The sequence below is a fragment of the Oryctolagus cuniculus genome, chromosome 16 (assembly GCF_964237555.1).
Source record: "Oryctolagus cuniculus chromosome 16, mOryCun1.1, whole genome shotgun sequence".
Lineage (NCBI taxonomy): Eukaryota > Metazoa > Chordata > Mammalia > Lagomorpha > Leporidae > Oryctolagus > Oryctolagus cuniculus.
The window spans coordinates 12,116,353-12,260,531 of record NC_091447.1 but is presented as its reverse complement, the minus strand read 5'-3'; the positions used below and the strand labels follow the sequence as shown (position 1 = coordinate 12,260,531).

The 144,179-nt window shown below is 41.4% G+C and overlaps 1 protein-coding gene and 1 long non-coding RNA gene across 6 annotated transcripts; one reads left to right on the top strand and one right to left on the bottom strand.

The window, feature by feature from the left end:
- Window positions 1-28,621: 28,621 nt before the first annotated feature.
- Window positions 28,622-139,464, top strand: MACC1 (MET transcriptional regulator MACC1). Of its 5 annotated transcripts, none has more exons than XM_051852796.2 (6): window positions 28,622-28,895; window positions 34,837-34,921; window positions 80,639-80,761; window positions 82,576-84,617; window positions 87,248-87,436; window positions 91,708-91,806. In XM_051852796.2, exons 2-6 carry the CDS (start codon window positions 34,867-34,869, stop codon window positions 91,765-91,767), a joined length of 2,469 nt encoding a protein of 822 aa, XP_051708756.2. In that variant the 5' UTR covers window positions 28,622-28,895; window positions 34,837-34,866; the 3' UTR covers window positions 91,768-91,806. The 5 variants fall into 5 exon arrangements, with proteins under 5 accessions (XP_051708756.2, XP_069915496.1, XP_008259726.3 ...); XM_070059395.1 differs by lacking the exon at window positions 91,708-91,806 and adding an exon at window positions 139,326-139,464 and having other exon boundaries at window positions 28,625-28,895; XM_008261504.4 differs by lacking the exons at window positions 34,837-34,921; window positions 91,708-91,806 and adding exons at window positions 70,468-70,505; window positions 103,548-104,520 and having other exon boundaries at window positions 28,639-28,895.
- LOC103349416 (uncharacterized) lies at window positions 118,073-126,221 on the bottom strand. Its single transcript, XR_517584.4, has 4 exons — window positions 126,073-126,221; window positions 124,563-124,770; window positions 123,917-124,062; window positions 118,073-118,931 (listed from the first exon to the last, which is right to left on the bottom strand). It is a non-coding gene; the product is annotated as an uncharacterized lncRNA (long non-coding RNA).
- Window positions 139,465-144,179: the final 4,715 nt, after the last annotated feature.

Genomic DNA, 144,179 nt, shown 5'->3' with positions numbered 1-144,179 from the left:
GTATTATCATGCACGATGCAGATGAAGGTATAAAGAGGCAGACCCCAACAGCCATAACTTACATTCATTTACTGCCTTAAGCTCTAGTAACCTTGCCCTGTCGCTGCTTTGGAAGGTCACTGGTGACTTCTTCATTGTCACAGCTTTTTGTTTTCATTCTCTTTTGCTCTGCCTTCATGTGGCAAGATGGACTCGCTTGAAATTCAGAAAACCCCATTATAAGTACTGCGATAATGTTCAAGTCCTAAGCCAGAGTCATTCCAGGCTATTACCACCTCAGGTCTCCTTCTCACTCTTAGGCCCTTTTAATTAAAATTGGTTTCATTGTTACTTCTTCTCTTTTCTCCCCACAGAAGTTCTGGTTCAGCTCTTTCAGTGCATTCTAAACTGGTCTCATTCTTCCGAGATGCATCCTCTACGTAGTCAGAAAAGTGACCTACTTTTACAATTTTTTGAAAAGATGTCTTTTATTTGAAAGGCAGAAGGACAGAGATTCACTCCCCAAGTGACCACAATGACAAGGACTGGGCCAGGTTGAAGCCAGGAGCCTGGGACACCAGCCAGGTCTCCCACACAGGTGGCAGGGGTCCAAGCACTCGGGCCATCTGCTGCTTTCTCAAGTGCATGAGCAGGGAGCTGGGTCGAAAGTGGAACAGTCAGGAATCAAACCAGAGCTCCATTCAAGAATGGGAGCTTAACCTACTGTGCCATGATGCCAGCCCCAGGAATAGCTGTCAAACAGGAAAGTAATTATACTTTTTCCTATTCAATCATCAATGGCTCTTCCCCACCTATGGAATATAGATGTTCACCACAGTTTACAAATCCTTCCAGGTTGGTCTTTCCTACTTTATCTTTTTACCAAATATTCATGGGTAGGATTCAAGATGGTAGAGACACCATGATGAGTTCCTGCTCCCCAGGAACTGTGGGGAGAAAGAGTCAGTAAACAAAAAAATAGACAGCCCAATGTAGGAAATGCAAATACATTTATTAGCACAGGTTGAGCATCCCTAGTCTGAAAATCTGAAACATTTTTGAGCATCAGCATGTTGCCACAAGAGGAAAATTCCACAACTGACATCAGGTGACGTGTTGCAGTCAAAACACAGGTGCATGTAAAATATTATAGAAAATTACCTTCAGGCTATGTGTGTAAGGTATATATGACTCATAAGTGAATTTTGTGTTTAGACATGTATCTCCTTCCCAAGTTATCTCATTGAGCGAATATTGCAGAATCTGAAAAATAAAATTTCAGACTCCAAAACGCTGCTGATCCCAAACCCTTTGGGATAAGGAATTTTCAAGGAACACACGCTGGTCACAGAATGAAAATAGGCTTATTTGCTGAGGTTTTTCTACACATGCAGCATCTAGGCTGAGACTTGAATGGCTAGAATCAGACGTTTGAGGTATACCAGGTGAACCTTCATAATGGAACTCACTGATGGTGCAGAGTCTCAGGGGAAAAACCCTATCCACCCTTGGATTCTCCTTGTGTGCTTGCAATCATAACGTGCACTTTCACGTGCATGGCAGATTTTTGCAAGTTTCTGTGGCTTTGTACATGCAAGCCTGCCTTCTCCTTGCCTCTGTCCAGACAAACAATATTACCGTCTTCCCAGTTTGAAAACTCATTGCTGCCTTTGTTTTTATTTATTTACTTGACAGGCAGAAGGACAAAGAGTGAGAGATATCTCTCATCTGCTGTTTCACTACCACAAAAGCCTGCACCAGCCAGGGCAGGGCCAGGAGCTGTGAGCTCCATCTTGGTCTCTCATGTAGATGGCAAGGATCCAGCCATTTCAGCCATCACCTGCTGCCTCCCAAAATGCATGTATGTTATCTGGAAGCTGGACAGCAGCAGAGCTGGGGTTGGAACCCACGCACTTCCGTATGGGATTCTCAGCCCCTGCCTCCTTTATCAAGGTTGCCTTGCCTGCTACCTACTTGATGAGTGGATGGAGCTGCTCTCCTTTCCTTACGGAAACGTTAGCCTCAATAACCCTACTGTGCTTCTTGCCTTCTGCTGCTGGGACAGGAGAGACTCTTTTGAGATCTGGGCCCTCCCCTACTGCCCTGCTCAATGCAGAGAAGCCAAATGCAGCTCCAGCTCTGTCATACTGCAGCCCAGACTGGAGTCCAACCCAGTGGGTAACTCTCAGCACCCCCAGAAAGCTGGGGATGAGTTCAGACCTCGAGGCTCAGCTATGGGCACTGAACCTCACAGGGCCCCAGGAACTAGAAGCTGCTGGTGGTTGAAGAGCCATCATCATCTTTGTTCCTATCCCTCAACTACAATCTTTCCAGAAAACCTATGTCCAGCTTGACCATGAATTGGAGAGAAAATTGAGTGGGAAGCAGGTTGTCTTCAAGGCCCAGAGGAAAATCCTGCCCGAGCCTTCCTGAAAAAGCTGAGTTCAAAATAAGCGAAAGCACCCCGGAGCGGTGCCCTGGCAGCCGTCCGTACAAGGTGCAGCCTAGAGGCCTGGATCTCAACCTCCAGGGAAGCCGAGGGTGGGGCGTTGATGCCTGCCCAGGTGTGTGTATGAAACTCAGGTGCATAGATGCTAACTTGGAGTTCCCAGAGTTTCGGTTTCAAACACATAAGACTCAATAAAGTATGGTTCACAGCCAAAAACCAAAGCGAATAACAACACCCCAAAACAAAACCCGGCTATGGTGTTGAAAATCTCTCCAAGACAGAGAATGTGTTTTATCACACTGTGTTCCCCTGTGTTCCCATAGCTTTGCATACATCACACACTCAGTAAACACTGATGTCAACCAACTGAGGACACCCTTCCAAACACCTCCCATCTTCATACCTCTCTGCTCCCATGATTTCTGAAACTCTGAAATTCCTTTTCTCTTCTTCTCTACACGTTCTCCTTTCTCTTTCTTCTTCCTGTTCAGTCTTTTTTTTTTTAAAAGACTTCACAAGGTCTGCAACTTACACCTTTCAGTAGCAAGGATCTCTTGAATTTTTAGAACTTCAGCATGCATGCTTGTGTTAATGAATTTAAAAATTATTTTTAGTAGAAGCTAGTATTTTTCTTTACTGTCTTTATTTTTCTTCAGTTGACTTTCAGTTCCTTGTTTTTATTCCCTGTCTGAAGATCCTAAACATTAATGAAACAGGGAAGACAGACATGCAACAATCAAGGTCAGTGTGGATTTTCAAGGAATCCCTGTTGTCTGTATGATAATTTTCTTTTTTTATTTATATAAAGGGGACAAATTTTGTGTAGTTCATGTATACAGATTTAAGAACATAATGACACTTCAGACCCTGCTTTTTTCCCTCCCTTGCTCCCACCCTCTCTCCTCCTTTCTTATTTTCCTTTAAATTTTACAACACCACACATTCAACTCACTTTATAATCATAAGCTTAATCCTCCACTAAATAAATAATTCAACAAGTAGAAAGTTAAAAGACCAGAGCTCCTCAGCAGTTTAGACAAGGGCTGCAAACAGTAATCAAATCTCAAGATGTCAATTTAAATTCTATACATCACATTTTTTTTTGCACTCTACATAGTAGTTACCACAAACCAGAGAAAATATATATGTATCTTTTGGGGACTGGCTTATTTCACTAAGCATAATAGCCTCCAATTGCATCCATTTGGCTGTGAAAGATGGAATTCATTCTTTTTTATGTGTGTATTCACACATATGTATATCACATTTTCTTTATCCAGTCATCAGTTGGTGGACATCTGGGTGATTCCGTATCTTAGCCATTATGAGTTGAGCTGCTATAAACATTGGAGTACAAACAACCATTTCATATGCTGGTTTCATTTCCTTTGGGTAAATTCCAGGGGTGGAATGGCTGTGTCATATGATAGATCTAGTTTCAGATTTCTGAGGAATCTCTGTGCTGTCTTCCATAGTGGTTGTACTAGTTCACATTCCCACTAACAGTATTTTAGGGTACCTGTTTCTCCACATCCTCTCCAGCACTTGTGTTTGTTTTTTTTTTTAATTTTGGATGATAGCCAAGTGAGACACACTGAGAGTTTTATAAGGATTAGTCATTTAACCTTTATGAGACTCCCATAAAGTTGATTTCTCTATTATTTCTACTTCATAATGCATTGAATGAGGCTTAGAGAGATTGGGAATTTGCTCTTAGGTACCATTGGTGCGACAACCTGGATTCTAACTCAGATCCATTTGATTCAAAATTCAACCAATAGTACAACAGGGCCCTAGGATGTGTCTTAAACCTGAAGCATTTTATGAGAACTTTGTGCCTTCTCAAAATATCATTCCATAGCTATCCTTCAAATTAAGCAAGGAATGAAATAGATCTTAAATTCTCACAGCCATTCAAACACTGAAGCTCATATTCCACTTTTTTAAAAAAAAGACTTATTTATTTATTTGAAAGTCAGACTTACAGAGAGAGGGAAAGACAGAAAGAGGGAAAGAGAGATCTTCCATCTACTGGGTCATTCTCCAAATGGCCATGATGGCCAGGAGCCTGGAGTTCCATGCAGGTCTCCCGCATGGGTGGCAGGGACCCAAATGATGCCATAATGCCAACCCTTATATCCCACATTTTATTAATTTTGCTTTGTCTTATGTATGAGCAGCTATTAATAAAAAACAAAACCATTTTCGGAATCTAGCCACAACACTTCTGTGTTTTCTTGTGCATGTCAGAGCATTTCACAACTTCACAGGGCAAGAATTAGACCCAGTGTGTTGGCGAAATTTGGAATTCACTAAGACCACCGAGAGAGATTTCTATTCGACATCAAGCAAACAAGGCTATAATTAGGTTTCAAGTGCATCACATGGCTTCTCCCAGACGGTGTTTTTGAGATTAAGAATGATTCCCCTGGAGACAGTGATTCAATCCCTCTGTTGATTAAATACTTACCACTGACACGAATCTCACACTTCCTTCCCCGCAGGCAGCATACGCGTCTACTTGGGGGCCCCCACCACAGCCTTCCTTTGAGGAGTAAAGGAGGTAGGAAATCCCTGATGGCTGTGGCAACTCAGCCACAGAAGAGGAACCCAGGAGCCGCAGCCCACACCCCTCAAGAAGACTAAGCAGCAATTTGTGACTTCAGTAGTGAGGCTCTCCATAGACACCCCCAAACCTGATTTTCTAAAACTACAGTAGTGGGGTCCATTGTTTTCTTTTAATCTGTGTATGCAAGTGCAGTTGTACTCTCAAGTGGTCAATTCTGAAGGCTGCAAGTACCTGGGTTCATTTGCAGGCAATGGGTTTGAAGGTGGTTGTGCGATTCTATCATATGACACAGGTATATCCCAGTCACCGTAGAGGGAATGAGAAAGGGATTCTGTATTTGCCAAATAAAGAATGATGTAAGCTATCCAACTAGATATGAAGTTTTCTTCGTAATACAGTTACACATGACTATTAGGGGATATTTGGGGAGGCTTTGGAATTAGGCTATTTGGGGTACACTCTTGACTCTGCAAGTTACCAGATGCACAACCTTGGAGAAGCAACTTACTGACTTTTTTCATAGATCAAATAAAGGTATCAGAAGTATCTGTTTAATAAGATATTGGGAGAATGATACCAAAGGATCCGTTTGAAGAAAAGGAAATGTTTTTCTTTTAAGATTGAATTATTTATTTGGGAGACAGAGTTACAGAAAGAGAGAAGGAGAGACAGAGAGAGGTCTTCCATCCACTGGTTCACTCTCCAGATGGGTGTAACAACTAGAGCTGGGCTGATCTGAAGCCAGGAGCCAGGAGCTTCTTTCAGGTCTCCCATGTGGTGCAGAGGCCCAAGCACCTGAGCCATTTTCCACTGTATTCCCAGGCCATTAGCAGGGACCTGGATCAGAAGAGGAGCAGCTAGGACACAAACGGGCACCCATATGGGATGCTGGCACCATAGGCAGAATCTTTTATTTTTATTTTTATTTTTTTTATTTTTTGACAGGCAGAGTGGACAGTGAGAGAGAGAGACAGAGAGAAAGGTCTTCCTTTGCCGTTGGTTCACCCTCCAATGGCAGCCATGGCCGGCGCGCTGCAGCTGGCGCACTATGCTGATCCGATGGCAGGAGCCAGGTGCTTCTCCTGGTCTCCCATGGGGTGCAGGGCCCAAGCACCTGGGCCATCCTCCACTGCACTCCCTGGCCACAGCAGAGAGCTGACCTGGAAGAAGGGCAACCGGAACTGAATCCGGCGCCCTGACCGGGACTGGAACCCGGTGTGCCGGCACCGCTAGGCAGAATCTTAGTCTACTATGTCACAGTGCTGACTCTGAAAAGGAAATGTTTTATACAGTAGTAGTATCCAGGTTATATTACATCCTTGTGACTATACTATCTGATAAAATGTCAGTGGTTTGGATTTGCCTCAAGTCAAATTCAGTAATGGTGAATTTGAAAACTACCCCATTCAATATGCAGTAAACAGTAGTCACACATTAACTTTGCTATAGTTTTAGACACAAAAAGGAAGTATAATTGACCCAGGTCATGTGTCTCTGACACCCAGATTACAGTGGAGTTCACTGATCTTTTAAAAACTTAATGGAAAATGGGCCAAAATGTTTATTTTGGTGCAAAAAAACTTTGAAACACCCATATAGTTTTCATAATATATCTTTTCCACAAACTTTTTTAGAGATTCCTTGTGTGCATTGATTTCAAAATGTGCTTTGTACTGAAATAAGCATCTTTTCATTACATTTTCTATGAACACTTGGATTTTTCCCTTAATCACAAAAGTCATCACAGTTATCAATTCACTTCTCAACAACACCAATTGTCTCTGCCTCTCCTGAGCTGAGGTGGGTGCTGGCACTGGCATGGCTCATTGCCAGCATCTGGTTTCAATCTTACTGGAGCCATGGAGTTGCAGGTTTGTCCCATGGCTGCCTAAAGAGGCTGGACAACATGAGCTGGAGGTATATGAATTAATGCTCTTTGGAGAGAACCTTCGGTAGAGAGAGAAGAAGGGGAGAATAAATAGGTAAATTTCTCAATATTCTTTTCCAGATGGTCCATCTGAGACACATGGCTCCACGTGGCCGGTTCAAAAACAAATCCCCTGGAGTTGGCTTCACTTTCTCCTCCCCTTCTTCTTTCAGAATGCACTTCTCAAACAAACAAAAAAATGTGCCTGGTTTAGGACATTGATTTCTGGGGAATTCAGGCGCAAGAGGGAAGAAATACCACTTTCCATAATATGCCGATACTTTAACTTCAGAAACATAAATGTTTGAATAGCAACTTTAAAATAATGTGATGTTGACTATCCTGTTGCCATGGTACCACAGAAAACAGAGAGACGTGCTCCTCAAAATGAAAGAAGGAAATGTCAGGCAGGCTTTCTCGAGGGGAGACTCTTTGAAGGACTGAGCAGGATCTGTGAAGGTTGAATTGAGATGGACAGAAAAGACAGAAAAATCTGAATGAAGGCAAAGGTGTGTACGTGAATGAATGAATTGAGGCAGACTTCATGCAGAGAATAAGGGTCCTGTGTGAATGGAAGTTGTGTGGGAGCAATGATGTAGATGAACTGAAAAGAATCCTGGATTTAGGTTCTGAAGGGCTCTAGATTTTGTGCTAGGAAGAAATTTGGTGTTGTATTCTTAAATCCTAGGAAACCTTTCATGGATTCTGAGTAAGGAGACCATATGGATGAGAAGTATACGGAAACTTCAAAAATTTGAGGGAAATGGAATTAAAAGATAAGTTCACTTCGTGAGCAAATGTTTGAAATCTATGCATCATTTTCCCCAGCACACATTTTTTGCAAACTTTTCAATGACCCTTCACATGTGTGGGTTTCAAAATTTATTTTGTACCAAAATAAACTCATCTTTTAATGTCACTTTCCATGAACTTTTAAAGAGCCTACCCAGGTGGGCACTTGCAACAATCCACATGCTATATATATATATATATATATATACATACATACATAAGAGGCTAATCTAAGAGAGAGGTAGGATTGGAAAGTGAAGGATAAATGCTAGAGATGGCTTCATGATAGATTCAAGAGGACATGGAAAAATTTGGTTGTGGAGAGACAGGAATCAATGATGGTATTTGGTTAGCTACACAGCAAAGCAAATGTTGAGATCCTTTGTCATGATACAAGGCAGGGAAAAAGATGCAATTATGAGGAAGAAGCTAATTTTATAATAATGTAAATTTTCCCAATGAATATCTAGGTAAAATGCCTAGAAATAGTTGGAAATACAAATCTAGAGCTAAATAATTCTGTTAATTTATAAACTTAATGCCAACATTCACTAGTAATAGAATAAGGATTTTGTTTAGAATAACTCAATTTGTAAATACCAGTTCATCATGTAATTCACCCCTCTCCCCAGCAAAACACAAAGGGAAGCTCTAGAAAACTTGAACAGGGAGAGCAGTAGAGAACACCCGTGTGAACTGAAAGGAAAACTACTTAATTCTAATCTGAACATCCGTGTAATTTTAAGAATACTGGAGCCAGATATGGGCATCAGAAAAATGGCAAATTATTATGTGTCTGAGACCTTCAGGATTCTTCCTGAAGATGCAAAATGGGAGTTGTCAAAATCATTTAAAAATGTAAAAATCTTCATACTCAGGGATGACTGAGGAAGTCAAATCCATGGAGAAATAGACCAGGAAGAATTTACAGAATATGAAGTTTATAAGGAAGAGAAGAAAAACTCAACATATTCATTCATATTCTAGAATGCGACCCAATTTTTGTAAGTAAATATGAACCACTACATGCAGGAGGCATTGACTTGACACGCAAGACATGTTGTGGACACTATGGATGTGTGTCCACTGCCCTAATCCATGCAAAAACCTTCTGAAGTGGGTATTTCCGTTACCAGCTCTTCTGAGATGAGGGGACCGAGGCCCAGGAGCGTCAAAGATCACGGCAGCGAGGAGCCAGGGTTTGAACCAGGCAGAGCCATGTAATTGCCCTGCCAGTAACAGTGCGCCATCCTGCCTCCCTCACTCCACCAAAGGAGCTCCAAATTACCAGGCAAAGGTGCAGGGCAGCATGTGGGCAAATGGACAAGCATTAGTTAGGAAATTGGGGCTTAGGAGGTCTGTGTTCTGCAGATAGTTCCGTTACAGAACTGCTTTATGCCTGGTCTGCAACCTGAGCAGACTCGGAGAGCAAATAACCTCAGGGCTAGAAAGTGAGTAGAGAGAATGAAAAGTCCAAAGGTCAACAAGCCCAGAGCAGAATCCAGGAAGTGTGATATTTTACTTTGTAGAGGAGGCATTAGCCCCAGTGACTTCCCAAAGGTCTGCTCCTGTGGAAAGAGAGCCCCATGACAGACTTCTCCCTCCTTGTACCCTGGGGGAAAGTAGTGGGACAGGGCTGTGGGAGGGAAAGTCTGCCAATCATTTGGCTCAAGCCCACTAAGATTTAACAGGCAGCCAGCTCTTTGCCTCTTGTTGCTGTGTGTGATCTGCTCTCTGGCATGCTCTGAACATAGGCCTGTTTTCCCTTCGTTGTACCAAGGAGATCTTGTTGATCAGTCTGTATGAACGTTAAAGGAAATGATCACCCCTTTAAAAGATATTTATTTATTTATTTAAAAGAGTAGAAGGAGAGGAAGAGAGAGAACCTCCAACCACTGGTTCACTCCCCAGATGGCCGCAACGGCCAGAGCTGTGCCGATCCGAAGCCAGGAGCCAAGAGACAGGAGCTTCTTCCGGGTCTCCCACATGGGGCAGGGGCCCAAGGACTTGGGCCATCTTCCACTGCTTTCCCAGGCCATAGCAGAGAGCTGGATCGGAAGTGGAGCAGCCGAAACTAGAACTGGCTCCCATATGGGATGCCGGCACTGCAGGTCGTGGCTTTACCCACTAAGCCGCAGCGCCGGCCACTCACCCTTTTTCATAAATGGGTTTAACTGACTTTGTGACTTAGTTATTGCCAAATCATTGCAGAAGAAGATGGAGGAGCATCCATTTTTGTAACAAACATTCACTTCCAATAAAGGGCGGCATGTGGGAGAATGGACTCTGGAGCCAGACAGGGTTCCAATCTAGTCCCTGCCCTTGCTAGTGAGATGGACCTGTGCCACAGTTTCCTTATCTTCAAATTGTGGCTAATAATACACAATGCCTGGATCATAGGGATGCTACGGAGATGAAGGTGAGACAACAGACACATAGGTGCGTTGTTAGTGTTAGTGTGTTATTGAGTACCTGGTATATGCCAGGCATTGATTCAGGGGGTGGACACAACCATTGAGGAATCATCCTGGTCTCATATGACTGCAGTCATTGTATCCAGGAAGCCAGATGAGAAACCAACACCAAGCTCCGTATAAGCTATGGATTCAGGTTGTGACTTGAATGACACAATGCCTATGCATATTATTGTTTATTTATTTTATTAATTTATTTGTTTTCACTGTGAAATAATTATTTAACCAAAGAACCAAAAAGTTTTGACAAATACAGAAAGTTACATAGTTAGGGCAAAAAATCCTAAGATCTAATAAACAGATGAATCAGTTTTTTCTAAACAAAATAATTTTTTTTTTATTTATTTGAGGGGAAGACTTACAGAAAAGGAGAAAAAGAGAAAGAAGTCTTCTATCTGTTGGTTCAGTCCCCAGATGGACACAACAGCCAGCGCTGGGTCATGCTGAAGCCAGGAGCCAGGAAATCCATCTGGATCTTCTACATGGGTGGCAGGGACCCAAGTACTTGAGCCATTGATTGCTGCTTTCCCAGGCACATTAGCAGGGAGCTGCATTGGAGGTGGAATAGCCAGGACTTGAATTGGTGCTCTGATACGGGATGCCAGCATTGCAAGAGGTGGCTAACATGCTACATCACAACACTATCCCTACCGAACATATTCTAACATTCAACAAGATGATACTTTGCTATGAACTCAACAGCTCTCAACTATCTTCTGCATCTCTTATCATCATTACAAGTATTTATTAGACACCTATCTTTTTTAATCTTTCTTTAAAACCTGAAATGTAACAAACAGACTGAGGGAAATGCAGTAACTTGGTAAGGGATGGAGGTAAAATTGAAAACAAACTGTTGTCTCATGCCAAGTTCTGTGCCATTTAACTGTTCTTCAAGCCTTCCAACTGTGAGATGTAGTGGGACAGAAATTATACCCATTTCCAGATGTGCCAGGTCACATACGCTGGATCAAAAACATGTAGCTTAGTAAGTGGAAGAGCTGAAGTAGGAATCTAGGTTTTTGGATTCCTATCTTTTTTTTTTCTTGTGTAATTTTTAAAACAGAATCATAGCAAAATTCCCCAGACATTTGAAGAATAGATGAAAATGCTGTCTAGATTCTGAAACCATTCAAATTTTACCACTTGTATCCATGTGATTCTATGTCTTAAATCACAAATGCTTTTGAAAATTCATATAACTCTGTGTGGGAGTCAACTTTTGGGAAGAAACAATGTTGGAAATCGTGGTTGGGTTTCTAGAACAGCCCAGAAAAATCTCCTTAACATTTACAGGATGGGACTAAGATGCTCATGGAAGTCACTAGATTATGATTGGTTAGTTCTTTGGATTTCCCTAGGGGAGTTTCTTTTCTAAGGCAATGTGAATCAAACCACTGGGCATGGTGCTCCACTAGGAGATGTGGGATGGAGGTCAACCCACGGAGGAAAGACCTGTTACTCAATGGGTTATTCATTAGTCAAGGAAGCCTTTCTATTCTGCTGCAGCAATCTCAGGACCATATTATCAAAGGTGTTTCCAACTTTTGGGTGAAGCAACAGTCATATAGATTGAAGTTGTTATTTACTGAAAGATGAGATAACAGAATGTATTCCAGCATTCATCTGTCAACTTCCCAACTCCAGGCCCACACAGAAAAGATCATGTGTGGTGTGTGGAAAGTTTCCTCTACAATCACATTTTTTTTAAGATTTATTTTATTTTATTTTATTTTTTATTTGAAAGGCAAAGCTACAGAGAGGCAGAAGCAGAGAGAGAAATAGAGAGAGAGAGAGAGAGAGATATTTCATCCACTGGTTCACTCCCCAAATTGCTACCATGACCAGAGCTGGGCTAATTTGAAGCCAGGAACCAGGAGCTTCTTCTGGGTCTCCCATGCAGGTGCAGAGGACCAAGAACTTGGGCCATCTTTCTACTGCTTTCCTAGGCCACAGCAGAGAGCTGGATCAGAAGTGGAGGAGCCGGGTCTAGAACTGGCACCCAAATGGGATGCCAGCACTGCAGGCAGCGACTTTACCCACTCCGCCACAGTGCTAGCCGCTGCATTCACTTTCAAATCTAGCATTTCTCTTAAATCCCTGCAGTTTCAGTGATGTTGGACAATTCTACGAGAATAGAGATCAATAAATAAATCCATATCAGAAGCTATACTATGAAAGGAGATTGGATGATAGTACCACAATACTTTGGTGAGAAATCTTCCTTTATAATATGTGGGTTACCTTTCAGCAATGCACACAAATACATCCCAATGAGCCCCACAGCTCTTTCACATTTCAGAATTGTTACTTTCATCCACTTACCAGTGGAAATGAAAGGGACTTTTCTCAGTTTAATTTCTTATTTGGAATCCTAAAGCATTTCCCTAAAATGAGTTTTGACCCTTTGAATACTTCTTAAAATCACTTTCCCCGCCTTATACTAAGTGATTCCACTTATACAAAACACTTACTTAAAAATTTGCAGAAACACTGTTTCCAGAAGAGTGAAACATGGATGATTCCAGAATGAAGATTAATTTAACCATCACTATGTGAAAACAATTTGGATAAAGAGTCCAGGGATCCAGGGTCTGGCTTAATGTTTTCCCCTAGAAATATTCACGTAAGTCCTTTGGGTATCAATTTGTTTCAGTGACTGCCACATTAATCTCATTGCTGGGGCTCAGAACAGCATACCTTACAGTGGGATGCCTTGACCTGCTGAGTACTCTGAGTTCAAGGACATCGGGAGGTTGCCAAAAGCAAAATTTGTGTGGCATTCTCCATCCTTCTTTTTTTCTCTCCCCAGCAAGTCACAGAAACTAGTCTCTCACTCCCCCATGACTGGATCATAGAAACTAGAATTCCTCTTCCCACAGTAAGCCATGACAACCTCCAAAGGTCACTTTCTGACTTCCCCGTGCACTGATGTGAGCAGTATGACCACACGGGAGTTCTCCAAATGGCTTTGCCTGAAACTGGGTCATAAGGCTTTCACTGGAGGGGAGACCTACCCATACCTGCTGGGGGAGGGATGCTGCACCTCAAATCTAAAAGTATCTGGATACACAAGGCTCTCTGTGCTCTCCAGGGGCAAGACTCCATTTTTTTTTTGTGCAAATCATGTTCTATTAGACTTCATGTTTTTCACTAAAGTGAACATAAAAAGACAATTCCCTAGGTCTTGGATTTTCGTTTCTGAAGGCTCTCAGTCATGTAAAACTTCCAGATTGTCTCTTGTTAATCTGTCTTATTTTTTTTTAAAGGTGTATCTATTTATTTGAAAGGCAGAATTACAGAGAGGTAGAGAGAGGTCTTCAACTGCTGGTTCACTCCCCAAATGGCTGCAATGGCTGGAGCGGCACTGATCTGAAGCCAGGAGCCAGGAGCTTCTTCTGGGTCTCCCACGTGGATGCAGGGGCCCAAGGCCTTGGGCCATCTTCTACTATTTTCCCAGGCTGCCAAAAGCAAAATTTGTCTGGCATTTTCTATCCTCCTTTTTTTTTTTTCTCTCCCCAGCAAGTCACAGAAACTAGACTCTCACTCCCCAAAGGTTGGATCATAGAAACTGGAATTCCAATCCAGAGAGCTGGATTGGAATTACAGCAGCCGGGACTTGAACCGGCGCCCAAATGGGATGCCAGCACTGCAGGCAACAGCTTCAACCACTATGCCACAGCACCAGCTCCTGTCTTGTGATAGGTGAGGGAAAGGCATTTCTCTTCCCCCTAAATTATGAAGACATATGAATAATTATATGTTGGGTGGATTTGCAAAATAAAAAGAACACTTAAACATGAATAATTTTAAGAACTTTTCAGCGACAAGAATCTTTTCCTCAGATGCTATTCCATTGACTTTCAAATCACTTTTAGTGAAAGTATATGAGTGGCTCTAGCATAAAAGTTGACCAACAGGTCAATTTTCAGATGATCAATATATTATTAATCTCTAAAAAGATAGTGGCATTGGAGAAAATCTAATTTACACAGTAAGATAATATTTATTTTATAAATATAGGAAATGAGAGTAAATAATTCCTGGCTGCTGGCTTCAGCCTGGCCCAGCCTTAGCCATTGTGGCCATCTGGGGAGAGAACCAATGGATGTAAGAACTCTCTGTCCTTCCCCCTCTCTCTGTAACACTGCCTTTGAAATAAATACAGTAGATTTTTATTTAAAGCCTGAGGGATTACGCATGGGCTTTCAACATAGATTTTGATTTTAAAAACATAAACTTGCCAATGCTCAGTCCATAATTGGGTAATTGATGACTTAATTCCAGGATGCAAATTATGCCTTTTGATAAGAAGCAGCACATTTACTGAACATTTGAAACTCCACCAGAGAAACCTTAGTAACCTAAAAGAGTTAATACCTTGACTTAGCTGAGAGAAATGTTTTCCTTCTACTGATCCTTAGGATGACTCCCTAAAATAGTTTTGGAATTTAGGATCATGCTTCATTTACCTCACTCTCTCGTGTGTGAGGCTAGTCCATTTAATTTCCGGTGAACTCAGTGAATCTTCAGGCTTGTATTTATTTAATATGGCTCCATGCCTTTCTACTCTGACCCTCGTAATTCATAAATTTCTCCTGAAATGGAAAGGGAAGTCACTATAACAATTTTCAGTTAACCGCTCATTTTCAGCAACCGCCACACACAATTGCATGAATGTCTAGTTACTGCCTTTCAACTGTCATGTAAGAATGGCTATGGAAATACAAGTTGGAAAAGATAAACCGCTTGTTTTGTTAGTGAGGTTATTACTAGCAATCTCATTAACAAGTAAGTACTTAACAGTTTAGCAAAAGTCTCATCTATTTCTTAAAAATGTTCTTTAAGGGGTGCAGAGGGTTAAGCAATTGCCTGTGATGCTGGCATCTCATATGGGCGCCAATTTGTGTTCCAGCTGCTCCTCTTCCAATCCAGCTCCCTGCCAATGTGTCTGGGAAAGCAGAAGATGGCCCAAATATGTGGGCCACTGCACCTATGCGGGAGATCTGTATGCATCTGGTTTTTGATTTCAGCCTGGTCCAGCCCTGACTATAGCAGCCATGTGGGGAGTGCATCTGTGATGGGGAAGATTCTCTCTCTCTCCCTCTCCCTTTCTCTCTCCCTCTCCCTCTCCCTCTCCCTCTCCTTCTCCTTCTCTTTCTACAATTCTGCCTTTCAAATAAATATATAAACCTTTGAAAAACTCTTTAGAAATTTCTCCAGTGACAAGGACTTCTCTCTCAGATCATTTTTAAACAAATATATACATGTTGTTCAAACTAAAATCTAATATGCAAAAGGAATCTAAAACTTACCATATAGTATTTGTCACACAGTCCATTTAGCAAACATATACTCTATCCAGGACACCACACTAGCAGCTTGGAAAATAACAGTAAAGAAACTTAAACCCAGGTCCTGGCCTACTAAAGCTTACCTGAAGTGCAAACATGAATTATTCACAAAAGTAATCCTGGAGTTAGAATCTTCATGTAGATACTTGGAAGAAGTCTTTCTCTTTCTCTTGTGGAAGAAATAACTCCAAAGGGAAGAAAGGAGGAGAGCTTTCATTCAGAGAGGATATGCTAGAAGAACTTGGAAACGTCCAAGAACTAACAGGTCTCCTTGGAAGCCAAGTTAATCCTTTAGTGATAGACTCTGAGAGCAGAGAGACAAGAATGGACTCATGAGACCATGAAGGATCTCACTGACCAAATAGTGACTTCGCTTTACCCTGTTGGCAAAGCGAAGCTATTCAAGAATTTTAAAGCAAAAAAGAAAATTTGCATTTTGGGAGACCCGTTCTGTTTTCAATGTGAAGAATGGGTTGACGAGCATCAGGAATGGAGTTGAGAGGCAGCATAGGCGGTTTTACTCTTCTTTCTGTCAATGGATATGGGTAGATTGGGGTCAGTGATGGCAATGCATGGGGAGAGAGGAATCTAGGATGGACTTTATTCAGGAGCTCAGTCTGACAGGAGTTGGTGAGTAGAGAAACAGGTACAAGAATATGTGCCAGCATTTGGGTTTTTAAAATCCAAGCACTCACAGTACCACTTCCTGAGGTTGGAAATAGGCCAAGACACCATCTGGAGGCAAATTTGTGAGGCGGGTTTAGGATTGAGATGTAAAGGTGGAAATGAAGAGGACTGGGGGTCTCTGATACGAATTCAAAGTCATTAGTATATGGAGGGAAGTAGAGACGATGGCAAAGCTGAGATTGCACAAAGGAAGAGATGCGGTGCCAGGACAGGCTGAGCGCAGGGAGGAGGGTGAGTCTGCAGAGACAGAAAAAGCAGCAGCGGAAGAGAAGTGTCCAGAGAGTGTGGTCACTCAGACATTGGAGGAGAGTGAGTTCCAGGAGGGCTCAGTGGTTTTCACTGTTGGAACTGCAGCCAGCCAGCTCCTCCCTTGTTTCCAGCTCTCTGTCTACAGGCACGTGGGGCCATCTACTGCCTGGCCCACTGTGGGTGGGGCTGACCATGAATGTCATTTTGGTGGAAGAGTTGTGAGCCAGCAGGATGTGTGTTGACTCTGGGCAGAGTTTATTATTGCCTGTATGATGTTCAGTAGAACTCTCTGTATGGGATGACAGTGTTCAAAATGAACGCTGTTCCACTCATCCAAATCCCTGAGTAGGGGCCGGTGATGTGGTGCAGCAGGTTAAGCCACTGCTTGCAATGGAGGTGTTATGGGGGAAACGGCAGTGAAGAGATGGCCTCCATTCTTTATCTCACGCAAAAGAAGAATTATCACCCAGACACAGCGGTGAAAGTAAGGTAGGATTTATTTAGGTTGGAAACCTCCTGCTAGAGCGGCGAAGAGGGGGGTTCCAAGAGAGGAAGACCCAAAGGGCTGGAGAGAATGAGGTGTTTAAGTACAATCTTGGGGACCAAACTATCAATCAAGGAGGTGGGAACAAACTCAACAAAAGACCTGATTTACAATTTTCCATCCTGTCCAGGTTTGTTTATGATTAAAAAAATAAAAAAATCTGGAAGGGCAGAGGAGAAATCACTACTTCCTTGCTATTGTCATGGTAAATTTGTAAATTTGGAGATTCCAAAGGAAGCAGGATACTTTGATATGCTAAAGATAAACTTTTTTGGGGGGAGCAGGAACCTTGCAATTCCAAATTTCTACCAGGGGACCACCCTGACTTCCTATTACCCATTTAACTCCTTACAGAGGCATCCCATATCTGAATGCTGATTGGAATCCTGGCTGCTCCACTTCCAATCCAGCTCCCTGCTAATGTACCTGAGAAGGCATTGGAAGATGAGCAAAATACTTGGGTCCCTGCCACCCATGAGAGAGATACTCATGGAGTTCCTGGATCCTGACTTGGCCTGTCCTAGCCCCAGCTGTTCATTTGGAGAGTGAACCAGGTGATGGAAGATTTCTTTCTCTCTCTATCTTTAAATTAAAACAAACAGACAAAAAAAATCTCTGAGTGAGATGAATGGAGGCCTTTTGCTCACCTCAGTGGACAAACAGAATGACTGAGAAAGAGATCTATACTGCTGTGAGTCTGAGGTTATGGGACATTATTATTATTATTATTTCTTTCCTGTAGCATAATTTAGATCATTCCAACTGACAACAAGATTAAACTCTGCTAAGAGACTAAGAAAGTTAAAGATTTAAAGAAATTACAGCAAGAGAAAAATTCACTGAATTTAGAAAAATGGCTGTAAGGAGAGCTTGATGGAGGGAGAAGTGCAATTAGAAAGGTCGGGGGGACTGAGATGAAGATAAGGCAGGGGGTGGCAAGAATCTAGAGAGATTCTGTCAAGAAGATAATCAGTGATCAGGAGCAAAGACACAGTGGCTATTGCAGAAAATCTGTTGCTCTTATTCAGCAAGGGAAACTTGAGAGCTCTGTTGACAGGAAGGATTCTGATCAGAGGAGAGACAGAACATACAAAAGAAAATGAGAGATAATTGATGTTGAATGTTTCTTTAAAATGTAGGTGCAATATACCTTGAGAAATGCAAACAGAGCTAGGCAAATTGTGACTAGCAAGTCATTCTGGGATCCTTAAAAAGAAAACCACTTACTGGAATAATAATAAATATAAAATGAATTAATTAATTCTGTAATGAGTACAAGAGCCACAATGATGAAATCTTTATTCCACTTAACTTCTGTCCTGACCCCAGTGCCATCTGCAAGAGGAAACAAACTCTTGCTTCAATCCTGCCAGAATGAAACTTCTGGACACTTAAAAAAGCAGTCTCACACACACAACTTACTGTGCCCCCACATTAACTAGGCCCTTTATGTTTCAAAAAATAAAATGATCAGGTGTGCTTAACAAAACAATAGAGAACAAATTGAGGGAGCACAGAAAGTCATTGTTCCACTCCTATAATTAGGAAGACCTTCGATTTTGTTTAGGATAAAATTCTTACCATATCCTTGGACACTCTAAAATATAGGCACTGTGAAGACATGGATTTGTGTTTCTTTTCTTCACTGCAGCATACCCTACTCTTAGAACAGTCCTTGGCACACAACAGGCAGGCACTCATTAAGTGTTTATTGAAAATATGGCCCTGGGACTGGCGCTGTGGCGCAGTGGGTTAAAGCCCCGGCCTGAAGCGCCAGCATCCCATATGGGCCCCAGTTCTAGTCCTGGCTGCTTCTCTTCTGATCCAGCTCTCTGCTCTAGCCTGGGAAAACAGTAGAAGATGGCCTAAGTCCTTGGGCCCCTGCATCTGCATGGGAGACCCAGAAGAAGCTCCTGGCTCCTGGCTTCAGATCAGTGCAGCTCCGGCCATTGCGGCCATCTGGGGAGTGAACCAGTGAATGGAAGACCTCTCTCTCTGTCTCTACCTCTCTCTGTAACTCTGTATTTCAAATAAATAAAATAAATCTTTTTTTTTTTTTTTAAAGAAAGTGTAGCCCTAATACCTCCTAACACTGTGATTCTGCTGCTGCTGGGACTATCCTGTCCTTCATTCCACTTCATCCGACATCTTCTTCTATGGCTTCCACCAACCACCGGCCTCCACCTTAGGTTTTGGCTGCCTTGTGGTTTCTGCTCTCAGTATTGTCAAGGTGTTTAGGGTGCTGTCATAGAGTTCCAGGGCCTGTGCTTCTAAGTTGAGATTTTCATTTGTATGCCAAAGAGAGATGAGGTAACTGATTCGTTCGTTGATTACTTCTCAATGTAAAAATACCTGAACAGAGCATAGCTCTCTTGCTAGAGCACTTGTGAGATGACTCAGTGTATGACTTTCCAATTTTCCCAGAGAGGAAACTGTATGTGACCCAACACGCAAACACACACAAGCACACACCTTTATAAGCAAAGTGAAATGACCAGTTCATGAACAAGTTCACTCCTTCTCGATCAATGTACTCTATTGATCTATTCTATTCACCCCACTCCATCGATTCAGCGCCATTCCATTTCTTTTTATTCTCTGTCATTTAAAAATGTAGAAAAATTGACTCATAGCCTACAAAGTGATCAAGCATACAATTTAACAATGCTGTGCCTATGTAGCGTTACAGATGCCCAACCTGGGCTTGGGCACAATTTTCAGTTCAGTCATCTGTGATCAGTCAGGGCAGTAGAGTCACATGCTACATGAAAAATTTTGTCTGTGGCTAGGTTCTTTCATGAGAAGGGAACTGTGGCTATGAGGGGCAAGCCATGTGGTCTCTTTGGTGCAGGAAACTCCTGTTCCTCTGCTGAGTACTCCCTACTCAGCCCTTCTCATAAACTTAGCTCTGTTAAGGTGTGGATTGATGTTGATTCCTTCCAGTGGAAACCCCTCTAAGGTGTATTTGCGTTTTAATATGGTCTTATTAAGTAATGTAATTGCTCTTGAGAGAAACTCACTTTTAGAATTGAATCATGGGTCTCTAATAATGAAATAATGGGGACAACCCCGGGGCAGATGCTGCCTCGAGGGGCCTTTCAATCTTACGTCATTTTCTTCTTCTTCTTCTTTTTTAAAATCAACAGTCTGCTTAGAACTCTATTAACAAGTCACACAGCATCCCAGGTGTTTTTATTATTATTATTATTATTTGACAGTTGAGTTAGACAGTGAGAGAGAGAGAGAGAGAGACAGAGAGAAAGATCTTCCTTCTGTTGGTTTACCTCCCAAATGGCCACTATGGCTGGAACTATGCCAATCCGAAGCCAGGAGCCAGATGCCTCCTCCAGGTCTCCCATGCGGATGCAGGGGCCCAAGCACTTGGGCCATCCTCCACTATCCTCCTGGGCCACAGCAGAGAGCTGGACTGGAAAAGGAGCAACCGGGACTAGAACCCAGCACCCATACGGGATGCCGGCACCGCAGGCAGAGGATTAACCAAGTGAGCCATGGCACCGACCCAATCATCTTCTAACACTGGTACTATATGAAAAGCAAGAGATTTCCTGGCAACTCTAATGATAAATCTGTGCAGGACCCAACTCCAACTGAGAATCTAGTGTTGACAATTTTGTACGGACGTTACCCAGGGTGGTAGCCAGAATGTTGGTCCCTCCAATCTGTTCTTGCCCAAACCCCTGGTATATGTGAATGCGGTACCTGGCATGGCTAAAGGAACTTTACACCTTGAGATGGGAGCAGCTCAGAGTATCCAGGTGGTATCCATGTAAATACAAGTGCTTAAAAGCAGAGCAGCTTTCCCAGCTGTAGTCAGTGAGGGAGATGTGATGACAGAAGACTCAGAGAGGTGCAGTGTGAGCAGACTCGCATGCTGTGGCTAGCCTCGAATATGGAAGAAGGGGTCTGAGCCAAGAAAAGTGTGTGGCCTCTAGATATCAGAGAAGGCCAATAGATGCACTTGTCCCCAGAGACTCTGGAAAAGAAGATGATCTTGCAGATGCCTGATTTCAACCAACGGGACTCGTGTCAGTCTTGTGACTTTTCAATCTGTAAGGTAAGGGATTTGTGAAGTTTCGACGACTACATTGTGGCAATTTGTTACTGCAGAAATTGAATACTAGTACACTTAGCATGATTGTGTTAGCACTAGGAAAATGTGTACAAATCAGCTGCCAGCCCCAATTGACTTGACTGTGACATGAGAATTCTTGCAGGATTCTGGCTGGGTGAATTAAGGTATTTCTCTCCTTCTCCACAGGAGAAACTGGAAATTTTGTCCTTTATAGGTAAACCCAATTGTGTCTTTGTAGAGTTGAATCTTGTAACCCTAACCTAAAGAATAGAGTCCATTTTTAGGAGCATATGAAATAAGAGACAGTATTCCCAGGATATGAAATACACTGCTGGTGGGGGGCCAGCACCGTGGCTTACTAGGTTAATCCTCCACCTGCGGCATCGGCATCCCATATGGGCACTGGGTTCTAGTCCCGGTTGCTCCTCTTCCAGTCCAGCTCTCTGCTGTGTCCCAGGAGGGCAGTGGAGGATGGCCCAAGTGCTTGGGTGCCTGCACCCGCATGGGAGACCAGGAAGAAGCACCTGGCTCCTGGCTTTGGATCAGCGCAGTGCTGGCCATAGAGGCCATTTGGGGGGTGAACCAACAGAAGGAAGATCTCTCTCTCTCTCTCTGTGTAACTCTGGAAAGAAAGAAAGAAAGAAAGAAAGAAAGAAAGAAAGAAAGAAAGAAAGAAAGAAAGAAAGAAAGAGAGAGAGAGAGAGAGAGAGAGAGAGGGAGGGAGGGAGGGAGGGAGGAAGGAAGGGAGGGAGAAAGAAAGGGAGAGAGAAAGAGAGAGAGAAAGAAAAAGAAAGAGAAAGAAGGAAAGAAAGAAAGGAAGAAACAAAGGAAGGAAGGAAGAAGAAATATACTGCTGGTTTCCTGCAGAGCTTCTGATTGACAGAAAAATTTAGCTACTCCTGTAAAACCCCAGAGTTGGTGTCCACAGCACATGATGGTATGTGAATGGACGCTAACATTATAAAGTGTTCTGTGTCTGGGGGCCGGTGCTGTGGTGTAGCGGGTTAAACCAGTGCCTGCAGCACCAGCATCCCATATGGGCGCCGATTCAGGTCCTGGCTGCTCCACTTCTGATCCAGCTCCCTACTGATGGCCTGGGAAAGCAGTGGAAGATGGACCAAGTCCTTGGGCCTCTGCACTCACATGGGAAACCTGGATGAAGCTCCTGGCCCTGGCTAATGTGGCCATTTTGGAAATAAACCCATGGATGGAAGATCTCTTTCTCTCTGTCTCTCCCTCTCTGTAACTGACTTTCAAATCAATAAAGAAATCTTTAAAAAAAAAAGTTCTGTGTTTTCTTGTGAAAATGGAAAAATAGGAATGAAACAACTATTTTGTGAGTCCTATTGCCTATGGGCAGATGAGTTAGGAATATCTAACCCCCTCTTTTTTGGTATCTAGATTGTAAGCTTTGTAGAATACAAAGAAATGTTGATTATCTATTCTTGCAGAACTTACCTTCTGATATACCAGAGACTCAGGGCAAACTTTTGCTCCAGCCCAAAGCAGGAAAGATAACTGACATGCTATGCACACACACACACACACACTGAAATTTGTTAATGGAATGCACAAAATCATTATTTTAATCAAGGGATCCAAAATTTTAAATATTCTTAAGGTTTATTCACAAAAACATGATTTGGAAAATCAGGTAAGCCTCATGGAAATTAATGTCAGCACAGATAAGGGTTCTTCCAAACAGTGATCTTGGTATCCAAGTAGCAATAATGCTAATAAAAATAAAACGTGAACAAATGGACAACTCTTTAGGTTACAAGTATGAGACAATTAATCTATATGTATTCCAGCAAAAACTGCTCATAGCACCCCCTATTGTTGCTAAGTAACAAAAGGGAAGCTTGGACATTACGTGGTTATGAGAGAAGTTGAACCATATATTCCTGTGTTATTCTGAAGGCAACAAATGAGAGAAAACAGCAATGAACTTCTAGACTACTGCTTGGGGATGGGGGGGGTCAATTTATGAACATCTCATCTTGTATTGAGTAAGGATTCAGGAATACGTAATGAAGGAAAACATGGAATTATAGGAGGAACTTGGCTCACTTTCTTAATCAGAGGAAGTGCAATCCAACCGACCTAAATTAACTCTGGCCCTGACACGTTAGTACAATTTGAGCTATTCGCTGAAATTAACTAGCAAATGGCGCCATTAACAACTGTTTTTTTTTTGAAAGTTACAGTGTGATCATGACTCAGGGACAAAGTGACCCAGAAACGGATGTCACAGCAAACCACGGTCTGGGAGTCTATAATACTGAAACAGGACAGAGAAAAAACTCCAAGGGGAACTTTCTTCTAAACTTGAAAATGTGGCCTTTCTCTTTCCAAGATAGACTCATACCGGGAAAAATCTGACCATCTGGGGAATAGGCTGTTTCCTATCACTCTGACATATTTGTACAACAGGAACCACACATGAGTGACATTTAACATAGGTCATTGAAGGATACCAAAAAAGATCCTTTTTGATTATTAAGCATGAGTGAGCAGCAACCTGGGCATATTCAAACCTCCTTCATGTCTTTAATTTCTCCCCTGGGTACAGGAAAATCACTCAGATACTGGGAGGGTGAAAAGTCTAAAAAGGTTGCAGGATTTAGGAGAGAAAAAAATTACATGCACATTAATAAACAACTTGACAGCTTCCATGTGGTCACCAAATTTTTAATTTAGGAGGAACATTAAGATAAGTTTCCTGGTTTTACTGATCAGTTCTACCTAGATCAACTAACATGTACTGTGACCAGACACTATGGAGCTTATGGATAGAGATAAATGCTTGATCTGACAGAGTCTAAATGTGGTGGGGTCAGTAGGGGTGCCATCTGCGTGTACAAGCTGTGTTGGTGCATCTTTCAGCCGGAGTTTTTAGCTTCAAACTACAGCAAATGACTTTAACTGGTCTAAAATGAAAGAAGCATGTCCAACTTTAGTCCCAGAATTGATATCAGACTATGGGGTGCCATATGATATCACCGTGTGCTTATTAATAAATTCCCAATATTAATATATGCCTGTGTGGGTTCTTGCCTAATATTCAGCAAAAAATTCTGTATATCGGCATAAATGAACAAGGCAGCATGATACGTTTTAAGCTTTTATTCAGTGAGAAAGATGCATAGGAGAGTGAGGGCCTGTCTAAAAGAGAGAGGGAAATCTGGGTTCATACCAAGTACCAGGAGCCAGCCACGTGGAGGAGCATGCAGACCAGAAAGCATGGAGGGGTGGCCCTGGAGGCACAGGGGCAGCAAGCCCCTCACTGGCAAAAGGCCAAAGATAGGAAAAAGCTGGGCACACCAAGTCCCAGGCTTTTAATCCCATTCCAAAGCGGGAGTGGTTAATTAACCTGATTGGCTGGTGGGCGCACAGGTGTGGCCAGGTAGGGGCAGGAGGTCACACAGGGGCGTGGTGAAGGTGTGGTCTTCTAGCTCACAAACCTGATCAATTTTATCCTGTATGCCTGCCTACTACAGAATTGCTGGGAAGGATGGGAGATCAGGCCTGTGGCTCATGAAGTCGGAGCAGCAGTGAACACAGTGTTCCTGGGTGGGTTTGTGGTCTCTGTTAAGCCCTAGAAAGCACATTCGTCACGAGCCAAGCTCTGAGCCTTGGACCCTGCCTTCCCTGGCTTCCACTGTCACATCCAGAGCAGGGCACTATTTGTACAGCTGCCTCTGCTCCACACAAGGTGGACTCACGTCCTCTCTGCCCCTTTGTGTTGCCAGTTCCTGATTCCAGGTACCAAATATCGATGTCTGCTGACATCCTGAGTGCTTTGTCTCTCCCTTATCTCGGGGGGGGGACAGTGAGTCACTGGACTTTCAGCATTCGGATTGCTGTTGCCATTGGAGTGTGTAGATGGGGATGAAGGAGTGGTTTGAGTGCATCACAGTCTCTCTGAGTTTAAACATTCTTTCGAGTGGCTTCTCAGTCTTTGAGTTTTTCCTCTTCCTCATTCAGTTGCTCTCCAAGTTGATACCTGAATGTGTCAAAGGGGCAGGAGGATAACACCATGGACGGGGCAGGAGGAGGAGAAGGCCAGAGCCCAGGTGGCATCTTGTGTATCACGGCTGGTCTTCTGCTCTGAGGACTCTGACACTGTGTGGCACCCATTGATGGGTGATCTGTACTGTTTCTATAGAGTCACAAAGGTGTGGGACGGCCTTCTTGTCCCATTCCTGGCCTCTACAGTTCCATGAGATTCTTGGTACCTTCACATTCTTTCCAAACTGAAGGATGTAGAAATAGCTCATCCTTTTCCAGCGGGGCCAACCTGCCCACTGTGGTGCATCTGCGTGGCTGGGGACAGAGGTGTGTCTTACTCTCTACTGTCTACCTGTGTGTTTCTACTGAAGCCCCAATAGTTCTTTGTAGCTCCTGATATCCATCTTCCCACATACCTGGGTCAAAGGGATTGGCTTTCTGAACCCTTTTTCTGTCTCTTGAGAAATAACATATGCCCGTATGCTGCTCTTTTTTCTGATACAATGAATCTCATGGCTGTAAGTGATCTTGACTATGGAGGAGAAATGAGCACACCTTGGAGCAGGTGCACAACACACGATGTCTGTGAAAGTCATTACAAGCGCCGTGGAAAGGGGCATGGAGGGGTAAAAGACCGACAAGAGACCTTTTTAGGAAGTGGCCCTGGGCCATGGGTTGAGCATCAACCACAGGCTCAACTTAAATAGCTCAGATTGTGTTCACCCAGGCAGGCTATGGGGACAGTAGCACTTAGATGTGATTAGAGGAGAGTCAGAAAGATATCACAGGAAACAATTGTCTTTACCAGCCAGTCCTTGTGTCTGATGGCCCACGGAAATCTCATTGTGTGAGTCAGCAGGGTCTGACTCACTTCCTCTGTGTCCAGACAGCCAGAAGATGCAGTAGGATGTGCAAGAACCAGGAGAATCCCATGGAAGCAGAGACACACGGAGCTGCTGAAACAATGCCCTTCCCTGAGTTGGAAAGAGCCTTGATTAGGGGCTATTTAAAGAGTTCAGAGTACAGTCTTCAACACAGGGGGTTCAGATTAGAGAGGAAGAGAGCCAGAAACAGTGGAGGTGATGACCACAAATCACAGATGGAAGCAGAGCATTCCGGGCAGGCCAAGCTTTGGGCTGCTGTTAGAAAGTCAAGTGCACGGCGAGAAACGAAGCTGGAGAGAGTGCAGACACCTTAGAGCCTTCAAGTCAGGTAGTATCAGGCATTGGATCGCTAGCTTTCTCCCTGTGCATTGCTGCAAATAAGGACTGTGGAAGCCACATAAGACTAGATCCAGGGAGATTCTGATAACACTTCCTTCTTGGCAAAGAGAGAGCTCTTTCAAAGCAAATGTATTTTTTAAAAGATGTATTTATTTATTTTAAAGTCAGAGTTACACAGAGAGAAAAGGAGAGGCAAGAGAGGTCTTCCATCCACTGGTTCACTCCCCAACTGGCTGCAATGACCAAAGCTGTGCTGATCTGAAGCCAGGAGCCAGGAACTTCTTCTGGGTCTCCCAGATGGGTGCAGGGTCCCAAGCACTTGGGCCATCTTCTATTGCTTTCCCAGGCCATAGCAGAGAGCTAGATCAGAAGTGGAGTAGGCAGGACTAGAACCGGCACCCATATGGGATGCCGGCATTGCAGGCGGCAGATTTACCTGCTACCCCACCCTACAGTGCCTGCCCTGAGAAAGCAAATACTTTCTAGGAGAGATCCTTATGGTATTGGGTATTGACCCAGTTAGAGGCAAGGACTCGGGTATTTCATGCACTGATTGCTTATCCGAAGCAGGCACATGTACATTATTGTGATAATCAGGTGGGAAGGCAGTAGGGTCTTGCCTTCAGATAGGAAAGTAAGGCTGCATGCATGTATTCACTGTCATGTAGAACAATGAAGGAACAGAATGTATTATTAGAGGACCACATATAATATCATGGAGTTTATTAGAAGGAGGGCTTAAGCTGGATTGGGGAAGGCTTCTTGGAGAAGAGTGGGTTTTTGTCATTCTTTGCAAGACAGGGAAGATCTGAGCAATTAACAGTGAGCCAAGAGAACTTGGAAGAGAAGAAAGAGTGCAAGAGCAAAATCTGAGGGGTTTGGGTGAAAGAGAGGCATTTGTTTGGGATTGATTACAAATGCCCTTGAAGTCAGTTGGGTTCCAGTAGGCTGTTGAGGGACAGGTGACAAAGGGAGTAGGGATGGCTCAGTTTTGTTTGTGGGAGGACTCGGGGTCTACACAGCTCTGGAGTTAAGGTGGTCTGGGCCCCAGGAAGCCCCAATATGCATGAGGAAGGCGGGAAGGGGTGGGGGATAGAAATTGGAAGAGAATGTCCAGAGATGGGAAAGGAGTCTTCTCCTGTGTCTCCATTCTGCCCTCTGCCTACTGCGGAGTCAGCCTTCTATATAATTTTTTTAAAAGATTTATTTATTTATTTGAAAGTCAGAGTTACACACACACACACACACACAGAGAGAGAGAGAGAGAGAGAGAGAGAGGTCTTCCATCTGTTGGTTCACTCCTCAATTGGCCTCAACAGCTGGAGCTGTGCTGATCCGAAGCCAGGAGCCAGGAGCTTCTTCCGAGTCTCCCACGTGGGTGCAGGGGCCCAAGGACTTGGGTCATCTTACACTACTTCCCCAGGCCACAGCAGAGAGCTAGATGGGAAATGGAGCAGCCAGGTCTCGAACTGGTGCCCATATGGGATGCTGGTGCTTCAGGCCAGGGTTTTAACTTGCTGCGCCACAGCACCGGCCCCTTCTATGTGATTTTGAGCCCAGATCAAGCCAGGGCTTGTGTCAATGCATTTTTGGGTGTGTCTAACAGGAAATAAATGACTAGAGAGAGACTATAGGAAGTAGCAAGGGAAACACATTTCTGAGTTTTTAACTTGCATTTTTTTTTTACTTTCTTGGTTGTTGATGCTGCAAACAGGTAAAATAATTATCATCTCTCATTTCGTTGAGTTTCCCCCTCTGTTATTTTGTCCTTCTTGAATTTTGAGCAATTGGAAATAATGCTGGAATACACAGAAGTATGGCAGGAAACCCAGAAATGGTGAGGAAAACGGAAAGCAACATCAGGAAATGTTCATTTTACTCACATTCTGACAAGCGCATTCTAAATCCAGTGCATTTTGGAAGATGAGGGGTTAGAAGGTCACAGGTGTTCCAGCTGAGGCAGCTCTGCACACAATCTTAGCAGCACTGGGAAGGTGTCATTCACCGGCTGCACAAGACAGCCCGGAACTCTCACCTGTGAATCAGTGACAGAGAATCTGGTGGGGCAGGTTCCAAGGCTACATGGGGTTTGTTTGCCCGAAGATTTCTCACTGCTGCCTACTGGGAGGGAGACGTCCCACCCTTGGCAAACATGAAAGCACTCTTCCTTCTTTCCTTTTGCAGACAGGACCACACATACAGACTGTTCTTGGAGCTACTCCATTTTTTTTTTTCCTTATGGCTTGCCTTGTTTTCCCTTTTACCCTAGGGTGAAACTCCAGCTATGCACTTTCTCCTCCTGGTTTCAGGTGAGGAGTCCGAATTGTGGGTATTGTAGTTCTCTTGCCATTCAGGATTTCCGGCTGGGCAGCCTCGGAACCATGCAGGTGGGACTTCAAGTCCCAGGTGGCTGTGCAAACAGACCTGCAGGTGCCCGCCCACAGCAGGGCACATTTGAAGAGAGGAGTTCGGTGTGGTAGAGTGACTTCCATTCACTAAAACAATGTGCCAGAACTGAAGAAGCTGGGGCTGCCTTCCACGAAAGTAAGTGTCGCTCTTTAAAAAATAATATTCCTCTCACCCTCGATATGTGCTACACACTAGGAAGCTGTGTGTTGGTCGGAAGAATTTAATGCAATAATTGCTTCTTCCTTCCCAAGAACTGCTGGAGAAAACAGAAGGTAACTGGTATTCGGTGGGCTCGTGGCACGTGGGTTAGAATAAGCCTTGAGACACAGCTAGAGTACCACCCTGAGACATGGTTTTTAGGATAAGTTAGTTCACAAAAATCCATGAGGACCACATGGACTGTTAAGAATTAAATGTGAACAAAAAGAACAGCTCTGACTTGTTTGAAATACGTAGAGGGCTAAAATCCTTTAGAAATTCAAATATTTCAAAGGCATTCAAGTGTAGTGAAGACTGTGGACTTTGGTAAGTTGGATTCCGTGGCCCCCACAGCTGAATGAATTTGCGGCCTTTGGCAAGGCGTTTTACCCTGTAAAACCTTATCTTTCTCACCTGTGAAGTGGGTATAACCTACATCATTGAGTGGATAGCCATGAATTAGCTTAGTGCATTGTACTAACACAGATGGTTACATAGCAACTGACTCAGGATAACTTGGCTCCATCCTGATGAGGTTTCATTTACTCTTGAAAAATAGATCAAAGAGACACAATGACAAACACCATGGGATTCCACTTAGAGGGGCTATCTAGATGAGTCATGGTCACAGAGACCCAGAGTGGTGGTGGCCAGGAGGAAACACGGCATGTGTAGTGGGGACCGAGTTTCACTTTCTGCCGATGAAAATGCCCTGGAGATTGTTTGCACAATATAGTAAATGTACTTAGCACTACTGAACCTCACACTTATCAGTGGTTTAGGCAGTGGGTGTATTTTTTTAACCATAATTTAAAATAGGAGCAAAGAGCAATAGGTGAAAAATCTGGTGCTTCCCACTTATCAAAGTCTCCTTGATTCTTTTAAATATTTCTTATGTTTTTTTTTTTTTAAAGTTTTGTTTATTAGAGAGAGAGAGAGAGATTTTTCCCTCTGTTAGTTTATTCCCACAATGCTTGCAGTGGCCAGGGCTAGGCTAGGCCAAAGCCAGGATACTGGAAATCCATCTGGGTGTCCCATATGAATGGAAGGGACCCAAGTACTTGAGCCACCACTTGCTGCCTCCCAGGGTGCTCATTAGCAGGAAACTGGATCCAAAGAGGACCAGGGATTTGAACCAGGCACTTTGACATGGGATGCTGGCGTACCAAGCCGCATGTTAACTTTTGTGCCAAACACTTATCCCTCTTTTTTTTTTTTTTGTTTTTTTGTTTTTTTTTTTGGACAGGCAGAGTGGACAGTGAGAGAGAGAGACAGAGAGAAAGGTCTTCCTTTTGCCGTTGGTTCACCCTCCAATGGCCGCCGCGGCCGGCGTGCTGCGGCCGGTGTACCAAGCTGATCCGATGGCAGGAGCCAGGAGCCAGGTGCTTTTCCTGGTCTCCCATGGGGTGCAGGGCCCAAGCACCTGGGCCATCCTCCACTGCACTCCCTGGCCACAGCAGAGGGCTGGCCTGGAAGAGGGGCAACCGGGACAGAATCCGCCGCCCCAACCGGGACTAGAACCCGGTGTGCCAGCGCCGCTAGGCGGAGGATTAGCCTAGTGAGCCGCGGCGCCAGCCTATCCCTCTTTTAAACATCTCTAAGTTCATATTCAGTGGGTCGAAGTCAGGGTCGACATTGAACTCCCTGTGTTAGTGCCTCTTTTTCACATTATGGTGATGACACGGTACCGGTGTTGCATTTTTAGGCATATTCATAAAGTCATCTCAATCTTCGGACCTTAGTGATAATCGATAATCCTTTTATGCCATCTTTAACTTAATTATGCGATGATCTTTAATTTGGAACAGTGGGGCTGGTGTTTGAAGCAAAGATTAAGACCCCAAGTGAGCGGCCAGTTCCGTGGCTCACTTGGCTAATCCTCTGCCTGTGGTGCCAGCACCCCTGGTTCTAGTCCCGATCGGGGCGCTGGATTCTGTTTGGGTTGCTCCTTTTCCAGTCCAGCTCTCTGCTGTGGCCCAAGTCCTTGGGCCCTGCACCTGCATGGGAGACCAGGAGGAAGCACCTGGCTCCTGGCTTTGGAGATGTAGCAGCCACTTTGGGGGTGAACCAAAAAACCAAATGGGGCTCTCTTTGTCTATCTGCCTCTGTCTCTCAAATAAATAGATAAAAATAATAAATAATTTACACTGGTGATTTTTAATATGATTTCATGGGTAGCATTCAAAATCGAGGAATTTTTAAGTCGTAATTATTAGTTACAATTTATGAGTCGGTGCCACGGCTCAATAGGCTAATCCTCCACCTTGCGGCGCCGGCACACCGGGTTCTAGTCCTAGTCGGGGCACCGGATTCTGTCCCGGTTGCCCCTCTTCCAGGCCAGCTCTCTGCTGTGGCCTGGGAAGGCAGTGGAGGATGGCCCAAGTGCTTGGGCTCTGCACCCGCATGGGAGACCAGGAGAAGCACCTGGCTCCTGGCTTCGGATTAACACAGTGCGCTGGCCGCAGTGTGCCAGCCGTGGCGGCCATTGGAGGGTGAACCAACGGCAAAAGGAAGACCTTTCTCTCTGTCTCTCTCACTATCCACTCTGCCTGTCAAAAAAAAAAATTAGTTATAATTTACTTCAAAGCTTTAATCACAACTCATTTATAATACTTAAGTCAAGTATAGTATTTGTTCCAGTTTGCTCACCTTCCCTGTAGCTAATTTATAAATGGAATACTTTTATCTGTCTCTGTCTTATTGCTAATAATGACTATTAATAAAACATTTGTTAGGGGTCAGTGTTGAGGCATTGCAGGTAAAACCTCTGCCTGCAATACTGGCGTCTCATATGGGCACCAGTTCAAATCCTGTTTGCTCCACTTCCAATCCAGCTCCCTGCTAATGTGCTTGCAAAAGCAGGGGAAGATGGTCTGAGTACTTGTGCCCCTTAAACCCACATAGGAGACCTGGAAGAAGCTCCTGGCTTCATCCTGGCCCAGCCTCAGCTATTGTAGCCATTTGAGGGGTAGAAAAGAGTACAGGAAATTTCTCTCTCTCTCTCTCTCTCTCTCTCTCTCTCTCTCTCTGCCTTTCAAATAAGTAACTAATCTTAAAAAAGACTAAGCATCCCCTATAGTATTTGGTGATAACTGAAGGTGATAATGGCTGATATTCATGATGAGTGTGCCAAGTTTTGTGTGTGTTATGCTGTATAAACTTCAGACTGTTCAGGGGCTTGGCCATCAAGCTATGTGGCATCAAGGTAAAAAATACAGTTGGAGGAAAACTTGCAGCAGCACTGAACCTACAGCACACACTTCTGGAAAAGGCAACACTGTCATTGAATGCGGTCTCCTATGGTCTTTTCTCAGAGGGTCATTTCTTCATCTGACAAGGATTTATAGCAATTCCCCAATGTTCTCCCACTGAGCTGGGCCTAGATGTTAGAAGAGTGACTCAGCACAGGCCCTTGTGGGGATGCTTATCTGCTGGAGGAGATAAGACCCTGAATAGTCTAGGGAGGAAGTGCTGGTCCATCAGTCACTCGCTGTTCCTGGAGTCACTCGCGTTAATCCCACCCCATAGAAGGTGTGATGCTCTGTATCAGGGGATTAAAAAGAGTCCTCCATAAATCTTGCCTTAATCACTATAGGCCAGAGAAAATAAACTTCAGAGCTTGCATGTGAGTCATTGAAAAGTAGAGTGGAGTGACCTCCAAACCACAGAGCAGCCACGGCCCTGCGTCTGCCAGCAGAAGGAGCAGGCGTTGCGCACTGAGTTCCATGAGCACACCTGCGCCGGGAGGGCAGGACTCCAGCCAGGCTGTGTGTGTGTGTGTATGTGAGTGTGTGTGTGTGTGTGTGTGTGTGCAGAGTTGAGATTGGCAGAGAGGCGTGGAGAGACGACCTCATGGACCCAACTGATTCCCAACTTCACATGCATGAGTTGATGTTTGGCAACATAGACAGCAGGATACGCACAAGTAACACTGAAATGACAGACGGAGAATGTTTTCAACTTCTTTTCAGTTCTTCAGGGATACATTTTGTTGTTATGGTTTGAAGATGCTTCTGACTTTTTAAAGCTTCCTACAGAGGTGGGGAGCCTTTTTTTCTGCCAAGGGCCGTTTGGATATTTATAACATCATTTGCAGGCCATGCAAATCTACCCACTTGAAAACCAACCTGCCGTAGATGTGTATTGAGTTTCGAGTTATGCCTGCAGTTGCCTTCCTAAGACCAGAACAAATGATTTCACAGGCTTTGAGTTCCTGCCCCTGAAAATGACAGACTTCAGTGGGCCAAAAGTACTTATGTACTTTAACAACTTTTTAAAAAATATTTATTTATTTATTTGAAAGTTGAGTTACACAGAGAGAGAAGGAGAGGTAGAGACAGAGAGGTCTTCCATCTACTGGTTCCACTGGCTGCAATGGCCGGAGCTGCGCCGAACCGAAGCCAGGAGCCAGGAACTTCCTCCAGGTCTCCCACATGGGTGCAGGGGCCCAAGGACTTGGGCCATCTTCTACTGCTTTCCCAGGCCATAGCAGAGAGCTGGATCAGAAGTGGAAAAGCCGGGACTCGAACTGGTGTTCATATGGGATGCCAGCACTGCAGGCAGCAGCTTTACTCGCTTCACCACAGCGCCAGCCTCCATATTTAACAACTTTTAAAATGACATTGATTTTCATAGTTATCACTCATTTGTTGCAATAGATACTGATTTTTCTGTTTATAGAACTAATAGAAATTAACCTCTAAAAATACATCTCTGAGTTGAAAGACCACAGGTGTGTGAGTGGATTTACAGAAAACGCTTAGGAATAACTAGCTTAGATGGTCATTGGTAATGGAAAAATCACAGGATACCTTAATGCCTGAAGTTTGGGAAAACATGGAAGTTGTGGTGATGTCAAAACCAGAAAATGAATCGAATAGGCTCTTCCTGTGTGCAGTGAGAAGTGAGGATATTAGGTGATCTACAGGGTGGTTTTGAATGGTGCAGCTGGTGAAAGGTGGCGTGGAAGCTTCAACTGGATTTGCACTCGGCTTCTCCATGGCAGAGTTCAAAGGGGACCCTCTCCCCTACCCTGCCCCTTGAGAGCTGAGATTTAAGAGCTTTTCCCCAGGCAAAGGCTCCCAGCGTGGCTGGAACACAGAGATCACTTTGGAAACAAGTGCTAATAATTGAGCATAAGTAAATGAGGGGCACTGGAAACTAAGATGGAAAAGGAGAGAAGGATGGAGGAGTTGATTAAAAGCAAATGTTGCCTCTCTGTAACTCTGCCTTTCAAATAAATAAATCAATCTTAAAAAAAAAAAAAAAAGGAAATGTGATCGGGACCAGTATTACACCTGTGGTGCCGGCATCCCATATAGGCTCCCGTTCTAGTCCCCGCTGCTCCTCTTCTGATCCAGCTCTCTGCTATGGCCTAGGAATGCAGCAAAGGATTGCCTGAGTGCTTGGGCCCCTGCACTCGTGTGAGAGACTTGGAAGAAGCGCCTGGTTCCTGGCTTCAGATCGGCCCAGCTCTGGCCATTGTGGCCATTTGGGGAGTGAACCATTGGATGGAAGACCTCTCTCTTTGTTTCTCCCTCTCTTTGTCTGTAATTCTACCTCTCAAATAAATAAGTAAAATATTAAAAAAAAAAAAGAAGCGATGTGATCATAATAACAGCAAGCACAACAGAGGTGATGCCCTTGAGCTTGGTGGCCTGGAAGAGTGGCTATGGTACTGAGGAGAGAGGGTCTCACACAAACTGTACTCTGCATCTCGGGTGGTCTGAAATGCAGTTGTGAAGGGGCCTTTGAGCAGAAGGGAAAATGGTGTTTTAACCGTGTGAAATCGGAATTCCAGAGGGGTTGGGAAATGGGGTAGAAAGCCCACCCCTACAGAAATGAAACCTAGCCTCACTCTTCCTCCTGCTCCCTCAAGGATTTCGGGGACAGAAGCTGAAGAAATGGAATGCTTAGGAACCCGCGGATGGGAAGGCAGAGGAAGGGCAGCTTGTCCTCCCAAGGTTCTGTTTTCTTTTTTTTTTGGGGGGGGGGGGTGTCTCTGTTTAAAAAGTTTATTGATTTTCTTTTTTTTTTTAATTTTTATTTAATGAATATAAATTTCCAAAGTACAGCTTATGGATTACAATGGCTCCCCCCCCCCATGACTTCCCTCCCACCCGCAACCCTCCCCTTTCCTTCTCCCTCCCCCCTTCCATTCACATCAAGATTCATTTTTAAAAATTTTATATAATCAAGTATATACTATTCATCTGCAACTTGCTCACTTACCATTGTTTGAGATTAATCTATGTTGAGTCTTATGAACACTTACTTGTTTTCAAAACTATGAAATTTTGCTATCAGAAAAATATCAGAAGTAGCTCCATAAATTTTTCACTATATTCTTCTTTGTGTATAAATGTAAAAATTATACTAGTAATATTTATAAGAATAGATTAGCTAGGCCACAGACATGTGTATCTTTAACTTTGTGAAATATTGAGAATTGGTTTCCAAAATATTTATACCTCATTATATTCTCAGCCAAAATTTTATTTTATTATATTTGAGAGGGAGGTGTGGAGGGGTGGAGAGAGAGAGAATTAGGCCAAGCAGCAGACATGTCCTTGAAAGTCAATCCAGCTCTCCCAGGTGGGCAGGGGCCAGCTACTTGAGCCATCTCCACTGCCTCTCAGCGTCTGCATTGGCCTGAAGCTGGAGTCAGGAGTTGGGATTTGGACCCAGGTCTTCTGATACGGAATCTCTACTGTCATCTTAATTCCCGAGACAAACACTAGCATTTGGCCTTAAATGAATTTCCTTGTTTTTCAGCCTCTAGTGCTACAGGTTGATTAACTCTTCATTTGACAGACATACACTCTAGTATTAATTATGTGAATGGCAATACTAATAATATATCAAAGACAACTGTTAACATCCATTGGATGATTACTATGCATTAACTTCTTTAATTACATTACCTTATTTGATTAATTTTGGCTGGAAAATAGCAATATTACACGTCATATAGAGATGAAGAAAGTGATTCACAGAAATTGTTTTGTCAGTAGTTAGTAGAGATTATGGCTTTTGTGTCTTATTGATCTGTTCCAGCTATACAGGCAGGAAAAGAGAGATAGGAGCTCTGGGAGGAGAGACACAAAAGTATTCTAGTCTTCAATTCTCTCAAGTTTAGAATCTGGTTAAGAATGTCAAAAAAGCAAGCATAAATTATGGGGGTTGTAGAATATGCACTGTGTGTGTACTCAAGAGAATTTCATTTTCCTGGAAAGATTGGAAAATGAATCTTCCAGGTGATCAAAGTCTTGGAGACTTGAGAAAGGAGGTTGAGGAGGCAAAATATGAAAATATGGAGAAAGAGAAAGTTCAGGATATATGCAAGAAAGCTCATTTACCCAAGCATTAATTCCATAAATCATTTCTGAGCATCTGCTCTATGATAGGCACTGAACTATTCTGGGATACAGAAGTAAGTAAGAGAGATACCATCTCTCTCCATATATGAGTGTTGGAGAAGCAGTCCTTGGGGGTATGGGGAAAAGAGTATGAAGCAAATAAGACAAAAAAAGTAGATATTTCTAATTTTGAAGGATTTTCAAGTGTTAGCCTAAGCAGTTTCAAATATTTCCAAAGGTAGTAGGAAATCCACTAGTCAATGTGAACTGAGTGGCATCTTTTAGTTATTTATTCAGTCAACACTTATTCTACCTGTATTTAGCTTAGTTCTGGGGACATGGGCATTTGCAGTGCAAGTGGCAAATATGTATATAAAATGTGTAATAAAATGTGGAGCTAAGTCAGATGCTTGCACAGGATAGAGGTGCCTAATGCAGGCTGGGGAAATGTGATGAGAGGGAGGGCTGGTGGGAGAGACCCCAAGACACTTCTTTTTTTTTAAAGATTTATTTTATTTATTTGAAAGACAGAGTTGCAGAGAGAGAGAGAGAGAAATAGAGACAGAGAGAGACATCTTCCATCTTGCTGGTTCACTCCCCAGATGGCTGCAATGGCCAGAACTAAGCTGATCTGAAGCCAAGAGCCAGGAGCTTCCTCTGCGTCTCCCATGCAGGTGCAGGGTCCCAAGGACTTGGGCCATCTTCTACTACTTACATAGCAGAGAGCTGGATTGGAAGTGGAGCAACTGGGACTCAAACCTGCACCCATATTGGATGCCAGTGCTACAGGCCAAGGCTTTAACACACTAAGCCACAGCACCAGCCCCAAGACACTTCTTCTTGAATAAAGGATGTTGACTGAAGAAATTTGACAACTGGATTTAGTTTTTCTTTTTGTGATGTTAACAGTGTTGTGTGGGAGTGAGCATTTGGCCTAGAGGTTAAGTCTCTTTAGGATGCCCATGTTCCATACTAGGATGTCTGGGTTCAATACCTAGTTCTGGCTTCTGATTCCAACTTCTTACTGATGTATATCCTAAAAGGAAATAGGTGATGGCTCAAGTAGTTGGTTTCCTGCCACACACATGGCATACCTGGGTTGTGTTCCTGGCTTCCAGCTTCAGCCCAGCCCAGTGTCAATCCATTGCAGGCATTTGGGGAGTGAATCAGCAGGTGGGATCTCATCTGCCCCTCATTATGCCTCTCAAAGAAACAAATAAACATTTAAAAAATAATGGAAGCATCTTTAAAATAAAGCAAACAATATTGTGTGTTCACTGTTTAAAATTTGAGAACCAACCCATACCAAGGATGCACACTGTTACATTTTATGTGTATATCCTATTAACCTCTACATCTATACTAATAGGTGTAAATAGATATTAAGGATAAATAATTGATGTGATATTTTTAGTTTACTGCATTGCATAATATGTATTTTGATAGCATTATATGTTCTGTAACAAAGTTTTAAATTGCGTACTTGTGTGACATGTTAAAATTTTGGCTGTCCTCTCCTAATGAAAATATCTGAGTTTCTTTTATTTTTATTAGACAGGCAGAGTTAGACTGTGAGGGAGAGAGAGACAGAGAGAAAGGTTTTCCTTCCGTTGGTTCACCCCACAAATGGCTGCTAGGGCCGGCGCGCTTGCGCCCATCCAGCCATAAGCCAGATGATTTTTCCTGATCTCCCACGTGGGTGCAGGTGCCCAAGCACTTGAGCCATTGTCCACTGCCTTCCCAGGCCACAGCAGAGAGCTGGACTGGAAGAGGAGCAACCGAGACTAGAACCCAGCACCCATATGGGATCACAGTGCTGCAGGTGGAGGACCAAGTGAGCCACGGCGCCGGCCTGAGTTTCTTAAAATATTCCAATAATTACCATTCATTATCAATGAATAATACCATGTTGAACATCACGGTGCAAAAAATCTTAGGCCACACCTGATCTTATTTTAAGATAAATTTTTTGAAATTGTAGTGCAAGTCACAGTACCCATAATAATTCCTAACCATACTATACAAGAGAAGGAAAGTCTTTTTAGAATATTTAACAACAGGAGTGGGCATGTGGCCTTGTGGTTAAGACATCTATGTCCCATGTCAGAGTACCTGGCTTTGAGGCCCAGCTCAATCTCCTGGCTCCAGCTTCCTGATATTGCAGATGTAAGAAACAGCAGTGATACAATTCAGTTCTGACCACCATGTGGAGACCTGGATTGAATTTCTAGTTCCTGGCTTTGGTCTCAGCCTACCCTTCGCTCTTGCAAGCTTTGGGGAGAGTGAATCTGCAGGTGGGGCACCTCTCTCTCCTCCCTCTCTCTCCCTGCCTCTCTGCCTGTGTGTGAGCCTGTGTGTATGAGTTGCGTTTCAAACAAACAAAAACCAAAAAGAATGTTTAGGAATAGTATGAAACTTGAATTTTTTTTTTTTTTTAACAGGCAGAGTGGACAGTGAGAGAGAGAGACAGAGAGAAAGGTCTTCCTTTGCCGTTGGTTCACCCTCCAATGGCCGCTGTGGCTGGTGCACCACACTGATCCGAAGCCAGGAGCCAGGTACTTATCCTGGTCTCCCATGGGGTGCAGGGCCCAAGCACTTGGGCCATCCTCCACTGCACTCTCGGGCCACAGCAGAGAGCTGGCCTGGAAGAGGGGCAACCGGGACAGAATCCGTCGCCCCGACCGGGACTAGAACCCGGTGTGCCAGCGCCACAAGGCAGAGGATTAGCTTATTGAGCCGTGGCACCAGCCTGAAACTTGAATTTTTAGATCACCCTGGAAATACTGTGAAGAGAGTACAAAATAGACTAAAGCAGTGTGTGTGTGGCAGAAATCTAATTGAGAAAAATAAAATCTGCTCCTGTGAAAAGGAGTTGGTCTTGGGATGCAGAATATCTTAGAAATGTTAATTTTGCAAAAAATTAATGAATTAGGGACAGTGGCTGGGAGGGGGCAGAAGGGTGTAAAACTAATCATGGATTATCTCCAGGGTTTCCTGTATAGATGGGGGTGTTAGGTCCTTTAGATAGGGAAGGTAGAGAAACAGGGTTGTGAGGAAAATTAGGTGAGTTGAATTGAAGCTGGGGACATAGGTGTGTCCATCCACATGGAGGAATTCTGTAAGTGATTGGACAGATCTCTGAGTCCTCAGGGGTGGAAATGGGTTAGATAGACAAGGAGACGGCAGTTCCTACAGCCATGGGTGTGGATGACTTTCCCAGGGAAAGTAGCTGCAGCCTGAGACAGAGAGGCTCAGGTTGGTGTCCTCTGATGCAATGAGAAGACTGAGAAATGGGAAGAAATCAAGTGGCTGGAAGAGTAACCAAGACAAGGGAGGAGCACTTTTCAAGAAGGGAGAAGCTGACAGTGTCATGTGGTGCACTGAGGCCAAGAGAGAATGAAAGATGCTCTTTGAATTTCATGGGAAGCCTTGTCCAGGACAATCGCAGTAGAGTGACAGTTCAGGCACCAGAATGCCATGAGGAGACTTGTGCTTCAGGAAGACGATGCTCATGGCAGTGGGTAGAACGGCATAGGAAAGGAAGACACAAGGAAGTAGGACGGGGACTCCAGGAAAGAGAGAAGCAGGTCCAAATCAGGGCAAGTGCCATGGTGTCCGGTAGAAAGAGACTGTGTGTTAGGGTTCAGGAAGAAGTTAGCAATGACGTGAGAGAAAGAGGATGGCCTTCAAGAAGGCTCCAAGAATTAACACAAAACACTGGGGAGATTGTGAAACCATCAATGAAGGTAGAGTTTGGGGATGGGGGAGCAGGCATTTTTGTTGGTGGAGATAAGGAAGGAGAGATGTGTTGATTTGAAGTGTACATGGAGATAACAGAGTGGATGGACAGCATTCACCCAGAGACCTCCTGCAGGTGGATTGTATAGTTCTGCAGCTCCAGGGAGAGAGCTAAGGCAAAGAAAAAAATTAGCAAGCTTTTCTCCTAAAAAATGGGATTTGGAATCAGGGGAAAGGCTGGAACATCTCAAAGAGAATACTGATAGCAAGAAGAGACCAAAAAGCCTTGGGGGTATTCCAATAAGTGGGTGACTTAGGAGGAGCCACTGAACAGAACAAGGGTGGATGATCAAAGCAGTAGTGGAAAAATCACTAGAGTCAGAAGTCAACAAAGCAGGAGGTGGGAGGTTATAGGAAATTGAGGTCTTGGCCAAGCCAGGTGCACAGGTCAAGCACGAAGAGGACCAAGAGATCCAGTTAGGAACTGTGCTTTTTCTGACTGTTGCTTTGTCCTGAAAAATGCATTTTTACACTATTCACTCTAATACTAGGATTTATGTTGCCTCCACTTATTTGTTTGCAATTTGTCCCCATTTTTTTTGGCATAGGATCAAATGTTTATCTTTGTTTAACTCTATAGGATAGATTCCAATTTTTTTTCTTCTGACTGAAGGAAATATGTTATGATCAAGTTATCGCTAGACATGAACTTATTTTGATGTCATGAAAACTTATCATAGGTAAAGCTTTATGTTTCATTTCATAGTTTTGCTTTTGCATTCTAAAGAAAAGAGAAGGTATTGATTGGTATATCAAATTTTGTTTGCTGACAATTTCCCCTTGATAGCTATAGGATAAATTTGATTCTGGAACCTTAGACTCAGATACTAGGAAGGACCTCACAGGGTGCAGTCACTCTTCGCAAGGTCATCCTCTTGTTGGATAATTTTAACCAATAAAAAAGCAGTAAAAATTACTTGCTTTTGAATATCAAGGATGAAGCATGATTTATCAAGTGTATAGGTTAATTCCTGTTTGTTTTCATGTGGATTATAAATTTGTAGTTGAATGCAGATGTCCTATTATGCCTGTAAGTCACTGCATTTGTCTGTTCTCCCCTGAAAAGCTGTTTATAACAGCACACCCACTTATTTAAAAAAAAAGAAACATAAACTCCCTTATTCCACCTTTGGTGTTTCATTCAGTTTTCCAAGGATTGATGTTATAAACAAGATGGTCAATTATGTGCAAAGTGCTTTACACTTGGATTTGGATTGAGACACAAATGCCTTAGAATGTCAGGAAAAGAAAATTTTGTAGACATTATGTCAAGCAGAAAGAATTGAAAATTACAGTTTCAAAAACTGAGAAATGAACACAGGCTTCAATATACACATGTATTCAAATATATATACAAAGATAAGAAGAAAAACTTGAAATTATTATTATATGTATTTAAAGAATCCAAATAACACAAAGCATATACTGCACATGTCTCCTATTTTAAATTTCAAATGGAAGCACATCTGGCTTTCTTTTTTTTTCTTTTTTTTTTTTTTTTTGACAGGCAGAGTGGACAGTGAGAGAGAGAAACAGAGAGAAAGATCTTCCTTTTTCCGTTGGTTCACCCCCAATGGCTGCTGCGGCCAGTGCACCGCGCTGATCCGAAGCCAGGAGCCAGGTGCTTCCTCCTGGTCTCCCATGCAGGTGCAGGGCCCAAGCACTTGGGCCATCCTCCACTGCACTCCTGGGCCACAGCAGAGAGCTGAACTGGAAGAGGAGCAACCGGGACAGAATCCGGCACCCAGACTGGGACTAGAACCCGGGGTGCTGGCGCCGCAGGCAGAGGATTAGCCTATTGAGCCGCGGCTCCAGCCCTGGCTTCCTTTTTAAACATAACACGTTTTAATGATGGCCCTCGATTGCTTAGGAAGTTACCACTTTTCTTTTTCACCATGATTATGTAATTTCCCCACCTTTAGCTATTATTACCAGCGAGACAGTGCTCATTTTTTGCATACTAACAGAATGTTAAATTAGAAAACTAAGCTAAGATTCTAAGATGATAAATTTCAGATACCAGAAAGAGATATCTGGTAAACATCCCAACTGGAAATATTTTCACAGTTCTTGAGCTTCTCACTGACTTCCAGGTTGCATCAAAATCTAAAGCAGGAATGAACACTGCAATGATTTTGTCAGAACAATTTTTGGAAGGCTGTCTTCATATAGCGGGGTCGAGATGAGGGGAGCTTTCTCATCAAGCCAAGTGGAAATGGCTTTATTGTGTATTCCAGCAGAGCTTGGTGTGTTTCACTGCCGGGAAAGCAGAGCTCAGGCAGGTAGAGGTGATTTAAGAATTGGATGCATCATTCATTTTGCAGTCACTGTTGTTGAAAACTTCTGAGGATCTTTTGAGGTGCCTGCATGGACCTGTACTCATACACACATATACACACATGCACACACATATCCCACACACGTCCACATACCACACACATATGCACACACACATGTACACAGGCACATGCACACAGACATCATATACACAAACACCACCCACATGCACACACATGCTTATCATGAACACATGCATTCACATTAGTATTTTTTTAAATCTAAGTATGACTAGAGGATACATGAGGCTTCCTGGGGAATTTTCAGCAGTGGTTTTGGGGAAAACTTCTTCCTAGGAATTTTTTTTTATAGAAGAGTAATTAACAAAAATAAAATCACATTTTATTACTTTGTTTCATCTCAGCAGTTGTGTTTTATTTTTTAAGATTTTATTTAGTTATTTGAGAGGTAGAGTTACAGACAGTGAGAGGGAAAAACAGAGAGAAAAGTCTTCCTTCTGTGGGTTCACTCCCCAAATGGCTACAACATCCGGAGCTGCACCAATCCGAAGCCAGGAGCTTCTTCTGGGTCTCCCACGCAGGTGCAGGGGCCCAAGCACTTGGGCCATCTTGTACTGCTTTCCCAGGCCATAGCAGAGAGCTGGATTGGAAGAGGAGCAGCCGGGACTAGAAATGGCACCCATATGGGATGCTGACACCGCAGGTGGAGGATTAACCTACTGTGCCACAGCACCAGCCCCAGGAGTTGTGTTTAAAAGGGTTCACAACTACCTTTGACCACATGTAAGTAAAACACCCATGCCTCAACAAGGACCATATCCTAGTCTATGGGTTTCCAGGGCAAAGCTATAGTGAGTTAATTTAGAGTAAAAATAATGGAAACTCAAACAGCTCTCCACTAGACACTTAGGGCTTTAAAAATTTTACTTGATTAAAAACTAAAATGAACAATGCAGTGCCTTTATTGAATAAGCCATATTTCAAGAGTTCCCGTGGTTATTGATTGCCTGATAGGACAGAGCAGATAGAGAAAACTTCTGAAACCAAAGAGCTTTAGGTCCTTATCCCAGGCATTAAACTCTTTAATTCTCACAGAACACAGTGGCAAAGGGATAAACATTAGTCTCACTGAATAGATGTAAAAATGGAAGATCAGAGAGATTTAGGAACTTAACTAGGTATTTTGATCCCACCACTCTCATTCTTCCTTTCACAGTACATTGTTTGACCCTCAACACAAATATAAAATGTAAAATGCACTTCCTTCTGGTTGCAAAAGCCAAAGGGGAATATTAGGAAGCCTGGAAATCCCTTAGCATAAGAGACAGGGCTTTTCTCTATATCATGATTGTTGGTAGGAAGCACAATCTTGTATCCTGCTTCTTGTACTTCCTGTTTTACAACTTTATGATTTATTTACAGAGGTGATTGAAAAAAAAAAAAAGCAAAGCTGTCTGCGTGAATGGGAAAGGTTTTGGACAGCACTTGTGGAGTCCTAAATAATGATGCTCATCTATAGTCTCCCTTCACTTTGATGTGACTCAGAGACTTGGATGTGTGCAGATTGATTGGAGCCCACGTGGGCTCTCTGTTGTCTTTCACAAGACAAATGGAATTCAGCACAGAAACGTTGCTTCACTCCAAGCATCCAGTAGGGTGTGGAGATAACTGTTTTATGAGAAAAAGAAATTCAGGGGTCAACTGTAAAATAACAATGAAAAGCGAGGCCAGCGTGGGTTCAACTGGTGCCTGGAACTAAGGGAGCTGGCTCCTCCTTTTGTGCCATTGTCAGCCCACGCTCATCAATGAAATCCTGGTGGCCTGGAGTACAACCCTCAAGGGCCTGGCTTTTAATCCACTGGGGAATTTAGGAGCAGAAAGCAGGGGTGTGAGGGGTTCTGTCGACCTCTCCCCATTCTGATGACCCCTCTCCTACGGGAAGCCACTGTCTCCTTTCCTTGTCTCTAGCTCTGCATAACTTTGGCTCTCCACCTCCTCCAAATGTAAATTGTAAGTTGGATCGTGCCATCCCTTTAAACTCCTCTACACCTTCTTTCTTTGAGGCCCAAGTTCAAGTTTCTCATCTTGTTTTATAATCACATCCTGACCAACCATTCCTTTCTCTGCATGCTTTCTTCTCATCGCACCCAGAATCCTCTTAACTCTGTCTCTGTCCCTCTCCCACTGCTGTGTCCCGGACCCCAGACCTCTGGCACGGCTTGCTGCTTCCTCACTCTTGTTGAGTCACTCCTGTTTCTACTCCATTGTGAATCACACTCTTTCTTACCAGAAGCACCCTTGCCTTACTTCTCCCTACTGAGTCCTGTGTGGAGCTGGTATTTGACCTAGGACAGCTGCACCACTGGGAGCCATCTCACTAGCACATGATACCATGAGGCAGACAGGCTGAAAGACCCTGTCTGGGCTCATCCATTGCTCAACCCTGGCTCCTTTCTCCTCCCCTCCCTCGAGTTCTGATTGTAGATGCTTCCTCTGAGTCTGATCAACACTCATCAAGGGCCTCCCTATATTTGTTGGACTTCTTCAGATGTCATAACAAACTCCTCTCTCTTAGCATATTTTCTAAAATAAAGAAGCATGCCAATAGAAATCCATCCCACCTGGTACTACCCAGTCATCTTCAAAGACTTTAAAAAAGGAAGATGACAACTCTTTGGTCACTCTTAAGTTGACACTTTCCTGGATGTCGAAAGATAGAAATATTGAGTAACGCGTATGATATGGGTACTATGCCACCAGAATGGACGCTGGCTAGTACATGTCCCTTGGTGTTCTTGTGTCTGTCCACCCTAGCTGGAAGCAGAGGACAGGCAGATATGTATCGCCTGGCCCTTATAAACTTCTAGTGATGGCTAGTTTCTGGTTTTCAGGCTGGGGTGGGCAAGGGCTATCTCAGGAGCCTGACTCGTCATCAGTGGAAATGCTTCTCCCTGGATCACCCAAACAGGAAGTAGGTAATATTGACTGAGTGCATTATTTCGGCTCCCTCTTATGTAATTACATGACTTGATTTCTCATGTCTTGGGTTGTATTTGGCAGTTTCTTAAACCAGAAATTCCCTGTGATTAACCTATGCACCCTTGCCTGTTAAAATTTGACAACAATTTACTTTCTTTTCCAGGATTTGTTGTTAACGACCAGTAAGTTGGTTGAGAATTTTGCTACCAAAGGTCTTTTAGTAATCTCTTTTTCCCTTGAATGTCATCATGTGTTTTCTTCAGTATTTATTATTATTTCGAAATCTAACTTACTAGCGTTTGTTATTGGGAGAGATGTTTTTATATGTTTATCTGCCCTGTTCATTTCCAGTAATCTTTTATTTTTATTTTTTATTTTTATTTATTTTTTTTTTTGACAGGCAGAGTGGACAGTGAGAGAGAGAGACAGAGAGAGAAAGGTCTTCCTTTTGCCGTTGGTTCACCCTCCAATGGCCGCCGCTGCAGCCGGCGCACCGCGCTGATCCTGGCAGGAGCCAGGAGCCAGGTGCTTTTCCTGGTCTCCCATGGGGTGCAGGGCCCAAGCACCTGGGCCATCCTCCACTGCACTCCCTGGCCATAGCAGAGAGCTGGCCTGGAAGAGGGGCAACCGGGACAGAATCCGGCGCCCCAACCGGGACTAGAACCCGGTGTGCCGGCGCCGCAAGGTGGAGGATTAGCCTATTGAGCCACGGCGCCGGCTTCATTTCCAGTAATCTTTTAAATGAGGTTGTGTGTGTGTGTGTGTGTGTGGGAGGGAGGGAGGTGCATTGTTACTTGTTTTTTATTCTCAATCTTGTTGATAATTATTAAGATCTGGCCACCTCACCTGAGTTTTACAACTTGATTTACAAGTTCTTTTATGAAAGTCTGCACAACACTACTTTCTTAGTGATTCACTTTCTAGAACACTTAGCTTGATTTTTAGATTTTATTTGTGAAACACTTATTTTTAAAAAATAAACAAGTAATTTTTTTTAAGCAAAGAAGAGAGTAAGGATTCTTTCTGGGTTACGATCTAAGTGCTCTGTTGTCTCTGCAATGCTTCCTATTTATGCCCAGAACTCTGGCTTATTCTGCTAGCCTACTCGTTAAGACTCTGAAGTGATGGCTTCCTGATCATTGTACGATGAGCTCTCTGGTGTTGTTGGAAGGGGTGCAGTGGGGAGGGTAGTCCTGAAGCAGTCCTTGGCCTCACGCCAGGAGAGTGCCAAAGTCTCCCGTGTACCCAGCACATCCCATCCTGGTGGAACCTTCCCTTTGTTCCAGATAGCTGCAGCTGGCATGGTGCCTGCTTTCTCCACGTGTCTGGGCAGAACATGGTCAAACCATGGACCACATTTCCAACTTAGTGGCTAGCAAATTTCCCTTCTGCTCATTGTGTTTTCTTGTACACGCCTTGTATAAACTACACAATCTGTCAGTGTCTCAATATCTTATCTGCAAATGGAGCTAATAACATTGACTACATTTCTCCTAAGAGAGTCCTGAAGATTAATAAGCTGGCAAGTGTCTAAGGTGATAGACCCTCCATAAATTCCCATGAGTGCTATTACCAACTTCCCTCTGGACTGCCGGAAGAAGAGTGAGGCTCACGTTCTATCCAATATTTATAGAGCTCCGCCTTTAAAAATATTTTATAATGCTTATGAATTTAGAACAGCCTCTTGCCCTGTGCAGTTTCATTATCATGCTTTTATTCATAAACGATTTGGTAGGTGTTCTCTGCAGATCATTTTTGTTGACCCTTCATTATTTTACTAATTCAAATCATTATTCTATTTTGCTGCTGATTTAAAGGATTTATTGAATCGCAAGTCTGCTTGGGTTCTGAGAGATTTTTCCTTTTGTGTGACCTGCATCCTACATTGGTCTTCCTTATCAGGGGGGGCTGGAGAGATTCTAGGTGAGGCTAATTGGGAAAGGGAAACTCCAGAGTGGAGACAGGCCACGGTGGGACTCGAGTTTACCAGGATGCAGCAGGATAATCCAAGGGTGGAGCCTGGACAGAATGTTTACTGATCTGGATAAGCCTGAGATGTTTACGTTGGCCCATTGATCCCCTCTCACCCACTGGGAGATCAAGATGCATGAAATGCCAGCTGTGGATTGTTGGCTCTGGCCACAGTTCACACCCCGCGCCAGCAGGGCACCTTGGCTCTTTATCCCTCCATCATCTCTCCTCTGGGAAGATGCCGCATCCTGGTTCAGAGGAGCCCCGGGGCACCAGGGTGATTAGCACCAGGCTCCACCGGCTCCTGAGACAGGGGCTCAGACTTTGCTTTGATCAGTATCTCCCTGGCAATGGTTTACTTCTTTCCCCTATCGCAGGTATCTTCTGGGGGTTTCCTCCTTACCCCCTCCTTAGTCCTTCCTCCCACTCTCCTCTCCATCTGGGTTGGTCACCATGGCAACTTGGAGAGGCTGCCCCCAGGACTTTGCTGTTTAAGGGTTTCCCCACTAGGGGGTGGTGTTTTCTTATGATCCTTGACATGGTTTCGGCTTTGTTAAATAAGTAAACATTTCTATACACGAAATAACTACATGGCGGGTGGGGGGTGGGGTGGGGGGGTGGTAAAAACAGGCTTTTGTATTGTAAGGAATAAAAATGCAAACAACCAAGAAATGGTCGCTTTCAGAGCATTTCTCCTAGAAGCCATGATGCATGAAGCATTCTATTGAAACTTTTCTGTCTTCTCTGAAATTAAATGTCTAGAATCACAACTTCGAATTTTGAAGCTCCTATGTGGCTTCTTAAGCATTCCATATTCTACCCAAAGTTTCTGTGACGTCTTTGTGCATTGTGTAAGTACATTCTATTTTTCAGTTTTGTCTGGAGAAATTGGTAAAATAACACAGGCTCCCAGAATGATTCCGTCCCCAGCTGATTGACAGGGGGAACACAAGAGCACTTTCAGATTTTACTAATTGAATAAGAAAACTTGATATGTGTAATGTTAATGAAAATCAGGTCAATATATGCCCAAGAAAGAAAAACAAGCTGTCACTTAGATTCCACTAAACCTTTATCGTGGTTAAGCTCATTTAACACACAAACAATGCAGCACTCCATGATTCTTTGCCAAGGACATCAACAAGTTTAGGTGCATAAAGAATTGCTAAGGAAAAGCCGGGGACAGAACCAGGTGAAAACAAATCTGAAAAGGACAGAGGGCATGCCCTTGCTTCAAAAAAAAAAAAAAAATGCTGGACCTGTGAGAAAATAACATTGCTGCCTTGTTAATTCACCGTGCTCTAACTCCCCATTCTCCCACATTAGCCTCTGGAGTTAGCAAAAGGGGTTCCAACTTCACAATTCAGTATCATGTCAATGTAAGCTTGCTGTTTAATTTTTCATGACTTCCTAGTGTCATGACTATTAAAGGGGGTAATAAACACAATAATTAACAGGCTCTCTGGTACACAACAGCTGTCCAATACTGATTGTTCGCTTTTACTATCATTCCAAGTGTTTTGCTGGCCAGTGGACAGTGTGAATGAAGACCTTGATCACAAGCACATGACAATATTATGAGATAAAAGCAGAATACATAAATAACAGTAATATAAATTTCAAAGGGAAAAGAAAGGAATTGGGGAAATATGTGTGTATTGTAACTTAACAATTTGCAGACAGAATACTTGTAACATAAAATTTTCTTTTCTTTCTTTCTTTTTTTTTTTTTTTTTTTACAGGCAGAGTGGACAGTGTGAGAGAGAGACAGAGAGAAAGGTCTTCCTTTGCCATTGGTTCACCCTCCAATGGCCGCCGCGGTTGGTACACTGTGCCGATCCAATGGCAGGAGCCAGGTACTTCTCCTGGTCTCCCATGGGGTGCAGGGCCCAAGCACTTGGGCCATCCTCCACTGCACTCCCTGGCCACAGCAGAGAGCTGGCCTGGAAGAGGGGCAACTGGGACAGAATCTGGCGCCCCGACCGGGACTAGAACCCGGTGTGCCAGCGCTGCTAGGCGGAGGATTAGCCTATTGAGCCGTGGCGCCGGCCAACATAAAATTTTCTTGACTTTTACTGTATAGACTTTTTTAAAGATTTATTTATTTATTTGAAAGTCAGGATTACACAGAAAGAGACAGAGAGGCAGAGAGAGAGGTCCTCCATCTGCTGGTTCACTCCCCAAGTGGCCACCACAGCCGGAGCTGAGCCAGTCCAAAGCCAGGAGCCAAGAGCTTCTTCTGGGTCTCCCACATGGGTGCAGCCACCCAAGCACTTGGGCCATCTTTTACTGCTTTCCCAGGCCACAGCAGAGAGCTGGATCAGAAGTGGAGCAGCCAGGTCTCAAACCGATGCACACATGGGATGCTGGCACCACAGGCAGTGGCTCAAATGGCTACGCCACAGCACCGGCTCCTCATGTATTTCTTGAAATTTACAATTTCAATCACATAATGATATTTCCTACCCTCTCTTTCTCCCTCATCATTTTTCTCCCTTTTTTTCCTTTTAATTTTTGCAGTGGCATATTTTCAATTACTCTATAGTCACAGGCTTAATTCTCCACTAAATAAGAATTTAACAAGTAGAAATAAGAAAGACCACTGTTCTTCAGGAGTATAGACAAGGGCTATAAACAATAATCAAATCTCAGGTTGTTAATTTTACTTATATACATTACATTTTATGTACTCTATATATTAGCTATGACAAAGAGAAAACATGGTATTTATCTTTTTGGATCTAGCTTATTTCACTAAGCATACTGGTCTCTAATTGCATCCATTTGTTGCAAATGACAAGATTTTTTTATGGCTGAATCATATCCCATTGTATATATATAGACATTTTCTTTATCCAGTTATCAGTTGTTGGACATCGGGTGGATTCCATATATTAGCTAATGTGAATTGAGCTGCAGTAAACATGGGGGTACAGATAACTCTTTAATATGCTGATTTCATTTGCTTTGGGTAAATTCCCAGGGATGAGATGGCTGCATCATACAGTAAATAAATTTTCAGATTTTGAGTAATCCCCATACTGTCTTCCATTATAGTTATACTAGTTTCCTTTCCCATCAATAGTAAATTACAGTAGTTTTTCTCCATACCCCTGCCAGGGTTTGTTATTATCCCTAGTAGCCAAGATAAAACTCAAAGCATGAGGGAATATTGTTTTTAGTAAAAGAAAACATTTAAACTAGGAGAAATTTTTTTATTCCCAAACTCTCAGAATAATTTGCTATGTGTGGCTTTATATGAAGGAAAATGTACAACCAACGTGATGGACAAATTCCTTAATTGCAGGTTTTAAAAAAATCCCATAAATTCTAGGTTAACCCTTTGCTATTATAACAAAATATCTGACCCAATGAGTTTTATAAAGAAAAAAGTTCTGTTTAGTCCATAGACTTGTAGGCTCAAACTTAAGACTGGATAACCCCATTGGTTTGGACTCTGATGAGGGTAGTAGATGGCACTGGTGAAGTCTGTGTGAAGAAAGGATCATGTGGTGAGTCAGGAAACAGAGAGAGAATCTGAGCCCAAACTCAGGCTTTTCTAACAAGTACCTTCTCCCAAGAAATACACAAACTTCATACACTGCATAATTACGTTAGGAACATGGTGATTCTTCCCACCATGCCTCCCCCACCCATACTCCCAACCCTCTTCCTCCTCCCTCTCTTATTTCCACTCCTATTTTTTACTGAGATATATTTTCAATTGACTTTATACACATATGTTTAACTCTGTTAAGAGCTCAACAAATAGTATATAAAAAAACCTGTTTCTCATCGGTCAAGACAAGGGCTGTTCAAGTCATTGCTTCTCAAAGTGTCAATTTCACTTTTACAGTTTCCTTTTAGGTGCTCCATTAGGTATCACAGGTCAGGGAGAACATGTGGTATTTGTCCCTTTGGGTCTGGCTTATTTAACTAACTATGATATTTTCCAGAGTCACCCATTTTGTTGTAAATGACTGGATTTAATTTCCTTTCTCTCTTTCTGTAACTGTGCCTTTCAAATCAATAAATAAATCTTTAAAAAAAAAATTAGGCACTTCCTACCATGAAATGGCTCATCCCAGTAAAGAGACGTGGGTTCAACTTGTATCATATTTATATTATCAAAGGGGTTCCTTCAAGTGCCTTAATAAAAATTTCATCAGTAACACATGCAAATCCTTCATCCCTGAAGTTTCATGAGTTCTCTGTTTTGTGATTTAGTTTTAGTTAATTTAGCCAGCATAACCAGATCTAATTTATATGGATAATTTAGTTTCTGTGCATTTTTTAATAATTAAGGAGACCACATTCCATTATCCTTTGTTACATAGCAAACAACTTCAAAACTTAGTAGCCCAGAACCACTGTTCCACCATATTCCCCAAGGTGATTGACAGTGTGGTTCTACTGCTCATCGTAGGATAGACTGGCTCTCAGCTCGCAATTGGCCTATCTACAGAGGCCAAGGCAGCTGCACATGTGTAGATGTCGGTTGTGGGGGATGACTGGAAGTTGGGGCTCAGCCAGGACTGTGGTGGGGAGCATGTCCATGCAGTCACTCCAGCATGCTGGTCTTGGGGCAGCTGGACTTCCTACATGGTGATTGGCTCTGCCCGGACCAAGTTTTCAGAGACTCTGGCAGAAGTGGCAGAGTTTCCTATGATTTAGGTTTTTAAGTCCCTGAATGTTGCTTTTCCTGGATTTTCTTAGTCGAGCAACTCACCATGGCCAATCTAGATTCCAGGGGACCCTCAATGAGAGCAGCCAGGAATTAGAGGCCATTTTAACCTATCACAGGCTAATCATTTTCCTGGATTATTTACTTCTTATGTAAATTATCTCTTTAACAGCATCATATATTAGAATCTGAACAGAATTATTAAGACTTAAGTAGAACACTAATGTGACTTCTTGAAAATAAGAGAAGATAGATATAATTTTGTATGTTTCATCAGTCTAACTAAATGCACCTTTATCAAAGGGGGAAAATCAGAATTTCTTCAATAGCAGGCTTAAATTAGGTCACTAGTTTATAGTAATGTATTACATAATACATCTTCATCTTCTATTTTAGTCCTATTTATTTAGCATTTCATTCTTTTTTTGTTTAAATATTTATTTTATTTGAAAGAGTTACACAGAGAGAAGGAGAGGCAGAGAGAGAGAGAGAGAGGTCCCCCATCCGCTGGTTCACTCTCCAATTGGCCACAACGGCCGGAGCTGTGCTGATCTGAAGCCATGTGCCAGGAGCTTCTTCTGGGTCTCCTACGTGGGGGGTGCAAAGGCCCAAGGACTTGGGCCACCTTATACTGCTTTCCCAGGCCATAGCAGAGAGCTGGATGGAAAGTGGAGCAGCCGGGACTCAAACTGGCACCTATATGGGATGCCGGCACTGCAGGTGGTGGCTTTACCTGTTATGCCACAGCACCAGACCCCCCACCTTTTTTTTAAAAAAAGATTTATTTTATTTGAAAGTCAAAGTTACATAGAGAGAAGGAGAGGCAGAGAGAGAGACAGCATTTCATTCTTTTAGTAAGAATAGAAATATGATGTCCAAGTCCCATTAGCAACTTTAGGGATAGTCATGTTGAACAAATAATACAGAAAACTAGCCTCTGAGGCCCCTGCATGTGCCAGCAATTTGTCTGTGTGCTCTCAAAGTCCCTGTCTTCTGTGGTCCCCCGTGTACTGCAGGGTTCCGACACGCCATAGATGACTACCCTAAGTCTTCATTGCCAGCAGGATTTTGGTCAGGTCTTGCCAATGAGAGGTCTTGGGAAGACACTGAGAAATGAGAAAGAGCAGAGATGGTTTGCTACCTGCTTCCAGCATCCAGGCCTCCTGTTGTGGGAGCCCAAAGCTGCAGACCTCAGAATCCTGAGCAGCTCCCAGAGCTCGTCCTTGGTTCCAGCGTCGGTGGCTCCTCAGGTGCCCATCTGCTCTCCCCCGACCTTAGCTGTGTGAGTCCTTTGGCTGGAGGAGCACTGTCGCTCCCCCTCTTCCTGGAGGAACGACACTAAACCCTGCCTAGGCTTCAGATCCGAGTCACGGCACCATTATGTCGCTCCCCGTCTTCATGGAGGAACGACACAGGACCCTGCGTTGTTCTTTCGTCTGCTCGGCCCTCCCTGGGTTTGCTGCTGGTTCTTCCCGGGTTGGCTACCGTCCCTTCCACCTCCGTGGAAGGGCAGTTCCCCCTGCCACATTCCCCACTTCCGCGGGGGAGCGGCACACCGCCGGCCGGCTCTCTCGGGGGCTGCTCAGGTGTTCCTTCAGATAGATGTTCCCCTTAGATGTTCCTGGTGCATGCCGTCTCTCTCCTCCTTTATAGTCCTCTTCCACCAATCCCAACTCTGCTACCCACACGCCGAGTACGCTGCTCTCCTCCAATCAGGAGCAGGATCAGCTCCTGGAGGTCATCACTCAAGTTGGCAAGAGGCAGCTGCGTAGAAGCTGTTTTCTCCTCTCCCAGCGCCATATTGTGGGAGAGCAGATGCATAGAATAAGTCTTAATTCCAGTAACTTAGTCTAGTCCGAGTTGCTCCCCACAGAGCACCCTCTCGTCTGTTCCAGCACCAACCACGTGGAGCACAGCTGTCTTTCCATGCCAGAGGGAAACACACCTCACTCGATGTCCAGGAACCTCCTCCTGGCACCTGACCCATGCTCCCAGTAGTGACATGGGTGGCGCCTCCATTGTGTCTCCAGGATCTGTTGAGAGATCCTAGGAGTGCATCAGCAAATGGGCTCCTGGGTTCTACCATCCCTCCTTCCTCTTGTTTCCCCAGCCCTAAGAACAGATGCTTTCTGCAGGTATTAATATCCAGATGGTTCTTTTGGCCTCCCAACCACTTTTATAACTAGTCCCTTGGTGTGAATGACCTCATGTATTTTTTTTTTTCTGGCAAGTGATTGTACTACTGCTCATCACTTGCATGTCTAAGTAAAATGTTCACTAAAGAAGAAGGCTCAGATGACTGTAGCTGGTGTAATAGTGTAATAGTTACAAGAGCAAACCATTCATAAAATATGATGCTTAATTTGCTTCATTTCTATTATCTTCACCTGTTTTAGACCCTGTGCATAGAATACCAATTTGCTTTGCAAGGACAGACTTTTCATGAAGCAGAAAGCAAACGTATTTGGGAGTAATGCTTATTTTTCTTGTCGATGTTAAAGCTAATTTTGTAGTAGCAGAAGTCAGAGGAAGACGCCCATTGGTCATTCTGTCATTAACAGTTCATAGATGAGCTCTTGAAAATGAAAACGTGGGTTATTATTGATAAAAAAAATTCTGGTGAAAATCCTTCCATTTTTCTTGGTTTGACAAAAACTCACAGATTTCAGTTTGTTGCCAGTTTGGATCCATCCATGAACTGCTCCAAAATGTTCATGCTTTAGAATTATCTGTGGCGGCACTGGGAATGGAAAATGTAACTGCCAATTGCTTTGGAACAAAAGAATGAACAAAGAGAAATCTTTGTTATGCCTTGTGTCTTACATCCACTTGCCAGTTTTGTAAAATTTGTATTGAGGAAAATGTTATTTAATGACAAGTTCCAATAACAATTTATTAATCCATAGCTACTAAAATCATATGCATGCTAAATAATAATTAAAATATTAGAAGCAAAATGTTTTGAATACAGCAAGCCAGGAGAAAAACTATTCCCAGTTACACATTTATTTTGGCATGATTGAAATTATCTTTGATATTCAGGAAAGAATAGTGATATGGTTTAGTATATGTGAGCAAACGTATCATATTGTCTTTATTTTTATCTTTTTACTACTCTCTGCCTGGACCTGTAACTCTAATATACATATTCTCTTATCACACTTAATACTTATCTTTCTATATTTAGAGTGTCACCTATTTATAAGCATTCTCTGTCTTAGTTTTATTTCTTTTATTATTAAGTATGTGGAATATGAAAGGTTGCTTTCAGTCAAGCTAAGAGTTTATTTATTTAAGATTTATTTGTTTGAAAGGCAGAGTTAGAGAGAGTGAAATAGGGAGAGAAAGAGAGATCTTGCATGTACTGGCTCACTCCCCAAATGGTCACAACAGCTAGGAATGGGCCAGGCCGAAGTCAGGAGCCAGAAACTCCATTCAGGTATCTTACATGGGTGGCAGGGGCCCAAACACTTGTGCCATCTTTCTCTGTCTCTCAGGCACATTAATAGGAAGCTGGAATAGAAGTGGAGCAGCTGGAACTCAGAACCCTGTTCCAATATGGATGGTGGCATTGCAGGCAGTGACTTAACCTGCTGAGCTACAATGTCAGCCCCTATGAGCTTACTCATTAAAGCCAACTGTAACTGATTTAGAATATTTTAGATGACTGCCTGATATTGTGAGCTTGGAAGACAAACACTGGAAATGGCTATTCAGGTTATTCAAGTGTAGGCTAATCAAATCTTCATAGAGTGAGATTTTGAGAAATCCAGAAAGACTGGAAAGAATCTAGAAACTCTAAGCTCTCAAACGTTTGAATCAAGATAATTTAGGAGTGAAAATATTTGTGATTGTCTCACCTCATTTGCAATGAGGTACTTCAATCTTTGAATACAGCATTTACTCAGATTGTAGTCAAAAAGGATCAGTCAAGGCATCTATCCTCTTTCTATGAGAATTTGTGAAGTTCTGGTTTTTATTTCAATGAAATTTCATCTGAATCATCCTTAATATTGTCATTGCACCCTGATTTAGTTTCGAGATTGGCAGAAATACATGATGGAGTGGATATTCAGAAGTATCATGTTGGAGACCGTTGTGGTGGTGCAATGGACGGAGCCATTGGCTGGAACACCTGCATCCTACATCAGAGTGATGGTTCTGGACCCAAAGCCTTGTGTCTAAGTCCAATTCCCTGTTAATGTGCACTCTAGGAGGCAGAAGATACTGAGTCAAGTGACTGGGCCCCTGCCATCCTATCTGAGGGACCCAGATGGAGTTCCAGGTTCTTGGCTTCAGCCTGGCCTAGACCTGGAGGTTTTGGGTATTTGGGGGGTGAACAAGTAGATGGAAAAATCTCTTTCTCTTTCTCTCTCACTCATTTTCTCTGTAGTGCTACTTTTCAAATAAAATAAATAAATAAATTTTTATTCAAAAACAGAGATTTGCACGCCATCTAGAAAATCTTTTCTGACTCCCATGTATTTACTGAAAATGGTCTTCACTGTATTAATGAACTCAGATCTTTTCCAGTTTTCAAGAGGAAATGGAATTCATTCAGCCTTCACTCCACGATTATTTCTTGTGTCACTATGTACTAGAAAGTGTTCTAGGTTATGGACTACAAAAGTGAACAAAGCAGATAAAGAAGTGAATATTTACATGAAACAGAACGTAAATTAGTGAAGCATATAGCGAATTATGCTGTAAATGATATGAAGAAAAGTAAGGCAGAGAAGCATAAACAAGGTATAGACAAGTGTGTAGAAATTTTATTTTTAAATAGGAAGGCCAAGAAAGTCCTCCTTAACAAGATGATGATTTAGTGAATATGAAAACTGGTGAAGAAGCCAGCACAGCTATCAGGTGTGTCTGGCAGGAAAAATAGCAAGTGTAAGACCCTGAGCAAGAACGTGCCTGGTATGTTCAGGAAACAGCAGATGAGGCCAGCATGAGAGAGGAGGAGGGCTTAGACCAGGACCCAAGAGAGGTGATTAGGCTGGAGGAAAAGCAATAGAGCTACAGAGGCCATGGGGCTTTGGGGTTTACTTGGCATCTACTTGGGTTGAACAGACAGGTGATGCGATCCCAAGGATCCGATCTGACTGGTTCAAGGTAGAGAGGGTGAAGGATGAGGTATGTTGTGCGACTAAGATAGGTCAAGCCACTGGGAATGAGGATTTTCCACTGATTTTGGCAACAGAAAGTTGTGTGTGGCTGTGAAAGAGCACTTCCAGTAGACTGGAGGCTGGCTGAAAATGATGGGGTCGGGGTGGTGGAGGGGAAACTGGATAAGGAAAGTACTGTGTGTGTCTGTTTTTGCTGCAAAGGGAAATATGGAAATGGGGGAAAGCTGGAGGGGAAAGTAAGATCACAATAGGTTTCTTTTTTTCAGAAGGAGAATGCATCAGCATGTTCTATGCTCACGAAGAAAGTGGGACAGAACAGAACACACGTGCAATGCTGGGAAGATAGAGGGGGTTTATAAAAGCCTTTTCTTTAAGTACATAGGCGGGGGCTGGAACCTACTGTAGCTGTGGAGCATGAGACTTAGCTGACAGCATGAACAGAGCATCCACAATACATGAAAGACATGCGAACATTTGGGTCCAAAACACACCAGTGGTTCAGAGCATTTGTTGGTAGGAACAGGTGGATGTTCTCTCTGGGCACTTGTTTCTTTCTCCTATAATAAAATAAGAAGCAAGGTCATCAGATAAGCACAAAATAGAGAAGGATGTTGGAGATTGATCAAGAAATGAGAGAAAGATGTATATACTAGGACATGAAGTAGGGCTTTCTGGCAACTCTAGGAACCCACATTAGGTCAGGGATCCAAACTGAAAGCAAGTCTGCTTGGCACAATTGCAGGCCTTTCTCCACCACCCCCTCCCCCCATACCCTTCCCTCTCCCCCAACTCCAGCTGCAAATAGCTCCCAGGACTATGGTAAATGAGTGGAATGATGAGTGTTGGAGTTCACCAAGATTTTGCCATCATTCCTGCACATAGTAGGAGAAGCTGGTACAGTTTTTGGAGAGGCAAAGGAGCCTGCTTGAAGACGATTATCATGACTATCCGTGGAATTTAAGTTATTAGGAAGGAAGGTGAAGGACAATGATAGGTAGTAGGACCCACAGATCTTACAGGGCAGGGGAGCATTCAGATCAAGGGTTACTAGGAAATATGAATTCATATTGGACTTCATCTCAATTTTAAGAATTTTTCTTTATTTCCATTGTGGTTTCCTCTTTATTCAATTTTTTTTGTAGATGTCTCTCTCTTTCAAAGCTAGCTATGATTTATTTACTATTGCTTTTTCTATGTGAAGTAATCTTTTTATAGTATAAGTTCATTAAATTTTTGAAACATAGAGAAGGAAAACAAAAAATCAATATCATGTAAATTTGTACTTACATGGACTGGTAATATTTTTGAATATATTATTCTATTCATGTTTCTTTTAATCTGATTTTATAAAACATGATAGTAATCATTTATGAATTTGGTTTTGTATCGTGTTTTAAGTTGTTTCTTTCATCATACTCTCATAAGGATACTTAATGCTGTTAAATACATAAAGATTTTCACCAACATTGTCTTTAATGACTGCTCAATATTTCAATTAAAGGATGTTTCATGATTTATTTTGTCTTGTCAACATAACAAGATATTTAAACTAATTTACTTTAGGCATTAAAACTGGGTGTTGATGAAATTTTTATGCATAGTTTTTTTAAAATTACTATTCATATTCCTTAAGAGATCTTTGTAAGTTTTTTTCCTTTCCTTCAAACAAAATAATCCCGGTTACTCAAACCAATACTTAGATGTTTTCCACGAAGCATTTTAATAGCTGTCCTAATGGATTTAAGGAAAAGGTTCTTAACTTTTGTTATGTTTGCCTCTTATTTATTTTATTAGTTATCTGTGCTTTTCAATATCATGTTACATTTTTTATGGAGCTGTATCCTGATTGCAAGCATGATTTCTCATAGCCTGATTAATTTTTATTGATTAAGATGATAATTAGTTTTATTTTTAACTACTCAGTATGAGTTAGTAAACACTATAATTTTGGGCCATTTTTTTCTGTTAAAAGTTTCCAGAACCACTTAGAATGCTATTGGTGGTCAATATTTAATCTTATTCAAATTGGAAAAGCCAGGAAACATCCTGGTTAGTGGGTTCCTTTACCTCATAAGGAATGAGATGCTTTCCGATTATAAGAGGTCATGGAGAGGCAACTGGAGGAAGTGTAAGCCAGGAAGAAAACAGCCCTTGCAGCAAGGAGCTAGTCTTTACTGTGCTGGGTCAGTAGCCCCAGCCACTTACTGGTAATTCCCTCATTATTCCCTCCCAGGAGCTACTCACAGCTTTCTGGCTTGGAGTTCCTAGGATATTTTCCACGTGTGACTCCCTGTGCAGTCACTGAGTGTGGGATTTGGCTCCTGTTGCTTAACTTCCTTGCAGTGTGATGTTGGGTAAGTGAATGTCTCTCTGTGCACCTCAGTTTCCCCAACAGCAAAATGCAGGCCCTACCAGCACCTATCCTGCGGCGTGCACCTGAGGCTCAGAGACAGTGATAGATGCAGTGGGATGGAGTAGGCTCGGTGAGAGCATCAGAGGCCGGCTGCAGATTTAACTTAGCCTGCATTAGTCAGTCTCTTACTCCTGTTGGACTTTTTGGTTTTCTATTATTTTATTTCATTCATAGTGATTTTACAATACTAAAAGTAATTTTTATTTTGTTCTCTATTTTCAACCTCTTCCTTAAAGACTAAAGTGGCCCATTTTCTTTTCCATTTTTATTCCTAGATTAAAAGTTGGTTTGAGATGTGTTTGTTTCCTTCCACAAACTGAGTGCGTGATGGTGTTAGCCTGACACCCAACCATTTCCTCAGAGCCTTCCTTATTTCCTGTCTCTCTTCCATTTCCATTCAATTTGTGTCTCCTTGGATGCAGAGTGATCATTTTGGATAGGATTTGAGTACCAGGAGATATATTTTAGAAAACACTTTGATATGTTTATTTTTTAAAGACTTGTATTTATTTATCTGAAAAGAGTTATAGATGGGGAGGGAGTGGGAGAGAGAAATCTTCCATCCAGATTAATTCCCCAGATGGCCACAACAGTCAGGGCTGAGCCAAGCCGAAGCCAGGAGCCAGGAGCTCTGAGGGTGCAGGGGCCCAAGTACTTGAGCCATCCTCTGCTGCTTTCCCAGGTGCAGTAGCAGGAAGCTGGATTGGAAGTGGAGCAGCCAGACTGAAATCCTTGACCATGTGGGATGCTGGCACTGAGATGGCCTCTTATTGTGCTGTACCACAGTGCAAGCCCCAATGTGTTTTTTGAAAAGCTTGTCATTCAGTAGCTAGCATATTGATAGAATTTGAAAGAATGATTTATCTTATTCTTACAATGAAAAATTGTAGGCCTCTGCACAAATAATAGTCTCTTGGTAATTCAGACTGTTTTTCTACTTGTTAAAGAGTACTGGTTCTGTTTAGCCTCACTGTCTCACCAGCAGGGTGAGAGCAAGGCTGCCTTTCCTACACCCAGGATTAGAGAGGAAAAGCTCCCTGTCAATCATAATTCAGAGACCTTTGACCTAGTACCTTTAAAAAAAAGATTTATTAATTTATTTGAAAGTCACAGTGATAGAGAAAGGGAGAGCCTGCGGGATATTATCTTATCCCTTGGTTTGCTCCCCAAATGCCATAGCAGCTTCAGGCCAAAGCCAAGAGCCTGGAACTTCATGTGGGTCTCCCACATGGGTGGCAGGGGCCTGAGCACGTGGGCCATCTTCCACTGCCTTCCCAGGTGCATTAGCAGGGAGCTGGGTCAGAAGCAGAGCAGCTGGGCTCAGATTGGCATTCCGATCTGGGATGCAGCCTCACAAGTGTGATTGGTTAACCCTCGGCGGTAGAGCCCTGGCCCGGCCTGGGGCCTTTGTAAGATTAAAGTAAGGTTGTTCTGGTATCCAGGACTTGGTGCACAAGTTTAAGTTGTAAAATTGATTCTATCTTTACAGACAGTGAGAAAGAAGATTAAAGACACCTAATTAAAATTAATCATTTTTATTTAATTAAACCTTAGTTGTTAGACATTTTCTCCAGTTCTGCTTTGAGTAATGCTTTTTTGAACTGCTGTCTCTCATAAATTAAAAGGTTTCATTCATTGCTCTTAGGTAAAATGATGTCATTTCTTTAAAATATTTAATCAATGTTGCTGGAAAACTGTACCCCTTCTGGAGAGAAAACAGCTTTCTAGCTGTGTCTCAAAAAAAAAAAAAATGTTTAACCGGTGTAGTTATTTTATTGTAAATTGCAAAGGAAGGTTTTGTGTTTTGCCATTTCATCTCTCATGTACAAGGGGCTATAACATGTTTTTTCCTTTCTGGATCTTTTCTATGAGCAGATGTTCAAGAATAGCATGGGCATAATTACACAGATATCGATGAGACAAAGCTGGAGATGTGGTTGGAAGCTTATAGAAGTTTGTTTCTTCTTGCACCTATATTTTTAGCAAAGGAGATAGCAAGAACTTTGTCCAGAAAGAGAAAGAAAAGAATGTTCTGAGTGTGACAGGAGAATAAAAGACATGATAGAGTTGTTTTAGAGTGGGAGGGTGATGTTTTATTTATTTATTTGAAAGTCAGAGTTACAGAGAGAGGGGGGAAAGAGAGAAGGAGCAAGACACATCTGTGTTTCACTCACTGGTTCACTCCTCAGATGGCCACAATGGCCAGATTGAAGCCAGGAGCCAGGAGCTTCTTCCAAGTCTTTCACCTGGGTAGCAGGGGCCCAAATATTGGGGCCATCTTCAGCTACTTTTCCCAGGCTATTAGCAGTGTGCTGGATCAGAAGTGGAGCAGCTGGAACACAAACCAATGCCTATATGGGATGCTGGCATTGTAGTTGACAGCTTAACATGCTACACCACAACACAGGCCCCAGTGTTGGTGCATTCTTAGTTGTGCTTGGTGGACAATTGTCATGTTTATCTCCCTCCAATTTCAGCAACGGGCAATGAGTTGGATGTTGTCACAGTTGGGATAATAGAACATAAGTGGGCTTGGGAGTGGAGAGCAAATGATTATAATGCTGCACCATAAACTCCAAACAGATAAAGAGGCGAGGGAAGATCTGAAAGGGGTGAGGAATTGTTTTAAAAGGTCTCTGAACTGAGTAATTCACAGAAGTGAGATGTTATAGAGGGAGAAGTAGGAGAAAATTAAGAGTAATTTCTCCTCCAGATGAACTTTAGGATCAGTTAGTGGTTTGAGGGCACTTCAAAAAGCTCATGGAAAAAAATGAAAAGGAATTTTAGATTTATTTGGGTACAAACATTTGGAGATCCATGCATTGTTTTTTTTTTTCTATACTATGCATTTTCCATGAGCTTTTTGAAATACCCTTGTGGTACATTTATATTTCTACAAAACAGATTAACATGAGCCTATAGACTTAAAATAACAGCCACCTGTGAGTTCGCAATCCTGCAGGTCAAAAGTGGCACAATGAGGCAAGGTCCTTAGCTAAAGGTTTCTATCACAAGGTCAAAATCAAAGTGTTGATGGGACTGAATTCTCCACAGAAGGCTCTGGCAGGGGGGACATCTGCTTCCAAGAACATTCAAGTTACTGGCAAAATAGATTCTTGTAATTGTAAGACTGGGATCTCTGTTTCTCGGTCAAATACACCAAGGGCCACCTTGAGCTTTGAATTCTGCAACCAGCTGGAGAAAATCCTGCTTTCAAAAGGCTCGGCTGATTAAATCAGTGACCCCCGAGGTTGGCTTCCCTTTTGTCATATGAAGTAACAGAATCGTGGGTGAGGCATCTGGTCATAATAACAGGTTCTTGGACATGACTGAGACTCACGCAGGGTCCCTGTAGAGCTCCGTCTACCGCACTAGTCAGCTGCAATTAAGTTTCTTTTATACTGCATTTGGAAGAGCTGACGTCTTTCCTAGATAGGAACTTCTACATAGCTCAGTTTATTCTCATCTGAGATTTAACATTCCTTTTATAGATGCTGTATTTTACTGATAACTGTTGCTATGGTTAATAGGATTCATTTTCCCATTATGTTATCTAATTGATTTATCTTATGTTTTGCCACCTAGATTTATCATTAGTTTTTTCTTAAAGATTTATTTATTTTATCATTAGTTTTGATAGTTGGCCAGCTATTTTCTTGGATTTGTTAAGGATATCTTCATAGTGTGTGAATAACAATTTTTGTTTCTTTTGATATTTTAAGAGTTTTATTTCTTTTTCTTGCTTCATTGCACTGATTTTGAACTTTTCACCACTGTATGCAGAGTAACAGTAACATGGGATCTCTATATTGTGCCTTTAAAAAGCCTAATGTTTCTAATGTTTACTATTCATTTTGGTATAGAAAAAAGCTTCTGGTAGTGACTGTTTTTAATATACAATATTTTCTTATATTCCTAGTCTGTTGGCATATTGTTAGTGTATTTTATATGGGATTTTAGCAAAATATCTTTCAGGATGTATTTAGATGATCATAATTTAAGCATAAATGAATGTTTGAATAAATATATCCTTAAATGCTTATGCAATCATTCATTCCTGAGAAGCATAACATGGTTAACAAGCATTAGTTACTTAATACATTTATGGATTTCATTTGCTAATATTTTAGGTACAGTGTTTAACCCAGTATTCATTGGAATTTTTCTGTAATTAATGTCATTGTTCTCTTTATGAGTATTATGCTTGCTAGCAAGATTCCATTTTGCCCTATAATCTAGAATGTTCATGTAATTTAATATTTTTAGAGCTACAAGATTTGCTAGAATTGGAAATAAAACTAGATTGGTCAGGTAAATATTTTAGAAGTTAGCTTTAACATTTTTGTTGATCATTCATTTCTCTGTTTCTTTTTTCTTTCTTTCTTCTTCTTCCTTTTTTTTTTTATTTCTTGAATCCACTCTGAATAACCATACACTTGTGAGCACACTCAGAAAATGTTTTCTTAGGGTAGCTTTTCCAATAGATTCAAGTATTATTTGCATCTTTCAAAAAATAATTTCCTATTCTTAGAATCTGTAGTTATAGTCGTTGTCTCAATTTTGTTTATTTTTGTTGTTCTAGAAATATTTACTAAAGATTTGCCAATTGTGTTGGTGTTTTTTATTTTTTAAAAGCTATTTTAAAATGTTTAATTTGTCTTCTATTTGCAAGTTACAGAGACAGAGACAAATAGAGACCCTTAAGCACTGGTTCACTCTACAAATGCACACAACAGACAGGACTGGAGCTATGCAGTATGGGACCTTATGTGGCTGGCTTCTTTCCCACAACATAATAGTTAAGAGGTTTCATGTATCAACAGTTTGTTCTTTTTTATTATTGTCTAATTTTTCATGGTGAGGATATACCATAGTTTTATTATTCATTATTATTCATTTACTCTCTAAAGAATATTTTGGTTCTTTCCAGTTCTTGGTTGTTAAAAAGAAAGCCACTATAAACAATTATGCAGGGGCTGGCATTGTTGCATAGTGGGTTAAGCCATTGCTTGCAGTGCTGGCATCCCACATAGGTGTAGGTTCGAATCCCAGATGCTCCAGTTCTACACTAGCTCCCTGCTGATGCACTTGGGAAAGCAGTAGAGGATGGCCCAACTGCCTGTGCCCCTGCACCCATGCGGGGACCTGGAAGAAGCTCCTGGCTCTTGGCTTTGGACTAGTCCAGGTCCAGCCATTGTGGCCATTTAGGAAGTGAACCAGTGGATGAAAGACTTTTCTCTCTGTCTGTCCCTCTTTCTCCCTGTAACTCTGCCTTTCAAATAAAACAACAACAACAGAAAAATTAATTACTCTGCTATAGTTCTCTGTTATTATATCTCATGTATAAATTTCTCTAATCTTCGTTTTTAAATTTAAGTTCCCTTTTCCCAGCTTTGAGACAACATTGACAAGTAAAGATTAGGTATATTTGAGGTGTCACACGTGATATTTTGATATATGTATGCATTGTGAAATGAAGTTAAATTTTAAGTTGAAATCAAAAAATATTTGATTCCCCATATATTTACAAACTAAAAAAAACTCTGTTAATATGCTTTAAACAAAATCTTTTATATTTCATATTTTTCTTTACCTTGTGCAAAAAAATGTTTTTCTTTACCTTGTGCAAAAAAATATTTTTCTTTACCTTGTGCAAAAAAATGTTATTTATTTGAAAGACAAAGTCACAGAGAGAAGTAGAGACAGAGAGAGGTCTTCCATCCGCTGGTTCACTCCCCAAATGGTCGCAACGGCCGGAGCTGCTCCGATCCAAAGCCAGGAGCCAGGAGCTTCTTCCAGGTCTTGATGTGGGTGAAGAGGCCCAAGGACTTTGGCCATCTTCTACTGCTTTCCCAGGCCATAGCACAGAGCTGGATTGGAAGAGGAGCAGCCGGGACTAGAACCGCCCATATAGGATGCCGGCGCTTCAGGCCAGGACGTTAACTCACTGCGCCACAGCGCCGACCCCATCCTATTTAAATATTTGACTAGATTTCCACAGCTGCCCTGTGAGGTGAGCAGCAGCGCCCGGACAGACACTCAGGAAGAATAAACTTAGGGGCATCCAAGAAGTCAGCTGATTCTGACCGCGTCTCTTACTTTCAGTGGTGGTTTCTGTCTGTGGCTTGCAACAGGAAGATGTTATCAGTGTCCCGCTGACACTGAGCTACATTCCACATGGTTCCAAGGGCATTTATTCAAGTCTGCTCCAGCTCCAGTGTCAGAAAACGGAGGCTTATGCCATTTTTATCCCTGGGGTCAAGAATCATGTTAAAATGTAATTACTTTGTCCAAATAAATGGTGGGAAGGAAAAATAAAGGGAATCTCTGATATCAAGATTAGAGACTTGCATGGGTACCACTGGGTTAAGGCACTGCCTGCAACTCCAGCCTCCCATATAAGTGCCAGTTCGTGTCCCGGCTGCTCCACTTCTGATCCCACTCTCTGCTACTGCGTCTGGGAAAGCAGCGGAGGATGGTCCAAGTACTTGGGACCCTGCACTCACATGGGAGACCCAGACGGAGTTCCTGGCTCCTGGCTTTGGCCTGACCCATCCCTGGCTGTTGCGGCCATTTCGGGATGAACAAGTAGATGGAAGATTCTTCTCTCTCAGTCTCTTCCTCTCTCTCTCTTTGTGCCCTTCAAATAAACAAATATATACATTAAAAAAAATAAGACAGCAACAGAGTCTTACAATGATAAGCTGGAGTGTGATCTAAAATCTTCCTTGGGTTTTTACCTGTGCCACAGTACTACAAAATGTGATGTATAATATAAATATGCATACCATTATATGAAGATGCTGATGTTGCAATACCCTTGAAAATACAAGGGTACTTCAAAAATTTGATGTAAAATGTGTATTATGGAAAGAAACATGTATTGATTTCAAATTTTTCATCTTGAAATAAACTCACCTTTTAATTTCTATTTTTATCCAACTTTGCCTGCCATACTTTATTTTATTTTACTGTTTATTTGAACAGTAGCAAGATATCTATGTATGCATATATATATGTATATATATGTATATATATATATATATAGAGAGAGAGAGAGAGAGAGAGAGAGAGAGATCTGACCCACTGGTTTACTCCCCAAATACCCACAGCAAGCCTGACCAAGCCAGGAGTTGGAAACTCAATCTGGGTCACCCACAAGGGTAGTAGGGACCATCAGCTACTTCCTCCGAGGGTGCACATTAGCAGGAAACTGGACTCAGGAAGTCAGGAGCAGAGCTGGGTCTTGATCCCAAGCACTTTGGTGCAGGATGTAGGCATTCCATGTGGTGTCTTAATGGCTACACCAAACAGCCACCCCTGCCTGCCATATTTTAAAGCTGATGATCTATTAAAAAGGCCAGGAAGACCAAAAATTGATTAAATTGATGTACATGCTATGTGTGTAGTCACGTGAATTTTTTTATGGTATCAATGATGGTAGATTTATTTTTAACGAGAGTTGGGTAATGAATAAAATACTTTGAAAAATAATGCTCTCAACTTATATACCAAAATAAAATCTCATAAAAGAAAAGTTAAAGCCATAAGAATTAGAAGGCAATAAAAGTTAATGTTTATTTGATCTCAGGTTAAATAAGGTCTTTAAAAGATGCCAGATCAGGAAACTTTTATAAATTTGTCAACATAAAAAATAGAACTTATAACCTAGATGTTATAAGTGAAGTACAAAGTGGACAAGATAGTAGGATATCATATTTGTTATGTGTAATATATAAACTCATGTCTGTAATATTCGAACTTTTCTCAAGTTCATCATCAGAAACTGGGAAAATAGTAGAACTATATAATAAAATCTACTTAATGATGCAGTATATTGTTAATAATCAAAGTACAAAGAATATTGAAGTGAATATCAATAACATGAATATGCATGCAATGAATGTGAAGATTAATTCACAGAGACACACTCAGCACAGAATCTACTACGAGCCCTGTATTCTCCTTTTTTTGTAGTATTTCATGTGAACAGAGTAGGGAAATGCTTTGGAATTTTGTACACAAAACAACAAAAGTGGATTTTTGGTGGGGGTGAGGATTTTATTTTATTCTCATACTTTTCTATATTAGAACAAAGTCTGCAGGTTGTATGCTCTTACATATACAGAGAAGGCATCCTATTATATAAAATATTTTATATCCTGCTTTTCCACAAAGCATTGTTATGTTACCATCATTGTCCCATATCGTTGTGTCATGTTGTAACATGGATCTGATATGTGCTATGACCTTCATTTAACCATCGCATAGTTTATTTCTCACATCTGAGTTCAAGCAGTAGCTTCAGTGCACGTGCGGTTCAACAGCAGTTTTAGAAAGACCTTCTCTCATTCGCATTCATCCTGGTACACTAAGCTCTATGCAGTCCTGGGCAGGAAAGCATCTCAACAGCATGATTACTTAGCAACCTACTTGAACCAAATGGCATCATTTATTCAGAACTGTTTCTATGAGTTATGCCAAGCGTTGGGGTCCAAAGACGATTCAGGTGTTTCTGGGTCTTCCAAGAGTCACACTTTGTTATTTTATCCTTCTAACTTATATTTGTTTAGTTATTTGAGAGACAGAAGGTGAGAGACAGAGACAGAGCCCACTCATCTGCTGGTTCACTCCTCAAATGCTCAATGGCTGGGTCTGGGGCTGGACCAGGCCAAGGCTGGGAGCCACCAATGCGATCTAAGTATTCACATGAATATCAGAAACCCAATTACTCGAGTTATCACTGCTTCCTCCCAGAGTTTACATGAGCAGGATGTTGGAATCAAGAGCCAGAATCAGTAATCAGACCCTAGTGCTATCCTGTGGGACACTTGGCATCTTAGCCACAAGGCCCAACACCCTCTCCAAGTCACACTGTAATGTGTTAAATAGTTAAAGTCACACTGTAATGCTAAGTGTTATGTTGTTTGTTTATTCCTCTGGCCATCTATAAACTGAGCTGCTTCTTTGAAATCATGCTCCTGAGCCAGTTTTTACAAACATTATGTTGGAGTCCTCTATGCAAAAGTAGGGAGTCCTGAATGTGACGGCCACCCTCCCGGGATGCAACTACTCCTCCAGGGTTCTTTTAGCCTCACTTCCTAAGCTAATTCCTGCATTATACCCAAGAGCATTGCCATCAATGACCCTTGTCAGTTCTAAAACAAGTAATGCAAGCATAATGGGATGAGTACACTACTTTTGAGTGACTCTGGGTTGCTTGGGCCAAGATGGTCTGTGGTTCAGGCTCAGGGGCATAACATCTGTTTGTGCTATAGGCCTGGGAAAACCATTTGAAGTGAATAATTCTCCATGCACTTAAATGGCAAGCTAGCAAATGCCACCTGGCACACAAGAAAACTTAGACTAAGCTATAGAGAGAAGAAAAGCTTATGCTAAAAGCAGGATTTATGTTACATTACTGTCCAGAAATGTCTTCGTCTGCATCTTCCAGTTGTTAGAGATGGAGGAGACAAGAAGACATGGGCCCTGGGAAAGCATACTGAAATCTAGAGCAGAACTCACCTCAGCTGTGCTCCGTGGACCCTACCAGGAAAGGCTGGGCCTCAGGAAGAGAGTGTTCTGAATGCTTTCATTACAGCACATCAGTTTTTCAGCCAGCATGCAAGGATGTTTTTGTAAGGATGGGCAACTTGAGCTTCCACGGAATTTATTTTGTCCAGTACCATGCTTACGTAAGATAAAAACAAATCATGCTTATGTAAGACAAGAACAAATGAAACACACATGGTGCTTATCACCTCATAATTCTGTTCTGGTAACTTGCAAGCTTTTTTGGGCATCAGAATCTCCTAGGAATTTTTATATATATATAAAAAAAAAAAGATGATGCCTGGACTCTACCTCACACTCTTGGGGTGGTTTCTGGACACGTGCACTTTATCTGAAACGCTGAAGTTGGCTTTGGTGCAGGGAAATGATTGAAAGCCACCCTTTTGTAGCAGACTGGGGAGAGTCATGGCCAACAAGTACAAGACTCCAGGAAGGCCCAAGCCGGCACCAGAAGGCGCTGTGCTCACAACTCTGAGCCTCCTTCCTGTTCCTAGCTGATGGCCGGGAGCCCCCCAGAGGCAGCAGATCAGGGGAGGCTCTGAGCAGAGGGAAGCAACCCCAGCTCTTGACCTTGAGAGTAAGACTTGCACACATGAAGGGAGAATAGGGAGGGCGGAGGGGAAGAGCTCCTTCTTGGAAAAGTTCACAGCTGCTAATTGATGGGTTCAATCTGTTGGGTTGAGTTTACGAAATAAACCCTTCTGTTGATTCCATGCTGAATGTTTTCCTTTATATTTAATTTGCTGTTTCTATCAGGATTTAAAGTTGAAAACAGAATAGCAAAACATAAGTGAATTCACACATTAAAATTTAAAGATGTATATATGTGTATGTGCATATATGTATATATATACACATATATTTGGTTTTATTCCTCATTAATAGTTTTAAACACTTAAAACATTGTTACTGATGGAAAGAATTTACATTGATGTTTGAACCTCAATGCTGGACTACGTGGCTATGCACTACTACGTGCTTTGAACTACTGTCATTTGCCCTGGGCTGAGGGTTCTCAGTTTTGAAATGGGACAGTCCCAGAGAAACCCAAACTAGTGTTTGGCCACCCTGTGTGTGGCCCATAGGTCCCTCTGGACAGCTGTGTTTTCGCATCTCCCCTGTGTTTAAGTAGTGCTCAATACCTCTTATTCTTCACTGTGAAATCTTTTTGAATTAACAAGTAATGTGAATTTTTCTGAAGATCCTATGGTGGGACTAGATGGTGGGGTTGACAATGCATACAGCTCAGTTTTGTACTAGGAATGTTCTCTTCAGCTGTGACTTTTTATTTCTCATCTCTCTTGTAGGCTGTAATCACCTGCAACCCCAATCCTGGATCCCCTCAGTGAGTTCCTTTTCTTTTTTTTTTTTTTTTTTAAAGATTTTATTTATTTATTTGAGAGGTAGAATTACAGACAGAGAGAAGGAGAGATAGAGAGAAAGGTCTTTTATCCGCTGGTTCACTCCTCAGATGATCTCAATGGCTGGAGCTGGGTCGATCCAAAGCCAGGAGCCAGGAGCTTCTTCCAAGTCTCCCACATGGGTGCAGGGGCCTAAGCACTTGGGCCGTCTTCTAATACTTTCTTAGGCCAAGCAGAGAGCTGGGTTGGAAAAGAATTCTGGGCTGCAGGCAGAGGCTTAGCCCACTATGCCACAGTGTCAGCCACTGGGGAATTTTGGTCTCTCTTAAGTACCTTCTTCAAACTTATAACTCCCATCACTTCTTGGTTTTATTTTCAAGTAAGTGAAGTTTTGGAGATTTTTAATTTTCTTTCAGAAAGAAAATAATCTTCCAGTTTTCAGTATTCTGAGAGCAGTATAGAATATTCCCAATAACAAAACCACATTTCTTGTTCAGCTGAATCATGTATATATTTAATATCCATCAATCCATCTAAGCATCTCCATGTATTACTTTAATGAAGACTTCATACTTTGCACACAATTCTTAGTTTATAAAAACAATAAACAGAACCCTGTGATTCCTGGAAACATTAAAAATTAGATTTGATGAGTTGATGAGAATATAAGGGAAATCCCTTATTAATAAACAGGGCAATGTAGCATGAGTCCCCCTTGCCTTTCATCTTGTCACCTCTACCAAATATGTGTGTGTGTGTATGTTTGTGTGTGTGTGTGTGGACTGCTTCTCACAGCAGGTGTTAACAAGTGAACGTATCATCCGTATCTAGCACTGACCTACGGATCCTCCTATTCACTCTCTGTTAAGCAGGTAGCCTTGTCAGATGATGAGTAAGTGATTCATACCAGTGCTGTATGTTCCAACCAAGGAATACTGTGCACATATCCAAAATGTTCATCAGGGACAGTTTTTCTCTGGACAAAGAATATTGGGGATCATACAATTATCCTCTTATAATAACAACAGGGTGTGTGTTGGCTGGAAAATGTTAGATTTCATGTCAAAAGAATTTAAAAATCTAATTAGAAAAACAGTAATTTTTCAATTATCCTCTTCAGATGGGTGGAATGAATACTATAGGTTGAATAACCAATCAAGCTAAATTGGCAATTAAACTTCCACCGTGCTTATGTGGTTTCCTCATTTCTAATTTTCTATAAGTTTCTTTGTCAGTAACCACCCATTATTCTTATTAAAACTAAAAGAACTGGCACAGATGTGAGAAAAATAAAAGAAACAGAATTATTCTAAGTGGCTCTTCGTGTTCATTAGAGATTTATGTTGTTTACTTTTTATATAAAATAACAGCCTTATTGGTATGTTTCATATATCATTATGGAGACTATTTGAAGTAGATTCAAAAATGAAGTCAGCTGAAAAAGGGAATTCATTTATAAGCATGGCTTGGAAATCTTACATTTCCAAGACTACATTATTTCTTCTAAAAATTATTAATTATTTCATTTATTTGAGAGACAGAGAGAGATTCCCTATACTGGTTCACTCCCCCCAAGTGCCCAAAATGGCTGGGATGGGCCATGTGGAAACGAGGAGCCAAGATTTCAATTCAAGCTTCCAATGTAGATGGCAGGGGCCCAATTGCTTGAGCCATTACCTGCTGCCTCCCAGGGTGTGCATTAACAAGAAGCTGGGATCAGCAGTTTAGTTGGGGCTGAGAAAGAATGCAGGTGCCCCAGTAGCTTTTTTTAAAAAAAGATTTATTTATTTATTTGAAAGGCAGAGTGACAGAGGGAGATACACACACAGACACACACGGAGAGCAATGGTGAGAGCAAGAGAGAGATCTTCCACCTGTTAGTCACTCACCACATGGCTGCAATAGCTGGGACTGGGCCCGGCTAAAGGCAGGAGCCAGGAACTTCGGCCTGGTTTCCCATGTGGATGGCAGGGGCCCAAGCACTTGTGCTATCTTCTGCTGCTTTCCCAGGTGAATTAGCAGAGAGCCAGAGTGAAAGCAGAGCAGCCAGGACTAGAACTGGGGCTCCAAGATGTGATGCCAGCATGGTCTCAATGCTGGCCTTACTCACTGGTGTGCCAAATACCCACCCTGAGAGCAAAATTTTCTATGAATAGTGAGGAACAGCACATAGGGTTACGTGATACAATCTGTTTTTACTTCTTAGGGAGTGATGGAATGAGGTTGGAGTCTCAAGGCCTGGTGACAACAGAAGCTTCTGCAAACGGCCTAGTTGGCAAAGTTGTTTCCCTTTTACTTGAATAATCAGCAGGATGTTCCAGAGAAGGAGACAGGAAATCATCTTGTTGTGCCTTTTTTTAAAGATTTATTTGTTTTATTTGAAAGGCAGAGTTACAGAGAGGCAGAGGCAGAGAGAAAGGTCTTCCATCTGCTGGTCCACTCCCTAAATGGTTGCAACAGCAGGAGCTGGGCTGATCTGAAGCCAAGAGCCAGGAGCCTCTTTTGGGTCTCCCATGTGGGTGCAGGGGCCCAAGCACTTGAGCCATCTTCTACTGTTATCCCAGGCCATAGCAGAGAGCTGGATCAGAAGTGGAGCAGCCGGGATTCGAGCTGTTGCTATGGGATGCCAGTGCTGCAGGCAGTGGCTTTACCCACTACACCACAGTGCCTGTCCTGTTCTGCCACCTTTTATACAGCTTTTCATTTGATCCCTACAGCAGCATGATAAAGAATGATTATTATTACTACTACTATTATTATTTTATTTTTAACAGGTGCTAAAGTTAGAAATATTTAGTAATTTTTCCAAGTTTACACACAAAGGTCTGAAATTGAGAGAATTCTAACTCCAATGGCTGTATGACTTGTGCTTTACCAAAATGCATTTGTAGAGAAGAAAAAAGAAACAAATTTCTGGTTGGTGACAGCAAATGAGAGGTAGATATTTACTTTCTACCAAGCAGTGGAGTTCTGTAGAGTATGAAGCTTACAAGGAAGCTAAGGCAAACTTAGCTCCTGCAGGTTCAGCTTGCTTAGCCTCCATGGAGATACTCCTTGTTCCTTCTCTTCAGAACCAGGAGTTGACCTTCATGCCTTTCGAAAAATACAACCCAGAAAATTTCTCTTGCTTTGAAAGGTGCAGGAAGAAAATAACTTCAGGTCAACAGTTCCACGGCCAAAGTCATAGCCAACAACCAAGGCGAGAATTAAATGTTTCGTTACCAGGGATAGGCTTTGCAGTTGATTCGTCTTTGAGGGTTTGCTGACAGCATCATTGCTTAAAGTTAAACTTAAAAAACACATCATGGGGAATGTTTTACAACAACAGTGGAGATTTAATGACAAATTAATGAAATGTATTCAACAGTGAGAGTTCAGAAGCTTTGCTCCATAGCCTAAAAAGCTGGGACCTGTATGCTTTTCTGTGGGAGCAATAGCAAAACCGTTTCTGAGGACAATCACAGCTTCCATCATGGCACAAATGCAGAGGTAGAATGCTCTGCTCTGGCCTACGTTTCAGCAGGCTGTCTCCATGTTGACAAGGGATTGGGACTCCTGTTGTTAATTTAGCTCATTTTCTAGGTCTTCAATAGAAGGAGTTGCCCTGAATCTTAGGGCTGGAGTGTCCAAGAGCGGCAGTGTAGATGGTTTAGAAGCTCAGTAAGAGGAGCTAAGACTGGTGGGCTTTCCTGACCTCGCTGTCACTCCTCGTCTGGGGAGAATGCAAGCAGATGTGTGTTCTTATCGTGAGATACCGAGGCAGATTGCTGAGTAGCCATTCCAGCTGTCCTGCTTGTGATTCCTCAGATCTGCCCTTCAGTGTGATGGCATCATGACTTGTTAGGAAAGCTGTCCACGAAAGAGACACGTGGTTGAACAGACAGCAGAGCACTGCCCTGAGGACGTTGCTCCCAGAGGATGCTCAGTCCTCTTCACGCCCCTTCATTCCTGATAACCTTCGTGTTGCTACTAAGTGGTTTATTTACGTCATGCATCACTGTGGTGCTAGTTGTGGTCACTTTTTAAAAGTGAAGCCAAATCGGAGCTCCGTTGCTAGTAACTGAACTGGAACTAGCAATTCCAGCAGGATGTTTGCAAAATCACTTTTATTTTGTTCTTCCAACCAACTTCTTGCAAATGTCACCCTACTTTGTTTACTTACTGGTTTTGTTTAAATTGTTTTTAGTGGAAATTCATATACACACACTTATTTCAACTCATTGTGTGTTTTAAATTATTCTCAAATTCTTTTTACACTAAGGGATGCTGTGTGCATTCTTACATGTGGGTACACACAAGTTTAACACGAATGTATAAGATGAACATACGGAAGGGAATTCAAATTAAACAAATCTGTTGATAATCAGTTATGTACTTCTGTTAAAAGACTACTGATTCACAATGGATATTTACTAGATGTCTATAACGTGTGCTCTCTTATTTTTAAAGATTTATTTATTTATATATGAGGCAGAGTTAGAGAGAGAGAGAGAGAGAAAGAGAGAGAATCTTCCATCCACTGGTTCATTCAGGAGCTTCCTCGGGGCCTCCCATATGGTATACAGGGGTTCAAGCACTTGGGCCATTTTCTGTTGTTTACTCAGGCCATAGCAGAAAGCTGGGTTGGAAGAGGAGCAGCCAGAACACGAACTGTTGCCCATGTAGAATGTCAGTGCCCCAGGTGGGGCTTAGCCTACTACTCCACAGTGCCGGAACCTATAGCACTCTCTTAAACGCTCCTGTTTCCATGGGATATTCTCTGAAGTGTTGCAAAAGATGTCTTACTCATTTCTTTCTTTCTTTTTTTTGGCTTGGATGTTGATTATATAGTTTTGCTCCGGGAGGTGAAAAGCCAGAGTGAGATGAGGTTAGAACAGACAGAGTTGACTTGATTGCTGGTAGACTTGGTTAACCGTGGCATTAGCCCTGTATCATACCCAAAGGATTTCTCGGTAGGATGGTGGTGGCTGGGGAGTATGGGGCTGGAGATCACTGGATTTCATTCTCATTGGATGGTGTGTTTAAACTTGATATCTGTGCTGCATTGGAGTTATTCCAATTAAACTAATTATTCCCTTTGTCATTATATAGCATCAGTGTGTAGAAGAATATTGTTTTATACTTACCTAGTCCATGGAGATGGCTGTCACTACTCTCATTCCCTAGTTGGTTCTTTTGGAGTTTGGAATCAGGTGATGGTAGTTTGATTCCTACACCTGCCCGTGATGAACCTGCAGTCTTAGGTATTTCAGTCACCCTTTCTGCAGCTTGGTTTTGTTTTCTGGAAAGTGAGCATTCTTCATCCACAAGGATGCTTCTCTCCTTTCTTCATGACCACTAGTAATTTCTGTCACTTCTCCAGGTCTGAGGGGTCAGAGTTGTCAACTCTGTGAATCAGGGCTAGCCACATAGCTTGCAGTACCTGGTGCAAAGTACAGATATGGCCCCCTTGGTCAACACATGTTAAGTATTTCAAGATGGCAACAGTAGAGCTTTACTGAGAGCAGAGCATCTGAGAGAGAGACCAAGTGTTTCTGTACAGGTGACACGCTCTCTCTGGGGAACCTGCTGGGAACTTGGAGATCTTTTGGGTTCAAGATTGGGGCTTAAAACCATTCTCCAGCAACAAGTCCAGGGCACAGTCTCACATTTCACTTCCTCTGGGAGGAGAAGCCCTGATTCCTAGATAGGAAGCACAGGGCAGATTTCAAATTCTCCTAGGCAGTATCCATAAATTCAAACATTGGCTCTGCTAGTCAGTGGTTTTGTAACCTTGGGCATATACTGTCCCTAAGCTTCTACTTTCCTACTTTTAAGAATGAGAATGATGGAGCCAGCATTCTGGTGTAGCAGGTAAAGCTGCTGCCTGACATGCTAGCATATGGGCACCATGTGGGCACCAGTCCATGTCCCGACTGCACCAATTCCAATCAAACTCCCTTTTAATGGCCTGGAAAAGCAGCAGAAGATGGCCTAAGTGCTAAGGCCCCTGCCACCCAGGAGGGAGACTCTGATGAGGCTCCTGGCTTAGGCCTGGTTCACTGGAAAGTGAACCAGAAAATGGAAGATCTCTCCATCTGTGTGTGTGTGTGTGTGTGTGTGTGCTTTCTCCCTCTCTGTAACTCTGATTTTCAAATAAATAAATTAATAAATAGGAATGTGATAAATCAATATTGCAGAAGGGTTGCAAGCAATAAATGAAAATATCCTACCAGGAGTGTAAGGGGCACTTAATCACTACTATTTCTTATGATTTTTTTAATATACCCAAGATTCCTTCTGCGTATCTATTCAGAGTATACTTTATACTTGGATTTCCAGACTGAGGCCTCTGGGAATGTCCCTTTGTTACAACAGGAAGCTGAACATAGAATAGATTTCTGACCTACTAATTCCCTGTTGCTGATTTATGCTTATTAGCATGATGTTAGGCTGCACAATTATTATAATTTTCCCACACTTCAGTTCTGCCATTGATGGAAGTAACAGACATGTTGACATGGTGATATTAACGAGATGATGTACTTATGAAACATTCTGAGTTATCGAGGCTGGAGGCATCATAGAAATTATTGTGCATTTTTACTACTGCTTATTGGCCTGGGGTCCCCGCTGTTCTCCCTGGAGGATCCTCTAAGATTTGCCTTGGGAAAAAGTGACTGTTGACATTTGCCCTGCTGGGCTGTAAGATCTTTTAAATATTTGGTTAAGCCATCAGAAGTAACACATGAACTATGCAATAACTGGCTATAGGGTACATACACTACTAACCAGAGAGCGTCACCAGCTCTTCAGAAGGTAGCCTCAGGGTGACACCCAGTAAGACCACACACACCAGTGTAATTCATGTCCAGTACATACACACTAGTGAGTATCATTTGGTTATGGTTCCTTGGTGAGCCATGCTGGCCATTTATACCAGTTGCATTTACAAGGCAAGATGTTATTTGCCTAGGCTTGGCACTTGGAGGGCGAAGATCAAGTCTACCAGAACAACCATTGCTCTGTTGACATTTTACTATTTGTTGTCACCTGTAAAGAATACAGCCTACATGATATGCTTTCACTATCACATAAGGAAAGAGCTAAATGTTGCGCAGATCATAGAAAGTGTCAAGTGCAATACATGAAAACCACGGAGACCTGAGGTATTATTCAAACACTAATTGGAAAATATGTTGAATCATCTGGCTGGTTAAAAATAGCAATTTTCACGGTATACAGACTGTCATAAACATTTTAAAGGACACATTTTAACAGATGGTTCTTTTTTTATTTTAAAATTTTTACTTAATGAATGCATTTTTACATATATACAACTTTAGAAATATAGTGGTTCTTTTCCTCATACTCCCACCCCCACTCCCATCCCACCTCCCATTCCCTCTCCCATCTCCTTCTTCATTATGGATCATTTTTAGTATGACTTTATATACAGAGGACCAACTCTATGCTAATCATAGACTTCAATAATTTGCCCCCATAACCACACACAACATATAGAGTACAGTTTGGGGAGATAATTTGCAATCGATTCTCATATTACAATTCAATAGGACAGAGGTCCTACCTGGGGAGCAAGTGCACTGTGACTACTGTTGTTCTTTTAACAATTAACACTCTTTTTTTTATGACGTCAGTGATCACAGGGTGGTTCTTTTAAATAGTATTTTTCCTCCAGTTTTTCTTTTCTAGACATTAAAAACTCTTCCTTGTCTTCTTCCCAAAACATCTTTAGGATTTTTGCCAAGTTTCAAATTTAGTAAATATTCCTAGTTTCTTGAGATTTGGTTCAAATAGTAAGACAAAAGAAGGGGCGATCTTTGTACACTGATTCTTGGAGGAAAAAGATCATGGGTTATGCATAAGCAAAACAAGTGTTTTGTTAAGGGCATACTGAGAGGATCCTCCCAAATACAACAGGTAGTAGACTTCTCTTTCCTCACTCACTCCCATAAAGACTGACTCATACATCTCTAGCTAAAGTTCAAAAAAATCCCATTTCGGACTGCATTGGACTCTGGGTACAGAGTTTAACTGGAGGAAAACCCAGGGGAATGACTGTGGTTAGTACTTTTTGTGTCTGGTGGACCAGCCCTGACTTCTTTGGTCAGAGTTCTCCTTCTTCCTTCCTTCCATCTTTCTAGTCAAAGACTTTCTTCCCTATGTTAGCTTACCTTGTTTTCATAGGAAAAAAAAAAAAAAAACTATGGATGTAGTACTATGAGAGGCGTGTGTGTGTGTGTGTGTGTGCACTTGTGGGAAAGGATTTTTTTTTTTCTTTTGGGAGATAGGGAGTGGCTACTGGAAGCAACCACAGAAACTATGTGGCCAGGGAAAGAACCTATCAGGATACTTTTCAGAATGTGGTTCTCAGTATGTGTTTTCCAGAACCAAAATATCAACACCATTTGGCAGCTCTGTAAGGAATAGAATTTGTTGGGCATAACCACAGACCTAAGGGATTGGAATCCCTGAAGTGGGTACAACAGGCTAGGCTTGATCAAACTTCCCAGGTGATGCTGGTATCACAGAGGTTTAGAACCAGTTCCTTGAAGGACAGCTGGGATACTTGGAGAAAAAAGAGCAGTCCACAAAGAGCCTCAGCTAATGAATCTTCTGAGATGCTATGACCCCTCAGGATCACAGCTGCCGAAGAAACCATTATTAAGTCTTATGTGGTTATGGACTTGTAATTGTATTTCCTTGGGACATAACTATTTTTTTTACGTCAGGGTTTATTTGCCTCAAAGGAATTCTTGTATAAATTATTTTTGCCCTATTCACTGCAAGAAATGAACAAATGTAAGTAGATTTCTAATTTGGTTTTTCATTTAAAATGTCCTTTACCTTTTAAAAAATATACATTGAAACAGTTTGGCTCATTTGATTTTGATTTGTTAAATTGTGCTGAAAAGCTTGGTTTTCCTGCCTCCAGGTTTTGACTACCTGTGGTGTGCTAAGGACTTTCCATTTTGGACATTCTATTTGGCAAAATCAACCACAGAATTCTGAAGAACTTCCAGGAAACTGGAGGCCTCAGTGCAATTTGCATATCGTATAATTCAAGTTTTCACTCAGTCTTTCAATGTAGTTTCCTCTAAAGATAAAAATTGCTATTGCATCAGCAGATTGGTTTTTAAACTATTCCTGTTAAGATAGAGTTTTGCATTTGTTTATTCACTGTAACTGGGAAAATCGGCTTCCCACCTTTCCTTTCTTTCTTTCCTTTTCCTTTTTCTTCCTCTACTCTCCCTCCTTCCTCTCCTCTCTCCTCTCCTTTTCCCTGCCTTGCCCTCCCTTCCCTTCCTTTTCCTTCTCTTCCTTTCCCATCTTATAATTCTCCCTGTTTTATGCCAGAAGTCTTTTGATTTCTTTTTTTTTTTTGAAATCAAATCAAATTATATTAACAAAAGGTCAAGAATTTGGAGAAAGAATAAGACCTGTGGTCAACACACCAAAGACAACAAGAACTCAGCTTCAGCATAGGAGAAACATGAACTGGAAGGTGAAGCAGTCTCAGGATGTGCCATTGTGAACCATGAGTCTGGGACAGGGTATGCACAAAGCATCCCGAGCTATAGGCTATAAGCAGTGGTTATGGTATGAATGAATTATTGTTTTCTAGGTCATTCTCCTACTTGATGCTTTGGGCTATTTATGTCCCGTTACCAATTAAAAAATAAAAAATGAAAGAAAGTTACAAACACACATATATGTAACATGCTGTGAATCTTTTGGAACAGCATTCTAAGGATTTGGGGGAGGACTTTTGGATATGTAACATTTGGCTTTCCAATCCCCAGACAAGAACATCTATTTATCCAGATTTCTACTGACATCATTTTTGTTGTTTTACTATGTACATTTTTAGGGATTAGCAATGCATTCCCAGGTTTATTTGTTGGTATTTTTTCAGCATCTGAGCGTTTTTCAGGGACTTCTAGCAAACAGTTTAGGATATCTGCTCTAGCATCCTGTCAGATGTAGAGAATGAAGGTAGAACATTTTTACATGCTGTTTTCTCTTTAAGCATGAATGGCCATTTCAAGTTTGTTTTCTCTGCCAACTTGCACATGTATGTTACAAAAACGAAGTACATCTATTTACTTTGTAGGTGGGAAAATGTTAATCCATGAAAGAGCCCATTTTTGCTCAGGAAGAATTGCAAAAAGTATATCTGAAGGAAACTTGGCTGACATGGACTCCCCAAAGCTCTCAAAAAGTTGTGATATTACAGGTACAGCAGTGTATAACTATTGCAATTTTTCATTTAAGTAAATCTATCACCAGTATGCACTGAAAATCTACCTCCAAAGAGTGCTACCAGAGACTAAATGGATTCTGAAGTCACAGCATTATCATAGAAATATTTACAGATTACTAAATAATATATGCAAAGTAAACTAGCACAGCTATAGATTATAATACATATTATAGAGGAAAAGGTTCACTAACAAATGAGTGGTATATGCAGTAAATATAATGATTTTGAAGGTTTAAAGATCTCTGAAGACTGGAATGGCCTACAAAATCTGAAAAATTTAAAGAAAAGTGTGGATTGAGAAAAGTGCCACTTTAATTTTTCACAATGTGCATTTTAATTTTTAATATATATCAGTTATAACTCATTTCACTCAGGATGATGCCACAAAATTCAAGCAAGAAGGACCAAGAATTTGCTTGAATTTTTTTTCTGTACAACTTCTGACAATGTAATTGTCCAGTTTGGCTCTCATTTTCCCAACAGCAGTACCAGCCTCACACAGTCCAGAGAGTCATTCCTAATATTTCCTCAGAAGTGATCCTGGAGGAGTTGCTCTAAACATAAATACATATATACAGAAATACAGAAATTGTTATACTAGAAATATGAATATTTTAATATTTTACTAATTCTTAAAGCAGCCATTTTCCAAAGTAATGTTGCCATTTCTCCAGGTGAGACCAATTCTTTCCACTTGCAAGCTTGAAAAACTCAATAAATTCCTTCAGGCAGTAAATCCAATGGTAATCTATGGCGTCAATGTTCATTTTCATGAAATGTTCATTTTTCATGAAAAAGTCAATATTATTAAAATTATCAATACACATTTATCAAAAAATAATCTATTAATGATGACTGTCTAATTTAGCATAGATTTTCAAAGTTATTTTAGCAGTTTATGGGTATATTTGTTTTTTTCACAAATTAAATATTATCTAAAAAGATACACACTAAAATAATATTCTAGGTGTAATGAGAAAACTATCTTTAGAAATATCTGTAAATTGACTCAAGTGTTCTATTTGTTCAGAAATTTGCTTCTGTGAAAATAAAGCATAAATAAGGCCTAAATGGGTCATTTTCAAATAAATGTGTACAATATATTATTATTTTAAGTGGGTGCGCCTTTATCCCGGTAATTAAGAACTGTTTTGGAGGCGTGCTTCCCATTCTGGGGTGCCTTGCTTTGGACTGGGGCTCCAGCTCCTCACCCCAGTTCCCTGCTAATGCACATCCTGGGAGGCAGCAGTGATATAGCTGAATTCCTGTCACCCACTTGAGAGATCTGAATTGAATTCCTGGCTCTTGGCTTTGGCTCAGTCTCAAACCCACTATTGTAGCCATTTGGGGTATAAACTACCAAATAGGAATTCTCTGTGTGTCTTTCTCTCTGAATCACTGTCAAGTAAACAAATAAAACAGATGACTAAAGAAAAATAAAGGGGCAGGGGCGTGTCCCATGATTTGAATTCACCTAAAAATGGAAAAATGGTGTACTATATTTGAAAATGATATAATTAATATCATTCATCGTTTATTAAAGTTATGGTCATGATGTCCTAAGACAAAATATCATTATTTATTGTCAAAATAACCTATAGTAAAATTTCTCTTTCTTCAATATGTTTAAATTTGACCAAATATTTATAGTAGCTAGTGTACCGAAGATCAAAAGGCAAATGAAAAGTAAGACATGGATTTTTAAGCTTTGGGAAAAATTAATTGTGGTTATGTCTCAGTATGACACTTCATCTGCTGTTTATTTCTGTTTCTGTTTAAATACCAAGAATGCCAAGACCCAGGCACACTTCCTGCTTGGCCAGTTCCTGTTGCCCTTCAAGACAAGAATGTCTGTAGAGCTACAAATCCATTCTGGAGCAAACTGTCTGCTTCTAACCCATTTTTGGATGACATCACACACCTGAGAAGCAGCCAGAAGAGAGATAATATTTCCATCTTGAAGGAAGATCCCTTTCTCTTTTTTAGAGAAACAGAACCTGAAAATTCTTTTGATTCCTCTGGTGATGAACTCGATGTGCATCGGTTGCTGAAGAAGCCTTCCTGCAGGAGAGCCGGGAGATCGAAAAGTGTTTCAGAACTTCTGGATGTTTTAGATGACACAGTGCACGCTCCTCAGAGTTTAAATAACTCCCACCAGATCCTGGTTCAAGACTTAGAATGGCTGCAAGACGATCGCGAGGCTTACAAGATGGCCTGGTTAAGTCAACGGCAGCTGGCCCGCTCTTGCCTGGATTTGGATACCATCAACCAGAGTCCTGGATGGGCCCAAACACAAGTCGCAGAGACCACTCTGGTGTGCAGATTAACCCACCAAGGGGGGTCAGTGCAGCTGCCTGAATCGGACATCAGCGTCCACGTGCCCCAAGGTCATGTCCCTGCAGGAGAATTCCAAGAGGTGGCTCTCAGGGCTTTCCTGGACCCCCCACAAATTCTTAACCATGGCCTGTCCTGCACTGTGAGCCCACTGCTGGAAATCACATTAAGCAACCTGAACACGAGAGAAGCCATTTTGCTGGAGATGAAAATTGGGGCTGAAGTAAGACAAGATCCTCTCAGCCAAGTCATGACCAAAATGGCTTGTTTACGAAGCCTGGCTAAAGAGGGCCCTTTTGACGTGTTAGACAACTGCTACGTGTATAAAGACACCGTCCAAGTGAAGCTCATCAACTTGAGTCAGGTGATGTATCTAGTGGTGGTTGCCCAGACTAAAGCTCTCCAGTCCCCCGCTGCCACCATCTGGGACTATATTCACAAAACCACCTCGATTGGCATCTATGGGCCCAAATACATACATCCCAGTTTCACTGCTGTTTTCACAGTCTGTGGACACAATTACCTGCCAGGAAAGCTTACAATCCCTGACATCAAGAAGGGTGGTAAAAACACATCTCCGGTTGTGTTTCATCTCTGGGGGAAGCATTCCTTCGTTCTTGATAAGCCCCAAGATCTAAGTATTTCTGTTGTTTCGTGTGATCCTGATTTTGAAGTTAAGGTAGAAGGAGAAAAGAAAGAAATCAAGAAAAAGCAGTTGAAAGCAGGTGAAGTAGTTCATCAACAGTTTTTATTTTCTATAGTTGAACCCAGAGAGATGCACTTGTTTGCTTTTCGTGTTCAGTTGGACACACCTGATGGCAGTCCAGTCGCAGAGTTCAGTATTACTACACCTGATCCAGCCCCAAACCTAAAAAGACTCTCAAATATGTCAGCTTATTCACAGAATGAGAAGGAAATCAAGTCTGCTTCTTTATTACCGACAGTGCTTGTTAAATATCCCAAATTTCAAGATAGAAATTTGAATTTTACCAACTATGGGGTAGCCATGAAGACTGTGCTACGACAAATCAAGATTGACTACCTTCTGGAATATTTCAAAGGGGACACAATAGCTCTCCTTGGAGAAGGAAAGATAAAAGCCATTGGACAGTCCAAAGTGAAAGAATGGTATGTGGGAGTCCTCAGAGGGAAGATTGGACTTGTGCATTGCAAAAATGTCAAAGTAATTCCGAAGGAGCAGGTGATGGCTTTATCAGATACCGTCTTTACAACCAAGAATCTTCTTGAACAGATTTCCCTGCCATTCAAAAAACTGACTTATATCTACTCGGTTGTGTTGACCTTGGTGACGGAAAAAATTTATGACTGGAGAGTTTTAGCTGATGTCCTGGGTTACTCCCATCTGGCACTGGAAGATTTTGATCGAATGCATACAGACAAAGAATCAGAAAAGGTTTCCTGTGTTGTAAAGATGTTAAAGGAAGATTGCCATGAAGAGAGAACTACAAGGAAGTTTCTTTATGAACTCACTCTGGTGAGTATTACTTGTCTACAGTAATTTATTCACCAGTGGGAACTTTATTAACACGATTTCTAAGCAAACATATGAGAGAAAAAATAAGAAAAAAGTAGTCTCAAATAAATTGAAACCATATTGCATGCAATATAGAGCTTTTCCTATAAGATAATGTAATTAGCTTGTTTGAATCAAGATTCCATTGTGATTTTCCAAGAAAACAGGCCTCCAAGGATCATCTCGTTAAAGGAAGAGGAAAAGTTCTCTTTGTGCTGGTCCTAACAGTTGAGAGATGTCTTCTTTTCCTCTCTTAAATGTTCTGCCAGCTCTTGAAATATCAGAGGCACTGCACTACATGAAAGTAAACACAAGTAAACTTAGAGGCTGGCACTGTGGTGTAGCGGATTAAGCTGCTGCCTGCAGTGCCGGCGTCCCATATGGGCACCGGTTCGAGTTCCGGCTACTCCACTTCCAATACAGCTCTCTGCCATGACCTGCAAAAGCAGTGGAAGATAGCCCTGCACTCATGTAGGAGACAGGGAAGTAGTTCCAGGCTCCTGGCTTTGGATCAGCACAGCTGTGGTCGCTGTGGCCATCTAGGGAGTGAAGCAGTGGATGGAAGATCTCTCTCTCTCTCTCTGCCTCTGCCTCTCTGTAACTCTGCCTTTCAAATAAATAAACACATCTTTAAAAAAAAAAAAGAAGAGTAAACTTAAACAAAACTGACAGCTGACAGCCATTGCTAGAAGCCAACTTTCACCTTTTCTTTTTTGGTTAAAAGTACATAAAATCAGTGTTTCTTTAGCAATTTGTATTCTTCTCCCGTATGCCGTGCCTCACAGCCTAAGCAATGATATTAGAGATTGTCTTCCTCATCCTCACTTTTTAAAAAGTTTTATTTATTTTATTTGAAAGGCAGAGTTAGAGAGAGAGAGAGGCAGAGAGAGACTCTTCCATCTACTCATTCACTCCCCAAATGTCCACAAACAATGGTTCTAGCCAAATGAAAGCCAGGAGCCAGAAATTCCATTTGGATCTGCCACATGGGTGTCAGGTTCCAAAGTAATTGAGCCATCATCTTCTACCTCAAGAGCGTGCATTAACTGGAACCAGGATCAGAAGCAACAGGTGGGAGCTGATTGCAGCCCTGGAATCTGGGATGCAGGGGTGTGTAGCAGCAGCTCAACCCACTGCACTACAATGCCCGCCACAACAGAATTCTTTTTCATTAAAGCAAGGAACTGGACAACACAGTGAGAAAACCACTCTGCAATTTACTAAAAGCACCTTCCTGGCCCTGCAGTCTCAGGGTTTCTTCTCACTAAGGTCATACATGTGTGGTATAGATATATGGCTCAGTGTAGTCCATATTTTGTAACCAGAGGTATTCCTTGTAATTATAACTCCTCATGGACTTTAATAATTGCTTTACTTAATCACTTGTATTTGCTTAGTATTTTATATTGGTAGATAAAACTTTTAAGTATTAATTAATGAAGGGGCTGTCAAATACATTTTATTTGAACAGAGAAGAGGTACACCTTGATATCATCATATCATTTAAAAATGTACTTAAGGCAAAACAAGAAGTTACAGACTTCTTTGAAATATGCAAGAAAAGTGGCCAAGTTCAGAAGCCTGATAAAGGCAGAAAGCAAGTGCGATGGCTTTCTGTTTTGCATTGTAGAAAGCTAAGTGTTTTATAGTCACAATCCTGTGGGTTACACTTAGCAGAACTGTGTTATATTTTGACTTCATATTTTACGAACATCAATATCCTTGCTCAACGTTGAAGGAACATTTTGCTTTTATGCACTAGGCATGATTCTGGAAGGTTTTAAATCACATTTTTGGGAGAAATAAAATAATGTTTACCATCACCAGTGTGATCACTTGTAGCTGATCCTCTAATAAAGCAAGGAATTATTTTTGTAAATGAATTATCAACCTTGAGTTGATAAATTATAGACTGTCAGAATCATGGAATACCTTTGGAAGAGTTGACTTCAACTTCCTTTTTACAATGAAAGATTTTAAGACAAATGTTAGTTAAGTGGTTTATCTAAAAATCCTATAATTAGTCACTGAGTTATTCCTAAATATCCCCCAGTTCTGGTTTAGCTATGTACACTGCAGTTGGCATGTTGAATTTGCTTAAAAATAAACAAAATTTTTGAGTTTTAGGAAACTCAATTAGGGGACAGCATTGTGGCACAGTGGGTTAAGGTGTGTCCCTGAAATGCCAACATCCCATAGCTGAGTGCCTGTTTGAGTCCTGGCTGCTCTACTTCCTACCCAGTTCCTTGTTAATGCACGTAGGAAGGCAATAGCAGATGAGCCAATACTTGGATGCCTGCCACCCAGTTGGGAGACTTGAATGGAGTTCCTGGCTACTGCCTTTGATCTGCTCTTCCACCTGCTGAAGCACCCAAGTGGGGAGTGAACCATTACCTGGAAGATGTCTTTGTACATCTCTCCTTTTCTATCATTCTGCCTTTCAAATAATATATAAACTTAAAAAAAAACTCAATTATATGTGTGGTGAATAAAATGGAATCAAATTCTAGGATATGTAGTAAAATTTTTTTAATTTCTAAGAAAAAGACCAGATGAGTTGCTTGTAATATGACACATAATTCTTGTGGCAGGCTCTGCTGAAGATGGATTGCCAAGGGCTAGTGGCACATCTTGTCCAAGAGGCTATCCTTCTGACATCAGCTGTCAAGCTTGGAAAGGCCTGGAGGGAACTAGCTGAAAAGCTGGTACGACTCACGAAGCAACAAGTGGAGGCCTACGAAATTCCTCACCGAGGGAAAGCTGGAGACGTGTGTGCGGAGGTAAGGTTTTGGTCTATCAGATTCATTAGTGAAAAGCTGTAGAGCAAATAAAGCTAATGCAATCCAGCCTGAAACCAATCATGGATTAATTAGAGGCGTGCACAAGAAGATCCAATAACTTAAGTCAGTGTCCCTGTAACCCATCAAAACTATCTGAAATAGACATACATCATTAGAAAGCATTGAGAGCCCTTATGATATAATTGTATCAGTATGTATCTGAGTCAGTAAGGAGGTAGGACTAGGAACTTGAGGCATAGAGCAGGTAACTTTTGAAGAGAAGTGGTAAAACCAAGTCAGGACAAGGAAGAAAGATATAATATCAAGTATTTCTCATCCTCAAGTACAGAGCACATCATTTGTGATCATTCATGCTCTGTGATAAGAAACAGTAAGAGAGTGGATGTTGTGGGACCTCTGGCCATGTTACCTGAATTAAAATACCCGAGAGGAGCTACTTAGGAAGGAAGAAGGTTTATTTTATTTTACAGTTTTACAGGTTCACAGTTCAAGATCAGGCTGATATCAGATGAGAGAAAACCATGTGGAGGTGATGATCACATGGCAAACCAGAAAGAAGAGACACACAGAGCACAGTCGTCCTCCATGCCCATGTGTCATTCCCACAAAAAGTCATGGTTTAGTCATGGCCTTCACCCAACAGTCTGATCCAATCCAAGCACTTCCCAATGGCCTCATCTTCAGACACTAAAACTAGATCAGACTTTTACCCTAATCCATCAACCATTAACATGAATCCATTAACATCACACTTCGGGATTTCAGCAGCTTCATGACTTTGGGGAGCCAAATGTTGTTCAAACCTTAATAGAGACATCAAGAGCTTCCTTAGCTCTTTCACCATTCTGCATATAAGAACTATAGACAACATCAGCAGAATGACCACACTTCTTTTTTTTTTTTTTTTTTTTTTTGACAGGCAGAGTGGACAGTGAGAGAGAGAGACAGAGAGAAAGGTCTTCCTTTGCCGTTGGTTCACCCTCCAATGGCCGCCGCGGCCGGCGTGCTGCGGCCGGCGCACCGTGCTGATCAGATGGCAGGAGCCAGGAGCCAGGTGCTTTTCCTGGTCTCCCATGGGGTGCAGGGCCCAAGCACCTGGGCCATCCTCCACTGCACTCCCTGGCCACAGCAGAGAGCTGGCCTGGAAGAGGGGCAACCAGGACAGAATCCGGCGCCCCAACCAGGACTAGAACCTGGTGTGCCAGCACCGCTAGGCGGAGGATTAGCCTAGTGAGCCGTGGCGCAGGCCGACCACACTTCTTACAAAGTGAATATTTGCTGTGCAAATGCAGTCTTTTTTTTTAGACTTATTTTTTGTTTATTTGAAAAACAGAGTGACAGAGAGGGGGAGAGACAGAGCAAGAAAGAGATTTCCCATGTGCCAAATGGCTGCCCGGGTCTGCAAGGGCCTGTGAGGCTGAAGCCAGAAACCTGAAACTCCATCCTGGTTTCCCATGTGGATGGCAGGGGCCCATATATTTGGGTCATCTTCCACTGCTTTCCCAGGTGCACTAGCAGGGCCCTGGATCAGTAGTGGAGCTGTCAGGACTCAAACTGGCACTCCAATGGTATGCTGGCATCATAGGCAGTGGTTTAACCTGCAGTGCCATCATGCCAACGCTGCAAATGCTGTTTTTACCACTATTAAAACATATGTATGCTGTTGGCAGCAGTTAGACAAACTTTTTTTTCAAGATTACAATAAAGAAATGTGAGTACATATTTATTGAGTTAAATAAAATATTGCCTTGATGAGCACATATGAAATGTTCTATCTCTTTGACAAAGGTTTATACATTTTCAAGATATTTAAGTTTAAGAAAATATTTTTCTCTCACATTGGATGGGAGCAGAAGCCATGTTCTCCGCCTCCCTTTTGGGCATCGATTTGGATCTTAATTATTTGAGGAATCTTTGTCTCTTTAAGGCTGCCATTCCACCTGGGCATCCAGGACGAAGCTGTGAAAAGTGGGGTGAAGGCAGGTGAAACCTCAGTGTCTGCTCCCTGGCTTCTGGGTCCCTGGAGCCTGTGTCTCCAGCAAGTGTTCCTCCAGGAGAGCCGCCAGGGACCGAGGACATAGTTCCCATCGTAGAACACTCTTACCTCCATAAGCGAAGACAGCATCCCACTTGCCAGTGAGCGAAACACAGCAACCAGCACACAAGTGTGAGCTGAAAGACGAGAAGTCTTAGGAGGGGAAAAAGAACGCAGTTGCTAGGGAGGTGCTGCTCTGACTCTTACGTTTCCATTAACTGATGAAAAAGTTGACTGAGTGAAAGCAGAACTTTCTTCCTTTTGCCTTAGCTGGGCTGTTTTTCAAAGTTCATTTGGAGTTATCAGGAGTTGTTTATTCGGTCAGCCTCTTAAGCATCTGGCTTCTCTCTCATTGTGGTTGTTTACAGTTTGTCTTCCTCCAAATCTTGATGGAGACTAACAAACACCCTGCTTTTCCATTGTTTACTTTTGGACAACCCTAAGCATAAATGACTAAGTCTATGCCTGCGGCTGCTAAGTACTCAGAGGCAAAAAGGAAAGCCCCTAGACTGTCTTCCTTGGAGCCATGGTCCCATTTACTGAGATTAACACGAACACGCATCACTCTGATCCATGTTATTAAATACTTCTAAAAATCCAGGCTCAGGGGGCTGGTTCCGTGGATTCCACTGATGCTTCCGACTCTGGCAATGTCAGAGTGCCAGAGTGCCTGTTTTAACCTGGCTTCTGATCCAGCTTCCTGCTAATATGCTTGGGAGGTAGCAGGTGATGCCTCAAGGTCATGGATCCCTGCCACCCATGTGGGAGACCAGGATGGAGTTCCAGGCTCCTGCCTTCAGCCTGGTCCAGCTCTGGTTGTTGCAGCCATTTGGGAGGGCGGGGAAAGGGTGAACCAGCATATGGTAGATATTTCATTGTTCTCTGTCATCCTGCCTTTCAAATAAACAAAATAAATTATTTACAAAAATATAAAATTCCAGTCTCTATCAGACTATAGCCCTTCAAGAGAGCTATAGGAATCTACACCTATGAGGCCACTTCCACAAAAGGGTCAATGAATGCTAATTTACATCACCCTGCAAATAAACATATGGCTATGCAAGTTTTCTTTGGAAGGAGATGATTCTTAAACATGACCAATAAGCTGCATAGCTGACTTCATAGCACACTGAGGTTAGTTTTGGGTGGTGGGTGGAGCACAGGGAGGAAATCACTAATATTTTTTTTTTCTTGTGGCACTGGGTCAGGGAGATGCTATGCCCAGCAGCTCTTGTGCTGCTGTTGTTTTCTTTCTTTCTCTTTCTTTCTTTCTTTCTTTCTTTCTTTCTTTCTTTCTTTCTTTCTTTCTTTCTTTCTTTCTTTCTTTCTTTCCTTCCTTCCTTCCTTCCTTCCTTCCTTCCTTCCTTCCTTCCTTCCTTCCTTCCTTCCTTCCTTCTTTCTCTCTCTCTCTCTCTTTCTCTTTTTCTCACTTTCTCTCTCTCTTTCTAATATTTTATTTATTTATTTGAGAGGTAGAATTACAGACAGAGAGACAGAGACAGAGACAGAAAGAAAGGTCTTCCTTCCGTTGGTTCACTCCCTAGATGGCCACAGTGGCCAGAGCTGTGCCGATCCGAAGCCAGGAGCCAAGTGCTTCTTCCCGGTCTGCCATGCAGGTGCAGGGGCCCAAGCATTTGAGCCATTTTCTACGGCCACAGCAGAGAGCTGGATTGGAAGAGGAGCAGCCGGGACTAGAACCAGCACCTGTATGGGATGCTGGTGTCTCAGGTGGAGGATTAACCTACTGTGCCATGGCGCCGGCCCCAAGCTGTTTTTTTCTGTGCATGCCTTCCTTGGAGGTATCCTGTGCCCACTGCATGTACCAGGGCCTTTGGGCAGGCTCTTCCCTCATTTTCTTTCCTTTTCAACTTCTTTTACTTCCCTTTCTTCTATTTTATTGTGTTACAGACAGTTATGTAGCATTTAGTCCATTCCAAGCACTGCCCTGAGAATATTATAAAAATTAACTTATTTGGTCACAGCAAAAGCTCACAGGACAGGCACGAATATTATCTAGGATGTGGGGGTGCTGAGAAACTGGCCTCCCTGAAAAGAAAGTCATGGAACCAAGAGTAGAGCACAGACCCCCAACTCCATGGTTCCACATCCTTCAAGCTTTGTGCTCTGCCCACCAAGGCAAAGCCACAGACAATGAGGTGGTCAGGGCTGGGGTCTCCCACAACTCCTTTCACTTTTCCTTTGTTCTCTTTATTAGCCAGCTTATGGCACTACTGAAAGCAGTCCAGAAATCTTTATCATGCCTCAAATTGATTAAAGAAGGGAAGACATCAATAGTACGTGTGACATGCTTTCCTTGAACACTTGAGTATTTCTTACTCTCTTCTAAAGAGGAGAAAAAGCTTTACTTAGGAGAGTTCTGCGAATGCTGCTTTTTAAGAGGCCATCTCTGTGAATTTTGCTTTTAGGAATATTACTCAACCTCCCTAACGATATCCTACACTAAAGCAAAACTATAAAGCTTGGAACTGATAATAAGCAAAATGGACTTTTCAGGGTGTCCTTTGAAAAACGCACACTTATGCTAGACAAATTTTTGTCTGTGAAATATTCATTGAGGGTTTTGGAAAGTATCTAGAAATGTTAATTTAAAAATAGAAATCGGTAAAGTGTAGAGATGTCACTCATTGTTTTCAAGTTGGGTGCTGGTGGGAGAAGCCGGACATTTCAGAGCTAAGATACTCACAGGTGGCTTTCTTCCTTAGCCTTTGGCACCAGTGATTCCTCTTTCCCCTCTCCACCAGTCTCCTTCCTGATAACAAAGATTGTGCTCTTTCCATCTTCTTCATTAAGACCCTTTTTTCACCAAGGACACTGACTGCTCATTCGTTTTGAAGAATGCGTTAAACCACGGGCTCTACCTCAACCCTGGGCACCCTTAATTCTGCTGGGGATGATTTCTTATCTGACTTATCAGAGCTGACCATGCTCCCCAGGGACATCACATGAGCTCCACCGTCCTAATAGTGGTATTCTCCTGCCTCAGAAATCTCTTGTCTAGAGAATTATAACTGGAAAAGTGAATTTTGAGTCTTTTTAAAAAGTTGTATTTATTTTAGAGGTAAAGAGGTGCATAGAAAGGCAGTTAGAGAAAGCACAACTCCCATCTGCTGGTTCACTTTGCAAATGCCCACAAAGCCAGGGCTGGTTAGGCCAAAGCCAAAGTTAGGAGCTGAGAACTTCATCAAAGTCTCCCATGTGGATGGCAAGAACTCAATTCCTTGAGCCACCATCAGTACTCCCAGGATCTGCACTGAGAGGAACCATGGAGAGTTCATCGCTGAACCCAGGCACTCTGCCCTGGGATATAAATGTCTGAACTTCAAAGCCAAAAGCCCACTTCCAGTCTCTCTTGTTTCCACGTATTTGCTGCATAGCTAATTTTGTCTTCTACACACATCTTTGTTCCTCCTTATACTTGGATTCACTTTTGGAGTGCTCAGAGCACTTTATTCTTAGTCTAGATTAAAAATAAGAAAGTAGGTGATCCTTGAACAGCCAATTTGATTTATTTTTCCTAAGTGAATCAGGAATTCTAGAATTTTTCCTACTTGTTTAGTATCTTTCCTCTGTATCCTTGCCTTCAGTATTTTATTCAAATATGCACTTACATTTTCTGGATCCATCTGTTTTCAGCACAAACAAGAAACAGAAGGAAATTCAAACAGATTTTTTTCTATAAGACCAAGTTTTATTTTGGTTTGGGAAGCAGAATAATTTGTTAATATTTGAATTGTTATAATGTTTTAAAGAAGCATGTGATTATATGAAAATTGATAATAGTCACAAATTTTTGCTTATTGAGCGTCAACAAAATATTACAAGCATTTTCTTTGTAATATATCATTTGTTTTGATTAACTTTTAATTTTAAAGATTTATTTTATTTACTTGAAAGGCAGAGTTAAAGAAAGAGAGAGTGTGAGAGAGGCAAAGAGAGAGCTCTTCCATTCGCTGGTTCACTTTCCAAATGGCCACATGCCCGGGTCTGGGCCTATCAGAAGGCAGGAGCCAGGAGCTTTATCTGGGTTTCCCATGTGGGTGCAGGAGCTCAAGCATTTGGGCTGTCCTTCACTGCTTTCTCAGGCCATTAGCTGGGAACTGGATCTGAAGCGGAGCAGCCAGGACTCGAACCATGCCCACATGGGATGCTGGTGTCACAGGAAGTGGCTCTACCTGCTACACCACTATGCCTGCTCATTTGACAAACTTTTTAAGGAGGACATTATAACCATCCACTTTTTATAAGTGTGCAAACTGGGGGTGAAGTTATGTACTTTATCCAGCATTACATGGCTAAGTGACAGAGCCAGGAGGTGAAACCATTCCAGTTTGTTTTACACCCAGTCCAAACCCCTATGCCACAACTGATGACAAGTCCTTTCAGAACTAGACAATTAAGTAACCAAAGTGGGCAAGTGCAATCAAGAGACATAGCCCAGTATTCAAGGATGGGTAGCATGTGAGTGGATTTCAGCTTATGAACACGAACACTTACAGAGACCACTGAGAAGACTCAAGCTGAAGGCCTTGGTAATTATGGGATGTGTGGTTAGGTGCATATGTTGGGATCATCAAAGAAGAGGCTTGAATTGTCTGCCAGAGCAGAGGGGGTAAGATTCCTGCCCAGGAATCTGTTCCAGCTCTAAAATCATTAGCCCTGCATCTTGGGTAACATACTTGACTTTTCTAAATTTATTTCTTTATTTGAGAGGCAGCAAGACAGAGAGAAAGAGAGATCTCCCATCTGCTGGTTCTCTTCTCAAATGCTTGCAATGGCCAGGGCTGGGGCAAGCTGAAGCCAGCATTGAGAAACTCCATCCAGGCCCCCAACATGGGTGGCAGGGACGCAACCACTTGAGCCCTCACTGCTGCCTCTCAGGGTTTACATTGGCAGGAACCTGGAATCAGACTCAAACCTGGGTGCTCTGATATGGGAACAGATGTTCTGATCAGCAGCTTAACCACTGTGCCAAAGGCCTGTCTCACTTGACTTTTCTAGAAACACATATATGCATACATATACATGTATATGCATACATGCATACATGCATATACATTTGTGTTCATGCATATAGGTAAAATGATGAGATGAATTATCTTACACATCAGCTTTTTGGAGGATCAAATCAGATAGAAATCAGAATACAAAATTTTGAAATTTATGGGAAAAAAATGCTTTTCATATACAGGCACCAAGCACATGTTATCTACTGTTGTGAAGAGGAGGAAGAGGAGAAAGTGAATTTGGCAACTGTATGCTACTGAGTAATTTAGAAAAGGGAATAAAATGCAATAACCTTTTAATAACATGGCTGAGGGTAGCTGGAGAAAGAATGTAGGTAAGGAAAAAGCTGCAATGATTTCCAGACTTCTCTTGTGAGAGACTAGCTGAATGCTAATGCATGGAAAAGTACAGAAAAAGTCATGGCTAATCAGCTTCTCTTTATGGGCTTAACAACTTTTAATTTTCCTTGGAAAATGCCTCTTGTCAGAGATTAAATGAACGTCCTTGGACTGTTAGGATTTTCTGTCTTAGATGGCAGTTCTTGGATTCTGCTTACAGGAATATTGAGTTGTTCTGTGTTAGGGCCTGACTGAGTTCTTAGGTTTGTGTTTCGTTTGCAGTGAGAAACATTTACAGATTCTTAAATGACAATATTACATGGATATTCATCTACCAGTTGTAAAGTCTTCACTGTTGAAACTAGAGATTGTTGCCTTGATATTTAGATTCCCATAGTCTACTTTGTACAATTCTGTTTGTTGCAGTCTTTAACTGCAAAAAGGGACTTCATTTTTTAAATCTCTCTCTCTCTCTCACACACACACACACACACAAAAGAAAGCCCTTAAAATACCACAGTGAAATTCCTGAGGGTAATACATTGTATTCCTATGATCTTCAGTTTAATTCTATATTATGTGTTTCTCTACCAGGCTGAAAATCAAATAGAAATATTGATCATATTAGGTTAATATTTTAGAGATTTTTTAATGAACATAGAAGACATGTAGACAGGATACTACATGATGTAAGGGTTTCTTTATCAAGGTTTATTGTTGGGGGGTACATAAACCATGAAGAATTTGAGAAAAGCAAAGCCCAGCTAAGTATATAGCCTAAATCAACATGTATTAAACTACGTAATAATGAAACTTATCTGTAGCAATAAGTTAGTGAAATGACTCTGTAATTTATTGCTATGTGACCTGAATACTTTTCCTGAATATTTGACTTTGGTTTTGTTACTAAACTTCAAATCTAACCACACTTATCATTAATTGAACATCTAGCGTATGCCAGGAACTTTTATATCTGTTACTGTGTATACATAGCAATATGTCTATGACATTCAATATGCTCTAAATCCCCCTACCCAACTTGACAGAAAGGGAAAGTAAGAAACCAGAGGAATTTTGTAGATCACCCAAGATCCTGGAGATAGAAATGAAGAGTAGAGAATGAAAGCCAGCTTCTAAACAGAGTTCTTGCCATTCTCTTTTCCTTCAGTTGTTGTAAAGTTTACATTTAAAAACTGTATTGGAGAAACTCAGTTCTTTAAGCTCTGATGTTCAGATGTCTTCTGGAAGTGAGGGTACTGCTGCTACTTGTGGTGTGATGATTAAAGGGTAGTGAGGAATCCTGCTGAGTAGGAATTGGTAAGAATGGCCTTGACACCCCGCTCCCCTGCCTCCCCCAGGCATCCCTGGAGAGTTAGATGTTTTGAGCAGAAGCACTACCAGGGAGAAGGTCCTCTCTCTTCCTCTGGTTCATGCTTAAGTCCTGAAGTTCCAAGTGGCCATCCCCACAGCAAACTTAGCTGGCTGTGCTCTAATGGACTTTTCTTTCCAAGAGGGTCACACACTTAACCAAACACCATTTCATTTTCGAGAAAATATGGACCTCCTGTTATGCTGGTCTTATTTCTCTTTTTAAGATAATGTCAACCTTGTTTTCAAAAATATTTGTATACTTACCAATTACAGGTGATGTAAAACCTACCTGTATACTGTAAATGATATACTAAAGACAGAGTACACATAAGAATCATTAACAAGTCAAGCTTGCCTTAATACTTCTTCAGCTAATGGTACTTAAAATGAAATGTTGTTTCTATAATTCTATGAGGAATGTAGGTGGGTTATTAATCCTTTAATGTGGCAAAATGTAATTATCCAAAGGTAGTTAAAATCAATTACATTCTTTTTACTATTCAAATTTTATGAGCTAAAAAAGACATAGAATGCTATGCTCAAATCTAAATTGCCTTTCTTCATGTTGCATTTCATTATCTAGTGTGTTATCTAATGAGTTTTATTGGCTCCTGGAAATAAGCATTCTCAATTTAGAAAACTTTATAATTTTATCTCTATTCCTATTTAATTTTCTCTGGCATTCTACTTATTACACTTTACATTGCTCCCTTACCTTTTCTTTGTCCTCTGCTATAGAGAAGATAACCCAAAGAAAAGGCATATTCCTTCCACACAAATGCTGGCACGTTGGAATACTGTTCAACTTGATGTATTGAGTATTTCCTGATCCTGATATTCCTTATATAAAGAGATCAAAGCACATGGATGAGAAATCAACAGCTCATTTTTTTTCTCAGTCTCATGATTTCTATTCAAGGATGAGCTGATAACCCCATGAGGTTAACATTAAAAAAAAATCCAAGCATAGAGTTTCAGAATGCAGCCTCTGCATCAAACATTTGGATAGAAATGAGGAGGCTCAGAGAATGCGTTTTGTCGCAAAGAATAATTCAACAGAAACAAACCCTCAGGAAGATGCTTTTCTTCCGATTTGTCATAGCATGAGCACGGAGTTTCTGCACATTTTCCCTTAATCATAACATAGGGCTGGAATGGAAGGACTATTTTAAAAACACTGAGTTGATAAAAGACAACACACAACTGGAAGAGGTCTTGGCGGCCCGCAGCTCATTTCCAGCTTTCCAGCTCTTGGAGGACTTAACTTAGGCCAGCCCAGAAAGAAAATTATTTATTCTACCTATTGTATTTCTTTAAACATTTCCAGGGAGAATGACTTCATTTTCTCTGTGATGAATTACAAAATGCAGACTCCTTTGTGACCTCATGGAGCATGTATCTGTGGACATAATTCCACAGGAACTATAGTTAATTGAGATACATGAATTACCTCTTGTGGAAGTGCCTTTGATAACATATATTCATGTAGTAAAAAAACCAGACTGAAACAAGGTCATAAGAAATGCTGATGAAATAAAAGTGTAAGTTTTTAAAGACTTGAATCCAAATGTCAAATATCTAAAAAAGAACTCATTAGACTCTCTATTGCATTGATGAAAGCTGGCTGGACTTTTATCAGGCTTTGCTGAGGTAGAAAAATTTCTATTTATTGCACCTGTTAGAGATTTGCTTATTAAGGGAAAAACTAGTTCTTGAAATTTAGTATTTTTATCAGTGTACTAAGTACATAATTATTGACATATGGTTTTGATTCTGTTCCTTCTCAATTTCTCTTGATACTGGATTCTCACATCAGGTGCCCTGACTCCATAATGATTTTAACATCCTTCTGTGTTTATACTTCTGCCTGGAGGAAGTTAAGCTTTTATTTCTTGGCTGTTTCATATATGCCACCTCTTTAATCCTCAAAAATCCTACATTCTCTCTCTGAAAAAGGAAGGATTCAAGCAAAACTCCTTTTTCCGTTGTCAAATATTAATTTTTACAGATTATTTTTCTTTTTGAAAATACTTTTGTTTCTTCTTGCTGCTGTCATTGCTGCTGTCTCTATTCTTTTCACACCCGAATTCCAGATGTGCCCCACTTGTTCTGTGGTTTCCATTTCTGTGGCTCCTACTCACACCTGTAGCATGCCCGCCACTACTTCTCCAAAGTTACCAAACGCCTACAAATTGCCAGATCGTGACCTTTCTACAGTATTCTTCATATTGCCACATCACTGGCTGTGACAGGTAATGAGAAAGGTGACAATAGCAGGATCTCTTCCTGGCTTGCTGGTGAGTGTCTATTAACCATGTCTCTAAGGGAGAAAATGTCTGGTTAATAGTTTTTAGTCTTCTCCATGGAGTAGATGCTTCCAACACTGATGGTTTTAAGCTAGTACATGGTGTAACTGCACCTGACATGGGAGGGCAGATGAACAACAACTCTGGGCTTTGTGTGAGTTGGTGCCAGCAAGTCACAGGGTGTCCTCCTTAGGAGGCTCTCAGCACTTGGCTTTTGCAACCTGCAGCGCACTGATTCACTGTCCATCACTCTGATTCTATTTCTCTCCATCCTAACCTTGTGCCCATTTCATACCCATACCCACTAATAGTAGACCTACCTGAGGGCTGCAGTTTTCTTCCATGTACTCTCTTCCTTCATATTTTTCTCTATCGGCATGTCTTTCACCCTCATATAGCATGAGTGATGCTAAACCCTCACTGTTCCTTTGATATCATTTATTCATCCCAAATTCTTATCAGGTGCCCTTACCTCCATTAACTCACACCCACCAAGACTGAAACTGGCCTCCTAGGGACAGGCATTTAGCCCAGCCTGAGGCTGACCCAGCACTCACTGTCAATGCAGGCAGCTGGGGAGTGAACCAGTTTATGGGAGCTTGCTTTATCTGTCTGTCTGTCTCTCTTGCCCTCAAATAAAAATATAGCAATAAACAAACTAGGCTCCTTATTCTGTACCTGCCAAAAAGCACCCTTCCTACATATACTATCAAAAAAAATTTTTTAGTATGCATAGCTCATGGTTTTATTTTTGAAAATGTGTCTTTTTTTTAACTTTTATTTAATGAATATAAATTTCCAAAGTACATCTTATGGATTACAATGGCTTCCACCCCCCCATAACTTCCCTCCCACCCGCAACCCTCCCCTTTCCCTCTCCCTCTCCCCTTCCATTCACATCGATTCATTTTCAATTCTCTTTATATACAGAAGATCAGTTTAGCATATATTAAGTAAAGATTTCCACAGTTTGCACCCACATAGAAACACAAAGTGAAAAATACTGTTTGAGTACTCGTTATAGCATTAAATCACAATGTACTGCACATTAAGGACAGAGATCCTACATGAGGAGTAAGTGCACAGTGACTCCTGTTGTTGACTTAACAAATTGACTCTCTTGTTTATGGCATCAGTAATCACCCTAGGCTCTTGTCATGTGTTGCCAAGGCTATAGAAGCCTTTTGAGTTCACCGACTCTGATCATATTAGACAAGGTCATAGTCAAAGTGGAAGTTCTCTCCTCCCTTCAGATGACCTGTTCTTTCCACTGGGATCTCACTTGCGGAGATCTTTCATTTAGGTCATTGTTGTTGTTGTGTGTTTTTTTGTTTTGTTTTGTTTTTTGCCAGAGTGTCTTGGCTTTCCATGCCTGAAATACTCTCATGGGCTTTTCAGCCAGATCCACGTGTCTTAAGGGCTGATTCTGAGGCCATAGTGCTGTTTAGGACATCTGCCATTCTATGGGTCTGCTGTGTATCTCACTTCCCATGTTGGATCGTTCTCTCCCTTTTTAATTCTATCAATGCAAACTATATTCCAGACACTTTATGAGATGCCAGATGAACATTCAAGACTCAGAAAGTGTTATCCATGTTTAATAGATTTAAAAAATTTTGAAGCTCACTTAACTTGACGAGTTTACTCAAATTGGTACATTTGATAGTCATGGAACTCAGATAAGGACACAGCACTTTGATGCCAAAGCTTATCTTCCTTTACAGCACAGCACCGATGCCCCTTGGTCATCAGAACAATCTCTTCTTTTTCTTATACTCATGAAAAACATGCAAAGGGATTGTCTATGTGGTTGCTCCTTATGCAGGGTGGCCCTGGACTCCCCATGGGAAACTGCTAGGGTAGCATTTGGGTTAGTGGTGAAGACACAGTTTGGAACATCTGCATTCCATACTGGAGCACCTGGATTCAAGTCCACTCTCTGTTCCTGACTGCAACTTCCTGCTATTTTGCACCCTGGGAGGCAGCAGGTGATGACTTAAGTGTCTGGGTCCCTGACATCCACTTGGGAGTTTCAGATTGAGTTCTCAGCTCCTGGTTTTGACTTGGCCCAATCCTGCCTGTTGCAGGCATTTGAGAAGTATACAGATGGGTAGGAGATTTCTCTATCTCTCAAACCCCCCACCCCCATCTGTCTCTTTCTATGTGTCTCTCTGCTTTTCAAATTAATAAAAATAAACATTTAAAACAAAATAATTCATACAAGCAATTTTTAAGTTTTTCCTAATTACCAAGTCTTGTCTATTCACCCCTTGAGGTAATGTTTGTACAATATCTGTCTCCCTTCTTTGCCACAAATTTCTAAAAGAAAGATTCACACTATATTTATCATTTTATTCCTTACTGTAATAAAATTCCTTTTCACAATACTCAATAAATCTTCATTAAATAAGTGAAATAGTTGATTAATGAACAGCCATGTTTGTATTGAATTTTTCATTGTAAGTGTGCTACAATAATGTTTCTCTAGCATGTGTGTTAAGTTTCTAGCAGATCAAAATTTGTACCAAAGGAGTATTCACGTTTAGCTTGCTGCAATGACAAAGAAAATAGAAAGCAAAATATGCACATATTTTAGTACAGGTCATGCAATTTAACCACTGATGTGTTTTCAGTCCAAAGCTCTTCTTCTTTTTAGCCAGATTATGGTATAGATTCTAGGGGAATCTCAAAAAAAAAAAAAAAAAAAAAAAAAACTAGTACAATATCCTGCTTGCATTTTGACTAATTCACGGGACATCTGGGCAGTCTGATTATACATTCGGAGTCCTTCATCAGGGTCCAGAATTCAGCAACATGGCCAGAGCTCCCTGGACTGCAAGAGATGGCTGCAGTGTTCTGTGGTCAGGGCAGCTTGCAAAACGTGAGGGGGGTGGTCTGCAGCACTCTGCCTCCGTGGCTGAGTGTTTGTGTTGCTGGCCCCCTCCTGCATCTGTAGTTCCTAATTTCTGCAACACGTGGGCATGGCTCCTGCCCCCAATAGTGCTGAGAAGCTGCTTCATGATTGAGTGTGCCTCAGGGCTTTGTCGCACACCACCTTTCATAGCGCTGCAGCAAGACAGATGATACAGAGCTCTTCCGCCCACGAAAGTCAGTGGGGCCATTTTGGCTGTTCCTGCCTATAAAGGCACATGAATCTGCACAATAGAGAACAACTCCAAAGTTACTCATTTGTAATCCGTAAGAGTCAATTGCTTTCTGCAATACTTTATGCTAATCGACTACTATGCTATCACCTTGTTACTAAAATGCTCTCAATTGCTGTTTATCATAAAATGTTCCTAGTGCATCCTTTGTTTGATTCAATCACTAAGGGATTTAGAAGAGTCTTAGAAGCTGTTGGTTGTAAAACCCATGATTTTAAGCAATGCATGACAAATTGAAAAATAATGCACCAGCTAGTGGAGCAAACCTCAGAGATTTTAAGGGAATGCAATGAAGAATAATGGTCCCAGGGCTTTTCCAGACAGTGAGGTTATACCCCCTACAGAACAATGTTTGTTTAATGCATCTTTGCATCTGAGCAGTGACAGCCAAGATTGAGCCTGATAGAAAGTTTCTATTAATGTCTCCAATCACCTTCCATTGCTGAGCTATGAATGGTGACCTGGACTTGGGAGATTGGGCTTCCTCAGAGGACACCTCATTGACATTCTATCAATGATAACAGGTAGAATTCTCTATCGATCCCGGTGTGGGTCAGTCTTCCATATAAAAATCACAGATAACTTCTGTTGCTACATCATAAAGCCTGATATGGTATAACTTTGATAATTATCTTTCTTTGTCTACAATAAGATGGGTGAGGATTTGGGTGTTCATGGCTCCACGGGAGTGTCCTTTTGGACAAATAGCCTCAAATGACCACTTGAGCCTTTTTTGTGGATAGAAGCAAAATATAATGGAATGGCTTATGTAGGTCTTCACTGCTTTATATTTCAATTGTAGGCTGTCTGAGGATATTGGAAAAGGATAAAAAACTACATCAGGAGGCCCTGCCTTATGTACTATTACTGCGAATGTGAGAGCAATTCTCCTAGTATTTAGCTCTGATGCTGTGATTTTACAGTTTCAAGTGATGGAATCACTGCTGAATTAGTTTTGGAAATCCAAATAAGTAATGAGTAATAAAGTTTATATTCCAGCTATTCCAATTAAAAGCATATGGTTCACTTTGTTGTTTTCTTGTAGAACATTCATTTTAAGCTGTGTGTGTATGTGTGTGTGTGTGTGTGTGCCATCGGTTGTTTGATTGGGTCTGCGTTTGTCTCTATTCTCTCTGAGCTTGGTTGCCTTGGTTACCATCACATACACGCTTGCATGTGAAGTTCTCCTTTGACGTACAGTTATTTCTATGGAAACAGTGACGTCATTGGTATGGGTAGGTGCTTAGGGAATGCAAAATGAAAAAGCATCCAATATTGATCTTTCTTTTGGTCAAAAATGTGTCATCAAAGTAATTTTTTGAATTAGGCAACTATATTTTTGCTTTCATTTTAACTTGATCATCAGGCTACATTTTTCCTTGTTTGAGTAAAATGACTTAAAAGTGTGAAATACACAGTCTGGCTCCTTATTATGAAATGTGGTGTTAGACACTTCACCAAAGGTGCATATAAGAAAATGATTATTACTTTAAACTTACAAGTATCTTGGAGAATGAAAAGTTTCTCTCTATAATATTTGTACTCATCAAAAAATTGTGCAAGGCATTTTATATTCATATCAAGACCATGAGGAATGCAAAGTGGATGGATCAATACAAAAGATTAAAGATCTTATATATAAAATCATCATTTTAAAACTCTAGTTTAAGAGCAGAAATATAATAACAGAAAATTGGTGGTTACTAAAACATATTTGCCATTAAACCCATGCATAATTGAGTATTCCATTTGTTTGCATCTTCACAGGTCTTAAAATTCTTTTTTTCTTTAAATATATTTTTCCCTCTGTTTCTCTGCACACTACTCCAGTCTAATACTTTTTCTTTATAGATGATGTGGAAACCTGCCTATGATTTTCTCTGTACTTGGAGTGCTCACTACAGAAATGGCTACAGAGACCTGCTACAAGATCTTCAGTCAGCTTTGGACAGAATGAAAAGCCCTGTGACCAAACAATGGAGAGACCTAACTGGAGCTTTGATACTTGTCAATTCCTTAGAGGTTCTGAGAGCAACAGCGTTCTCCACGCTTGAGGAAGTATAGAAATCGAGGGAGTATTTTGAGGGATGGGGAGAAATAAAACAACTTTTAGAATAATCCTGTCAACAGGTGTCTAGATAAATTGGAGGCCCTCTGAACAATGGGTGTTTCACCAGGAGGCAGGCAAGCAGAGCCCAGAAGAAAGCACACCAGGGAGGTCAATCCCAGTGCACGTCCTTTCTCTCCCCTCTCTCTCAATGCTCAGAGAGGCTGCCAGTCTTACTCCCAGCTGTCATGTGGAGAAACCCAGGACTAGTGAGGACGCTCAAGGCTAAATAATACAGACCCAAGAAAAAGCTTGCAGAACTTGGTTCTTTTTTTTTTTTTAAATCACACCACATAGCAGGGTGTTCAACACACAAGAATACAGGGGAAACTCACGGGGAAATGGGAGGAATTGCTTCTCTTTTTCATTGTCTCTTGAAAGACTGCTGAAAGGAAAACATGACATCGTTGGAAATCAACAGAGTTCTGATACACACTCACTCATGGACCTGGCGTTTTCATCAATGACATAGTTGGAAATCCACAGTTCCAATGCGCACTCACTCATGGACCTGGCGTTTTCATCAATGACATCGTTGGAAATCAACAGTTCTGATACACACTCACTCATGGACCTGGCATTTTCATCTACTTCCTTCAGCCCCGACATGGACTACCTCCCCAGGATTATCATGTAAAGTCATTCTTGAGAGCTCAGGGATTTTTAATAACAAGGGGGATTTAACAAAATAATAAAAACCAAAAGCCTATTTTACCACTGTTGAGTATGGTGGTCTTTTTCTTTTCATTTTTATTTATTTGAGAGGCAGAGAGCATGGAAGAGAAAGAATGAGAAAGAGTTCCATCTGTTGGTTCACTCTCAAGTGCTTGCAATGGCCAGGGCTGGGCCAAGACTGAAGTCAGGAACCAGAATCCAGGCTTCCCACATGGGTGGCAGGAGTCCAGGTCTTTGCTACTTCCTGTGGTCTGCATTAGCAGGAAGCTGGAATCAAGAGCTGGAACTGGGGACTGAACCCAGGTACTCGATGTGGTATGTATCATCACAGACAGGTTAAATGTCAGTTCTAAGTATGATAGTCTTAACCAAAATACTGAAATCTTTGTGTGTGCAGAAACGTGTAGGGTGTGTGTGTATGTATCAGAGTGTTCTAGAAAGCTCTTGTAAGACACAGATTATTAGTAACTCAAGTCAGCATCGGTTTAAAGACTGGCACAGTTCAGAAAGGCACAATTTACTTACGTAGAAATTTAATCTGCTGATGCCCTACCAGTGTCTCTGTGTGTGTTTGGGCACTCATTCATCTATTGTCAGTCAGTTGATAGATAGTATACCTCTCCTGTGATGGGCACAGGATGCTTGAGGTTGATAATGTGGAAAATAACACGATCCTGATGTCAGTGATAGAGTCAGAGAATAAAACATGGTATATCATGAGTGTAAGATGACAGTTGTAACGATGCCGCAGTGGCACAGAGGTGTAAATAAGCCATCCCATCAAAGAGGAGAGGCCTAGGAAAGCACTGGTGAGCCTGGGGGAAGATCAGGCACTGCACCCAGTCTGGGCCGGGTACACGAGGAGGAGGCCCCGGGAAGGAGCTCAGGAGCACAGAGAGCAGGGGTGAGGGAATGGAAGGATAAAGGAAGAGTTGAGGGGGGAGCGGGGAGGTGAGGATGGAGCAGAAGAGGCCACGTGTAGGCCACTAGGACTCAAGATGGAAAGACTCTCAGAGCTCATGTGAGCGAATTGAAAATGGGTTTTGTCTGGGGCTCCCGAATAAATCACATGCATTTGTCTAAAAAGTAAAAGGCAGATGCTATTGTGAGCTTATAACACACCCGCCCTGGGGCATGGAAAAGGTGATAGGCACTAGGTTTGAAGAACAACATTGGAGGTTTCCAACATTTCCACTTGATAAAAACAGAACGCAGGCTGACTGAGGCGTTAGAACATGCATTTGAGGACAGAGTTTACGTTCATTGAAACTAATCCAGGGAGAAAGGGGCTGGGGGAAACCAACCAGTACTGTCAGCACACAGTCGTTTCCCGTGGTGACTTTGTTGGGGTCTTGCTAGCATGTCAGTAAGCCAGAGAATTTCAGGAAAGAAATTAAAGAATTAATAACTGGGTTTGCCCAGGCTCTCAGACTTGAGAAGATAGAGACCTCGCCAGTTGATGAGTGTGGTAAGACTGAATACATCACTTCAGGTTTGCATGGCAGCAAGCAATGTGATTGTGGTTGTGAATTTTAAGAAGAGTTTTTTTTTTTAAATGTAAAACATGATCTCTGTAACTTAAGGATGAAATGACGGTTGACATATTAACACACATAATGATTTTTTAAGTTTTCTAACAAATCCATCAAGCGGAATTTTAAACCCAGGTTGAAACGCTCTTATCCATTTATTCTGACTTTTTTTTTAATAAAGAGTTTCCACTTATCTGAATTTTACATTTTTCTTGCTAAAATGGATTTTCATAAGCAGAGATTAACTTTGTAATCGTGGGCTGTCTTTAATATTTGGCAGTAAGTCAATGGAATTAACGAGGCACTTACATCTCATCCTTGACATCATTAAAGCATCAAAAGCCATTAATCTAAAACTTCTTTCAGCATTTCAGAAATGGGAGAAGCTTAGATGGTTCTTTTCAGTTCCTCAGGCTTTTCATATATATAATGGCATAAGAATTAGGATGAGATTTAATTCAGTGGCCAGCTTGCGACGTAGCCACAATTTCTATGTAAGCCAGAGATCCTCTTCTTCCCTCTGTAAAAGTCTTTAATGAAACAATAAGGAGATTCACTCAACCGAGGGTCAACAGTTGTTCGAGACAATAATGAATAACACACAGTTTCATGCCCTGTAATGTAAAAACCGCTGTATGCAGATTTGAACTTGGGGGGAAGTAGGTTTATGGAAAGAACAGAATGCTAATTCTAGGGATGGCATTGATTGAGAAATACTGCTGGTAGTTAACAGCTTAGGATTTGTGATATGAACATACAATAGAGAAAGTATATTCAGAATTGTGCAATGTCATAACTAGAATTAAAGACCTGGCTTTTGATGATGCATTACTGTAAAAGGAAGTTGGGGGGATGGAGGGCAGGAAGCATCATTATGTTCTTAAAACTAAATATATGAGGGGCCGGTGCTGTGGCGTAGTGTGGTTAAAGCCCCAGCCTGAAGCACCAGCATCCCATATGGGCACCAGTTCTAGTCCCAGCTGCTCCTCTTCCAATCCAGCTCTCTTGCTATGGCCTGGGAAAGCAGTGGAAGATGGCCCAAGTCCTTGTGCCCCTGCACCCATGTGGGAGACCTGGAAGAAGCTCCTGGCTCCTGGCTTTTGGCCACTGAGGAGTGAACCAGTGGATGGAAGACCTCTCTCTGTCTCTATCTCTCTCTCTGTGACTCTGTCTTTTAAATAAATAAAATAAATCTTTAAAAAAAACCTAAATATATGAAATACATGAAATATGTTCCATTTATATAAATAAATTTAAAAATATTACATATGTAATGCCCAGGGAATATTTGAAACAGTGTAACAGAAAAGGATAATAGTGAATAATTTATGTCACTGGAGGCTTTTCTAATTAGATTTTTTCCTACTTATTCACATATAGTTTGTTTGTGCTTCTACATGGGATTTCCCTCAAATGCTGCTATACAGCTCAGTGAAAGTGAAGTTTCAAAGATCCTATGTCACTATCATGCTTGATGCATAATCCAAAAACATTTTTCAAAGTAGAATACCCTGAAAAGTTTTTGGAGATTAATTTGTAGCATTAGGCAGACCACAATACAAACTAAAAAGTGACCAACACACACACAGGAAACTTAAATCTGTACATACCCAGCACCTGATGTGTATCTGATATTCAGCATCAAAATATCACTGAATTGTAAAAATGTGTGGACTTGCTTGCATATTTTATATTGATTTTCTATTTTTCTACATCAGAAAGTTATAAGCCTAATAAAGACAGATTTGCAATTTTGCATAATAGCATCTGTTGGTGTAAGAAGGGGGGAGGGATAGAGATTAGCACTGGGTCATAAATAGTGATGTCCCAGGAGAAAATTCCAGAGTCAGCATTGTTGTGGTGACAACATCATGTATGATTTCCCCTGCAAAACACTAGTCCAGGAGTCAAGAAACACGGCTTCTGATCCTTGCTCATCAATCCCTGTGAGACCTCAGGCCTGCCTGCCAGCCTCTCTGGCTTTATTTTCTCATGAGTAAAATGAGCTTGAACTGGGTAACCTTCACGTGCCCCTTAAGTTTGAAAGTCTACTGGGCTGATGCTGTGGCTTAGCAGGTAAAGCCACTGCCTGCAGTGCCAGCATCCCATATGGGCACTGGTTCAAGTCCCAGCTGCTCCACTTCCGACCCAGCTCTCTGCAATGGCCTGGGAAAGCAGTAGAAGATGGCCCAAGTCCTTGGGCCCCTGCACTCACATAAGAAGACTAGAGGAAACTCCTGGCTCCTGGCTTCAGATTGGCGCAGCTCCAGCCATTGCAGCCAATTGGGGAGTGAACCAACAGATGGAAGACTCACTCTCTCTCTCTCTCTCTCTCTCTCTCTCTCTGCCTCTCCTTCTCTCTCTGTGTTAACTCTGACTTTCAAATAAATAAAATAAATCTTAAAAAAAAGAAAGTCTATGAGTGTATAACAAATAGGACAGACAGGTATTGTTTATTGTTTTGTTATGAGATAAAAGAATGTAAATTAAGAGTAATAATGTGGATATCAATTATCCACCTTAAAACAATGTCCTCTATATAAGAAGCCTAACCCCTATACCCCAGATCCGCAAGCATCAAAAGTACTTGACAGATAGTATCTCATTTGTTCTTCACTTCAAGAAATTAATTATATAACATAATAGGATCTCAGAAAGTTCACGGAAAATTGAATTGAAAAGCAAGTTTGTGTTAATGCAAAAATAAATTGAAATTCATAATTCATGCAGATTTTTTTCATAATAAGCATTTCCCTTGAACAGTTTGAAGACATCCTCATATTTGAGAGCCACCAACTACTCAAACAAACTGCAGGGTAGCATTAGAGCTCTTAGACATTCGGCCATGTTTGAATGAGGAGTTACCCAAGGCATAGGGCCAGGCACGGACGTGTCTGCAGAAGCCTCAGACCCGGTGATTTTTACTGCAGCGGCTCTGATGTTAGCAGCAACAGAGTCACCTGAAGGCATGGTTGGAACAGCCACTGGGCGCTGCCACCAGCAGTCGGTGACTCAGCAGTTCTGAGGTGGAATCTGGGAATTTGTATTTTGAATGAGTTACCGGGTGACTCACGGTTTAGTTGTCCAAGCACTTTGAGGACCACCGTGCTACAGAACAGAAGAATCTTTATTAAACAGTAAAGATTACTTTCAGGCAAATAAAATTCCATGTCGTTGTATGGGTCACAGAAATTATTTTTACTTTATTTTTCTAAAAGATTTCTTTACTTACTTGAAAGTCAGAGTTATGGGGTCGGGGGAGAACAGAGACTGAGATAGAGAGAGATCTTCCAACCACTGGTTAGGCCAAAGCCAAGAGCCAGGAACTTCATTTGGTTCTCCCAAGTGGGTATCAGAGCCCAGGCACTGATTTATCCACTGCTTTATCCAGGCCATAAGCAGGGAGCTTGTTTGGAAATAGAGTAGTCAGGATTCAAACTAGTGCCCATTTGGCATACTGGCATCACAGATGGCATCATTACTTGCCATACCACAACAGTGGGTCCAGAAATTATTTTTTAAATCACAAAAAAGAACTAAAAATCACTTTATATGACAGCTTGCTTTATGTAAACAGGACTTTTTCATAATGAGTTAATAAATGTCTGAGAAAATAATGCTTATGTTAAAGATAAAATAAAGCCTCATGTCTCATTTAGGGTATGAATTTATTTGGGAAAAAACAGGTTAACAATAATTTGGGACATTTATCAAATAATTTTGCAAAATATGTACAACCTTGCACTTGCTACTGTAAAATACCTTTGGAGAAAGGCTTGCTTCTTTCTGTTGGCCAAACATCTGTTAAACTTATTGTTTGGCACTACAAGGGCCAGGGCTGGGCTGGTTCAAAGTAGGAGCCAGGAATTCCACCCAGGTCTCCCCTGTGGGTGGCAGAGGCACACATACTTGGACCGTCTCCCACTGCCTTTCCAGGTGCATTGACAGGGAGCAGGATCAGAAGTGGAGCAGATGGGACTTGAACCAGCACCCACAGGGAATGCAAAGGTGGTAGCTTAGCACTCTGCCACAACACCAGCTCCATATCCCACCTTCTTCCATCATTTTCTTGTTAGTTATTCTTCTGTGAGTGACTGGAAAATCCATGGCTTTCCTCTTTCTGCTTCTGAAGATATCATGACTCTATCCTTCGGTGCCTAGCAGTAGAATATAAAGGGTGCTAATACATAAAGCCACACTTAAACCACTGCAACATATTAGGTCATTTAATGTACTCATATCAATATGATCAGTAGTTGAAAACAAAAACTTACAACAAAATTACTAGTCTTAAATCAATGGTACCTAATTCAGGCTCTCAAGCAGAATTTGAGATTGGCAAGTTTGGCATAATGTTGACCTTACAATGGCATGATAGAGTTATTATGTGATAATAATTATTATGGCATAATAGAATTAGCTGTCATGGTACTTAGCATAGTAGAAAGATTGACTCTAAGTCTCCTTTTTTTTTTTTTTTTGCTTCTCAGGAAATATTACTCAATGCTTGTACAGCCTCTGTATATCACTTTGGAAAGCAAGGAACGCATGAAGGGAGGAGGGAGAATTTACCACAAAAAAGCCTATTCACAGACATGAAATCTTTGTTTTGCTCCATTTCTGCTGGTCTTTTAAAAAAATGGAACATGTCTCTCATTCTTTATTTGATCAATAATATTATACAAATTAACTAATGTTTGCTTTTTACCAGGATGGATTTAATGCAATGTAAGACTGATTTTTAAAGTTGAAAAGGGACTTCAATTAAAGCAAATACAATGGCCCTATGTCACACTGTAATTTAGCAGTAACTCTGGGACCTAGTGTCAGAAAACCCAGTTCAAACTGGCTGAAGTACAAAGAATATATTGTCCCTCACCATTGAAAACTCAGCATTCCAGGATTCAAGATTGAAGCATGTGATCAAACTTTTGGTTTGCATTGTTTTCCCCATCCCTGCCTCTGACTGTATTAATTTCATCCTTGGATTCCACAAAGCAGTCTAGTAACTCTGTGTTCTCCCTCATGAGGACAAAGTAGCTGCAGCAGTTCCAGCCTCACATTTCCTCATAGCCCTGTTTCAGGGTATCCTGGCTCCATAATATGTCTAACTGGCTAAACGGAACAATGCTTCCCATATGTCCCTTCACTGAATATTTCTGGTTTGAGCTGGCCACAGACCTATCTGTGTAAGATTGAGAAGTTCTCCATGGAGCAGTAGCCACTGCTGCTCTTGGAAGATGCAGACAGACCAGGCCCCATGGCAACCCCTGACTTGGCTTGTGAGTGACCCACAGCAGAAGTTTCCCAGGATCTCTTCTGTCTTCTCCAAATCCCGGCCAGGCATGAGTGCCATTTACAGAGCGACTAGCATGTCTGCAGGTTAACTTACAACTGTGAGGCTGGAGTTGGAGGAGATCCATGGTTGCCAATGACAAATACAGGTTCCGACTGTCCCTTTGTCCCCCAAGTCCAGCCTGATCTATGATTTGGGTTCAGCACTGGAGACGGAAGAAAGAGCTAGACCAAGACTTGGATGAAGGCCTGCATTCCCAAATGTGTGAGGTCAAGGGCTGTGGCCCACTGTTACTTTATATGCTTGCTCTTGGTTTTGCTGCTGTGAGGGAACTCTATTTTCTGAAAGCCCCACAGGTTGAATTGCTTTGATTGGACAATTTAGGTTTAGTGTTTATCACTCAGCCAATCAGTGATGGGGTAACCCGTGGTCCTTTGAGTACACAGGACTGGATCATGTGCTCCTGAGAGTTTGGGGTTCATTGATCATCAGGTGAAGTCCAGATCTATTCCTAGAAAACAGAAGAGGTGGTGGGGAAGCCAACAGTAATTTTTCACTCAAAATTTGATATGAGATTAACCTCAGCACTGTGAGAAAGGACAATGGACCTGTTTTTATAAACTCCTGCACTAAGTCAAATGCGAAGTAAATGGAATTTCACAGGTCAAGTATATCCTCTACAGACTATATATTGCTGATGACATGAGAAAACTATCTAAAAATCCACTCAGACCTGCAGGTGCACCTGGCCATTTACTTAGTTTACTCTCAAGCAAGGACCTGCCACTTAGTACATGCACCTCACCTGAAAGAAACTAAGGGGGAGAGAGAAATACAACAGGATTTCCCAGAATGCCTGATTGGGGAAATTGGAGATCTTGGCTTGAGTGTCATGACTCACTAGTGAAAACACCACGGCAAATTCCTTTGAACATTTCCTGAATGAAATTACAAAAATACTTCCAAGGTCAGTGGTATTCCATCTTTCTCAGCCATCTGACTTTCCATTGGAGACGCTTAAATCCTCTTTTGAATAAGTAATAACCCCTAAATGCCTCCCAAGGGGAAAGAGGAACAGTGAGAAGGACTGAAATGAAGTAAATAATTCTCGATCGTTGAAAAGAGGGCAAAATGCAAGGGCTACAACAGACAAAAGGGGGCACATTTGCTCTTTTGTTTACAAATCTAAGACTGCTCTATTAAGATAGAATTCACACCTACAGACAATTCACCCTGTTTGTTCATTTTGAAGAACCCTTAATCCTTCTTCTCAAAATACGGTTCCAGTTAATGTTGGTTTAATTATAGTCATAATTGACACTGCATGGAGAAATCCTTTCCGAGGGAAGATCACAATGTCATGTTTTTCAAGGTTGAGTGGGAGGCTGTGGGTTGTGGTGAAAGAAGAGATTAGTGATCAAGGTTATTCCTGGGAGGAAGAGGAATGAGCATTGGATATTATATTCCTAAAGCTGTTTTCACTGAGAGTTTGGAAGAAACAAATTCTGAGGTCTTTCTTTCATACCCTTAGAGGTCCTTGTTGTTGCATTCTGTTATAATTGATGAGAAGTCACCATGTGCTTAGGACCAAGAGTCTTAGTTCCAATGTGATAGCTGCAAACCCACTGCCAGTGGTTAGTCCATCCACCCTGGGTTCTGCCTACAGCAAGACTAAATCCATCTTTAATGAGAGCTCTGCTGTGATCATTTAGTATATGCTGTGTTTGTCTACTGGGAAATTGGGTTAGTTTACTAGGGCTCCCATAACAAAGTACCATAGGCTGAGTACTTTAAACAGCAAACATTTATTTTTCCTAATTCTAGAGGTGAGAAGTAAGAGCAAGATTTTGTCAGAATTTCTTCTAGAAGCCATATGGGAAGGACTTGCTCCTGGCCTCTCTTCGGCTTAAGGGCTGTCTTCTCCCTCTGCCTTTTTGTGGTCTCCCTTTCACGTCTGTGTCATGTCATCGTGTCTTTAAAGGACAGGAGTCAGATTGGATTAGGGCTTACCTTGTTGTCCTCACTTTAACTGAATTATGGCTGGAACACCCAGTCTCTAAATATGTCACATTCTTAGGGCCTAGAGTTCAACACTTCAAAACATGAGTTGAGGGGTGTGGAGGATTCAGCCATGTAAGAAAAATGACTTGATTAATTTTGATGGTTTTAGATGTTGAATTCAACTACTTGGTTGACATGTATTTTAAATAATTCTGCAATGAACCTGTTAACATTTTTGCCTCCTTGTTTCTCTTCAGAAAGTCATGGATGTCAGAGACACATCCAGAGGCACAGCATGGTAGGGTTGCAGAGAGATGACCACTTAATGCTAGCTAGAACTCCGTCCCTACGGTGTCCTTTAACCACAGACATGGTTTATGAAGTCCAACTCTGCTCATTGGAACTAATGGTAGGCCACACTGGTGTGGATAAGTCACACTTTTGGATGATTTCCCTTTTTTTTTTTCTTGTTGTCCCTACAGAATCTGGATGCTAGAAAAGGAATATTCTTTTGACAGATAGGGAGCTATGAAGACAGTCTAAGAATATTCTGAGTGCCACAGATGGGAACTATGACATGAGTCTTGTCCATTGGTGTGTCCCTTTGGATGTTTTTAAAATAGTGAACACTAAGATGCGTGGGTAGCAAATGTCCGTTATTGCACAAACTAAAACATTGGAAGGCTTACAGCATCCAGAAATGCATTAGGCAGAGCATCTGGGAAATTCATGTTGAAGGGTGTGGTGTGTGGGGAAGGAAGACAGGATGCTGGGGACTCCTGAGAAGCTGCAACAGATAATTACGAACATGCACTTGGAAGAACAGGCTGACAACATCTCCAGCTGAGAGTGACAATTTGAGATAGAAGGCTGAACACTTCCTGGTTGTCATTTTGTACAGTCCTGCCAGAGCAAGTACGGTAAACAGTCTTTCTGGTTTGCCCAAGAAGCAAGATTTCCTGAGGCATGGGATTGTTGATGCTAAAATGAAGAAAGTCTTGGGCAAAAAATGAGAGTATAGGTCACCAAAAGTACAAAACATCCAAAGTCACTGTTAAAAAAGTACAAATTGCAACTGGAAGAAATCTGACCTTAAATCATTGTCAGGCACTTTGCTGTAACTCAAATAATCACCAGGATAAACCCACGGCGAGGAAGAGATGGGATATTTGCAAACATGAAGGGAGCCATGAAAGGTGCTCAGAGTGGAAATCCAAGGAGAAAAGGTTTTGTGGCTTTGATAGGGAGAGAATCTAAGAGCAAACCCTGCTAATTACATTCTGGCTAAGGACCAGACCTGGTACAGCCCATGCTGCTCTGATAAGGATAACCTTTGCAAGGATAGCTCAAGATGGAGACTTGATTATCAGCAGCTCTGATTGCAAAACACTGAATTATTAACTTAATTCAGTCAAAAACATAAATAAATAAATACAGCAGTGGAAACAATATGTGACTTTATATAATCCCAGTAGCTAGTTTCTAGAGGAGGTGTTTGTAAAAGTGGCTATTTTAGTTATGAAAGCCACTATTCAGGAAATTCAGCCGCACAGTGAATTCAGGATATGGAGAGAGGATGGAAAGTTTTGAAGGTATACCTTTGACATTTGCTGAGGGTCTTCGGACATTCTTCTCAGGCTGACTTACCGAGGACGTGAGGGTGACTTAACGTGGAAACAGATTTTGCAATTGTGAAACGCAAACTTGTGTCAGACCGTATGTGAGAGCAAGAACCCAAGCACATTTAAATGCGAAGGAATTGCTTTAATTATGAAAGTCCACTCAAAGTCTGTCTTCTCTTCTGTGCTTTTATTTTCTTCCTCTCCCCTTCACCCTCCTTCTCCTTTTTTTCATCTTTATGTTCTTTCCTTCTCGTTGGTAAAAAGGTGTAGAACTCCTATTCTTGGCACCACATATGAAGTTACTGCTTCTGAGAAAGCAATGCTTCTTGAATACTTTTTATGGCTTAAGCACTCTACGTGGATTCAGACACCGCTGAAGAAAACTCTCCAGTTTTAAGTCATTTTCAGTCTAGTTGAAGGAACTCAGCATGTCAACAGGTAACTGTAAACATAGATATGGCAGAAAATGCTATCAATCAGCAGTGGCTGAAGCTACATAGACAGGGGGCCTGTTTCTATTAAAGGATTTATAAAACTTATTAAAGATGAACAGGTGTGAGATCTGTTGTCACCATAACTGTAATTCCTTCTTGTCACTTCCCTTGTGGCTTTGTGGCATGACAACATGCATGTGTGTTAGCCGTAACTTACTTGTCATTTTGCAGTCACACTTGTTCTATTAACAACTCACTTGATTGTGAATTCCACCTGTTGCACACAGTAAAAAACAGTGAACTTGAAGAATTTTCTTTCCATCGGCCTACCTACCTCTTAAATTCCATTGTCCTTGGGAGTGCTGAGTAAGCATGGCCTACCCGCTCTCCTGCTATGTTACCCAGTTTGTATATTGATAGCTTCTATATTATTTAGGAGCAGGAGACACCTTCAAATGGAAAGTTTCTAAAATCCTACATGAGGTTCCTTATTAAATATTACCGTGACAACTCCATTAATGCACTCCTTAATTCCTTGAGGGCAAAGGGCACTTGGAACACCACATTTAAAATGCTGGGTAAATTCAGGAATCTATCAGTTAAGTCCTGACTCAACAGAATGAGCTCAAGTTTACGGGCAGGGCTCTTAACATTAATAAAGGAGATTGTATTTCCAAAAACATTCCAGTGTTTAAAAAAAGTCATAGAAAAAATACAGCCCTGACTAAACAGTACTCAAGTGGACATAATTTTATTACTGACTAGTTCATACTCAGTGAGAGAGTCCCTGTTATAATTAACTGTGAAGATATGACTTTGATAGAGTTGCTTCTCTTTTTAGGAAAAAAAAAAGCATTGTAATGGCTGGGGATATAAAAACATGGGTATTTTCTGGATATTGGATAAGGTAATTAGAAAGAATTCTTGGAGCATGGAGGGTATCTCCCTAAAACACTCTAACCAGTAAGACTGGAGACCATCAGTCCTCGTCTGTGAAAGAATTATCTAACATTATACCTGGAGCAGACAATTGGCCTAGTATTTCAGATACCAACTAGGACACCTACATCCCATATAAGAGTGAATGGATTGAGTCCCAGTTCTGCCCCATGTTCCAGATTCCTCCTGGGGCAGCCCCTGAGAGGCAGCAGGTGATGGTACAAGTTCATGGGTTCCTGTCACCCACTCGGGAGACGTGGATTGAGTTCCCATTTCCCAGCTTCAGTCTGGCCCAGCCATGACCTATCATTGTGGACATTTGGAGAATGAACTTGTGGATGGAAGTGCTCTCTCTCTCTCTCCCTCTAATAAATAAAAATTAATTAAAAGTAATGTGTGTGTGTAATTAGAGTCTATTTCAATGGGTCAACATACTGCCGTGATTTTTAAATAGAAATCTGTAATGCAATAAGTTTTTGATGTTTTTATTTGCATTTTATGTAATTACTTTTCTTTTCCAAGCAAAACATACTTTTTGTTGAAGTGCCTTACTGAAGGAATTTATTGAGAATACCTACTTTGGGGTCTTGCTATTGTTGTTGTATTCTCCTTTTGCAGTAATGATGGGTTGAACTCATCTCTCTGTGCTTATTGCCCTGTGGCCTGCATTGATAGCATGATTTCCAACATGGTGGGGGAATCTCACTGGAGAGGCAGCTTATGTATTCAGAACCAATTGGCCAAGGAAATATTTAGTGACTTATTGAAAATTTGGTGCATAAAAAAGAAAATCTTACTCTTAAGGAAAACTACCTGAAAATCATCAGATTTATTTTCAATACCCTAAATACTAAAAAACTTACAACCTTGAAAGACAAATCATTCCATTTTTGAATATTTCTTTTATGGGGTTTTGCATGTACTTGAGCCCAAATATACCTTTTTGTGCTTATTCATCCATCCATCCATCCATCCATCCATTTGTCCATTTGCTCATCATCTAATAAATACAGACTTAGTGCCAACTAGTATGTGCCTCAAGTGCTGAGGATAAAATAGCCAATAAGGTGATTCCCTTTTTTCATAGAATTTTTGGTTAGTGAAGGAGCCTACTCCAGAATGAATGCATTTCTCTATATACTTCCCTCTGATGCTTCTAGATAACTCTGATGTCCTCAAATCCTTAAAGGCATCCTCTCTTTCAGGGTGCACACCTCATGACCCCTCATTTCCAATGAAGAGTTTCCAGATTATTTGCTGTGCATGTTACTGTGGTTTGCACACAGCCATCTTGAGATATTGGGCCAGGACTGAATCCAAAGTTTTGGTGAGATCTGTCCAAATCACCCTCATCTTTTTTTTTAAAGCTTTATTTATTTATTCGAAAGTCAGAGTTACACAGAGAGAGGAGAGGCAGAGAGACAGAGAGAAAGGTCTTCCATCCGATGGTTCACTCCCCAATTGGCCACGATGGCTGGAGCTGCGCCGATCCGAAGCCAGGAGCCAGGAGCTTCTTCCGGGTCTCCCACACAGGTGCAGGGGCCCAAGGACTTGGGCCATCTTCTACTGCTTTCCCAGGCCATAGCAGAGAGCTGGGTTGGAAGTGGAGCAGCCAGGTCTTGAACCGGCACCCATATGGGATGCTGGTGTTTCAGGCCAGGGTGTTAACCCACTGCGCCACAGCGCCGACCCCTCATCTTTTCAATCATTTTTTTAACTTTTATTTAATGAATATAAATTTCCAAAGTGCAGCTTATGGATTACAATGGCTTCTCCCCCATAACGTCCCTCCCACCCGCAACCCTCCCCTTTCCCACTCCCTCTCCCCTTCCATTCACATCAAGATTCATTTTCGATAATCTTTATATACAGATCAGTTTAGCATACATTAAGTAAAGATTTCAACAGTTTGCTCCCACACAGAAACATAAAGTGAAAAATACTGTTTGAGTACTAGTTATAGCATTAAATCTCAATGTACAGCACACTAAGGACAGAGATCAATCATTTAGTTAGAAAACTTAGTGGGCCTCAGTTATGTGCCAGGCAAGTGTGAATATGATCGTAAAACTAAAGGAAGTTACAGAATGATTGAACAAGACAACGGCTTCTCTAACTGTGAGCGACACCGTTCACTTGCTCAGCCTGTGTGCCAAGATAAGGAACCGATTTTGACAGACTGGTGACTTAACTTAGTCTTTTGTGTTAGTTTAAGGAGTTCCAGCCCCAGACTGAGGCACAGACACAGCAAAAGCACTGAGCTAAGCAAGTAGTCTGCAACTGAAGCTGCTGAGAAGTAATATAAATTGCAAAGTCATCAGGGATTTTTTTTTTTTAATGGAGTAAGTGGAATTATTGCAACACTAACCTCTTCAGGGTTATGGTCAGTTACAGGAACCAGATAGGTTTGAAAACAGGAGAGTATACACAGACGTTTATGGTAGAACCAGGTAGACATACATATTATCATCTTTGTGGATTGATAACATTTCTTTTGTCTCCTTCTTATCTCAAGAAAGGATCTCTTCTGAGTCTGAAGCATAGTTCTGTCTTGGTATCTTGGATATAAATGTCTCATGGTCCCTTTCAACTGGAGAGAGTTTCCTTCTCCCTTGTCGCCACTGTTAAACTAGAAAATGGTTCATATCTGTGTTACAATAGAAATTAGTGATCATCATTACTTTACTCATTTGTTTGCTCATATCACTTATCCAATTTTTAAAATCAATTCAGTGCCTGATCCATGTTTAGAATTCATTTAACTTTTGTGGAATGAGTGGATAAATGAATGAGAACCTTGTCAAATAACCTCCGTTTCTCCATAGCTTAAGATACTTAAGATATTCATCTGCTTAATAGGCAAGGACAAGACCAGGGTTTCTTGCAGCTGGATGAAGCTCTAAGACTATAATGGAGAGATGACGTTAAGCATGTGAGGGATGCCAGAGGGTACCAGTCTAATGAGTGGCAGGCTGGCTATGTCTCTGAAATGGTACTGACTTCTCAAGTGGGTAGCAAGTGCTGTGATGTTATGGTGGAAACAAAGGTAGTACCTCACAGGGAGTTGTTTGACTAATTGTGATGGTCCTTTGAGTCTTTTTCATGACTATTAAAGATGCTTCACTATCACTACATAACACTGTGTATCAATGTTTTTGGTCTGCTTGTAAGCCTTAGTCATTATGAAATATTTCAAATATCACCAATGTCTCCATGATATCTCCTCTCAGCCATTTCTCACTTGGGCATGGCTCTTCCTATGAGAGGTTTAGCATAATCTTCCAAGGTTTGTGAACCATGTTGCTAAATCAGTAAATCAGGCAGGTGTCACCTTCAGGGTGTTAAGGTAGCCAAGATGAAATTTCTTACAGGAATCTATTGCTACATATCCTTGCACACATTTTGGGAGTAGACTATAAGCAGAGATTGAGATGTAAGGATCCAGCCAGAAGTTATCATTCCCCAAAGAAAAGAACAGCATGGACACTAGAAACTGGACAGGGAGGAATTCAAGCAGAAGTAAAACAGAAATTGACCTTCATTATCAGTTATCACTGGTACCTTAGTGAGAAGGAAATGGGAACTGTAGAGCAATTTCAGGAACCTGACAGGAGCAGTTGCAAGAATCTACTTTTGTGACAAATTTAACTGTATATTCCTCTGAGTGTGGTAAGATGAATTCTTGAACATCCCTCAAAACCAATTCAAGAAACTAAACCTCTTCTTGGAAACCAAATAAGGTTGTTTTTCAATGTAAGTCATAGTGAAAAAGTTGATAGACATCCTAAATAATGACTCATAGAAGATCTGGTGGCAGGAGGTTATTTTTCACGGAACATGTTTGATTTCCCATTTGGTGTTGTGCCCTGAGACCAGAACATGTAAAACTAATTCCTTCCCAATGCTCAGGATCTAAAGCTACTGGGCCCCTTCCGCATCACCAGAATCTGTGGTCTAAAGGATTACTGGAAATTCATGTGCAGAGGCAAACAGAAGAAGAGACAGGGTTTTGGTGTAGGGTGACAGAGAGCAAAGGTTGTGGTCAAGGAGGCTGAGAGATCCAGACCTCAAGGACACTCTCTTCTGCCTTCAGGATTGGCCAATTGGTGAACTTGAAGTAACCAGGACTAATTTTTTTTTTTGGCAATGTATTAGTCTCCTAAGGCTGTCATATACAAATCCCATAGATTAAGCAACCTAAACAATAAAATTTATATTCTTATATCTCTAGTTGCTGGAATTCCAAGATGGAGGCATTGGCAGGAGTGGTTTCTCCCAAAGTCTCTCTCCTTGGCTGGCAGGTAGCTGCCCTCTTGCTGCCTCCTCACAAGATGGTCTCTCTGAAGGCACACTCCTGCTGGTGCTTCCTCTTCTGAAAGATGTTTTGTTGGATGAGGGTCCCACTCTTTAAAAACTTGAGGTTCAAATCCAATTATATTGAATATAATATAATAATATATAGCAGATATTCAGTGGTACTATTTTGGACTTTCACATAGGAATTTGTGGAGGACACAACTGAACCCATCACATCACCACGTATGGTGCATTGAAGAGATGTTAACTACACAAGGGAAGTGATTCCCAAATCTCAAGCACTCTGTATACTTGGTGTGAAGCGAGAACGTTCTTTAGATGCCAATACATGTATGTGGCTACAAAACAAAGCACCTATCAGGTGCTACACCATACCCTGCATTATCCAGGGCATGGACTATGCTTACAGCCACGCACACAGAATCATCAGCCTCAAGTATAGATTATGACAAACTCACCAATCATTTTGCTGTCTTCATGCAGGTCTGCATTATCAGTCTTTCCAGTTATTTTTTTATAGATATTTAGCTTGGTTGGCCCTAAGTTCATTACTTCAACAAATAGTCAAAGCTTACTGGACCTCATAAAATGATGAGCAGGATCCTGTAGGGAATGCTATCTTCATAAGGCTTATGTCTCTCAGGCTGTGCTATACCTGGAGCCAGGAACTCAATCCAAGTTTCCAAGTGTGTAACAGGGACACAGCTACATCAGCCATCACCGCTGCCTCAGAGTCTGCATCAGCTTAACGCCCAGTCAGGAGCTGGAGCTGGTTATTGGACCCAGGTACCATAGGTGGAACAAAGGCATATTAACCACCAGGCCAAATGTAATGGGTGTTTGGCATAGAGATAAAGTCACCACATATTTACTTCTTTGGACATTCTAAAAGCCATGCCTTTTTCTGGCTTTTTCTCTCATGGACACTATTGATAAAAACAGAGATAAAAGGAATAGTAATCTATGGCTTTAAAAAAATGAACTCATTTTTTTAAACCTCTTACTGTTGTGAAAGTCAGAAGAGCTAACCTAAACAAAGGTGATTTGTGCAGCTATGAAAGGAAACACACATGGAAATCATAGCTTTGTGGTTGTTTTAGCCCTGGAGGTGTTGCTTCTGGCCTTCCTTCCGTTAGTGTTTGGGTAAGTTAGAGACCAACACTGTTCCTGGTCTCTCTCACTTTCAGATTCTCTTGTTAATCTTTTCACCCCTTGTAAAATTGGAACCCTACATTATATGGGGGGTTGACAGTAGAATCCTGGATAAACATGACTGCAGAAGCCACTGAATTACTAAAACTAGCATGTATTACTTATGTTACAGTCACACACAGCAGGTATGGGAAATGAAAAAAGTTGTGTTAAAAGAAATAACTTGCCATCAGGAATTGGCTTCTTAGACTAAAACATGAATAATGCAACAAGTCAGAAGTGCAAAGTAATCTGTCCTTAGAGAGAGGACGTTTGCTAACAGCTCCAATGACAGGTGTGGGGCTTGTTAGGAGGCTTTGTGTGGAAGTGGGGTTCAAGCAAAAGAAGAGGGGGAGCTTCCCCTGGTATATCATTGGGGCAGAGCTTAGAGCTGGGCTGAGAGCAGACACAGAGGCTTTGTGAGCACAGGAGATGGAGCATGTTGGGACAGTGGGATTGGAAGGTTCAAGCGGTGAATGGGCACTGGCCCTGGAGGCTGAGCAGGACAGGAATCTGAGAGCAATGGACTTGTTTCCCCTTGGTGGGCCTTGCTGGTGCTAGATTCTCATGATGTTTTACTGCTGGGTTCTCTGTGTATAATACTTGGCATTGTTTATATTTCCATTCTCGTTTTATTATGTCAGTTTGTTATCTTTGTTTAAGAAGTATGCCACCTATATGAAAGATGCTAAAAATACATACTTTAAGATACACAATAGTTTTTGCCTTGTGGGGGATCTGTTACTTAAATATATGAGTTTTTTGCATAGTTAAACTCACACTTGTCAGAGGACTTAAACCTAGGGGTATAATTTATGTATCTGAAGACAGCTTTTTCTGACCAAAGTGTCATGTTCCATGGGGAAGGTAAGGTCAAATGGATTTATACTACATGCCTTACACATCTAAACACACAACGTTATTGTACATTACACGTAATTTCATGCATACACACGGGGTAAAATGATAAAAACTTGCACAGGTGAAATGCATGTGATTTCAGAAGACAGTAGAAGGAAAGATGAGTTATGAAGTACTAGCTGTTTCCATAACATTGTTAAAACCTTTCTTAAAAACTTTTTATGTATTTATTTGAAAGAAAGAGAGAGAGAGAATCTTGCACCTGCTGGTTCACTCCCCAAATAGCTAAAATGATCAGGGCTGGGCTAGGCTGAAACTGGGAGCTCAGAACTCAATCTGAGTGTCCCATATATGTGGCAGGGACCCCAGGACTTGAACCTGTTACTCCCCAAGGTGCACATTTGCAGGAAACTGGAATCAGAAGTAGGGCTGGGCCTCTAATTTGGAATGTGGGAGTTCCAAATGGTGACTTTATCTCTATGCCAAACACCCATTCCCTTATCTTTATATTTTTCCATAACATTTTTAGTTTTTTCTAACTAGAATTCTAAACTATATACAACAAAATATTAATGTGTTTAACAGTGATTTTTTTCACATGGATACTTTCATGAATAAAATATTCTGTATCTTTGTGTATGTTTGAAATATTTTGCAAGCGAAAACAAATTAAAAATAAAAACAAACACAGTCTAAACCCTATTTTTCTGTTAGGTCCTTCTTCACCAAACAGAATATCAAGAACTCACAGCTAATCTCTCCATTTAGTAGTTAAGAAATATTAATTCATCTGGCATTAAATGGTAAGAATGCAACCTTTAGAATAATGTCTTATGTATTCCTATTTTAAAAAGGATGAGTTATATGAACAGAGTGAACAGAGAATGGCAAGGATCTAAGACATTTTGAAAATACTACAGTTTCCTCCTAAAATATAAATTTCTCTTTAAAGAAAAAACACACTAATTAGAAGAAAGGATTTCATATGTTTTCATTGTATCATTATCCTGATTGGACAGTACACAATGTATACATGCACCAAAAATCAAGAATACCCCATAAATCTGTACTGTTTTATATGATAAAATTTTTACAAATATGAAAAAGCAAAAAATCGGGAAATATGCAAATATTAGATATTTAATTAGCCAAAAACTCTGGAAGTAGGATCAGAAATCCTGATTCTTGCTCATTTATGCTAATAGTTTAACCCCAGGTAACCAGTAACCCACTCGGGGTGCTCACCTCTTCATCTGTAAAATGAAATCTCCATATTCTTCCTCACCCAGAATCCTCTATGTAGGTGGCGAAGTAGCCACGTGTCAAGGAAGTTGGTTCTGAAGCCAGATTGGGACATGTGAGATAGTGACATCATGCCTTACTTTTATTTTCTAGAAAATACAAAGAGGAGATTCAAATAGCCAAAAATGGACATAGGCACTCAGGACTCTTCTCTGTGCTAGGAGCAGAAGAGATGCTAATAGTTGTGGCATCTCTTGCCTCCGGTTAGCAATATTTCGTTTTTGTGAGGATCTCAACACCCCTTTGCCAACAGCTGGGAACCTGTGCTCCCAACTTCTAAGTTTTCACTTTTCTTTATTTGGTAGGTTTCTACATTTCTCGCGTTGCTTGATGTAAAGGCATTCGAATGAAGAGGCTTTGCATTCAGCTGGGTCAGGTGACCTCAGAAACCTGAGTTAGAATGCACGCAGAGTTCACGTGTTTCCTTTCACTCCCAGATTAATCATTGCATTCACCGGAGCTGGCTCTCCAGTCACAAATTAACCCAACCGCTGAATCACTTCCGTTTCCTCCTTGGGAAGGGAAGCAGAAACAAATATTTCTGTCTGAGAGGAAGCCACTTGGAACTCATTAAAATTCCTGATCTTACCCGGATGCGCACTGGGCATTGTTCTCAGAGGTGATGGGCACCGGATGGCGTCCCTGTCAGCGATGGCATTTCCAGAACTCACACACATTCTTCGATTTTCCTCACTTGGCTTAAAACACACTCACAAAATACCCAGACCTCTTCCTGAGCTGACCCCAGCAAAACTTCATTAAAAGTGAATTCAGATATAATTATATACTCTCGTTATCTGTAAAAAGTAAGGAGGGAAGGTTACACAAGTGATTTTTCAATTTTACCAGTACTTTGTTTTCTGATAACTAATTATCTGAATCATAGAAATAACTGACATTTACTTAATATGAATTCTCAGGCATTTCTCCCAAGAGCTTTCATATCCATGGTACCTACATACACACGTGGTACTGTTACTGCATGTGTTTTATCAGTGAGGATATGGAAACGCAGAGAAGTTCTGTAAATAGCTCATGGTCACACAACTTGTAAGGTGAATTGGGGAGCCCTAGAATCAAACTTTAGTCTTTGAACTATAACCCCAGCAGAACCAACCACACTTGGAGACTGCTTACAAAAGGCTGTGTTTTTTTTTTTTCTTTTTTCTTACTTTTAAAAAAAATTAATTAATTTATTTTAGAGGCAGAATTGCAGCCAGAGAGAGAGAGAGAGAGAGAGAGGTCTTTCATCTGCCGGCTCACTCCCCAAATGGCCTCATTGGTCCCAGCTGAGCCAGGCTGCATCCAGGGGCCAGGAACTACATGTAGGTCTCCCATGTGGGCCATCTTCTGCGGCCTTCCCAGGCACATTAGCAAACAGTTGGATCACAAAGCCGACTCGGACGGATGTTATGATATGAGATGCTGGTGTTGTGGGCACCACAACAAGGGCCCAAGGCTGTAACTTTTCTATAGTTGCTTCTGCTATCAGATCCTATTTGAAGTATGGGAAAGCAACAGGTTTGAGAAAAGAGCTCCCTAAACTGACACAAGCTGCATTTTGAACAGCCTTGGTCAGCTCCGGGTACTTCAGTGTTAGTCAGGAGCAATGAGGCTCCAATATTTTTGAAATTCAAATGGCTCTAGGTATTATTAGAAAAGGAACAGATAATACTAGGCTATTGATTGGGGACCTATTATAGGATAATTTTCTAAATTTATTATAAATTTCCCTGGCATGCAAGAGATGATTGCTATTTGAAAGTCCATTCTTTAGAGGTTTCACCCTTTTGGGAAGGGAAACAGTAAGTTGCTATAGAAAACACACATTTTTATTCTTCTTCCATGTGTTTATTTCATCAATTTTATAAAAGGACAGATAAGATATTTTGTTTTTGCTTTGGTACTGAGAAATAACTACAAGGAGAACCTTAAATCACAGAAATAGCTTACATGTAAGCAGGTCAGAGTGGAGAAATGAAAAAGCAGAGTGTGAATCACAGAGGGAACTCAGTTTTCACCCGTCTGGTAACAGGCAGTGAAATGCTAATACTTTCCTAGTGCTAGCTCAGAAGGAAACAAGTAGAGATATCACTCACCTGGCAAAGAAACACCTCGCTAATGGAGGCGGAGGGTCACTCCTCATGAGAATATTGTCTCCCTTTCTGTGACAATGCCAGAAATTCTATGTACTTTTTTAAAACTGAAACGTCGTTAATGAAAGCAAATGAACAAATGTCCCTTTTCCTAAATCTTTCACTGGCACCATTGCAAGGCATGGAATGTTCTTTGAGCCTATCATTATTCTCAGTCAAGTTAATTATCATCCATTCTTACAACATGGACTATCAGAAAACCTGGTAAGTCCCAGGTTCCCGACATTATTGCTTTAATAGCTATATAGGTATTTTTACATCATAAAACATCTATGCTAAGACATCAGAATATACCTTAAGCAAATTGCTCTCATGGTTGACAACCTATACTTATCACATTTTTAATGTAAATGTAAATTGGTAGAGCTGAAGCTAACAGTTCAAAAATGCCATATAAATTTTTTCCCTTTGAAAAAATAGTGCCAAATTTAATATAACAAAGAAAAGGGAGATATGGCCATTGATTCTTTGGAATCTTCCACTAACAAAGAACAACACTGTTTTTCTGAATTGTGACTTCCAAATAAGGCATTTCTATAATTTATCTAGAATTATGCAACTATTTTACGTAAGTTTAATCCTTCGGATAAAAGCCCTATTCTTTACCTTACAGTCTTTTCATGATGTTTTAAACATTTTATCACAATCTTCCCGGAATCTTTTAAAAAGTCTCCTACCAATGTATCCCTTCTAAATATCACTTAACTGTTACTGGAAATTTTAGATGATTTTATAATGCGTATTTTGTAAGGGTTCTAAATTTTTCCCTGTATCTCCTTTACTACTCCCCAGCTTCTCATCTTCTGACTCTTGCTAATAACTGGTGCTTCTCTATAAATTCAGCTCTTTTTTCTATGTTGCTATTTCTGATCTGTTACAAACATAGAAACCAGGTAATGATTCTCACGTTAAAGCTAATAGGATCCAAGTCAAGTCTCTTTTTAGTCTTTGTGAAATTGATTTTAGCTTAGGTGGGGACCTATTTATATTTCATGCCAGATTCTAGTCAATGTTCTGGATATTGATGTTTTCAGATACATGACCTCTGATTGCCAAAGAAAAAAACTTGTTGGGGAAGGAAAGAAGGACAGGAAGGACCTCTAGGCACCCCAGGCAACATGAGCAGAGGCTGGAATTGACCTTGGGCATAGGGTGTTTTCTGAACCCTTCACGTCATTTAGCAAAGCTGCAGCCTCAATAATAAGATGAGGAGAAGCAATGTGGGATGAGGCATTTAAGGACCAGAAATGCAGCCATAAACGGGTAAAACAACAAAGGCTCTTATACTCATGTTAGGGAATTTTAGCTGCAGCAGTGAGCGAGACTGCCCCTGCAGTGTGTGAGAGAGGGCAGCCTATGATCAGCTTTCTCTCTTCCTTCACAGCACATTGCTTTCTTGTCACTGCTCTATGTATTTTATTCTATGTTACATTAACTGGCAGCGTTTCCTTCAAAACTAGCATAGTGAAAGGGTGTTGTTTTTAACCCTTCTATATAACATGACTTTACATGTTTATCTGAAAGGGAAAAAAAAACAAATGAGCTTAAACTTGGATAAGACAATAAAAGAAAGATGGTATCTTAGCAAAGAATCACTAATGTTTACTATGCCTCTTCAGAGAGTTCCAGAGACCTCTGCTGCAGGTATCTTTTGACATCTAGCAAACAGCAGTGAAGCCTGGAGACAGGTGCAAATACCCTTCAGAATGAGAAGCAGATCAATTGAGAAAGTGAGCAAACAATGACTTATGTAGAAAGTTGAGTTGAATGAAATCTATTGTAAATGCCAATTACCAAATTTCATCCTTGTCTTTATTACAATACATATGTAGTAAATTGGTCTTAATTTTAAGTGATAGAAGAGATTTCCAGAAAGTTAGGTGGGAACAGGTATTTGACAAAGCAGTGAAGCCTCTTCTTGGGATGCCAGCATCCCATATCTGAGTGCTGTCGGTAGAGTCTTCACTTTGCTTGTGACTCCAGTTTCCAGATAATGCACACCTGGAGAGCAGTAGTAAAGGCTTAAGTAGTTGAGTCCCTGATAGTAATTGGAGACCAGGACTGAGTTCCTAGCTCCCAGATTCAACTTGGCCCAGCCGGAGCTATTGAAAGCATTTTGGAAGTGAATGGATAGATAGGATGGGATGCAATGGGCAATCTCTCTCTTTCTCTCTCACTCTTTCTCTCTATCTCTCTCATTTTGCTTTTCAAATACACAAAATAAATAAATGAAAAGGAGGGGGGTGATGTGGTTTCCTTAGGATATATGCACCAAGATAATATACAAATAGATCTTCATATAAGGATTTGTTTGTAAGAGCTAAGTTCTTTGTTCAGGTCAAATACTGTAACCCCAAGTACACTAAATTTCCTGCTCTAAGAAATGGGAATTGAAACCTAGAGAAATATTATGTCATGTTGTGGTGAACACAATAATAAGAATACCAGTGACAGTAACACTGATGATGATGGTGATGATGATTTAGGTTTCTTCGTTGGGAGCTGTCGCTGTGTCATTTTCTGTTATGTTGTGTTTTCTGAACTGGCAAATCTGAAGGGAAAAAAAGTAGGAGTAACTTGATTCCAATCTGCTAATATAGGAAGCTGATTCTAATGTGCTAGTTATTGAGGAATTACCTGAATTATTCAATCTCATTCTTCAACTCTATTGATTATGAAACTGAAGATTAAAAGGCTGCTTAGCTGAACGCAGAGTAGTCGAGTTCCTGCCACCCACATGGAAGAGCTAGATTGAGTTCTGGCCTTCTGAATTTGAAATGGCTCAGTTCCAGCTGTTGCAGGCATATGGGAAATGACCCCATAGATGAAAGATATGTGCTGGGGTAGGCAGACATTTCTTCAGAAAGGCAGAGATTAGATTTCAGCTAATCCACCTATTTCTCCTATGCCACCTAAGGTATGAAAAGGCATAATAAAGATACCCAGAGCTTAGAGCTGTGCCACGGGTCTTCTTGCCTGTTTGTTTTCTTGGATGATTTCAGAATTTGACTAAATGTCATTATGTTCAATCAAATAACTTGGTCAACTTGCTGTACAAGTTGACCATTCCTTGATGCCAGTGTCCTGTGGCAATGTACTATGCTTAGATTTTGTGATTACTGGCATCAGTAATCTGACACAAATACCCATTTTTGCCCTTTGTTTTTTTTTTTTTTTTGAAGTCTGCTCATTTTCAGTGTTTTTTTTTTTTTTTTTTTTTGGCCAGGCAGAGTTAGACAGTGAGAGAGAGAGAGAGAGAGAGAGTTTTTTTTTATTTTTATTTTTTTTTATTTTTATTTATTTTTTTTATTTTTGACAGGCAGAGTGGACAGTGAGAGAGAGAGACAGAGAGAAAGGTCTTCCTTTGCCATTGGTTCACCCTCCAATGGCCGCCGCGGCCGGCGCGCTGCGGCCAGCGCACCGCGCTGATCCGAAGGCAGGAGCCAGGAGCCAGGTGCTTTTCCTGGTCTCCCATGGGGTGCAGGGCCCAAGCACCTGGGCCATCCTCCACTGCACTCCCTGGCCACAGCAGAGGGCTGGCTTGGAAGAGGGACAACCGGGACAGAATCTGGCGCCCCGACCGGGACTAGAACCCGGTGTGCCGGCGCCGCTAGGCGGAGGATTAGCCTAGTGAGCCGCGGCGCTGGCCGAGAGAGAGAGAGTTATAGACAGTGAGAGAGATACAGAGAGAAAGGTCTTCCTTCCAATGGTTCACTCCCCTAATGGCCGCTACAGCCGGCACTGTGCCAATCCAAAGCCAGGAGCCGGGTACTTCCAAGCATTTGGGCCATCCTCCACTGCCCTCCTGGGCCACAGCAGAGAGCTGGATTGGAAGAGGAGCAACTGAAACTAGTACCTGGCACCCCAACCAGGACTAGTACCCGGCACCCCAACTGGGACTAGAACCCAGGGTGCCGGTGTCACAGGCAGAGGATTAGCCAGGTGAGCCATGGTGCCAGCCATCATTTTTAGGTCTTGATAAAGATTTCTTTTTGGTTTATTACTAAACTATTCTAGGGCAATAGATGTTCTATTTTAATACATGTAGGGTGATTTCTTTGCACAACTAGGAAAAATGTCTTCAATATATAAACACAATAGTAAAATGTAATTTATGATCTAAAGATTGTGTGGATGGTTATGTGTGTCTAAAATTTTCATAAAACTGACTCAAATGGAAAATATGTAGTCATCCATTCTATTCATTTAAGAGTAATTCTGATAGAAAATATCCCCTTACCCAAGATACAGTACAATGGAGATTGAAAATTGAAAAACATAAGTATTACACATATTATGAGTTTAAAAGCCTAATATAGTTTCTTTTACCTCAGTTTCATGAAATGAATAAAAGCAATGTATAAGATCAGTCTGACTAGATGAGACAAGGAAAGCTGAATCAGCTTTATTCGAAACCATCAATATCTGTGACCTTGGCACAAATCAATAGAATCTATTCAGCTTGTCTTTGGGAAAATGGAGTTAATTCAACTTCTAATTCAAGTCAATTGATATCTATTGATCCACCACTATGTGCCTGGGATACAATAAGTGGTTAACTTTCGTGTTCTCCAGGAACTCACTATTTAGATGGGAGACCAATTTGTGTAGATCAAACCATAATACAAAGTCAGACTATGAGTGTGATATAAACAGAGCACTAAAGAGAAATAGATGATGATAGAAGGTAGAAGGATATTGGGGGATGAAGAGTTTTGACAGTGGAGTGAAATTTAAATTAGAAAATTAAGGAAGAGTTTGCCTTTATCCTCCCTTAGAAAATGCTCAAAATTAAAATAAAACCACACATCTTCTTTCAAGCTTATCACATACTTCCAATTTCCTAATATGTCAACTACTTCCCTTGGTAGAGAATTAATGAAACATATTGACTTAAAAACACAGCCATCTTATCTTGTATTTATTTGTGAAGACTAGAATCAGAAGTAGATGTTCTCATTTCTCAAACTGGAAATTTGAACCAAAAAGGTAATTCAGTGTAAGATTGAAGAGAATTGTCATTTCTGTTTCTTTTTATCTCTAAAAAGAAATTACTATTTTTGCCTAACTAAAAATGAATTTAATAGCAAAAAAACAAAACCAAACAACAACAAGAAAACAACTAGCATGTCATAGGATACATAAAGGATGATGCATTGGTATATGGAAGGGGCTTAGACTGATTTGTTTGACTTCATATATTAGAACAGGGCCAATGATTTTTTGCCTGGTTTTTGTCTGCTAAAGACAAACTGGTAAGAATGCATAGCTTCAAATTAAAGCTGAGTGGCTTGGGAATGATGTGCTATCAGTTTTCATAGAGGGGAGCAATAACTACCCTTCCAAATAAATTAAGCTCAGGTTTTTTTTTTTTTAATGGACAAACATATACATTTCCTTAAGGAGCAATTTTAGACTGACTCAGATATTCAAGGTAAGAAGCAAAAGAAGCAAGAGAGTTCTGCTCCATTGAGTAGGAGTGAGATGACTTTGGCTCAAACATTAAAAATAAAATGAGCAGCAGCTGAGAGGGAAAAAAGAGCAGAGAATACCAGTTCTTCATCTCCGAACCATTTGGGGATGCTATATATCCTCAAGATATATAAAAAGACAGATTGAAAAGCAAACTGACAAATCTTTTTTTTCCCTTTCCATTATGAATTATGAGCCATCTGTACAGCCAAAATGCCTGAACAAATACAAAGTGTTCTACCATGCAATAGATGAAACGAGATGTATATGGAGCTAGATGTTTATGCAAATTTCTTTGTCAAATAATTGTAAAATACATTTAAATGTGCATTTCTAAAATGTCAAGCATAGGTGTTGATTAACCTCTTCAGTACTTTGATTCTAATTTTGTTTGACATCACAACACTAACCTAGAGGAAATCAGAGAAACTAAACTCTAATTCCAGCCAGATGGTTCTGAGTATCATTTTTCTAGCCATTGATAGTGCAATGCTGAGTTGGACTTTTCTATTAATAGGGATTGGTTAGCCATTACCTGAAATTGGATGACTTCGAAGTTTCTTCCTGTCAACCAAAGGGAAAAGAAGAGGATCATTTCTTTTTTTTTTCTTTTTTTTTTACAGGCAGAGTGGACAGTGAGAGAGAGAGACAGACAGAGAGAAAGGTATTCCTTTGCCGTTGGTTCACCCTCCAGTGGTCACTGCGGCCAGCGCACCGCGCTGATCCGAAGGCAGGAGCCAGGTGCTTATTCTGGTCTCCCACGGGGTGCAGGGCCCAAGCACTTGGGCCATCCTCCACTGCACTCCCTGGCCACAGCAAAGAGCTGGCCTGGAAGAGGGGCAACCGGGACAGAATCCGGCGCCCTGACCAGGACTAGAACCCCGTGTGCCAGCGCCGCTAGGTGGAGGATTAGCCTATTGAGCCGCGGCTCTGGCCGAGGATCATTTCTAATACTTTTGCAAGTCACGGAGAAAAGAGGACTTGAAACATTTGGAATATTATCTCTTGCTCTGTTGGATGACCTTAGATATCAAACTCTTTGTATTTCAACACAGGCTCTGACAGTATTAGTTTGCCTATCACATCTTTCTACGTCCCCAAGTTTCAGCTGTCAGAGTTGGTGGGAGAAATAGACAGTGTTTTATGAGTTTGAACATATTTTGGCTATAAATATTTGATTTTGAGGGATAGTTGAAGGTCCCTTATACCCTTGCCAGAGTGATTCTTTCTGTGTCTTACATTCCAAACCCGTGACCTTACATCATACTTATTTGGTGAGAGTTTCCAGCACAATTGCCTTCAAGTTCCATTCTTCTCACTTACAGTCTCTTTTAATAGAGAAATATGTCTACATCTTGACATGACTTTAGGAGGTAATCATTTTCTTTTTTTTTTTTTTTTTTTTTTGACAGGCCGAGTGGACAGTGAGAGAGACAGAGAGAAAGGTCTTCCTTTGCCGTTGGTTCACCCTCCAATGGCCGCCGCTGCAGCCGGCGCACCGCGCTGATCCTGGCAGGAGCCAGGAGCCAGGTGCTTTTCCTGGTCTCCCATGGGGTGCAGGGCCCAAGCACCTGGGCCATCCTCCACTGCACTCCCTGGCCATAGCAGAGAGCTGGCCTGGAAGAGGGGCAACCGGGACAGAATCCGGCGCCCCAACCGGGACTAGAACCCGGTGTGCTGGCGCCGCTAGGTGGAGGATTAGCCTATTGAGCCACGGCGCCGGCCAGGAGGTAATCATTTTCATTTTTACCTTGACTACTTAAGATTATGATTGACTTTAGAATGGGGTTGTTTCCTATTCCGCGCTTTGTGTGATGCCTTAAACGTATCTATCACTCAACGAATATGTTGTCAAGAGACATGAGGTAAGTGTTGGAGGAATTTGGGAAGAACATTGTTTTGTCAAACTGATCTTATTTATTTCTCTTTCTTTTTTTCCATAGATTATTCCACAGGTCAGTCAGATGATGCCTTGGAGATAATACATATAATTTTAATGAACTGACATGTGATATCCATAAAAATTTGAGCTTAGTGATGGTATAACTAGGTAGATATACAGCTGGTTGAACAATTAGACTCTTAATCTATTGATCAGTGGCTCAAAGGAAGTCTTACAGGGAAGCATATAGAACGCTGGTCTGGAACTTTCTTTTTTAAGATTTTTTTTTTTAATTTTAAAGTCAGAAGGAGAGAGAGAGAGAGGAGAGAGAGAGAGAGAAAGGAGAGAAAGAGGGAATCCTTAAATGGCTGCAAGGGCCAAGGATGGGCCAGGCTGAAGCCAGGAGCCTGGAACTCCATTTGGGTCGTCCACATGAGTGGTAGGATTGCAAGTACCTGGCTCATCTTCCATTGCTTTCCCAGGCATGTCAGTAGGGAGGTTGAACTGGTGCAGCTTAATCTGCTGCACCACAATACTGTCCCCTCTGGAAATTTTCAGTTAGGGTTACATAGTAAGAATAGTTTTCCAAAGGCTTGTTTGTATCCTAATTAAAAATCAGATAGTAATATATCATTAAAATACAAATCCAAATAAGCTCTTGACCTAGCAGCTAAGATACCACTTGGGATGCCTACATCCAATATCAGTGCCTGGGTTTGAGTTCTGGCGGTTCTCTGTATTCTTCTTGCTGATGTGTACACTGGGAAGCAATGGTGATGGATCCAATATCTGGGTTTCTGCCAGCTGTCGCTCCCCGTCTTCGTGGAGGAACTGTGGGGAGCAATCCGGACTAGACTAAGTTACTCGAATTAAGACTTATTCTATGCATCTGCTCTCCCACAATGTGGCGTTGGGAGAGAAGTAAACAGCTTCCGCACAGCTGCCTCCAGTTCAACTGATAAACTGTAGGACTTGCTCCTGATTGGAGGAGAGCAGCGTACTCGGCGTGTGGGCAGCCGAGTTAGGATTGGCGGAGGAGGACTATAAAGGAGGAGAGAGACGGCATGCACCAGGAACATCTATGGGGAACATCTAAGGGAACCCGTGCAGCCCCCGAGAGAACCGGCCGGCGGTGTGCCGCTCCCCTGCGGAAGTGGGGAATGCGGCCAGGGGGAACTGCCCTTCCACGGAGGTGGAAGGGATAGTAGCCAACCCGGGAAGAACCAGCAGCAAACCCGGGGAGGGCCGAGCAGACGAAAAGAACAGCGCAGGGTCCTGTGTTGCTCCTCCACGAAGAGGGGGAGCGACAGGAACGACACAGGACCCTGCGCTGTTCTTTTGTCTGCTCGGTCCTCCGGGTCTGCTGCTGGTTCTTCCCCGGTTGGCTACCGTCCCTTCCACCTCCGTGGAAGGGCGGTTCCCCCTAGCCACTTTCCCCACTTCCGCAGGGGAGCGGCACACCGCCGGCCGGCTCTCTCGGGGGCTGCACAGGTGTTCCTTCAGGTAGATGTTCCTGGTGCATGTTGTCTCTCTCCTCCTTTATAGTCCTCTTCCACCAATCCCAACTCTGCTACCCACACACCGAGTACGCTGCTCTTCTCCAATCAGGAGCAGGTCCTATAGTTTATTGGTTGAACTGGAGGCAGCTGTGTAGAAGCTGTTACTCCCTTCTCAGCACCATATTGTGGGAGAGCAGATGCATAGAATAAGTCTTAATTCCAGCAACTTAGTCTAGTCCAATTTGCTCCCAGTTGCTCCCCACAGCCAGCCACATAGGAGACCCAGATTGAGTTTCTGGCTTCTGGGTTTGTTTGGCCCAGCCCCAGCCGTTGCAAGCTCTTAGGAGACTGAATGAATGGATAAGAGACCTGCTTTTCTCTCTGTCTCTCTACCTTTAACATAAATGAAATAAATTTTAAAATACAAATTCAAGTGATCTTTTTAAATGCACTTGTATAGTCATTTCTTCATGTGAAATAAAAGTGGTAACTTTATAAAATATTTTTTAAGTCAGTGTGTGCCTTCCCTCTCCTTAGTCACTGTTCAAACTATTTCACTGGCATGGCATTAATGGGAAAATCATTAAAGACACAAAAACAACAGTGAAACACAGAAACAACTGAATGGTAACTCAGATTCAAATTAGAGGCTTTGGGGTGTGGTGAAGAGGCTGGTGAAAGAATGAACTGGCCAGAAAGAACTAATACAAGGGGTCTTCAACAGAACATGAGCAACCCATAGACAAATATTCTATATCAAAATAAACTTATCTTTTAGTTCCATTTTCCCGCAAACTTTTGGAAGTATCTTCATATACACGTTTCTTTCCATGTAGCTCTTATCTTTTCATTCTTCTTAGACAGTTAAGTCAAATGATGCTAAAGACACATTAAACCATGTTAACATCCATCAAGAAAGTAATTATCTCTAAGGACAGTGATAACTGGAAAGAAGATGAGATGGTCTTATGCACTGTTGAAAACGTTCTACATTTTGGATTGGGCAGTGGGTACATGCGTTCATATATATTTTGCAAAAACCAATTGAATAGTCTAGTAGTACACAGTACTATAGTTATTCCTCATTTTTAAAATGGAAGGAAACATAATAAAAGTCATTAGGCAGAATAATCAAATAAGCAGACATGAGGCCAATTTGACAAAAGGAGATTGAGCTAAGTAGACAGTAAATGGAAAGAACTGTTGGGGGTTCTATTTCTGAGTACTTGGTCTTGAACTTCATTGGCTTGAGCTAATTGATGGCTACAGGGGTTGGGGAGGATCCTTTGGAAAGCATCCTATGAATCCTATGGAAGAACAGTCTACTACCATCTCAACTTTGGCAAGAGAGGGGCAAAAAATATCTTCCCAGAGATTCAATGATTTTTGGTTTGAAATTGAACTATGTCTCAAGAATTCAAGGTCTGAAAGAGAAAAGAAGAGGCCATGTGAAGAGGTTCCTGTTGAGACAGCTCCTTGGTATATGCAAGGATAGCCTATGCTGGTGGGCCACAGAGGCCTTTCTGCCTAGGTTTGTCTACTGCCCTCCAGGAGCCTGTAGATTTGTTTCTCTAGGCTGGCACTAGCAGAAAACAAATATTTAATAAAAAGGTTTTTGAATGGGTGAAGAATGGATGACCCTCCCTTGATGAAATTATTTTGAAAATAAAATTTTGTTATTTTATTTTTTATTGCAAGATCATTTAAAAATTGTGATCATTTTATGTTAATACATTGTATTTCCTCACTACAACATGCCTTTAATGACAGATGTACCAACTCAACATGTTTTATTGGCAGGTGTGTGTATGTGCGTATGTAAGACATACTGCATTAAATTTACACAAAGTCATAAGCTGTATCCCAATTTCAGAAATACTAAAAACAAAAAAGAGAAAACCAATGCATATTAGAAATGAAGGACTGAACATGCATTTGTCCTTGACCCTCTGTGCTCCATGAAGACTTCCATTGCACATGCATGACCCACTGTTCTGACACATCCCCAACTGGCCCCAGCATCAGTGGTTGATGTCTTGATTCCTGCAGACTCCATGGGAATATCCAGGAGATTAAAACCTCAAGGAAAAGCAGGTTTGACACATACTTGTTCTGTACAATTTACAGGAAAGAGAATGCAGTCCCAGATCTTACACCTTAAAAAAAAAAAAAAAAAAGACTACAACTGGGAAGGAAAGAAACACTTGGAAGTCCCCTCCTCTATGGTTTCATTCTTGGCAAGATGATTCCATGATTATTGTCATTTGCTTGAATGTCATGTTTTCCTGCACATGCGCTTCCAGTAAAAGCTCGCACAATCTAAACAGTGTTGACTTCACCTTTCTTGTCCTTACACAGAGCCCCCATTGTGAATTTACTCTTCTCTGTTTTTACTGGAGACTTGTATCTTCTTAATTAGTCCAGCTTCCTCAGGCCTTGGCTTTCTATTCTGAGAATTAATGATTGTATTTTCTAGCAATAATATACTATTATGTAATTATATAAGACATATAATTACAATGTGTGAATATAGAACTGCTTTATAATTCTCAAAGTATCTTCAAACGTCATTTTATTTAGCATGGGCCAAGCAGTTGGTTTAAATTCTATTTTAAAGGTGAATAAATAGGGCACATTACTGATTAAATGCTTGTCCCAAGTCCTACAACTATCAAATGCCAACTGAGGAACTAGAGCTGAGGTACAGCAAGTGTTAGCAAGTGTTCAAGCATATTATTCCATTCTTGCTTGTGATATTCCTTTCTTTATTTGAAATGAGGAGATAGAGAGGGGTGGGGAAGAGAGAGAGAGAGAGAGAGAGAGAGAGGGAGATCCCACCTACAAGTTAACTCCCCCAGATGCCCACAATGTACATCTAGGACTGGAATGGGGAAAGCTGGGAGTTGTCTCCAAGACATCATGGCAATCTCCCAGCTAAAATCAGGCACCAGAACCAGGAATTGAACCCACACACTCTGGTATGAGACTCAGGTACCTCAACTGCCAGGCTAAATACCTGCTCCTGTGATGAATTTTTAAAGGAACTAATTATGTGAGACAAATGTATCTGTTCCTTCTGATGGTGAATAACTTATTATATAGCGTAAATCGTAACGAACAGGTCTGTTCTCTCTGCTGCTCTCTGTCTCTGTTTCCTCCTCTTCTCTGAGCTTTCCACTCCCATTTCCTTCTTTCTGGGAGCCCCTACCTGCTTGAAGAGGTGTGATACAAACGATGCAGCAAACCTGCCTCAGTTACCTTTTTGCTGTTTAATTTCTCTCACTCATGTTGGAGTGGTTGGATACTGTTCTCAAAATTTACCTTCAGTTCCTTTTCACATATTCTTGGTTTAAAATGCAGTTCAGTATCTGTTTCTCATAGGGGCTGTCTGAACAGCACCGGCCAACACTGGACCGTGCTTCCATGAGTGCAGAGGATAAGAATCCTCTCCTTTGGTGTTCAGGGTTCTCCTGCAGTGATCTGATCTGCTCTGCTTGCATTGCTTCCTATGGCAGGCAATGGTATCACCCGGTTAGGCAAGTCACAGAGATATCATGAATCAATCTGTACACATGCAATCTGTTACCAGTTCTTGTCACTTTCCCTCTAATCATCTCTTAAGTCAGGCAATCTAACGGGGCACTTTTCTCACTCAAGCCACCACCTTTTTTTTTCCCAAGACAGTTGCCATGGTGATCCAGCATTTTTTCTTATGTCCACACTTTCTGGCCACGTCAATCCTAAAGAACCCCATTGAAACTACTCCAATATTTCCCTTTGCTTCTGAGATAAAGATCCCTACTCTATCTGGCCCCTTCAGACTCCATTGGAATCATCCCATCACTCCACCTTCTGTCTTCTCATAGTCCCATCTCCCTGATTTCTTTCAGTTCCTCAAACAAGCCTGCTCCCTCCCAATACACATGCTACTTCCTGTGTCTGGAGAGTTCCCGCTGTCACCTAAACATTGCTCTTCTTTCAGAGCTCTGGTCACACATGTCCCTTTCCTACAAGCTTTCTCTGACTGCTCCAACACGTCTGCTCCCTCATCATAGCAGAACACACTTTTCCTTGCAGCACTCACCGCTGTAGCCAGTCAATTTTTACTTGGGCTAATTGTTGAATAAAGAGCTGAAAAGGAGGAGATTAACAGTGAGTCTAGAACTTCTTCTTTCCTACTTGAAAACACCCAAGGTGGTTTCCCCTTTAACCCCAGACATGTTTCCTGGCAAATATTGCCTCCTAAAACCTATCAGCTGCCAGTGACTAGCCCAGGATTGCTATTAGCATAGTATACTGGTCTGTTTGTCCTAGTTGTTGTCACTGTGTTTTGTACTTTACAGATTCATGAACTGCGGTAGCGCTGATGAATGCAAGCTCATTACCTGGATAGCACTGGACTGTGAGATGATGATGTACAAATTGGGAGACCACAGCGCTCAGAGGCTTTCCTATGGTAACTCAAGCCATACATGGTGAGGACCATTCACTCTGAGACCAAAACACAACATAGTGTGAAAAACGGGATGTGTGCTTAAGTGTGCTGTGGCAAATAATACTGATGTGCTTTCTATTCATATGTAAAGCTTGATGTTGCATAATATTTATGTCTCATACACTTTTCTTTTTTAAAAAAAGATTTATTTCTTTATTTGAAAGCCAGAGTTACACAGAGAGAGGAGAGGAAAAGGGGAGAGAGAGAGAGAGAGAGAGAGAGAGGTCTTCCATCCTCTGGTTCACTCTCCAATTGGCCACAATGGCCGGAGCTGTGCTGATCCAAAGCCAGGAGCCAGGAGCTTCTTCTGGGTCTCCCATGTGGGTGCAGGGGCCCAATAACTTGGGCCATCTGCTACTGCTTTCCCAGGCCATAGTGGAGAGCTGGATCGGAAGTGGAACAGCTGGGACTTAAACGGGCGACCATATGGGATGCCACTGCTTCAGGCCAGGGCGTTAACCTGCTGTGCCACAGCTCTGTTCCCATATACTTTTAAAAGTACTCGCCTGTAAAAGGAATACCTCTATTCTTCTTAACATTTCATGAACTCCATGAAAGCAGGGAGCTAACTGTTTTACTTGAGTTAATTTTCTACTTTTTGATCTAATATTCAGCACATAATGGGAACTTAGGAAATATTTGTGTGGTAGAAATCACCAGAGCTAACCACACTCTGTTCTTCTTTGCTTCCTACACACATGGGAAAATTATCCAACTTCCCACACAATTAGATTGGGGCCTGTGGTTAATTTTGCCCAGAAGATCTTGAGAGGAAGTAACATCCACAACTTTAGAGTAAAGGCTGTGAATATCAGATGTAAAATTTCCACATCATTTTTCTATTCTATGGAAAATGCTAAAACCTGTGTTGAAATAAGTGTAGGAAAAGATGACAGAGCTGCTCTGATTTCCAGATTCCTGACTAATATGTGGAGCACAACTTCCAACAATCCATGTTGGATGTATACCATGGGCCAGAAATACTGATCAGGTTTGTGAAGATCCTGGTGTTTTGGAGTCAGATTGTTACCTAGCTGTATCACGGCCTATGTTGTCTAGTACATGAATGAGCACTGGGCAGGCAAGATTGTGCATAAATTCCTTCTGGAGTAAGTACACTCACTTCCTCTCTTCCCATGTCTCTTTCTTCCTCTCCTTTCATTCTCAAAACACAAATTAGTAAGGAGTAAGTGACTAAGTTAGAGGGGTACAAAGTCAATTGACACTAAAGAAACAACTCATCTAAATGCAACTGACTCAATGAATTAAGCTAATATCATAATATATTGAGACAGCATCATATGTGCCAGGCCCTCTGATGAGTATTCAAGATTCATTCATGATGAATACCTGTTTCTTGTCCACAAAGTGATCATACAACAAACTAAGAGCAGTAGAAAACAGACTAGGCTAGAGTAAAAAGATAAGGCAGAAAAAAACATCAATTCTTATTTATGGAAGGGATTTTGTATGAACTTCATAGATATGGAAACAGTCAAATTGGACCTTTTTAAATTTTTAAATTTTTTAAAATTTTATTTAAGGGATAAAAATTTCATGTATTTCTTATATACAGAATTAGGAACATAATGATACTTCCCACCCTTCCCCTCCACCCATGCTCTCACACTTCTTCCTCCTTCCTCTCCTATTCTCACTCATAATTTTTACAAGAATCTATTTTCAATTTACTTTGTGCTCATGAGATTAACCCTATACTAAGTAAAGGGTTCAGCAAACAATATGAAGGAAAAATTACTGGTACTCAATAGTAGAGACAAGGTCCATAAACAATCAGCACCACCCTAATTCCTAAACCAAAGAAAGATACAACAGAGTAAGAGAATATAGATCAATATCCCTGATGAACATAGAAGCAAAAATCTTCAACAAAATGCTGGCTAACTGAATCCAACAATATATCAGAAAGATCATTCACCTGGACCAAGTGGTATCTATTCCTGGTATGCAGGGATGGTTCAACATTCACAAATCAATAAATGTGATATATCATGTTAACAAACTGAAGAACAAAAACCATATGATTATCTCAATGGATGCAAAGAAAGCATTTGATGAACTATAATATTCTTTCATGTTGAAAACCTTAAGCAAATTATGTATAGAAGGAACATTCCTCAATACAATCAAGGCAATTTATGACAAACCCACAGCCAGCATCTTATTGAATGGGGAAAAGTTGGAAGAATTCCCACAATGATCTGGAACCAGACAAATTAGAATCTTGGAAGCATGAAGGGATCCATCAAACCCAGGAGAAAAAAGGGCCAATTGTGGCATAAATATTCATGATGTATTTGGATACAGAGTTCAGTATGTGTGGTTTTCTGGCTGAGGTGAGGATTTGGAAATTAATATAGGCTATTAATTTTCCCTATCCTATTCCCAACCTCAAGCCTTAGTGTCACCTTTTCTTTTTATTTTTTTCTAGCTTTTTAGCTTCAGAAAAAGTTCTAGTGCTTTCAAATGGTTTCTTCTTGTATATCATAATAGGTTTCATTAAAGTTATAAAGAAGCTAATTGATTCCTCAAAGAGAGAAGAAAGCAGAGATAACCAATCAATCTACCACTTATTTCATACGCTATGCTTAGTGAAATAAGCCAGACTCCAAAAGACAAATATCATATATTTTATCTGATATGTGGTAATTAATATAGAAGACAAAAAATATAAGGATTAAACTCACATCTTATGATTTTTTTTTTTTTACTCCTCATCTATAATCCTGTGGAAGAGTGTCTTTCTACTTTTTACTTGTTGACTGTTATGGCTTGTGATGCATTAATCCTGTGATTAGAAAGTAAATTAAAATTATGTTATTGAAAAAATTTTAAAAAAAGAAAGGAAGGAAAGAGGGAGATTGAGAGAAGGAGGGAAGGTGGAAAGTATGATTATCTTCTTAGGATTGTATCTATGAAATACGTGAAATCTATTCTCTTTACATTAGTAAAAATTAAGACAAACCACCAAGTCTTCTCTTTATCTCTAATGCTTTAGTTCAGTGATGCACCCCTGGAATAGGCACCCCTCCTTTCCAACTGCATTTATTCTATGCATTCCATGAGCCTCTCAACTTTGCACTTCTGTTGCCCTCCTCTATTTTCTTTTCAGTTCTTTGGGTACAGATTTCCCCTTCCCTGGAGTTCTCTATTTTAAAGGTCAGAACTTCCAGGTTGGCTATTAGGTGGCAGTTGCTCACGTCTCTATGCCATTTCAGGGATGTATTAGAGGGAAGTCTGATCACCGTGCCCTGAGGAAAAGTTAAGTCAGGGTAAGAGTTCTTCATTTAACTAAAAAAAAATTCATACTTCCTTCCTTGTCTGTGGTCTTACAAGATACTCAATCACATCTTTTCTTGAGGTTCTCAAAAATGTGGTACATGTAGTAATCATTTCAGCATTTTTGTTAAAAATTATCATTTTGAGATCTCTATGCAAAAATTCTGATTCTGTATGGTAATACAAGCCCCAGGGACTTGTGTTTTAAATAGCACTCTGAGTGCTCTGGTACTTATTGTTCTCAAACCACACTTTTGAAAAACATTACTATTTGCAATAGTTGTGAAAGATCTTCTAATGTGAACCTTTTTCCAATTACGTCAGTGATTCTCAATCCTGGCTATGTATCAGAACCGCATGGGGGTGCTTTTAAAACACCATCAATGTACCAGTCACACCACAGACCTATTGTATCTGATTGTCTGGAAGAAGATTGATATGCAATATGAATTTATGTTCTGCAACTGTGGCACAGTCCTTACATTCACAGAGGTCTCTGACTTACTGTGGCCATTCCAAGAAACTGGTAAATAAGCCCTGTGGAGCCAACAGACCCTTCACTTAGAACCTTGATACAGAGTTAATATAGAATAAGGCTATATAAGTACCAATTTTTAAAACTTGTGCACATGGAAGGCAGAGTCTTGTTAATATACTGACTTGATGAATCTTGTGGTTTCCAATTTTAACTCCATCCCTCCTATCCATTTGAGAACAATACATACCAGAGTGCTCAGAGTGCTATTTAAGGTGGGTAGGGACTGAGGAGTCTTGACTTCTCAAAAAAGCCCCCAGCTCTCAGACAGAACTGATGCAGGGCTATCTCTACTCCTTAGTTGGAACAAAATAAAAAGCCATAGTTAGGAGAACCCACAGTGAATATAAAATGGCATCCAATCCTCTAGTTAGCTTCATGTCATTGTGTTTTGTGAGAAGAGAAGACAAAGAGAGTAGAAATAGTGAGGTTTGCTTGGTTGTTTTGACATTTTGTGTGTGGACGAGTATATGGAAAGCTCCTATTCATGAGTGAAGTTACCTTGAAAGGTAGGCTGTGTTCCTGTCTCTCGGGATTGGAGCTCATGGACACTAGTGAACAGAAAGACTTTTTTTTTGCCAAGGGAAGGATAGCCAAATGGTTGCTGCACTGTCAGCTTACCTGGACAGAGGCCACCGCCTGTGGAAATTTCTGCTGTTCCCCAGCAGCTAGATTCTAGCTTCAATAAGAAGCACACAGAAAATTACCACCCACCTAATGATCCTTGGCAAAGTGAAAGAGAATGAATTGAGAGGATCTGTTAAACCAGACTCCTAATATGGTGCACCTGCTGGACACAGGATCATGTAAGTAATAGAAATCATTTAATAAAACAAACACTTGCAGACTTACAATAAGGCTACATTC

What these genes read in the sequence shown, in the direction of transcription:
- MACC1 (XM_051852794.2), top strand. Translation starts at nt 34,867, where the DNA reads ATGCTTAGGAACCCGCGGATGGGAAGGCAGAGGAAGGGCAGCTTGTCC. An exon ending in TTCTTTATGAACTCACTCTG is followed by an intron (nt 84,618 to 87,247) that starts GTGAGTATTACT and finishes TTCTTGTGGCAG; the next exon opens with GCTCTGCTGAAGATGGATTG. An exon ending in CTGGAGACGTGTGTGCGGAG is followed by an intron (nt 87,437 to 103,547) that starts GTAAGGTTTTGG and finishes TTTTCTTTATAG; the next exon opens with ATGATGTGGAAACCTGCCTA.